Source organism: Rhamphochromis sp. 'chilingali' (genome assembly GCF_963969265.1).
Source record: "Rhamphochromis sp. 'chilingali' genome assembly, chromosome: 12".
Lineage (NCBI taxonomy): Eukaryota > Metazoa > Chordata > Actinopteri > Cichliformes > Cichlidae > Rhamphochromis > Rhamphochromis sp. 'chilingali'.
This window is the reverse complement of record NC_137939.1, coordinates 5,000,094-5,143,689: the sequence shown is the minus strand read 5'-3', so window position 1 is coordinate 5,143,689 and position 143,596 is coordinate 5,000,094. Positions and strand designations below refer to the sequence as shown.

The window sequence follows — 143,596 nt, the reverse complement described above, 5'->3', positions numbered from 1 at the left end:
GGCATTATCTCTACAATGCCATCTATCCATCCGTCCAGCCGCATGAAAGTGAAACTCTCGGTTTACCAGTCAATCGACGTCCCTGTCCTCTACTATGGTCGCGAGCTCTGGGTAGTGACTGAAAGAATGAGATCGCGTATACAAGCGGCGAAAATGAGCTCAGCCACCTGAGAATGGCTCAGAGTAGAGTCACTACTCCTCCACATCAAAAGAAGTCAGTTGAGGTGGTTCAAGCATCTGGCAAGGATGCCTACTGGCCAACTCCAGAATGAGGCCCAGGGGCAGACCCAGGACCTGCTGGAGACACAGAGGCCTAGAAATGCCTCTGTGTTCCTCGGGATAAGCTGGAGGTGGCGGCTGGAGAGAGGGAGGTCTGGGCATCCTTGCTTAGGCTACTGTGCCCACGACCGTGCCATGGATAAGGAGAAGAAAATGGATGGATGGAAGTTTTTCCCAGCTGTGTTGCAGAAGTTCCCATAAATGCATGGCACTTTTAGGATGGAGAGTGTGCTGGCCATTCCATTCTTGTTTCTTTTTCCTACTGTAGTTCCGGCACAGCTTGGACTTATGTTTTGGGTTTTTATCTTGGTGTAGGATGAACCCCTGACCAACTAGGTGCATACCAGAGGGTACTGCATGGCAATGCAGAACCATTTTGGTTCAAGGTGCCTCTAAATCTGTACATGTCACCAACATCCCGAGACCATCACGCTTCCTCCTCATATTTAAAAGTTGATGTCACACTCAACATGTTTTTTTCTTGTTCAAAAGTAGGTTGGTAGGACCAACCGTCAAAGCTCGATCAACCTCCTTTGCTGCGGAACAGGTTTAAGTTCTTAATCCATTTCCTGTTCTCTAAAAAAGGCTGTTGTATATTTCTGAAATATGTATTTTTTTAGTTTTAGGTAACATTACACTATTTTAAGCTATTCGTTGGACTTGAGCTGCTTGAATTTCAATTTAAAGAATGGAAGAATTGGGGTCTTCTTAAAGTTTGGACCATTAGTGTATTCACTATCTGTCATGGGGCAGAACAGTGCATATGTGACTGCCTGAAATTGACACACATGAAATCAAATTCTATTTATTTCAGCTTCTACATCAGTTGAGTTTGAAGGTGTGGAATAACAAAGAAGTGCGCTTACTGGAACTTGCCTACATTAGCTGCGAATAAGAACACACCCAAATGTCCTAATGAATTGTCAGTGGTCACGTTGCACTGCAGATCATTGCAGGGTTGAAATTTTGATGAGGAAAGAGGGTGATTCATAGAATAAAGAAGAAGATATTCAGTTCTGCTGCACTGGTTTTAAACTGAACTGCTGACATCTTAACCCTGTAATGCCAAGTGTAACGTATTTGATACATGAGATTTTGTGACCTCTGCATCTTCTGTTTTCCATTTTTTTTCCTGAATAAATTGGACAGTAAGTATTTAAGTAATACATTGCACAAAAATGCCAACTGTAGCTCACATATAACTCATATATGCAAACTGATAAAATTGATATTTAATACATTTTTTGTCAGAATATTCTGGCAATTACACTTCATGGTTCAAGCTTTACAGGGTTAAGCGATGCTAGTAGAACTTAAATGCAAAGCATAGTATGCACTTCAACCTGCCAGCTTTTACAATGCACCTTCAGCAAAAATTCAAGTGCTTCCATAATGCATATTTTTCCCTTCCATCCCCCAGAGGCTCAGCTCGTGCTGTTAACACCACACCTGTGTATCCACACCCTAAACCCATTCTCTTGTCAGTTAAGCTGCAAACAGGAAAATCCTGACAACTACGTTTGTTGCATGGCTCGTTTGATGGACAAGAAAAGTTACAGACAATGACAGGGAGGTAAATGTATGGCATGACATACCTCTGTCTTTGTGATGATTCTCTTCTATGCGCCTCTTTTTTGCATACTTGATCGTGTCCACATCATCGATGTTCTGCTCTGATGCAAGAAGCTCCTCATAGTGATGCCTGTAAATTTACAAATTGGAATCAAAGATTTTTATCAAGCAAAAACCACGCTGAGTGTATACTATATTTACAGTTTGCTATAAAGTGGAAAAAGGCTACTATTGGTAGTTGTCAATCAGCAAAATAATGCTCCAAAATCCAATTCTCGTTATGCTAAATGCATTTGATCTCATTATTAAACTGTTTTTGTGCCTTTTATGGGTTTTTTTCTTCAAGTCTGTGAGGCTGCAGTTTTATTTCAGATTCTTTTCACCATCAGCATTTAATAATTTCAGCCTTCAACTTAAACAATTAAGGAATTTTGATTGACTTTGTCTGATTCTATCTTGTTTGAACTGCACCTGCAAAGTTCTGGGAAGTATTCGGCAAATCATAACATGTATCAAGTATCATACCAGTGAAGGCTCTCACATTTCCTGCCTTGCATTTCTTCCTTTTCCTGCTGCCACAGGAAAACAGATGACAAAGATTCTAAATAATGATTTCATTTATGTGAGGCATAATGATGTTAATTATCTAATATCTAATTAAGCCTGCACAAGTTTAATTTTAATCCCTAAGGTTTAAATCAAACCTCTATAATGGATTTTGTTACTTTAAGAATTAATTTATCTAGAACACACACACACACACACACACACACACACACACACACACACACACACACACACACACACACACACACACACACACACACACACATCAAATCTAAAGCAAAGCAAAAGCACTCAGACGCAAGAAATGTCAACTCACCGAACTACTTTAGCCGTTTCCACCCACTCTGGCTGCAAACTCTCCCAGGAATCCACCATAACCCAGTCTGAGCTTTCGGTAGCCAATCGAGTCATCTCCAGACGGTGGCAGGCTTCAATCAAGCCCTTTTTCTTATATGCATCACCCACTGGAGAGATGATTCCTCTCACCACCTTATACTGACCTTACGCACAAAAGAAGACACGTGTTTAAGTACTGGTCAGGTAAAATATTATATTTGAATTATTAGACTTTATTGGACAGAACAGTAGAGTAGAGAAGAAAGGTGGAAGAGAGCACAAGGGAAATGACACACGGGAAACTAAGCAGAATAGAATCCAGGCAGCCACAGCCGAAACAAAGACAGAATCAAAGAAATCAGCATTTACTGAATAAATAATTGGTTCTAGCTCGATAGTGTAGTGGTTTACACATTAGCCTAACAAACAAAAGATCCCTGGTTTGATCCCAGGTCTGCCAAATCAAAATATGTGGTGAAATGCAAAGTCATTCCAGCTGGAGGGGTCAGGAAGGGGATCTGGCATAAAACTCCCAAATCAAGTATGAGGCACAACCTAATAGTGTCTATTAATAATATAATAATGCAATATTAAAACACTGCCAGCTTTTCTGTACTGTCATATTAATCAATTTACAAAAGCATAATTCCTTCTTGAACTATTTTGTATCTGGGCTTTTGGTATAACAATTTTATCCAAAACACTTGTCTCTCCAATGTACTAATTCACAATCCCTTTTTACGACAAAGCTACCCCTTTCACTTAATTTTTGCACATCTATCCATCTTCTTCCAATTTATCCATTTCAGGATTGCAGGGTACATCCTGGGTAGATTGCAAATATGTTGCAGGGGTAACATATAGAAACAGAGAACCCTTCATGCACACATTTGCACCTACAGTAAGTTTAGAATCATCCCATGCATGTCTCTGCGTTGGGTGACTGTGGGAGAAAGCTGGAGTACCCAGAATTAAAGCTGGAGTATCATTCATTCATTTAAAAAAAAAAAGAGAAAAGAATGGATGATAAAGGTGGAGATGCATCACACTAAAAGATCCAATTTTCATGTAACTCAACCTGTGTCTTCCAGGTGATCTCGTGCCAGTTCAAACATCCTCATGTGCATGTTGGTGATGGGGTTGAAGGACCCGCAGGCCAGCAGGACCACTTTGGTTATACTGTGACCCTCCATGGCTCATACTGGAGCTGGGTTTGCACAAACAAGGAGAAGAAACGAAGACTGATTAAGACTTGGCTGATCACATGTCGAGAATCGCTTTGTGGGGGGCGGAAACAGTATATTTGTATCAAGAGAGTAGTTTAACCTCGTAAATACAGTCTGTGAGCTTCATAAAGTGGAACTACAAACGTAAAGAAAACTAAAGCTCGACGCTTTATCTATGTTAAACGTTAGCATTCGACTATAACAAGTAGCTAACTTTAGCTTATCTATTGAGCACACAGCGCGAGCCCCCTTTTACGTCCAAGATTCACGTACGGGACCCTTAAACAGACAAAACATGAACTCGGTGCTTAACTTAAAAGCAAATTATGCGTTTTTAATATAATGTCAAATAATGTAGTCATTGTAGTACCAAGACAAACAGCTACAGATACCATTTGTGTTTCACCCGCTTCCTCCTTTGACGTCACGGACTACGCTGTAAAATCCACTAATCCGATTGGACACAATCGACAAGGAAGCGGTGAGCCGCACCCGCTCTGGTGGTGCTGCGTTCACAATCACAAATTCCCCAAATCCCAAACGTCTCGACTAATAGTAAACGTGTTATAGCCGTATTTTAAGTAATTATTTTTAATTTTCCTCTAGAACGGCTACCTTCTTTAATTTACGACAAACTCTTGAGCAAATGCTAACATTCTACTAAGGCTGATTTGCAGCTGTTTACAAAGAAATTCCCGGTAAGATGTTTTCCTTTAGCATGTACGCTAGCTGTTTAGCTAACAAAACAACTTGGACTGTTTGCATGAACTTCCAACACACAGATACATTTATCTTATCAGTGTAGTCGCCAAAGAGACTGTTAGATCCGATAAAGTGTTGTGTCTTTTTTCACTAACAGCTCTGCTCTCATCGAGTGGAAATAGCACGTTAGGTCATCTTTGAGTTATCTGTGAAGTACATCAGCAACAAAACCTAACGTGACCTGTTGTTTGGTGCCAGTTCTCTCAGTTCCCGTAGGAAAAATAGGATTTTAACTGAAGATGGCCTCTCGAGGGAAATCAGAAACTGGAAAATTGAGGCAAAATATGGAGGAACAACTTGACAGACTAATGCAGCAGCTTCAGGACCTGGAGGAATGCAGGTGTAGTACAGAAAAAGAAAAACAATAAACTCCTCTTGTGTGCTTTTGTATATGAAAATCTGGCATGCAGTACCTGAAGAATAACAAAGAGAATAAAAAAACAGTGAGTAAATAAATGCTTCTCTATTCTTTTGTTGTGTCTCAGTTTTGATTCCTTCATTTGTTTATTCCAGAGAAGATCTGGATGAGGAAGAGTACGAAGAGACAAAGAAGGAAACTTTGGAGCAGCTGGGTGAATTCAATGACTCCTTGAAGAAAATAATGTCAGGAGATATGACACTTGTGGATGAACTCAGTGGGATGCAACTGGTATGGACAATTAATGTGCTACTACTGTGTATTAGGAGTGCATTAAATAGGTTATAGCACATTGATTAAGAAAACTGTTGATTAGTAAAATGTCAGAACGTTCAGATGTTTCTGTCTTCATCAGGCGATCCAAGCTGCCATCAGCCAAGCCTTCAAAACCCCGGAGGTGATACGACTTTTTGCTAAGAAGCAGCCAGGACAGCTGAGAAGCAGACTGGCAGAGGTTTGCAATGTCAAATATATATTGTATAATATACACACACACACACACACACACACACACACACACACACACACACACACAGAGTTGTGATAAGAAGTTTACACACCCTCATCATGTGCATGAATATCATGTTAATTTGGGGCATTTAATGATTTCTTTGATGTTTCATTTTTACTTTCTGTATTAATGACTTGGAAAAACATGAATTGTGTGCACAAGATTGAATTTAATTTGGATTTTCTCTAAACCATACAGTCTCAAACATAAACATACATTCCCACTAATATTTGATTAAATTGTCATCTCCACTTTTGCTTAACATCAACAATCTTCTGGCATACTTCTTGCTGCATATCTGACCGATCTTCTCGGCAGTGTTGGCAGAATCCATTTAAATTGGTCGGTTTCCTGGCACAGACACGACTTTTAAATGCAGTCCATACATTTTCAACAAGAATGGGGTCGGGGCTTTGGGAAGGTCATTCCAAAAGCTTAATGTTAGCCTGTTTTATCCAAACTGAAACCAGTTCTGATGTGTGTTTGGGATTATTGCTCTGATCACGTGTTGTGTTCATTTGAGGTGAAGTTGAAGAATTTAGAGGTATTCCTCATCCTTCATTATTCCATCCACTTTGTCCACTTATTGAAAGATTTAAGTGAGTGCATGTCTATATTTAAACCTATTATTTCACCCTGTGTGGATTGGAGGAAATCCCCCAAAAAATTCAAACTTGTTTTAAAATTCTTCTTGCTTAATATCATGAAAGATGTTTGCTGGAAGAACAGTTCAAAGAAATTATCAAAAGCCCCAAATTGCCATGATTGCACACGCATTTCTGACCACAACAGCAGAGTTCAGTCACACCTCAGTGTTTATGTGTGGATTCATTTGCCGACCGGTGTGTGGCATACTGTGCAGATGGACCGCGATGTGATGGTGGGAAAACTGTCACGGGACGTGTACACGCAGCAGAAAATGGAAATCCTCACTGCCTTGAGAAAACTGGGGGAGAAGGTGAGGAGCACTCAGAGCACACATGATTATCCACAGAATTGAGGATGATTCAGCGGCTTGTGCTACGTAAAGTCTGAAATGATTCATTTCAGTCATGCAGCCCTCACTAGCTGCCTCAAATCTTTCCTTTCATTCATGTTGTAATTATGTGACAGCTCACCCCAGAAGACGAGACGTTCCTCACTGAAAACGCCACAGCGACCCTGAGCCAGTTTGAAAAAGTGACTGCAAACCAAGGTGAGCATAAAGATGATTTTACTACAAAACTGATACTTTCTCAGATATTTCTGTTGACCTCATTTTGCTTTCTTTTTTCCAGGGTCCGAAGACAAAATAATGGCTTTAGCTAGCTCTGGTGTGAAAACAAAGTCATAGCAGTTCTGCAAAAAAAAAAAAAAAAGTGTGTTTTTAATGAAGACAAAAATGTGCCATCCGATTATGGATTTTCTAAACAATCAGTGCGCTTTTAAGTGCTACTGCAGACGCTGACACTTTTAACAGTATTGTTTTATATGTACACGTCAATCTTTGTAAATGTCTTTTAATCGTCCAGATAAAGTGTAAAAATGTATTTTAGGTACGAGCGTGTGATTTGCTAAAAGGTGCGTGAATGTAGAGGACGGCGCAGACAGTTTGTTATTATGATCTTGTGGTTTGTGCAGTGATTCTTTATTCCAAAATTTCAATATTCAACAGTGCTGTTTTTAGGATGCAGTTTTCCTTCAGGGTGTATTTTTATTTCAGCTAAAACTGTGCCGTCACTTGTGTGCAGGTGAGATGTAGAGTCTGATATCTTCAGTAAAACTCGATGAGTCTTTCACCAGTTTAGTTGAAATGTGCTGAGTCTGCAGGGTGGATTAGAGCAGCCGTCGTCCAACAATATGAGAATCATAGTTTTATTAATAGTGTGGGTCTTCGGTCTGTTCATGGAGAAAATACAAAGATTTTACAGGATGAAGTAATGAATCGAGACGCTTTACCACTATTCAGTGTCACTTGGGTGTTTCCATTATTTTAATGAGTCCTCTATGCATTTATTATCATGCAACTCAAACTGATGACTGTAGTTTCATGTTGACAGTGATGAAGTTTGATAGCTTTTAAACTCGCATCAGAGTCTGTGTAGAAGTGAATGTCACAATGTTTACAGCATTAATCTTGATATTCTTGCTACTTTTAATGTGAGTAAAAAGAAAACTAACAACAGGCTTCATGTTTTATTTCCCACCATGTACACTCACCTGCCACTATGTACACCTGTTCAGCTGCTCATCAGCATTAATATTTTATCAGCCAATCACATTGCATGTAGGCATGTTAGCATGGTCAAACAGAGTACCGTGAACAGTATAAAAGCATGGATCTGATTGGGCTGCTGCTGGTGGTGTAATGGTGTGGGGGATATTTTCTTCACACATTTTGGGCATCAAATAAACACCACAGCTTACCTGAGTGTTACTGCAGGCCATGTCCGTCACTTTATGACCACCGTGTATCCGTCTTGAATCTTTGCCGAAAGAATTAAGGTAATTCTGAAGGCAAGGAGGGTCCAACTTGATACTAGCAAGTCAAATCTAATAAAGTATCTCATGAGTGTATACACTGTTACATTCGTGGATGCTCATTTTAAACATGGGCAAAGTCTGAAATAATGAGATTGGCAAACATACGTGTCGTCCCGGAGTGCCTAAAGCTTCAAACTGCTCTCAAGGTTCACTTCAGACAGTTTTCAAATCTTGTCTCTGTATGATGTCACTGAGAGTGGGTATCATAAATATGCTCTGAGCACAGGAGGCCCACCCACCTGCTGTTCAAACCCGTTTTTGAGGGGCAGCCAATTCTAAGAAAGGGAACTGAAAAATATACCCAAGCATTAAGGCCTTACTGGTATTACTGGTGGTTCTACTATACACAGTTTGAAATGTGAATCATGCAAAGCAGCCCTGGTAGAGCGCACGAATAAAAGCATGGAGTTGAAAAGGAGCATAATAAATCCACCAGCTCTATATTTTATCGTGGAGCTGTAGCAGATCTCAGTTTCACCACCAGAGGGCAACAGTGCTCAATATTTACAAAAAAAAAAAAAAAAAAAAAGACTCACAGCACCACCCAGGGTGTGTTCCCATGCTGTGCACTGGCACCATGTTTACACTAGAGAATACAATGAAGGAAAACAAGAGCAGACAGAAGTTATACCCCATCTCATCTTCCTTTATTTTGTTTACGAGCAAGCATCAACCTCACTACATTTGCCTTTCAACTGGTAGAAAAGAGAGCAGCTCCAACAAGCACAAAGGAAACATCCAACCACGCTGAAAACACCGTCACCGTCCATTTTGAGCAGATTTTAAAACAAAGAAGAAGAAAAAAAAAATTCTTGAGTGTCATGGATGTGTGAAACAGACAATCTGAGAATCAGTAGTGTATCACGTCTCCTTTCTCACTCCGGTCTCATAGGCCCACGTGGAGCGTACACACACACTTGTGGTACATGCAAAGTCAATATACCCCCACCCACCTGTCCATCCACCCACCCTTCCTTACTTCATCTTGATGTTGTTACAGTATGGTTGCATTTCAGATTGTTAGGCAGTGACATTCATTGGGGGCGCACCAGAAAGCAAACGAGATGCTAGTGAACCTTTCAACTGTAGCTGAAATGTGGACATGAAGTGTTTGACACAATGAAACCGTGAGAATTGCGTCACCGACAGGCATATATACTCTTGTGAAATTTCATGCTGCCCTAAAAAAAAAAAAAATTTAAAAAAAAAATTGTTTCTCAACAGCTCAAGCAACAGCACACTGTTAAAAAGAAGAAAAAAGAAACTCACCTTCCACTATACACAAATAGGTCAGTATACACGCTGTATGCTGCCAAAGCAATTTCATAATGTACATCTTTTAAAGGTGGATTCCGTCAATATGATTTTTAAGTACAATATCTATAGAAGATACAATGTGGATCTACTCCTCTACACATCAACAAGGACACGTGACATCTACGTAAAATATTTTCACCTGTAATAAAACTAGCGTCGGCCTATTATCGCGACAAACTGAGAGAAAACGTCTCCCCAGCTACGAAAGAAATCTAGCATTAAAAATAAAAATAAAAGAGCACGGATAAGTGTGTTTGTTAGACCAGCTAATTACGCTATGATCGGCAAAAGGCACTCCCATCTCAGCCGGCTCAGACCTGGCGCCCCCACCCCCCCCTTTTTATTTTATTTTATTTTTTTTAGTTTTTTCATTTTTTAAAACAAGCCAAAGTCATCATGGAAGGGAGACTGTTCACTAAGTTTCAAATGCACACCTATTAAAGAAAATCAAATAAATCAAATGGATTCACTGAGCTGAAAACAAAAGTAGCCTGGAAACTTTTTACATCAACAATAATAATAAGCGTTGAAGGTGTTTTTAATTAATTTTGGCCTCTGAAAACGGATTTGCACGCATAGACTTTTCCAATCCCGATAATGCCATTTTCTGCACAATCCAAAGCCCCAAACATGGTCGTAATAAATGCAGGTTTGGGAAACGCTTATATTTTACTCTGTACCCTCCCATAAAAGACGAACACTAAAATCGTTCAGTGTGACGGCACGTTTTTATCTGGTCTGGTGAAAGATTATATACAAGTTATGGACAACAGTGTCTGAGAGGAGACAAGAGGTCGGACACACTTTCCCAATCGTAAGCTTCATACTAATACCCGAAGGAAAATAAGTTTACCAAATGTAAACAAATATCTTTGAACAACTCTACAGTACAGTTTCATGTACAATAAAATCTAGTGGTCTACTGCAAAAAAATATCTCACTTTAAGATTCAAAGATTCATTTTTAAAGTGTTTTCCTGCTGAAGCAGCAAACAGTTTAAAATGTACCTCATACAGGCTATGTAGTATTATTTTAGGTAAAATAGCCGTGCCATGAAAAGAAAAAAAAATAAAACATTGCCAGCAATTCAACGATTCAGCCAGTCTCCACTAAAGCTCAAACATTTTCTTTCAGTAGCTTGAAAGGGTTTCTCCTTGAACCACAACAGGGACTGGGACAGGGACAACGGTTTTAAAGCTGCTGAGGACATTTTAGTACCCTTATTTTCACCACGAACGGCACTACTGCTGAGCCGATCTTTGTGATTCCACACGACATTTTCTGAAACTGAAAGAAGATTCCCTCTGTAGTGTACATCAGTGAGATCTGCTGGGAATGAAACAACACTAAAGCCAGGAGTAGAGCGTTGCCACGCGTGCAAGCGAAGCAAAAGCATCATGTGAAGCTGAAACCGTCAACTAAGCCCTCGGCCTACGAGAAAGCAAAAGAAACTACTTTACTCCTCGCAAAAGATTAAAGAAAAGGGACGAAATGGACACCTTTTTGTCATGGAAACCGCTGAACAGTCCTCGGTTTCGCATCATGGAGCGAGACATTTTGTACAAGCGTGATGGAACAGCTTTTGCAGAAATTCAGCGGCATGCTGCGACAGCCTGTGTGACACAAATAGTCTACATTACATAATCGTAGATATTGGACCCCATTGATTAGGTCTTCACTAACACATTGACTAATTACATGGTTTCATTATATTTACAAAAATCTTTAAAAAGCAATTTATTTCTCTACACATGACTTCCCCAAAATTTCTCCATGCACTAAAAAGAAAAACAAAAAAAACAAAAAAAAAAGAAATGGAAGAGGAAAATGCAGTCTACTTGTTAAAAGCATCATTTTCGATTCACTGTGGACTACAAGTCAAGAAAACCCAAGTCGGAGCTAGTTGTGAGTTTAGCGAATTAATCTACAAGCATTAGCAAAGAATATACATCAGGAGAAGCGATTACTCTGCTCTTCAAAGCCGTACATCTGAGAGAAAACAAACAAAGTGCAGGGTTGGCTTCCTCACACAGTTCCAATGTAAGCCAGGTTTTCCTGGGAATTAAAATATAATAAATAAAAAAAAGTCAGCAATCTGGTGATGACTACACTACACTGAGTACCACCACTAAGATAACAACAGGAAAACCTTGACCATATATACGCTGAAGGGACTTTATGTTTCTCCTTTTCTTGATTTTTTTTATTTTTGTTAAGTTTTTACATCATGGCTCCTAGACATGAAACTGCAGGGAGTGCTGTGTTTGTGAGTGTGTGTGTGTGTGAGGGAGGGAGTATGAGTGAATTTCTGATGTGTGTGTCAGGAGCTCTTGTTTGGGTGTCTTGTGTGTGTTTAGTAGGTGAGGGTGGAGTCGTCCCACTCCAGCTGCTGCTGTCTGCTGGCCCCCTGCTGGTCCTCCGGCTCGCCGCCCTCCTCGTCTTCGCTGCTCTCTGACTCAGCGCTCGTGATGTCATCTTCTTCCTCGCCGTCCTCGCTCTCCTCCTCCTCTTCCTCCTCCTCCTCGCTGCTGTGCTGGTCCTCGTACGTCTGCATTAGTGACAGCGAGAGAAAAGATGGAGACTGTGACTGTGGGCACTCATTTTGTGATCTTAAATACTCAATTACTTAAATTGGGCGACCAGGGGGGTTCAGGGGGTTGGGAAGCTCATCTTGTAACCGGAAGGTTGCCGGTTCAATCCCCAGCTCTGTCTGTCTTGGTTGTTGTGTCCTTGGGCAAGACACTTCACCTACCGCCTACTGGTGATGGCCAGAGGGGCCGACGGCACGATATGTCAGTCTGCCCCAGGGCAGCTGTGGCTACAACTGTAGCTTCCCTCCACCAGTGTGTGAATGTGAGAGTGAATGAATAGTGGTATTGTAAATAAATATAAATGCAATCTATTATTATTATTAAATCCGTGTTAGAAAAACTTTATACAGATCATGGCTTTGCTGAGCACCGTGCAGGTTACCTTCCTGTTTCACATCATTTTCATGTATGTAACTGTGTTTGGACAACAACACAGCAGCCTCTGCTAATCTGACAAGTGCAGGCTCCTTTAGATGTTTTCTAGCAAAGACTAATCTGGCCTTCTTATTGCTCCTTGTTGTAAATCCTCTGCATTCCCATTTATGAAGACGTCTCTTGATTATAGACTCTTCACAATAATACGCCTACCTCCTTAAGATTTTGTTAAACACTTGGAATAAGCTCCACGTTTTTCATCTGCAAAACTTGAGCTAAGTCTGCCCTTCAATCACATCTTGTTTGCTTAAAATCCTCTGTGGTGGTGACAAAGGTTTATCACGTCCACTGTTCTGAATTTCACACATTAGAAAACACTGGGGCCATTAGACACAATAAAAAAAAAAAACCCAACAGTCATAGCAGTGAGCCTTTCAAGGTAAACTCGATGTCATTGAACTGTGCACATGAGACACATTAACCAAACCTAAATAGATTCGGACGTTTCAAGTACACTTTGATGTAAATATGACGGAAGTTCAACACATCAGGTGAAAAGCTAACATGGGATGTAGATTAGCATTAAAAGGCAGCGACATACAATAAAACCACGGGAGAGGATTTAATGCACGTCTCTTATTGCCGAAACGCTGCATTATCTCAATAACTTTCTCCTACGAACCAAATCCACGCAATAAAAATAACAAACCACTTTGAAAGAGTCATTTCCAAGATACTCAGGAAATTGAGCGTCTCGTTTCAGCTCTGTTTAACAAAACAGAGCTACCAAAAAAGGCCATCATCTTTTAACAAATCTGTATGTCTCACTGGCGAGTTTGTATATGATCAGATTATTTTGGTCAAATGTGTAAAGTCTCACTCGGCAGATGTGCTGTGATTTAGTCACAGCAGGATGGGAGTTAAAGCAAATCAAAACGTGGTAAATAATCGGTCCTTTTAACAAACAGTAAAGCAACAACGAGTAATCGAATGACTCAGAAAGACATGAATCTTCTTGTACAAATATATTCAGCCCACGAGCTGACTCATTCGCTTCATTTTGGGCTTTTGGGAAAAGAAGCTGCTTCCTTTCGTTTCATTCTTGTGCGTCAGTCAGGTAATGTGACTTACATATTTGCAACAGAGTCTCTCTCTCGTCCCCACAAGGCTGCTAATTACAAGGGGCTCAGACAAAACTAGGGCACAGTTTTAACATCACCCAGTTCGCATTAGCAGGCGAAAAGCTGTCTGGGCTACAGCCTAACACCAGCAGCGAAATTCTGTTAAACAGCTTTTCACCAGTTAATCACCATCATAATCATGTTTTTTGTTGCTTATTTTGCTTCCCTGCTTCCTCCTCTCTTGTCGTTTTACCTCCATGGGGTTTACGGTGATGGTGAGGGCTGAATCGTCCCAGTCCATCTCGTTCTCCTTGCCGTTTTCCTGGTCCCTCATGGTGCGCTGGTGTGCAGCTCGGATGCGGAACACGCCCAGGATGATCATGAACACCAGGAAGCTGACGCACACCACGATGACGATGGTGGCAGCGCTCGGAACCACTACGAGGAGGTAAACCACATCAGGAAAAACACAGTGATTAGTTAGACGCAAAACAACACTTCACGATCAAATATGTGGAGCCGCAGCTTCCACCGCCGCTTTGGCTTTATGGCGTGCTCCCAGCGATCTGTACACACACGTGCTTTTGGCTGTTCAAGGTGTTGAGGCTGTTTTTCTTTAAATAGCTTAGCCCATCTCGCGCCAACCTGCTCCACTTTCCATATTAGCAGGAAGAGCCCTCTCTGGTGCAGTGGCGAGCTTAGCGAGGCAGTCAGCTTAGAAGAATACAGAAGCCGGAAAATAAAAGGTCGTGCTCAGTGTGCACTGCCTGTACAGATGTCACAAACAGCGCTCAAAAGTAATCCCTAACTTGGTCCATTAAAAAACAGACACACTACTAGTGTTTCATACATGCCCCACTTCTGCTTAGTAGGCTGTAATCCTCCTGCTTCATATCACAAATCTTTTTCTACAGCAACAATTAAGCTGATTACTGCTTTGATTATGATATTTAGTGTTGCATTCAACAGATAAACACGATATTGCAGCCAATACTGAGGAAAAAAATAAACACTACTGCTTAATTTATTTTCCAGGCATCCTTAAATTAATTTTTGCAGGAAAGATTTTTATACTTTGATTTTGTGTCTTTTTCCACGTCGCTGAAACAGATGCATGTTTGATTTTTTCTTCTTTTTTTTTTTTTTTTTGAAACTTTGGTGAATCGATGGCTGCAGATGACTACTGATTTTCTATGCAACCTGCTGAAAAAGGATGAAGCATTCTCCATGTTTCAGTACCTGAGGCCTGATGAGCGTTGACCAAATTATGCCCAGACAGATCCACAGAGGCGTGATGGACAGGGTTGATGAAGTTGGGCTGCACCATGGCATTGTTGGCATGCTCCATGGGACTGGCTGTGTGGATTACATTAACCTAGAGAGAAATAAAGACCACACTTGAAGTGAGGGCGCACAAGTATGTGGATAACACCAGGACAGGCTGGTCACGGTTCAGTGTGCACGTGACAAACGCTCAGACGTACCTCGACCTTAAAGTCGTTGCTGATGTAGCGACCATTGAGTTCAGAGCAGACCAGTTTAAATTTCCTGTCAAAGAGAGCCTCGGTGTGCCAGTTCTTGTAACGGATAAGGTGCAGGACCTGCTCGTAGTTGGCCATGGTGTTCACACCTGGACCACAGAGAGGGGGGGGAAGTGTTAATGACACTAAGTCATTTTTCCTTCTTTAATCTCACAGAACTATTAGAGGTTTTACAGAAACCAGGGCTATATGCTAGTTAAGGCTTCCTAGCCGAGCACGGTGGTCTGTACCGGTGATGACGAGTCCCACGTTGGATGAGCTCATCTCTAAGCTGCGCTGCTGCAGCTGGGACATGTCCACTTCAAGGCTCTCGTGCTCTCCGTCCAGCTCGTCTCCCACCACAGTCACTTCACACGTGTCCAGGTTGTGCATGATTTCCTCCGACACCACCGTCTCTTGGACTGAAAGAACAAAAGCACAAAAACGATTGAGGAGGAAGATTTGGAGCACTCTTGAAAATCTGAAACAGCACTCCTTCTCTATTTCTTCAAGAACCGGCTGCCCTTTCCAAACAAATAGATACAGATTAAGAACAAGGGAACAAATATTTGTGATTTTATTTCTGTTCAATCAACAAAACAAAGTAATCTAAAGAACTGGAGTAAGAGAGAAAGATCCAGAACTGATGAGACATGCTAAAACGAGTCAACTACTGACATTATAGAATATGCAACGTGCTCTTTAGAAATGCTGGTAAACAGAGAATCCTGGCTCCAACAGTTAGTCCAATAAAACAACTACAGCAGATTTAGCAATGTTATTATACTTGTATATCAGAGAAAGTGATTTTATTATTTAAATCATAATGTTGTAATAGTTGGCATCCTCAGCTTGCTTATGAAACAAATTAATATTTCATGCATCTACTGCCTGTACCATTTGACTCTTCAAAGCTCCATTTTAATGACTCTTAATTATCTACCGTGTCATCTCTTGTTTGCGAGGTGTGTAAGGTGGGGCAGGGTAATGCAGGTGATAGTAGCAGAGCTCTGTAAGCCCTTTTGTCCCTTATGGCCTGCTGCTCACCGCAGGACGTCGTATCTCGTGGTATCTGTGTCAACCTCAGAGCTTGTCTATTGTGTCTCCTCCACTTAACTTATGTGCAAGCTGAACAGATGGCACCCTCCCTCTCGCTGTTTTTCCCAATCCCTTCATCCCCCAAGCGTAATCCTCAACATAGACTGCTACTGTAGTTCTGCACAGACGTCTGTACTGTACACACCCTGTAACTGCAGAATCATTCACTGTCATAGGTGCAGACAGGTGAGGGTTTAAAGGGAAATCAAACCAGTGAGTGTGTGCGCTCTATTTTTGTTGAGGGGACGACATAGTATGTGCACGGGCCTATGTGTGCAAACGGAAGACCAGCTGCTTTCTTAACAAGCACCTAAAGCTCAGGAGGTACAATGAGAAGGTTGGTGGTTCGATTCCCAGCTCCTCCAGTCCGGATGTGCCTTAAATCACTCCAACACATCATCACTCCGTAATGCCATCAAGGCAATAATTACTATTACATATGCAGCCATGTTTAAATGGACAGGTTCAGGTTAGCTCCTGTGTATATGCTAAATCCTATTAGCATGATAGGAAGTTGCTTCAGAGTCCAGTGTGCACATCTCTTACCTGTAGGGTCATCGTCAGCTCCCTCTGCAGCTTCAGACTCCGTGTCGGCCTCCACTTCACGGGTGATGGTGCTCACAATGCGTAGCTCGGGGAACAGCGTCACTCCTTCCTGGCTCTCAAATTCAGCTGCACTGCGGGCAAAGTGGTCAATGCCGCTCAGGCTGATCTTGGGTTCTTCTGGTTGCAGCACCATCACGTAACCTTCAGCATCTGGCACCGTTACGCAGGACTCCTCGTTAAAGCATCTGTGAAATAGACGATTTTAAATGCTCAGAAATGTGATTTTCCTTCTGTCTTTTTTTTTTTTTTTTTTTTAAATCACGTTGCTGCTTCTCCCTATAGAAGAAAAGTGGCATGCTGAATAGTTGGGAAGGTATGTGAACAAATTTGAGCCAACAACAGTGTGCGGCATAAAAGACAAAGGCCTTTATTTGTGCTTGTGTAGAAGCCTAAAGCTCACCTATCTGTACAAATGGCAAAATAAAATTGTTTCATCAGTTCTTGTGGGTATTTGTGTATTTTTATGCATCAAGCTGTTTGATGTGTAACAAATAAAGAACACATTCTTTCTTTTCACTGACATTAAATGTCACTTTGACTGCAACAACATATAAAAAGCTAATTTCAAAAGTTCCTCATCAATTATAAAAATTTAACTGCCATCACAAGAAAAAATAAAAACAATTTAGTCTGATTACTCAGTCCACATCATAAAGCTGGGAGCTGATGCACATTTGTGCATGTGCAAATAAGAACAAATACTAAACGACTTCACCAACTGGAACAAATCTCACACTAGGCTCAGAACAACCACGAGAGCTTTGATATATTCATTTCATACTCGTGTATAAATCAGTAAAACTACTGCTGTTCTTACTGACTTTCCAGTGCTGCAGACATCAAAGAGAATAGAAAAGAAAGGAGAGGGAAAAAATGGATACTGCTCTTCAGTCTGTCATTCTCAAGCAGCAAAACACATTGTGTTTATTCTCTTTGTTATGGGCATCAGGTAAAACTCTTGACCTCCATTTTACCTCAATAAACCATCCTCACATTTTAAGCAGCAGCAGAGAAGCTTTCTGAATGTCTATGAGGCAGAAAGGACCTGCTTTATAAACAACACAGGGCTGCTGCTGCCGGCCAACAGATGAAGTGACAAGACACAGGCCAGGCTGCGAAAACAATAAGTGCTTCTGGCTTCTTCTTCTTCTTCTACTTACTTTACTGTGGTTGAGATACGCAGGTGCCTGATTCCAGGGGTTGGGAACTGGCGGGAGTTTAAGTAGGAGATGTGCTGCATGACCTTGTCAAAGGCATCGATGTCGTCACCTTCCACAGTCAGAGAGGACTGGTTGGGGTTGAATTCCACCTGAGAGAAGAAAACAAGGTGAGGGATTTGTGAATAACATGACCTGTGACTGATGCTGAGCTAACAAACATAAACAATCCTTTCCAGCATCAGTCCTGGAGAACCACTTAAAGTAATTCATTCAGCAAAAATGCAACTTTTGAGGTAAATATTCTCCAAAAGTTGCAGGTTTAAAATTAAAAATTGTTTTGTTTTTTTTTTTATTTGGTTGGATGTTACGAACCACAGTTCATTACTTGAGCGAGCTGTCAAATGATATAAAAATGATTCACTTCACAAACTCAAAGCTTTCTTTGCCTCCTCACCTTGATAGCTGAAGCTACCTCCTCAGGCAGCTGCACGTCCAGTCCTTCTTTGCACGTGTACAAACAGTCGATCACCTTCTTGTTCTCCAGCTTGCCGGTGCGGATAATCAGCCCCGCTAGGTTACCGCGGAAAAACTGCGCCATTCGAGCATTTCCACCTGGTTTCCAAGACAACACATAGAAGTTATTTAGGGGGTAGATTTCACAGGCTTCACCTTTTCTGAGCTGGAGCTTCAAGCATGCTGTCGCACTGTACAAAGCTGGCGTGAATGGAGTTCATGCAAGTTAGTATGTGTGCCCTTCAAAAGGCCCGAAGCCCAAAGAGCAAGACAGGCAAATGATTGATGAGCTTATGCACGCCAGCGGCAGCATGCAACGCTTGCATTAAAAGGGTGAACGGCTTACTGTGGGAAAAGAAATGACACCAACAGGGAAAAAAAAAAAGAAACTCAAAGGGATTGCGTAAGATAATGATGAATTAATCCTCTTTAGTCACCTCATTTTCACAAAATAACAGAGCCATCTTGAGGGCCGCAAAATGCTCATGATCTGAAATTTGGAGTTGACATTTCGAGAGAGGTACGCCACTCCTGTCTTCCAGCTACATCATAATGAGCATTAGTCTGCACCACTGCGGAGTCAGCGACAAACTACATCTCAAGGTCGCGTATTCATCCACTGATGTGTGTGTGCGCGCTTCTGCTGCAGGTTTGTTATGTGATACAGAGGAGTTACTGCTTCCAGCCTCAAGGTCAAGCTCTGAAAGAAAAGCCAGCATGGCTAAAAGGCTGCAGCTGGATCGGACTCTTGACTCGTTATAGATTTATTTGCGATCTGCTGGTGTATCAAATGCTGGGGGAAAAAATAAACAAATAAGGGGAAAATGAGAAAAAAACCCAACTGCATAGCTTTTGCAGTTAGAAGAGAAAATAAAATACATGGGAGTCAGGCGCCACTGAACATCAATACTGCAACAAAACAAATTATTTTTGCATCTAGAATGGGTAGGAATCATTCTAGTCTTAATGGAATGAGGATGCAATTAGCATGGTGGGACATTGTGGACACATGGACATATCTGAGTAGTAAGGGAAAGACGTGAGCAACCTGAACTGGGCTCAGAGACTGTCTCAGTGTCATTGTCATGTCCTGAGTTTTCTGTAAAGGACAGAAACAAGAGAGCAGGAAGAGACAGGGAGGAAGGTTGAGGATCTGGAGGAGAGATTCAGATGCTACATACGAGGTCACGTCATTAATATTACAAAGAGTTAATACGCCATTGGCTGAATATAAAGTAACAGTTTATACAAGGTAGTTTATGTCATCTAGCATGAACACAGTTTTAACTCTTTCTAATAGAGTATCAAACACACAAAAGAAGAACTTGTGTTTCAATACAATGCATATAAATGATATAAATGTCAAAAAAGAGAGCTCTCCAAAAATCAGTTACACTGTTTACCTTGCCAGCAGGCACCAATCGTGAGCTGAGTTTCTATCTTGGAGGCGTGCAGTGGGTAGTCCTCTGTAACCAGGAAGGGCTCAAAGGTAGTCCCATCCACAAATACAGAAACAGTGGGGAACTCCACATTAAGCACATAGTGATGCCACTCTTTGTCACACACCTGGAAAGATGACAGCAGGACGAGTGAAAACCTGAAATCTAGACTCTGCAGTACACTGAAACCTGGTTTTTATTATTATTTTTAACTTTATGTGCCGCCTCATGCTGTGCACTGGCACAAAGTTGAGTTTTGGAAGCAGCAGACCTGGTCGAGCTTCCAGTGAAACTCTGCGGGTTTATAGTTCTCTGCCTCAGATGGCTCCTGGCGTAGGAGAAAGATCAGCCTGCAGTTGTGGACGTAGAGCGAGTAATGGTGTCTGTTCATCTCTGCAGAGAAGAAAACGACAGAAGAGATCAGGATGAGAAACTGTAACTCTAAAATATTCAACAATTTCCCTTGTGGGATAAATTAAATATCTGACTATCCATGGAAATGTGTAGCAATGTATTTGTGGAAAATATCACAATCTTCTTAAGAAACCATAACAAATGTGTTTTCGTGATGATTCTCCAGGTAAAACTGAACTCTTGTGCTCCAGCTCAGTGTCGAAATCTGTAATCTGTCAGAACACTAAGTGTTGAGAAGGTGTGGACTGAATACAGGCCCTTTTAGCAGCCTCTCTCTATTAAAAAAAATCGCTATGTGGCTGTAATATGCACAGTGTGGTTTAGCAACGCCTTACTGGAATTAGCAAAACCTCAGGAGAAAACAGAAAACAATGCCTGGATGGGATTTTACAGACTGACGCAATACCTGTGAACATTTAGCATTAATGGTGCCCTCATATGTATGTATGTAGCCATACATCTAAAACATAAGTACAATGAGTGTGCTGATAGAAATGGATGGTCCTTAAATACCCTGATTCATGGATACATAGATTATGCTTTTTTTTTTTGCGTCTTCACAATCACTCTTAAAACGCTGAACTATTTGCCCACATAGTCTCTCACAGAGTGGGCATCCTCTCCTTGTATCTGATTCTGAAAGATTTAACCTTTATGGGAAGGTTGTTGTTTTTTGGTAACCAATTAACACTTATTAATACACCATCAAACTGACACAAAGGTGGTTGTAGCTAAGGAGGCAGACCAGGTCATCTACTAATCAGAAGTTAGGTGGTTCAGTCCCTCACTGCTCTGCATGCCAAAGTATCCTTGGGCAAGATACTGAACCGTAGGTTGTTCCTAATATATTGATTGTAGTGTGCGCGTTAGATGCAAGTGCTTGCATGAATGCAGTTGTGAATGGTCTACGTTAGAAAAAGTGCCCATGCAGAGTAGAGCAGGGTGATATGGCCAAAAATATTTATCACGATATATATTTGAAAATTTGCGATAACGATATAACCGACGATATAATTGATGCGAGACAAAATACAACTCCACAACATTACTAGCGCAAAAAGACAACCTTCCATTTATTTTCACTTAAACAAGAAGCTGGTTTTTATGTACATTAAAGCTTTATAAAAATGTAACAGTGCAAATGCAAATTCCTTGCTGAAAGTTTAACCAAAAGGCATTTCCAGTAGAAATGGGCTGGCATATCCTGAGCATAACCACGTATAATATGGTTATATGGTTAAAAAGAGGTGCTTTGCAACATTAAACTGCAGTGTGCAGTACGCATTTTTCGGACCATAAGGTGCACGGGATTATAAGGCACATTAAGCGAAACAAAGCAGTCAGATAAATCAAACTTTATTAAACTCATTCTTCTTGCTTCCTCCACTTCTGTACCATTGATTCATTAATGTTGAATTCTCTGCAGCTGCTCTATTCCCATGTTGTTGCAGTATATTAATGACTAACCTCGTATTGTGGATGGATTATCTCAGTTGTTCTCCTGACTGAAGTTTGGTCCGTTTACAGCATCCTGCCATGCGATTGCATTTGTCTCTAACCATGAAGAACCTTCACGTTAACTTTTATAAGTGGAAAAGTGTTAGTGTTCGTCCTCCAGCTTCACTGTTTATGTTATGCTAACATAGCTGTGTCGCTAGCGATCACGTAGCACATCATTATATACCAGCTAGCCCAACTTCAGTAACCCTACAAACGTCACTGCTGTTTAGTTTCCTGTCTTCATTTATGTTGGAAGTGATAGCAGAGCTGTACGTTTGATTTTTTTCAGAAATCTCTCAGTCAGAACATACAATATCATGCTTAGGTAACTAGCGAGCTAACTTCCGCTAGCTTCCTGCTAACTTCTAACTCCGTTATTAAATGTAATAACTTTTGTTTTCATGGATGCCTGGAAGTTAAACTTTATAGTTACACCTGGTAAAGCAGCAATGCTGATCGTTTTATTAAAGATGAAAGAATTTAGACAGTTTTTAACTCTTAAGTGATGCTGCAGTGTTGTTTGACCTGAAGCATATGGAGTTTAGGACCCAGATTACTCCCAGATTTAAGAGCATCTTAGTCCGACAAATATGACAATAACAACGGCCGCTTGCATGTTCTGCAAAAAAATGTGCTTTGTTGTGTATCTGACGGACAAACACCAAACCAGTTCCACATCACGGAAGTTGCACCATTTTTACAAACCAATTCTGCTTCATCTGTTTCACTCAACAATCGGCCATGTGCGTATGAAAACAAAGGCACTGCGCATGCGCGTTTTACTCCCATTCTATCGCGATATTTCATTTTCCTATCGTTGCCTAACATTATACCGGTATTACCGTGAACGGTATAATATGGCCCAGCCCTAATGCAGAGTAGAAAAACACCATATAAGAAACAGTCAATTTATCATTAACATGAAGCAAATAAAAATTTTAAAATATGGTTTAAATGATGAAAATACATTTCAGTTTTACGTGGTTCTGTAAAGCTAAAGCAAAATGAGATTCGTCTTTCTGTTCCAGACTCTGCTGAACAAAGGTCACAAATGACCCATGATCTCATGGGTATGGGAGCTTCCTGTCCAGGCCACAGCCCTGATGTAATCCTCCTTATATAAGCAGCTGGGCCGAAGCTGATGAACTGGCTCCCCGTCACTGGCCACGGCAGAGACTTTACAGTCCGTAAGATCAAGGAGCTTGTGACCATGGAGAAAATTTACAACTACTGTCAAAATGGAAAGGTCAGCAAGCGCTCAGCAGGATGTGAGAAAGAAATTAAAAAGGAATCACGTTTCCATGTGTTAGACCACCAGCTGAGCACAAACACTGATTATAGCCTGAAGTTTCAATGGTAGGGTTTTTTTGTTGTTGTTTTTTTTTTTAATCAGAGGATCTCTTCAGACACCATATGTGCACCAATAATCAGTATCCGCCAGATATTTTAACAGCACAGTTTTGAGATTAATGAGTCCATGTGCCATGCTTATTATATGTATGAAACAAGACGCTCTGTCCTACAGAACTCTTCAAACCTTCTGTTCCAAGATTTTTATTAATATTTCATGCCAGCATTACAGTATTATTTGATCTTATCATGCCACTGGCGAATGGATGCACTTTATTACATTAGGAAAGGTGAAAATTGGGTAGTGCATGTCATTTATATGCTAAAAACAAGGCATTTTTGCCTTTTGATAGGTGGTTTATATATAATGGTCTAGCATATATAATTAAACTTTTGTGGCTATTAGCATGATTTTACTGGAATTACAGCAATAGGGACATCAAGGTGGCACTGTAGCCTTACAGCAAGAAGGCTCAATTCCACTGTGTGGAGTTTGCATGGGTTTTCTCGGGGTACACTGGCTTTCTCCCACAGTCATGCAGTTAGTGGGGTTAGGTTAATTGTTGAATCTAAATTGCCCATAGGTGTGAATGTGAATGAGAATGATTGAGTGTCTCTATGTGTCCAGAGTACATCCTGGACAGACTGGCAACCTTTCCAGGGTGTATCTTATTATAAAGCTAAATCTTCAATTAAAGTGGACTGACAGGAAGATTTAATCTATACAGTGAGTCAGTTATCTTTTCCCCCCCTTTTTAACAGTTGAATAATAGTTGGAGCCTTTAAATACGCATGTTTATTTTATTCACAATAAGCTGTGACTCCTACCCGTTTTGTCAGAGTTGCAGAGGATTGTCTCCTTCTCGTGGGCCCCAGGGCCGTGTCTCATCCACACAGAAATGGTGAAGGGGTCCTTCAGGCTGGTGCTCACCATACCATTAGGAACCTTGATAGCCTGGGTGCCATTAAATTCAAACACCTGATCGCTGTCGTGGCCGTTATCGGTTGGCAGCCCTACGGTCCAGTTAGCAGAGCTGCTGGGAGCAGGAAGGAGCTCCACAGTGCCGGAGCTGGCTCCTAATAAAGAAAGATGGTATACTTACTTGTATGTGGCTCACAGAGTTATAAAACAACTACTGACAAGGACCATTTCCAGTTCCTTACCACACAACTTATGCAGAGACTTCTCAGAGTAGGTGTCACGATCACAGCCCTTTCCAATATGGTTGGTTTCCAGTTCAATACTGGCCCGGATGGACGTGATTGGCTCATCACAGGTCTCCAAGTGCATGCTGGGGAAGAGGGCCAAACTACCAGTGCCAGGCTCGTATTCAATCCTCTTATTGAAGCCTGAAAAAGAAGCAGAGAGAGTAAAAAGCATTAAAAGATGTTATTTAATTAAAAGCCTTTTTAATACTAATCACTCATTAAGAAGTATTCCTCTTCTTTTGAGCTTGAATGAGGCCTTATAGTTTAAAGGAGTTCAATTATCCTTCTCAGCCTGTTTGGACTGCGTCAGTGATCATTTACATTCAACACAAAAGACACAACTTAACAGTGATGGCTGGCGAGCTACAACAAAGGAGGAGAGCTTTCATACCTTGCCAGCTGGGCTTGCAGGTGGGCTTGACGCTGATCTTCACCAGCACGTCCTCAGAGGCTCGGTTCTTTCCGCAGTCGTAGGCGGTCACGGTCAGTTTATACATGCGCTCTTTGCCATAGCTCAGTTTTTCTGTGTTCTTGATAAAGCCTGAACAGAGCAGGTGGGGGGGAAAATGTAATTTTAATAGAAGGACCATTCTTTAACTTCAAAGCTGTGGCTGTGCTAAAATTGGCAGAGGTATCGGTAGGTGTAGAAATCCTCAAAGCACTAAAACATTAAGCGTTTCAAACAGAATTATAGAGTAAAGACTATTTAAAAAACAAAACAAAAGGGATTTATCGACAAGCCAAACAAACTGATGGACCACTCTTAGGATTCATAACATTTTGAATTGAGACGCTGTACTGAGAGTTATTTTCAAAGCTTTTGTGTATGCAGAGTCTCACAATTAAAGTGAAATTAAAGTGTCACATGACCGGTTCTCACTGATCTCCTCATATTATCACCCATCCTTATTTATTTTTTTAGTTAGGCATTATAATCGTCAGAGTTTGAAAACTGGGTCTTGACTTTTTCTATTTATTTTTTGTTAAAGATAAAAAGAAATCCTCTTAAAATCCGGCACTAATCACTGACCAGCTCGGTGACGTTCAAAGAACGCCGTCATTGTCTTGCAAACCGACAAGTTTGTGCTGAATTTTGAATGACGGCCCTGCAGCATCATCATTTAAACTAATCAACAGGCACTGTGAAGCGTGTCATTGCACTCATGAGTCTTGGGCGTGGGCTGCGGCTTTTTTCCAGTGGGCACAAAGACAAAGGCGCTATGTGAACATCCGTACCATCCTTGTCGATGGTGAAGGGCACATCAGGGGTCACAATCTCGTAGTTGCAGATTTGGCTAAACTGGAACGAGCAGTCGGCATCCACCGCCTCCACCTTCAGGATGCTGTCGTACTTCTTTCCCTCGATGACGGTGGCTTTGTAGGACTTCTCCTTGAACACTGGTGAATACTCGTTGATGTCGTTCACCTGGATGTGGACAGTGGCCCTGATAGAGAGATATTCAAGTTAGGACACTTTATCAGTTGGATAGTCGATGGTTTATTTATTTATGTTATTTTATTATGAAAATGAGACCTTACATGATCATCCTCATTCATGGATAACTAAGACTGATCTCAAATCCTGGAGTGGTTAAAATAAAATAAATTCTTGACTTTAAGCCCTGGCCTGGCTTTTGCTTGATTACTGCAGATGGAAAGAATAATCTTCTTGTGTTGAGTCGACTCTATTTGTAATCATTACTTCATCACTACTGATCTTTTTTGTTTTTTTGAAAAGGTGCAGCTTAATTTTCTGTTGACAGACAAATCAAATAACCATCTAATCATGACCCTTATTCCATTCATTCAAGATTGGAAATCCTCACAATCCAGATGTGCATTCATGTCACCAAATGTTCATGGATAATTACACGGCTCATTCGGGAAAGGATTCCCTCGACAGTTCCCACAATCAGCATAAAGACTTAACAAAACGCAGCTTTTGATTTTACGCCAAAACCACATATTTATATTTGCACACTTGTGTGCTTGCTCTGCTTTGCTTTCATAACCCAGTCGTCAGGGCAAATGCATCAGATTTGATGATGCATTTGAACCACAATCAGGATTTTTTTTACTTAGGAGACCTAAAATGATTTTTCTTTTTGTATTCCTTTATAGTAGCGTATGAACAAGTGATCACTGTGAGCCAAAATCTGAGGCTTCCCACTGCTCTGTCATATTTTTTTTAGATAGTTAAAAACATTTTATCTCAAAGAAAATGTGCTCAAAGATAATTGTGCAACACTTTTAGTGCAGGGGTTAACTCACTTATGAGACTTCTTCATGTTGGCACCATCAGGACCCTCTCCACAGTCGTAGGCTTGGATGGTGAAGGTGTGCTCCTTCTGCAGCTCACAGTCCAGCTTGTCCTTTGCCCTGATAACCCCCTCTCCAGTGGACTTGTCCAGGACCACTGCCTCAAAAGGGACATTCTGCCCGTGGATCCTGAAGCCGCAAATCTCACCTGAACATGTTAAGAGCCAAAACAGAGCTTGCTCAGAATAACTGGTGACCGCTGTGAAATTTAAACGTCTAATGAAGCGATTAAGCAATTATATTAACCACAAAACAAATTAATTAAACGCCTCAAAAATAAACAAAATCAAATCAAAGTCAGCCACAGGTTTTGGGAGCCAGGGACTTGTAGATTGAGGTGCGTGGGGTCTGTGGAGGAAGCCCGTGTGGGTGAGTAGTTTGGGGGTGGGTGACATTACGTATCAGTACAGAGAGTGTATTTTCCAAGCCACTTGAAAACATTGCATCCAGTCATGCAGGCAGAAACTGAAAAAATGTGGACAGGCATTTCACAGGAGTACTTAAGATATTAAAAAAAGTAAGTCATGAAACAAAGTTTAAAAGTAAGCATATAGAGCACAGTATATTTGTTGAGAATAAAAAAAACAAAAACGTTACATCCTATCTCATGAGACAAACAATATATAACACAAATTATAGGAACAAAAATTGAAATCCTTAACAATAGAGACCATTGAGATTCAGCCATCCTGGCTTAAATGTCTGCAAAAGAAAAGAAAAGGGGGAAAAAAAGCCCAGACAACGCTTAATATTTTGGCACAATTTGAGAAAAGTCTTCCTGTGTAATTTTGCCTCTGACCCAAAACTACTGCAAAATGAACTGAAAAGAAAACCATGAAATCATAGAGAACTAAACCAGTACAAAAACAGTTTTCAAACAAAAACAAAAGTACTGGATGAGAACTGGGGTTAGAAATATCAACTTGCTTGACATCCACATCAAATGACAACTGCAGCCATGCTAATGGTAGAGGTTAGTGGTGGAGAATTAGAAATCAAGAGATCCACTGAGGCAAAGATGCGATAACAGAAACTTTGCAGCAGAGAGAGTTTGCATTAGTTAACAATCTCAGCAATCTCACGTGAAGACTTAAAATGTCAGAAAGGTTCACAGGAGTCACTGGAATTGTGCAGCTATCACGAGGTCATTAACGGCCACAACCGAGCATGCTCGGTGCCTTTAAGATGGTTACACTTTAAGGTTCAGCTTCTTAAAATACCAATTAGAGTTTCAATTTCTGCTCCAATTGCCGCATGTTAAAGAGGTTATAAAATAATCCTACACAGACTTTTAAATTGGAGTTGTGTAGAAAATTGCTTTAGCCTTCTGCTTCCCCCCCTTTCTTTTTTTTTTTTTTCGGGGAATTAAAAGGACCGAATTGGACAAAACGGCAAAGAGACTCAGAACTCCTGTTTTTTGTTGTTGTGTTATTTTAAAGCGGCTTCTGTTTCCTGCTGACAGCTGAAAAACTGTTAGGGTCTGCAAACTGCAATGGATGTCTCATGCACAGATATTTCTAAGAACAGTCAGCCCCCACATCACACTTTTCATCCAGCTGTTGGAACGGCAAAAACTTCAGGGTGAGAAAATAAAACGCAAGGTCAAGAAAACCAAATGGGGAGTTTACAGAGCATGAGCACGAGGAGTTTCTGTGTAAAAGTGTGGATGCTGGTTTTAGCGTTAGTGGGTTAATAGTAACAAGTAAGCACAAGGCAGAAGAAAGAGCCCAAGATCACCTTCTTCAGTGAGGGTCACCTCAAAACTCTCTACAAGGAAGGGAGACAAGATAAACCCAGATCAGTTCAGAGAAGAGTTAGAAGCTGAGAGATAACACACACAGAGGACAGGAAGATAATACACGCTAGCTAAAGGCTTACAATACCTCCCTCAGAGAAACAAAAAACATACTGCGAGTGGGGAATAAGGGCTACACCAGAGTAAACAAGTACTAAACAAGTTAAAAAAGAAAAAGAATATATAATTAGAGGATAGTTTAGACAGTCCGTTTTAGACAAGTGTGGAAAGTCAGTCCCGTCACATTGAAATCATATTTCTCAAAGCGTCACATTTACCATTTTCATTCATTTTTTAATATATTTTATATATTAAACTTTAAGACATGAAGATAAAGTAGCTTAGGAAAAACAAAACGACAACTTCTTTTGTTGCTTAGCTGACGTTTTCAATCTCTTTAACAGGTGAGCTGGGCCTTTGTTTGTACCTACTGAACAATTAGAAATGGATTTCACATTAGCCAGTGCAAGCTGGTATAGTGGATGGATGGAGGTGCTGCTAAAGTCTGACATGCAGTCGGCACTGTGGCTGCTGAGTTTAACACGCTTCTAACGACCAGCTCACATCAGGAGTTTAGGATTTCCTTAGCTTTTCATTTATCTCACAGGCCTCTCAGTTCGGATCAGGTCAGCAATCACAAGGATAGTTAAACATTTATCCTCAGCCTGCCTAGTACTAATTAAATACAGTGAGTAATGTTCTCAATACATTCACACACTCACAAAAGGTTAATATCTTAACCCATTTTCCAGGAGCTGTGTGGCAGAAACAAGATTCTTCCTCCTTTCGCCTTGTCTATTACTTCTCAGGGAATGAAATAACCAGATCTGGTGGGTGGGCCATTCTTGCTTTGTGTTTCACACTTGTGTTACAGCACAGTCATCCATGAGCACTGAGCTTGTGTTCAAAGGCTTTAGTCTCAGCCATTTCAGTTCCAATTACCCTGCCCGTCCCACAGCGAATCAGCCTTACAGACAACTTATATAGCAACTCCTCGTTCGTGGTGAAGCTTCTGTTCCTCAGACTGACTTAAGAACCTGGGATTGGGCTTCTGAATGATCTGCAGGCTGGCTTAAAGTGAACCCTGCTTGCTGGCACAGAAGAACCGACTAAAAAGGAGGCTGCATGACAGAGTAGGTCACCCCTGCTGCCACGTGAAGCCGGACTGCTTGCTCTGTCTCAAAAGAGCAAGTTCACAAGGACACACAGTCCAATCGCAAAAGGCCTGCTCATCAAAAGAGCTGAAACAAACAGGACTCCCCTCCCCAAAGCTCTGCATTCAAAACAATTTTTATGTGAAGGGAGACAAACATCATGCAGAGAGTTGGGCATATTACTCTAATCATGGCTCTCTTGGTGCAGTTGTCCACCTTAAAAAGCTGCCAAGCCAATCAGCTCAGGAGAAATTTCACATAACTTTGTCAAGAAGATTACATTTGGCATGTCCTGTGGCGTGCACGTGGATGCTAAAGCCTCACATTCTAAATCAGGGGGAGTAATCTGTGATTAAAACAGTCATATAAAGCCTGGTGAGAGCACCGAGTGTGAAGAGAGCCGCAGACAAGAGATCACACAACTCATGTGATGTGAGATGGTGGGAAACCATTTCCAGTGCTGTGGTGCTTTGAATCATGGCCAAAGTCAAGCCTGATGTGATTAAAAACCCCAGAGCTAATGCTGCCTTGGTACATAAAGCACACTAATTGTGCCTCTACAGTGGGAGAGAGGGAGGGGGGGAAAAAAACTTGAAAAAAGTTTTTGATCTGAATATCAAAAGGTTCAGCCTGGAGGATATGGTAAGAAACTGTACATCAGTATGGCAGGCAAGTCATAAAAAACTAATGTGCAGAAATGTGTTAGCAGAACTTATTCAAGAGTGAGCTGACAATTAAGACCTGACAGTTACTGTCTTCTTTCTTCACTGCAGACTCACTGCTTTGATTTGTATCCGTGTGCATAGCTAATCTAAGATTACAACCTGTATCACAGAAAGAATTACGAGCAATGTATAATGAGACACCCTGCAGGGAAAGAGACCTCCACACATTAACCATGACATAGATGTAATTTTTTAAAGAATCAAGTGTTAAACAAGCTTTATTCTATTTCATTTATCAAGAAGAATAAGATTTTAGCAAGTGGATGGACTCTTTTTCTTCTTCAAGTCTATAAACTATTCCTGCAGTTTTTCCTGCATCCATAATACTTGATAATGTCACAAAGCTCAAAAGGTACAAACTAATTAGTGGATGTTTTCTGTAATTTGGTGCGAAAAGAAGAATTCTTGTTAAGGAACAGATGCAGCAGCATTAAACGCTCTCTCTCACCTGCGTAGCGTAGAGGAGCATCTTTGTCCAGTGCAATCAGAGGAGGGTCCAGAAGAACTTTGTCGTCATTTTCTGTTACGATCCCATGGTACGTTGTCTCAATCCATGGTTTGTGCTTATTAACTGTCAGAGGGAGAGCGAGACAGAAAATGTATGAGTATGTAAAAAGTAAAAACACTAAATATCTGTCCACAATCGAGCTGGCAACTTGTTTTTCCTCTCACCAATGCTGAATAACAAACTGACACTGTGTGTGTGTGATCTCATTGCTGGCCTGACTTTTCTTTCCCCTCACCAGTGAAGCTTAAATACATTTTTAATGAGGTTTTGGATGCTTTTAATGGTATTTTTAGAAACGACATTAGAAGCAACACAAAACAAGAAAAGATCACATACAACAGCAACTGGCAACCATGAGCCCTGAAGGAATGAGAACATGCATTGTTTACAGAAGGAAGGAGCAGGTCCAACACTGATGTGCCGCCAAGCATGTGTATCAATACTGGCACATTTTTCAGACAGCATCAGCGAGGAAAAATTAATCTCACGAGCTTCAATTAAAAATAAAAGAATTTTTGGTTCAGGATTTAAAGGGTTAAAACTGATGACAAATGCATAGGAATATCAATAATATCAATATTCATCACTAATAAAAACCCTGTATTGAACATCCTTCTATAGCTTCAGTTTTAAGATGTACAAGTTACAAAGCATGATCCACAGTTTGCATGAGTTAATTTGTCCTGACAGTAGATTCAGGGGTGATAAAGACTTTCAGGCCAGTTTTTGGAGCGGCAGTCGAGCCGTTTACATCACTGCGTGCTCATCGGCCTGAGACAAAGCCCAGCTGCAGACGGGACTCGGCTGTAGCTGGCGGCTGCAGTAAAAAGCTGCAGTGAGTGACATATTTGGAATGGTGCAGAACATGGCGCTGATGCGGGGAGATACAGCTCTCTTACAGCCAATATGCGAGCACTTCAGAATGCGAGGGAGGGCGGTATTCCTGTGCTACTGATCTGCAAAGGTGACGCTGACGCTGGCTGACAGCACGCCGTGGGGGACAGATACGGTCGAAAAGGTAACCAGACGAGGCACAACAACACATAAATACGTCCAAATCGCTCTGACGCTGAGTCACTGCATTTTGGAATTGTAGCTTTAGTTCAGGCATAATATCACCTTAAGAAAATATTATATAACAGCTCTACTTTTTATACTGTGATGACACAAACAAACAGAGCTTGCCGAAATCCGTTCAGACACGCTGCCTCTACCCCGACCAACCGCAGTTCTTATTCAGATGGTAAATTTGAATAGAAACAATCTAATCCCTGCTAACAATGAAGTGCTGCAATAGCCTAAACAATCAATGGCAGGAAATCATTGATCACAGCATAATTAGGAGGCTCACAAATAGGAAACATTTCCAGTTATATAACAGGTAGGATTGAGAGTGATCTCTTTTAATAATCAATAAGATGAGAAAAACTCCCAGTGTTAATACAGGCACTTTTGGGGGGTTTATTGATAAGAATGCTACAGCTGTTAAAGCACACGTGAAGTGACCTCAGGCTGCTGTTGGATGTAAATAAGCCTTTTCTGTAACATTCAATTTTCTAAGATGAGACAAAAAGCAATAGGGCAGATACAGACTTTCCACAAACAAGTTAAACATCAATTACCTGCTTCATGAGCTTTTTCCACTTTTAATCACAACACTGCAGGGAAACATTGCAGTGCTGAACTGCTTAAATAATAGCCTCTAAAAGCCTGGTTTGCTATTAAAAGGACCATTTTGAGAGTGTCAGACACAAACTGGATTTAAAGAAAAGACAGTGGGAGGGTCCATTATCAATGCTTTGTATCTGTCCACACACACTTTGGCATTTTTCACACAATATAAAAACTTTGGCATAACATCAAACTGTAATTATAATCAAACACTCTTTGCACAGTACTAAACATAACTGGCAGTTACTCAAATACGCTTATAGCTCAGCATGATAATTATTTCATGAGCCATATTCTCCTTTAATCACCTTGTTTAAAAGCTCAAAATTGCATTTTTACATTTCTGGTTGCTTTACATCAATAACAAAGAAAAAAAAATGATAAAAGGTTACATGAACAGAAATCTTAAAATCGACCAATTAATTGCACATGATAATGCTGATCCTATGCACAAAATTCATTAACAAGACAACAAACAGCTTTACGATTAATTACCGGATCTGTGCTTCAAAATGTTCACGGATATTCTCACGAATGTACACATGAATGTGTGTATTGTTAAACTTTTACACTCAATAACTGATAACTAATTGTTCCAGAAACGCTTTTAGTAAGCAAACTGACCCAAAGGATATCCAGACCTTCATAAATGTGTGTCGTTCCACTAAGACTTACACAAAACGCACACATTTTCAGATGTTTTTCCTATCTGACTTTTTACAGTTACATAGCAATTGCAATATGGCATGCAGTGAAATTACTTTACTAATAGGAAGGTGCCTGATGTTCTCCAAGAGAGTCTGGGCTACAATTACATTATGAGCTTTAAATAGTAGCCACAGATGTAAACAGAAAACCCACACAAGCATAAACGCACAATGTAAATGTTTTCAGATGACATTTGGTGACAGCCTGCCAAATCCAATTTCAGTGAAGCAAATGAATTGCATTTGTGTCATTGCATAATTAAGTGTAATTCTCAGTTATTGCACAATCAATGGAAATTAATTACAAGCTACTTGCACGGGATTTGTACGACACACGCATCACCAAGCATTAGCAGTATTACCCAGAAATTAGTTAGATAGCCTTACAGCGAAGGAATTTGGCACAATCTACCAAGCAAGGATTTTCAATCATGACTTACAACAATTATACACTTTATACAGGCTGTGACATTAAATAATCATTATGAAACAGTTGATAACCCGTTAAAAGTGTGTCTGAACCGTACAATATGTAATAACCTCAAGTCTAGTCTTAGCAAGGACAAAAATACTGCACAGCTATGACAACAAACTGAGTTTAAACGTCACTATGTTAACTCAAATTGAGTCTTTAACAATATAAAAAACATTTTATTTGACACAACTTTACACCAGTGCCTTGATTGAAGGCGCTGCTTTGCCTGCCAGTAATTTTTGATTTGATCGAGCCTAACGAATAGTCTTTGCATCTCGTGACCCTGAAGTGAAGTGGATATCTTCAGACAGATTGCCAGAACAGACCAGTACTACAATAATCAGCTCTAGCTTCTTCAGACTCACACTTACTGTGAGCTAGGTCACATGATCACATTTGTTCACGAGTCCTTTATGGCCTTCAGGACTAATACTAAATGGCAAGAGGTCATGCAGTATCCTCCAAGACTCTGAAATGTTTTGTATAAACCTGCAATCTTGCCTGTATTTGTATGGCACTTTACATATCCAGTCATCCACCCATTCACACACTGGTGATGACAAGCTACATTGTAGCCACAGTTGCCCTGGGGCGCACTGACAGAGGCAAGGCTGCCGGACACTGGCGCCACCGGGCCACACTGGCGCCACCGGGCCCTCTGACCACCACCAGTAGGCAACGGGTGAAGTGTCTTGCCCAAGGACACAACGACTGAGACTGTCCAAGCCGGGGCTAGAACCGGCAACCTTCCGATTACAAGGCGAACTCTCAACTCTTGAGCCACGATTGCCCATGAGATGAACCAAACAGGACATCTCTCAGATAGAATAGCAATGAATTGCACTAGTTAAGAGTTATTTGCCCCAATATATTAAACACAATGCCCATTTACTTATCAATGCTAGGTGACAGATACCATTTTTCTACTGGCAACTATTGATCCAGTTGGAGATATATTCACAGAGGTGTATGTGTTTTGTGCATCAGAAGTTCGTGAGGGTGATCTCTGCCTATAATGCTTACTAGGACTAGAAAACCTTGGAAAAACCTGGTAGCTAGTCTAATGGTGGTCAACCCACATCTTTACTGATATATAATGAGGTTTTAAAATTCAACACTGAGGATACAGAGGACGTCCCCGAATTCCTTCTTTTACAGAGCAAAGACGGCAGTCAGTGAAAAAAGGATGTGCAGAATGGAGCCCAACCCCAAATGATAGCTTCAATGAGCCATTTAAATTATGTATAGCTGTACAGGCTTTTATTCTCAAGGAGACAACCCACTGAGACAGCAAAAATGCCAAGTGGAATGCCTCCATTCCCCTCAAGAAAAAGAAAAGGGAAATAAAAAAAGGTAGATGAAGAAAAAACTCAGACAGGTGTATAGCACGGAACATCTTGCCATGTGACAACGCTACTTCTTTTGGGCAACCTTGAGTCCTGAGATTCCTAAAGATGTTACGTTGATCCGTTTCGCCTGCCCTAATCAAAAAGGTTTTGCTGCCAACAATCTAGGGTGCCAGACACCACAGGACACCTCAAGACGTCCTGTGTGAATACTCTAACTGGCTGGAGTTACTCACAGATATTGTAGCTTATAAATGTGTTTGTCTAATTGTGCAAACCTATTGTGCTATAAGTTTGAGTTTGAAGCATGCTTTTTGTATAACACAAAACTAAAAATAATTAATAGTGATGTATACGCCTGCGAAAAAATGTTAACATGTCTGAGAAAACAGATGGCACACCTTTGACAGATTACCGCTACCGTACTGCTGTCAAAAAACACAGCCCAAATCAAACAGACACTTCCCAGGAAATCAAATCTAAAACATTATTTTATTTAAAGTGGGAAATCTCACATGGATTGCATGAAATTGCCAACAAAGCCTTTTTGACAAGATCGCTTCATCAAGCCTGCAGTGAGTAGTGAGAACATTTGTTGTGCTTTGACAACATTTGACACAGAGGAACATGAGCAAATCTGAATAATTTACTTACTGAATAATAATAATAATAATAATAATAATAATAATAATAATAATAATATGCTGATTATAAGGGGAGAAGATGTGTTTTAAGGGATGGACTGGCTGCTTTTAATAAAAAATTAAAAAAAAAAAGGGGGGAGACTTTGGGATGAGATTAGAAGTAAGGCCTTTGAAACAAGGCAGCCTGTTAAAGGCCTGCTGCTGCAGCACTGAGGATTTTCAACCTGGACGAGTGCCATTTCTTTAATTTAACTTAATCAGGAAATGAATCCATCTAATGCAGTGCATAGGCCCAATCAGCACAATTATAACCTGCAGACTCAAGTCTTCATACAAATCAAAGCATATAATTCAGCGGAAAGCTGAGTGATTAACATTAAACTGAAACTGGCCTTACTGTGTCTTGTGTTAGCAAAAAACAAATAAAATAAATCAGATTTACACTAGTTATATTAACCACCAACTAATCTTAATTGTATTTTTTAATGCCAAAAATGACCATGTTAAAAATGATAAGCAGCTAATCCTAAAATTTGTTAAACTGAATTTTTATTTGATCATCAAAATCACTGAAAATTAATCAGAATAGTTTTTCACATGTGAAAGAGCAGAAAAGAAAACTGGAGGCCGAAATTGGAGACAGAGAAAGAAAAAGCACTTAAATAACCGTAATCATAAATATATTCTATGATACCAAAAGTAGTAGATATGCTGCACCTCTCTCCCAAAGAGTCCCTCAGTAATTTTATATTACATTTACAATTGTTTTGCTGCACTGCCGCAAGTGCAAAGAGGAGGTCCACCACAGTTCTAACTGTGTAGCGATACATCTACTCAATACTGTCATATAAATGTAACCAAGTATACGTGAATTATGATGTGATTTTTCTTGAAGTGCTCCAGTGGAACACACCAGAAATCTCGATTGTGCCGCCACTCTGATTTTAGCCGTACATAAACCTGTAATGTCAAACTATCAAACTGAAAAAAAAACCAAAAACCTCCCCATAATTTTAAGCAAAGTCAACAAACTTCAAGCATTTACTGGCTGGTGATTCTATACATGAAGTTTTTAAGTCCTGGTCATAAAATAACTGCCCGCAGGAGCTGCCAAGATGCTCTCTGAGTTAAAAGGCTCAAAAGAGGTCACAGCAACAAGGAACAAAGTAGTTTCACGTTAAATGCATTTTTAACGGGATGCAAAATAAAGCTCTTTTTTTTTTTTTTTTTTTTAAAAAGTATCTGGCCCCATTATCACTGCGACAGACTGAAAAGAAACACGCTCATTTTTAAGATGCCTAGAGAAATAAACAGTAGGGATGGTGCATCATTAACCACATTTAATGTGTCATTTAAATTCTGTGGTGCAGACTTATCAGGTAAAAGGTGAACAGAAAAGGAAAGCCATTTTTAACCACTGCACACACATGCATATATTTAAAGATTAGGAGAAAAATGGACTAGTTATTCACCATCCTATTTTTAACACAAGCAAGTCTTTGTACTCAGTATAAATGTTATATGCAGAGCTGGGCCATAAATACACAGACATTTGAAACCAATCTTGGCCTTTTGCGGTGTAATAAAGTCTTTTCAGGCAGCATTATCCCCCCGCCAATAACCATGAATACAAATAAGTTCACAAAACACAGAAAGATAGACACGGGAAAAATGAAAATGTACAAGAAGCCTCTGAGGGATGAATGTGTCAGAAGCTGGAGACAAACACACATATCGAGATATTATTACTAAATGTGCACAGATGGTGGGCCACTGGATGCACTTCCAGGCCGGCAACCACACAGCGCCATGCAATCCTGTTACACAGCAAATAAGGCCAATGTCATTTAATCCTATAATGGGATGCGTCTATTTCATTCAACGACAAGGTCGTGCAACGAGCGAGATATAAAGACATCAAAGAAACCTGGAGAAAACAAATTCCTGCCAAATTCTGATCGTGTACATGTAGAGGTCGGCATGGAGCTACTTTCATCGGGCTCCCTTATTCACAAGGGTGAGGGGGGGCACGACAACAGGTAGAGTCACATGTTTGATTTGGCAGATTTTTAAGCCAGATGCCCTTCTTGATGCAATTCCAAAGGGACTTGTGTCTCTTCCCAGGATTGAAACCAGCATCTTTCAATTCTTAGATGATTTGTAAACCAATATACTATTTGTACAGAGGTGACCATGATACCAGTTGTGGATATGGACAAGTACACATGGAGACCCGACAGCCGGGTAGCCATTCCTACACTTCTTTGAAGTCTGCTGCTTGGGCACAAGCATAAGTGGTTTATTGTAATGTAAATTATCTGTTCACTGGTCCCTCCAGATCCACACCGTTTGATGCTGAAATGTACATCATAGGAACCAAAGCAGATCCTAGTGGACGCTGAAAGCATAGAATGGCACCAGTATGCCCTCCACGTTGGCCACTTTGCGTAACGCCACATCTTTATCACACAGTCAGTTCTATTTATGTCCGCCATTAAAGCGCAGGTAGCTGCCACAGTATTCTCCTGAACGATAAGTGTCGCCACTCAGACAATACTGCCACACCAGTGCTGATATAACGGATGGACATGGTTTTCAGCGTGCGCTACCATGAGACAGGGTTAAGCTGTGAGCATAAAAGATGCTCAAATGACAGGAAGAACTACAGAGATCGAGAACATTTTGGAGAGCAAAGTTGAAACACAGCTGACTGATGACACAGATGGACCAGGATCAAGTACTCGATTTGTCTGTGTGCGCCAAGCTGTGCTGTGGCATGCCTTCGACTAATCAGCTCTGCGTCTCTGCCACCTGCACTGAGCTCTCATGAAGCAGAGGGGCATTTGAGGACTTGAAATGAAGATTTGTGTTTTCCTTTTCAGCATTTTAGGTTTCAATTTTCATATATACTAAATCACGATTGGCAAGTGCTGCAGCTAGATAGAGATCAAATCTGCTCAAAAGAAATAAAGTAAACAACAGAAAACCTCAAATCTGTGGTGGAGTTGCACTGGGTTACATGCTGTCCATTCACTTGGACACAAAGACAAAGTCCCGACTATGGTTGCCTTGCTTTTTTATAGAAGCCTAACCTATACAGTTTGGCCTATTAACCGTGATGAAATACTTCCTGCGAGAACGTTAGAGTCACAATAGGTGCTGGTAATCCTGAGATTCAATAGGCAGCCTTTACACTCGTTCTCCATCTATGCCAGGACTGTGAATCCTCCTCCCCAACACCAACACTCTGGCAGCAACTCTGAGCCCACAACATATTTCCCCTAAGGGAAACACAAGGATAAAAATCTTAATCTCAAACCACTTGCCAAAAGTTTTCACTTCATTGTATAATCCTCCCTAACAGTACAGATTAAACCAAACACAATAAGAACACGGCTCACTCGTCCTTACTCTAGAAGAACCAGAGAAAAATGCCACAGCTGTCCAGATTGTAGCTGCATGATAGCAGCAGATGATCAGTCTGTAATTATCAGATCAAGCCTCGTAATGCCGGTGAACCTCCGAGGACCTGTTGTGTAATGATGATGCTGCAGTCACACGTGAGGCCTGTGACATTCAGTGGAGGTCTGCTTCGTCGATTTTATATTTGACAGGCCGGCAGCCTGCAAGTCTTGAAATCTTGTTTGATTACATGCAAATGCAGAGCTATGGCTGGTCACACCAGAGCAACACTTACCCTTTGTGCAGCAACAATTAGAGCATTCATTCATGCCTATCACATACATCCAAGTATATGGAAATTTTATTTATGATATACCCCACACACACACACACACACACACACACACACACACACTGAATAATCAGCCTCATTCCACTGATTGATTAACCAGACTGAGAAATATAATAAACTTAGTAGGAAAATTGGCCAATCAAGGGAATACAAGTGGCTGAATGGTCTACAACAGGGGTCACCAACACGGTGCCCGCGGGCACCAGGTCGCCCGCAAGGACCACATGAGTCGCCCGCGGGCCTGTTCTAAAAATAGCTCACCATAACAACTTACCAGTAAGCTGCATCTATTTTTATTTTTTCTTGCTATTTTTTTTTTATCACAATTGCATTGGCGTTAATTTGTTAGAGATAATATATTAAAAAAATGTTTATTATTAAATATTAGATCATGATCTAATATTTAGTGCTAGCTGGTCTCCACGGAAACAGTTGCCGTGAAGACCAGCAAAGGCAAAGGTGAGGAGATGAGGAAAACATGGCGGAAAAAAGGAAGAAAACATATAATTTTCACAGTGAATGGGAGGAAGAGGTTTTTTTTACCACTGTGAAAGATTCATGCGTGTGTCTCATTTGCGGGGCAACTGTGGCAACGGCAAAGCGGCACAACGTGGAGAGACATTTCCGAACGTGTCACACAAGCTACCATGCCAACTACCCAAAGGGCAGCACACTGCGAGCGGAAAAGGCCCGCGAATTAAAGGCAGGTTTGAGCAAACAGCAGTCTTTTTTCACGAGACCGGTGAAAAACTCTCAAAAAGCAACCGAAGCCTCATTTAGAGCTACACATTTCATGATTAAGAAAAAGAAGGCATTTTTAGACGGGGAGTATTTCAAAGAAGCAATGATGATAATTGCAAAAACTGTGCTTAAAGACGAGAAATATGGAAACGATGTAATCTCCACTCTCTCTGATGTCCAGCTGGGGGCAACTACAATTGTTAGAAGAGTGTCGGCTATGTCCGGGAACTTGGCCGATCAGTTGGATCAGGATCTGGCAAAGTGCAGTTGGTTTAGCATCCAGTGTGACGAGTCCGTCGACAGCAGCAGTACAGCACAGCTGATGGTCTTTATCCGGATGGTATTTGATGGTTTCTCCACAAAAGAAGAACTTCTGACACTACTGCCGCTAAAGACAACAACGAAGGGAGTTGACATCTATAACGCGGTGAAGGAGTTTTTCGCGAAGAAAAAGGTACCGTTGGAAAAGCTGGTATCAGTGACTACCGACGGGGCTCCTGCTATGATCGGCCGACATACGGGATTCATCGCTCACTGTAAAGGTGACACAGAGTTCCCAAACTTCATGCATTACCACTGCATCATTCACCAGCAGGCGTTATGCCCAAACGTGATCGGCTTCGAGCACGTCATGACTCCCGTCGTGAAGATCATAAACAGCATCCGCTCCAGAGCTAAACAGCACAGAACATTCAAGGTGCTATTGGAGGAGCTGTCAGCTGAATATGGTGACCTGCTACTACATACGGAAATCCGATGGCTCAGCAGGGGACGGATTTTGCTTCGTTTTTTGTCACTTTTGGGTGAAATCAAGGAGTTCATGCAATCCAAAGGGGAAGACACATCTCTGCTGGAGGACACTGAGTGGACACTTGACCTTGCGTTTTTAACAGACATTACTGGGAAACTGAACCATTTGAACTGTGAGCTGCAAGGCAAAGGTAAGACTGTTGCTGACATGATAAGTGCTTTAAATGGATTTAAAGCCCAGATGAACATTTTCTCTGTGCATTTACAGAGAAAAAAGGTGCTGCACTTTCCCTCTGTGCAGATGGTGCTGAAAGACAATGCTTCTGCATCTGAGACTTTTGACAAAGTTGCAGAAAAGTACACTCAAGTCATAAACCGACTTGGTCAAGAGTTTGAGAACAGTTCTCAGTGGCAACATTACAGTGTCATGTCAAAGTTTAATTTAATTATTGAAAAACAAATGTGTTTGTTAAGTGTAACATGTGACAATTTGCTTTAAAATGCTGCCAATTTGGTGAAAAGTTCTGTAAAATTTGAAAGTTGATTTTTTGTATGTTACATACATACAAAAATAATGTATGTAACAGTGCATGATTTGTTAAAATTTGTTAGTGGTAAGTGAAAATGTTGTAGAAGTGATCACTTCAAAATGTAAATACTTGCAGAGATATATAGAAATAAAGCGTTGCATATTGATATTTATGTTTCCTACCTTGTTTCCTAATTGCATTCTTTATAATTATGGTGAAAAATAATTAACATAATTAGTGTCCGTACATAGATGAATATCATTAATTATTAATGATAACACATAATTAAGTTAAACTGAGGAAATTTGTTATTTGAGAAGTGTGTGTCAAACTGGTAGCCCTTCACATTAATCGGTACCCAAGAAGTAGCTCTCACTTTCAAAAAGGTTGGTGACCCCTGGTCTACAAGCAGCGCGTGCAGAGTGTGTTGTCTGAGACTAAATAAAGCCTGTTGTTGCCAGGTTGATCACATTTGTCCCATTAGCTGCAGGAGTAGCTGCACTGAGAAAAGAAGGAGGGAGTGTGTGCACTGAGGCAATAGTCAGACCTTATGGGTTTTTCATGGAGTCTAGAAACTTAAATAAACATTATTCTAACAGAAGAATATGCTGAATGCCCCAGCTATATCCCCTGCCTCAGCATATGCATTTTAACTATGTAAAATTATTCAATAATTTTGTGCTAGCCAGAAGAAAAGTTTGCCTCATAGACAGGTGTGCCTTCGTTGCAAATTAGATGACAACTTCAGGGATTTAAGGCAGCACAGTGAAACAGAAGCTGTGGCCAAACAGCTTAAGGTATGTGATGCTTGCAAATGTGAGCCAAGGAATGACTTGAACTATTTAGTCCATTTTTGTGGACCAGAAATAATCAAAGAATAATCTGCTCACGGTGTGAAAAAGCAGGCACACTTCTCTGTTTGCCTTGCCTTAAAAGCTCTGGAGCTTGTTGACGTAAGCTACTTCCATCACAGACTGTGGACTGTTCACAGAACCCCGAAGACCCTTAACGCAGCCCAGACTTCAGGCCCCCTTCACTCCTTAAACACTCGGCTCACACAGGAGAGCCTCTCAGTTTCCCTGCCAGGCAACAACATTTGTTTGTCCTCCGTGCAGTCACAACCGCCCAACAGAGTGAACACACCCCGGACGACACGGCGGTCCTCTGAAGCGGGGGTGGGGAGCTGCGGGGCCTTGAACGCAACTCAATCACCTCTCTGTGCGAGCTGCACAAAAGGGGCCAGTGAGAGTGAAAAACACAAGAGAAAAACAGACGAAACTAACCAGATGCTCGGGTGTAGCCGACCTGCGGCAGGTGATGTGCTCTCTGGTTACCTGCTTCTCAGGGAAACCAAATCTTAATGAGAACACGCCTAAATGTGAATAGCTGAGCGGGTTAATATCTTCGCCCGGCAGCAATGGTAGGAGATAAGCTGCTGAACTCAGTTAAACCCTGTTCGCTCTGGTTTTTATTACACTTTTATAGAAATAACACAATAGGATAATCATCACTGGCTATTACTTTACGGCATTCTATGCATTCGGTTTCACTTTTGACATTTTTATGAGGAAAGGGGATATTTTTATTACATTCTCTGCAGACCTGGGTAGTTTATTGCAGTGTTAGTTTCAAATGCAGAAAGAGATATGAAAAAAAAAAAAAGATTTAAGGCAGATTTAAGCGGGGAAATTAATGAAAAAGCACTTTCTCACGTTGTTATTTTTATATCTCACGCAAAAGTTAACAACCACAGGCTGACTTGACTCCAGACTCCTTTCTTGGTGGTCGACACAACTTCCCAGTATTCTGGCCGGCTTAATATTCACAACTGAATGACCCATTCTTGACAGTTCACTGACTCCTTTCAGCTCCTGAAGGCACCAATGAGAGGAAAGTCATCACAGACACAAATTGAGTCCAGTATTGTCGCGGCCTAAGTGGCAAACTACCAAATGGAAATGCTTAGCACTCTCGGGGGATTAACTCATACACACATTCTTCAGGGGCTTGAGGCGCAACTCCATGAACAGTGACCGCACTGTGACGTGATCAGTCGAGATCCCGACCCCCCCCAAACATCTAGCCAATAAAAGCCCTTTGTTCCTCTGAGAAATCTCTGAATAAATACTGAAAAATGTTAAGAGGTAACGAGTGTGACTGGAGCTTCCCTTCAGGGCAAGCAAACTGTTATTCAGGCCAAAAGAGGGCAACTTTTTTGTAATGCTTCTTGTGAGTCTCCACAGAAGAAACATTCAATATTAAATCCAGCTTGGACATGATGTTCGTTGATCTCAGTGAATACATTTTTAATGAAATCTGGTGTAGGCCATGACCCAGACGACTCGATTTAATTATATCACCCTGTAGCCATTCACAATAAAATGTGTGACCCTTAAATTCTGTGCCAAGAAGAACAAAGTACCGTTTTCTTTCTTTCTTTTTTTCCAGGATCGTCACATTGTACCCATTTATATCCAAGATATATCCTCTGGTTTCCTCCCCACAGTCCAAAGACATGTTTGTTACTTTAAATGCTGATTCTAAATTGGCTGTAGGAATGCCACAAACTGCTAACCGACCTGACCAGGGTGCACCCAACCTCTTGCCCACTAGCCGTGTTAAATGTGCAAAATTTCTTCAATCTGATTAAAATTCATATTAGAGCTTCACTCTTAAAATGGATCCTACATGAGGCTAGCCGATGAAGAGCATACACATGAACCATTTGAGCAAAAAACAAAACAAAAAGGAATTTTCACATGCACACAATTGTCTAACTTTCCAGAAATAGTCGAAGTAGTAATGGCTCTGATTTCCAATAAAAGGTTTGTCAGATACAGACCAGTTTTGTTTCGCTCCATCTCTACCACTAGCTTCAACAAAGGCAGGATCTTCTAATTGGTGGGTTTGCATGAAGCATTTTAATCATTGAGGCTTTTAATCCTTGCAAACATGGCTACCTTTACCTAAATACCTGAACTCGATAAGCAGAAAACTTCCAATGTGTGGTGGGCATGATGTATTTAAAACTAACTACCTTTACACAATCTAAATATGTAATCAGTTTTTCACGGCATGCACCCAAAACATTTTCGCAGCAAGTGGTGCACCAGTATAACAAAGAAACATTAAGCCCGCAAAGTTTCTGAAAACAAGGCAGTAATTGCACTGAAAGCATCCACCTTCCTGTAGCCCTGTGGAGCTGTTCACACCTAGTTCAAACATGCTTTTCTGATGAAAGGATTAATGGGTGAATGGGAAATTAAGAATAAATGACAGAGCGAGTCACAATCAGGTTTGTATTTTTGTTATTCAAACAGTTTAAAGAAAAAAAGGGGTATGCGTTTCATATTTTTAATCATGTTTCAGGAAAGCTACGTGTGTTCCCCCCTCCCACAAGTTCTTTCTAGATGCTTCCTTCTTCAACAACTTAAAATAATGTTGAAGCAATCCATCTTTTATGCAACACACGTATCAGCTAATTAAGTGAGCTCAGTTTTAATTTCAGCGCTACATCACACTTTTGGATCTTAAGCTGCTGCCATGCCATCTAACTAATATCACTGTATGCTAAGACCATGATAACGCCTCAATGAGCGACTCTGAGACAAAACTGCCTACAATACATCACAATATTTGCATAATTAAAGACAAAAAACAAAGCAAAAAGCAAGAGTGATGCATTAACTCACTGCAGTGTGGTCTGTGCATATTTATTATAATTTGCATTCAGTTTCAAGAATGTGTGAAATTAAATGTGCGATTTGTCTTTTTTCCCCCTTAAATTTCTTTTTCACTGCAGCCTCGGTTCAGTTTACCATCAATCATTTGATAAGCACCACGAGGAGGAGTCATAAAGCGGTGACTCTACTAAGACAAACTATCAGGGGAAACTGTTTAGAGCCGCTGCTGCACGTTTTATTAAAAGATCGACATTTTCACCCGATAATTGCATCTCGAGAGCAAACAGCGAGATATGACTTTATCAATATTTTGTCCCAACCCCATACTTACTGGCATACTTTCTAAGGAAAAACACAAGTCTCTGGACTGACTCTGAATAGCAGGACGCCACAGTGGTTCTCGAGCTGCATGGAAGAGGCAAACAATGCAGTCATTGTCAGCTGTGTGCATCCACATAGTTTCTGCTTGCCATAACACGGCAAGATAACATACGTCAGCCGGATCGCTGCTAGTTTGAAGGCTTGAAATGGGCTCCATTGAGACAGTCGGCAGCATGTAGAAAATGTAAGAGTATATATTTCCTTCAAGGTCAGCAAAGTCACAAATGGCAATCATCCATCACTTGGTGTCTGGGATGCTCTGATCCCTGGAATGAGGGGCTTTTTATAAGCCTGGCAAGCAGTTTCAATCAGTGCAGCATTTTTGCAATGAAGCTTTTGTTTAACCATGAAAAAGCACGAGATAAGTGATTAGATTACAAATGAAATTATTAGTAATTTGAGCAAAAATCTTGACGCAATAACTAATTAATTGAGCTAATTACACCATTGAAGAATGTTTTAATGAGGTTGCCATAAGACACCTCAGAGCTGAGCTGTTAAATAAATAGTTTATTTACATTGTTTTAACTGTAACTATTGATTGGTGATGGGCTTCTGCAGCTAATGCAGGGCTAGGAAGCTTTTTTTGGGCAGCGTGCAGGGGGGGGTGTCTCTGACTTGAAAAAGCCCCAGCAATGCGAGAAGAACGCACATGTTAACTCTGCACCCCACAAAGCAGGGCATCCGATTTGTTCAACTACAATTGCTTAATTCAATGATGAATGAAGGAACTTCCCAACAAGCCGGCCTCTCTTTTGTCTGACCCTGTGTGCACAGAACAAACTCAGGCATCCCAGCAGACCTAATGTTTTGACTCTGGAGCATGGGAGACACACAGCCGCTGCTCACAGTATACAGAAAACTAAATAAGTTACACGGGTGAGACCTCGGAAAAACAAGTGATGTGTCTGTTTGGCTCTTGACTTTATTGGTACACACACCAATCGGATGGATCATATGATCATAGGTGGAGCCAAAAAGATAGCGTTTCAACACATCCTTAACGTCTTACGGCCGTGTTATCGGTCTGAGTTGTGGGTCAGAGTTTGCCAAATCACCTGTTTGTGCCAAGCTTTTCAGCTCAATCAGTTTCCATAGTGCTAATATTTGCTAACACCGAGAGAAGGGAACAAGAACCACTACCCAAGGACTGTCTGGTTTCTTCATGTGCTGCGAGATGGCTGGTAATGAGAAGGGAAAAAAGCAATGAAAACAAAGCTGTAGGGAAGAGTGCAAACAAACAAGCAAGTAATCTTTGGTTAATAAAAGATAAGCCAACATCAAGATGCCCAGTTCACAGGTATTGTCCGCTGATAAGCACAGGAAAGGCAGCAGGTGCACTTTGCACGCATGCATTCACGCACGCTCTTTAGTAGATCATTAAAAGGCAGCCACACTATCCAGGCCTAGGTGCTACAGGCCTTTTCTTTCTTTTGATGGATGGAAAAAGAAATGAAGTTACTGCTGTACAAGCGGTGCATTCCCAGCTGCTTAACCTGGAAACAACTGAATTACGACTAGAATAATCCCCCCACCCCACCCTTTATTTGTGCAGACATTTTTTAAAATCTGTGTCTATTTCACCGCCTGTATTCTCATCACAATAACTGTCAAAGACAAAAGCACACCCTGGCTTCTGTAGCCCTGACTGGGCATGCCGATATGGCCGGTGATTAAGTCGCACCTGCCTCTACACACCCTGAAACAGGAAGCTCACGCTAGGGAGTGTGCCGATTGGGAGTTTAACGATGAAACACGATGTGTAAATCACGCATCGACGGTGGTCAGATTGGAGCCACTGTAGAGCAGGAGAGGTGGACCGCCCTGCAGCAAATGCCCACCGGTGACGTTGCACAAGAAGAGGGCAGATGCACTTTCGGGTCTTGCATAGTTTCTGCACAAAAGTAGGCCCAGACCTACTGAGCGTGTGTGTGTTTTCCCCCCACTTTAAGCCCGTGATCACACCACATAAAATTTTTAAATCTACCAACGAAACAGGGACAGGGTGAAGAGGATCTGCAATGCGCAGCCAACCAAGCCACTCGATCCTGGTGCGAACACAACGTTGCCAAACCCCAAGTATTAAACCCACTAATGGAAAAATAAACCTGCGTGGTTTTAACAGCATGGCCATAAAACAGACACACACACACAAAAAAAAACTGGGTGGGTTGGGGGTAAAGAAACATATCACCACTAGCCCTAATCCAGATGTACTCAAACGTATTTAAAAACAAGATTAGTACAGGGAGTGCCAGCTACGGGCAATATTACAAAGCATGCAGCGGCTGAAGCGGATTTTTAATCCTAATAATACAAAACACAAAGATAAAAAAAAAGGAGTTTAAAGAAGTGACTAGATGCCAAAAATAGAATCGATGCGGATGACAGAAGGGGGTCATTCACAGCCTCGATATTATCTCATAAAGCGGCACACTTCTTGCACTAAGGAGGCAATGTTAAGCAGGACAGGGAATAAGTGCAGTTGGACCATAATGGCTAATTTCCCTCTGCTTCAGGCTGCACTGGACAAAGCATCGCGGGATGCACTTGTCCACCGGCGGGATACTTCGCCACATCCATCCGCTGCGGCTCCGGGGCTGGCAATCCCGGAGCAGGTTACTGGACACGCATCCCCCCTCAGGACCGCACAGCCCCTGTCTGCTAACCGCTCTTTGTAACCTTCAGCGTCCTGGAGCGACTAAGTGGCTTCAGACAGCCGCAAACAAACAATAAAATGAAATAAAAGACTGTCTGCCTCTGACACTCACGAGACACAACGGGATCTAAATCCCAGCTTAGTTACCTTTAGCTGCCTCCACCGCACATAATAGTCCGAGGACCAGTCCGACTGCGGATGCAAATTGCTTGTTCCCTCGGAACCGCATCCCGACTTCGAGTTCAACCGCGGCGAAGTTAAAAACAGCCGTCTTCTTCTTCCTCTTCCCTTCGTCAGTCAGGCGGAGTGTTTGTCTCACATGAAAAATTAAATCCAGGAGATGAGTGTGTCGGTTACCACGGTAGCTCTAAGATGGCCGTCGTCGTCGCCACCGCCGCTCTGCTATCCTCTTCAATCACCGCTTCTCTCGCAGTTTTGCAGCTCGAGGCGTTCAGGGACTGTCGGAAAGAATTCCCAGACCTGTCCGGATGTACCAAAATACACACAGACCTAAATCTTACTCATGGGTGTGCGCCCGATGACACCGTTTGTGTATTAAGCAACCACCTAGTCACAGTGTAAATACAAAAAGGAGGCGTGTATTGAGATTGTTTCACCTAATGTAATGTTAAATGTATCAAAACAGACTCGTACGTATCAAATGTATCAATGAAGCTGGGATTCCCGATATTAAACGAAGAAGGACAGCCTAAATAAAACTGTATTTAATTAACTTTATCGTATGAGAGCAAAATTCAATATTATCTATTAGGAAAACCGCATCTGTCACAGCATCTGTCTAATTTTTACATTTGGGGGAGAAGTACCAAACCTGAAGTAAAATAAATGCTGCGCTGTTACAGGGAAGATTACTTATAGTTATGTGTTAAAGTTTAGTTTAAATATTGAATCGAGTGTTCTGGGTGCCAATCAAATGTAAGGCTGTGTGTAGGGAAAGGAAATATTAGTTTATCAGTCCCCATAGCAGGTAAACACATTCATGTATGAGAAGCGCCGGAATGCATGGCACATCGTACATTTTAAATGCATCCATATTTAAGTATCAGAAAACATCCATATTAGGCCAGTTGCTTAAATAACCATAACTCACATGCACTAGGATCAAATTAATACTGTTAGATGTTTAATGAAGCCTACTGGGTTGCATTTTATCTGTTTTATTTATCTATTTATTTATTTTGTCTCTTCTTTCCATCTCTATCCATTCTATGTCAGCTCTCCAAATATCCAAAATCTGAGTTTAAAATGAGCACCTGAAGGCAGCACGTGTCCAATGATGGTCAGTGACGTCAATACTGTTATTGTGGGAGCGTGCAGCTAGTTTAGCACGGGCGGCTAAACTAAGACTGAGGTCCAGGGTCAGATGCTTTCCGGTGCTATGTGGGGATCTGTGGGGATAGCAGGCTCTAAGTGGTCGCCATGATTTAAAGTGCATGGCTGATTTGAACAGAGTACTTAACACATGAAACATAGGGGCCAACAAAGGGCAGCTTGACAAATTTCCAGTTTACTTGCAAATTTGTGTTTGACCCATGGTCACGCAGGCTGTCATCACTAGCTGCAGATCTCAGTTCCCTCAGTTATCTCAAAGGATTCCACTGGACAGGACAGAGAACATTGCTGGCAGAGAGTAGATTAAACACATAAGTGCCCGATGCGTTAAGGCCCTGGATGGATAATCCAGACGTGGTAAAAATTGATATTTCAACAAGACGTCTGTACCAGAATGTGACAAAATGTATGAAACTGTTTATGTGCGAAGCTTAAAAAGCTGTTTTTAATCCTTTAGTCCTGACAGGCAAGATGGGAATTGTAAATCAAAAGTACATCCATGCATTTCACCCCGTCTCTATTCCACAGAGGGACATTCAGAAAGCTCACTCTCTGTGAAAGAGGCTTGTATGGCATATTGATCATTTATGAGTTAACTACAGTCTTCACCCTGCGGAACAACCACACGGCGGTGCGCATAGCAATGTGAGAATAGCAATTCCTTGAATTGCAAATGTGGGTGGAGACTGCTATCTAATCAACACCCTCAGATATAGATAGCACCCCTAAGGAGAGGAGGATGCGAAGCAATCAAAGAATTACTTCAGATGCGTCTGCATCGCTAAATTTGCATCACACTGAGAACTTTGCTACGGCTGCTGCTCATGCAAATTCAGACACATGTAGCTTCAATTATTTTACTTGGGAAATCAGAAAGAAAAGGTCAGCAGCCCATGATGCAAACTCTCGCTGTGAAGCAAGGAATCTTGTTACATATCTGTTGATTTTTACTTCAAAAACTGTCCCAAACAAATCATATATAGATGTTGGAAGGATAGAGGCCCTCCATTAGACCTCAGCAAAGCCGCACTGGCTACAGTATTCACAGGGAAACAGCAGATAATGGGCATAGTTGTGTGAGGCCACAATTAAGTGATGGGTCCATAAACAGGAACTTCAGGGCCACCGCCGCAGAACTGGAGCACAATGCCTGTTTGTTTCCAGTTTGGCAACACATGAAGTGAACGAGAGAAAGTGGACACCCAGCACCACACACACATGCACACACATGCACGCACACAAGGCTTCTCTCACAGATCCCCGCCACTCTGGAAGAAAGACAGAGTGGCCATTATCATTTCTTTAGGATACAATGACAGTCAATAGGAGGGCTTAGTGAATAGGTGTGAGACAACAACAAAAGCTCAGGTAGGTGCAACTTCCTCAGGAGCATTTTACCCACTGTGAGAGAAACACTGTGCTCTTCAGGGGTTTTCACAACTGCTGATAGTTTAATGTCTGCTACGAATGCATTCTTACTAAGAGTAACTTAGTAGTCTGTCTCATTTGGAGCAGTGGTTTGGCTCCATAAGCAGAGCTGTACCTGTCAGCCTCACTAATATCCACACATGAGTGTTGGTAGGTAACGGATTTTTTGCTTAGTCCAAGCAGTGTTTTGGGGAAAAAAGGTTTCAGGATATCTGTCCTTTGTTATTTCTAAACAATGAAGGTGAGTCAAGCTATGGCAATGAAGACGAGCATTAAAAAAAACAGTGACTCAACAGTGACTTCGGATTATTTGCAAGAAATCAGTGTAAGTCAACAGAGAAGTCACGAGAGATGATTGTGATGGAGTATATTATGGGGCAGCAGGGGTGTGTTGGGCAAATTTGCCTGCATGCAGACTGACCCAACCCCCACCCATCACCACCACAGTCTAAAGATATGCATGTCAGGTTAATTGGTGATTTTAAAGTAGCCGTAGGTGTGAATGGTTGTCTGTCTCTTTGTGTACCCTGACTTTTACCCTATGAGAGCTGGAATATGCTCCAGCCCACCCGCCACTTTGATTTGGATAAGAGGGAGAAAATGAATGACTGGAATATGATAGATCAACAAAGGGAAGCTGCAATAACATATGACATTTTGGATTTTGTACAGTGTTGTGCAAAAGTCTTGAGCCACCCTTGATTGCTTTAAATGTTGCTTCCAAGCACCAAACCTGAGCAACAACTTCCAGGTGAAGATCTTTCATATTGTTCTTTGAATGTTGGCAACCGTTTTCCTCATTTTCAGTCCAGACCTTGTTTGTTTGCTAACACACTCAACCCTGAAGTGCAAATCATTAAAAAAAAACATAACTCGGGAGATGAAACAGTGTTGTGTTTACACACAACAGACAATTGAGCAAAGTACTGATTTTAAACTGTATGCTTAGGGGCAAGAACAAATAATTTTTTCCCCCAATTTCTTTCGTTGAATGTGGAAAAAATACCAAAGATAACACAGTTTGACAGGCATGAAATTGTATTTTTGAACCAGTAAGGTGAGTCCCACAGAACTATTAGCTAAAAACTCAGCATATCTCAATACAGTGTTTACTGTGTCCTTAAAAAAATTAAGGAAACTGGATAATTGGAGGACAAAAGAAGTGGCAGCCATACAAACTAATCTATATCCGATGAACAGCATTTAAAAGTCAGGTTCCTTAACAAAAAGGGAAAAATCGTGCAAACACCTGACACACTACCTGACAGAAATCTGAGCCTGTGGTTTGGAGGCCTATCTCCACCCACCACCACTTCCCCTGCCGGTGGCGGACTCCCTCAGGTGTCGGTGTGTTGGTGGTTCTTTGTGTCTGGGGGTGGGCGTCCGGGTACACACCGGCGCACTCCTTAGCGGCCGCTTGTCGGGGCCTGGGGCCTGGGGCTCGCTCGGGCCCCTTTGGAGGTGGGGTGCCCCCGGCCTCTCGGCCTGGGGCTCGGTCACTCAGGCACAGCTGGGGGCCGGCGGAGCTCACGGGCGCGTCACTGCAACTCCCCCTGACTTCTGCTCCGCGGCTGCTGGGCGAGCCCTCATCTGGGACTCTCCTCAGCTCTTACTGGAACAGTGGCGCGGCTGCCCCTCTGTTGGTCTTCCATGGTCTCTTGTGTTCTGGGGGCCTCTGGATGTCTGGAGTTTTGATCTCCTCCATACCCGCTTCACACCCTGGAGGACGGGGCTGTGGCCCCCCCACACTCCCTAGCAGATCATTACATGGAGAAACCTTTGGAATGCAAGCATGCTGATCCACACAGGTATGCACACATGGGTATTCACAGACGCGGACTAAAGCTTTCTTGGCTGCTGCCTCAAAGCACACTGTGCGCTGTCTATCTTGCGTGCTGCACAATATCGTTTATTATTTAGTAAATATTGATATCTATGACTAGCTAGTTTATTGTGATGGTGCTTTGTTTTCTCTATTATTATGTTACTCTTTGTTGTTTGCTGTCTCCTCTGTTTGTTTGTTTTTTTTTTGTTTGTTTTTTTTTTTCTCCATACAGGTGACCCAGGAGTTCTTTTTTTTTCTTCTCTCTCTTCCCCCCCCTTCTCACCGTCTCTTCTCCCCTTTGGTTTTCTTTCTTTCTCTCCCCCTCTTTCTCTCATTCATTCCCCCTGTCCTATTTATTAAAAAAAAAAAAAAAAAAAAAAAAAAAAATGACAAAGGATGAACTGAAGCTCTGCCATCACGTAATGTCGCATACTGCTGTTTCTGATGTCATTTAAAAAAAAAAAAAAAAAAAAAAATCTGAGCCTGTTTACTGAAGCCTCATCAGAAATGGTTTCAGTAGAAGCCTGGAGAAGTATTATCTATTAAATGACAAGAAAGCTTGGCTAAAAGAATTCAGGCTGTGTGGAAGAATCAAGGCTAAGAAGAGTTTCTAGCTTCTAAAATGTAAGAATTTGCCGCTTCCCTCTCGTTTCTTGGTCAGAAACGAAAAGAAGAAGAAAAAAGAAGACATCAACAGTTTTTTCCCCTCCACTGCCGAGCTCCTCAGCATGAAATAGAATATGAAATAGCTATCCATCACAGAGAGTGACCACACTTCTTCATCTTCCAGGCAAGGATTTGGAGTTTAGATACATTACAAGGCTATCATGGTTGAAGGTCATGAATGCCTCATGGATGCTCACATTCTTTAAAAACCTTTCCACCTCAGTTGCCATCCTTCTGCCCGCGCTGCACACACAGCATGGACAGCAGGGGTTGAACGTGTTTAGTCACTGACCGTAGGAATCGCACCATCAGAGACGTTACTGTGGGCTGCAATCATGGTGGGCGGCTGGCAGCAAACAGAGCATGAAAAAGACTCGACTGCTACCATGGGAATCAAAGTGGCCGTGACCATTAAAGACTACGGCTTCTCAATATTCTGTTTCCTGTTTCATGTCTAGACTGCGGCTTGTGTCATTAAAGATCACAAAGTTTTGGCTTTTCCTCCCAGGAGAATTTGGACTTCTGTTATCTGTCCTACTTTTTTGATAACAGGCACCGGCTTTACCGAGAATAATTATTCAGAAGGTGATTGTTTGGCACAACAGAAACATTAAGTAATGACTTCCTAGATGGGAATTTATATTAATGATGTGTACAGACCAAATTATTTGTTTTTGTTAGTATTTCTTTCACAAAGGAGCAGCATATTCGTCCCAGGATTTAATTGGCCCCAGGAAAACAAAGCTCAGCAAAGTTATTTTAGTGGATTAAAGTTTTTCATGCCAATTTCCCTCCATTTTTAAAAAAATTTAAAGTCACATTCTCTTTCTATATCTGAAGATCAAAATGTATCCCACGCATGCTGAATTTGTGTCGCCTCATCCATTTGTAATCCTCAATTTTCTGAGAACATTTTCATTGAAAGATTCATTTTCTATAAACCGAGGCTTTTTTTTTCTGCTTCGGTACGGGTGTCTCCTTGACTTTGCTCATGACTGCAGTTTTTAAAAAACCCTCAGCTGGGGAGAAATTAAATCTCACTTTAGAAATTCGGGACAATATCAAGTTCTTCCAAAGGAAATTTTAAAGCCGATGGCTATACGTGCAGGAGCCCGGCAACAAATCACACAAAGAACCTAAGCTGTGCACCTTTAAGCTGCCTTTGCCATCTAATTCAAACATTTCCCACAGGGAACGTTTAAAACATACCCGTGGTGACTGATTCCTCTCCACTTAAGAAGCTCTCATTTATCTTGCTGCCTTGGGCTGTCACTTGTGGTCATTTATTAAACATATGCTCTTCCTTAATGTGTACAAACTCTGTCTACAAATGGCCTGAAAATGCACTGTCAGTGGTCCTTTTATTTTTATTTTTTAAACAGTCCCACCGTCATTAATCAGGAGCCAATACAAATCCTGTCAGTGCACGGAGCCGACGTGATGAGACACAGAAATCTGTGCATTTCTCTTTTTGTTTTCATTTTCCACAGTGACGCAATGCAGAATTCCAGCTGCCCAGTTTATTTTAGGGGTGATATATGTGGAGTAATATGCACACTGATCAAAACCTGATCAAGCACTTTGTCCCTCTGTGCTATTGCAGTTTTAGCGGTGCCTCAGGTCTCATTGTTACTGATTAAAGACACGGAGTGAGTGGGAATGTAGCAGATGGAGGCGTGATAACCTAACAGAGCACTGTGGTCCACTCAACAGGGTTCAAGGATCTTGCAGATTAAACTTTCACTCAGCACGTTCAGGAATATTCATGAGAGCTGCATTTTAGGTTAACGCTGGTACCAGACATCACATGTGTTTGATTTCATTTTGAAGGCAGAGCTTAAACATAATTCTTAGCCATCTTTGTGTTAATATGTGGTGGATTCCAGATGGGCATCAGGTTGCTCAGAAGGGGGCGGGTGCAATGATTGTTATATTATTGTTTTAGGACCTTCACCCCTGAACCCTACAGAAGGTCACCTCTGACACGCCATGGAGACTGTTCATAGGGGGTCAAGCTGGTGTGAAACTCTCACCTCCTTGGCTTTATTGCCTTGGAGAGTTTAGGGAGGGGGCACTAACATGGCTGTCACCCCAACTCCAATCAGTCATTTGTGATATGCAAGGTCTTTCATTTTAAGCGCTGAATATTAGGAGCCTGGGGATGGCAGCTGATGAATACAGACATGCCGGACAAAGTTGGAGTGTTCAGATGTAAATGAAGTACCAGCGATTTCCAACCACAGACACTAAAAATGCCAAGGTGGTACTCAGAACTTGACTTATAAGAGCAGAGCACCTGCTCAGCAAATATAAAGCAGGACTTGATCCAACAGTGTGCCCTGTGGCAGTGCATGAAAAGTGGAAATCGAGGGGAGAAGTTTAAACGCTGATGATAAGTGATGGAAAAAATGGTTCACACTGATAATTTCATAAATTAGAGTAGAAATGATTAAAGCATTAAAACAGCTGCTGGAATAATAGCTGACAATTGAAATAAACCATAAAGTAGATAAGTAAAAGAAACAATTTGCTAGATTTACTGAGTAAATGAGATAAAAACACTGCAGCTTCTGGCCACTTGAGGCAAGTCGGTCACCTTAGGCCTCAGTCACACAGGCCTAGAGGCCTTCTGGCAGTTGCTAGGGTAAAATGTGTATGCCCCAGTTCATTGGCAAGTGGTTCCTGGAAATTGCTGAGTGTCTGAGTTTGCAAACAAATCACCACCTTCCATAGAAATTACCAGTCACTGTGGCAATCTGCAAGCGACCAAAACATTTGCAAGGTAGTTTTCGATGCACCACCACACATCACTTTGTGACCAGTTTCTTGCCCATTGATACGCTTATTGATTCCGCTTACACTTGTGCTACAATCAGCTGATTTCAGTTCCTGTGCAAGAGGAGAAAATTAGAGGCTCAGAAAGGATGAGAAGGTGATGGTAAAGTGGAAACTGTATCCAGGACAAGTGCAAAACAGCATTATGCTGCTAACACCACTTTGGCTGTTTACAAGCACCTGCACAGACAGTATGCTAATGCTAAGCTAGACAAGGACCCAAAGTGTCTGCTGACTGCAGCCCAGCAGCCAGACCCTTAACTTCAACAGGCTTCTGGCTACAAAGAAAAAAACATTTTACAGGCCAAAAAGTTAACAATGAGGTTTTAAAATATTGAGTCCAGAAACAAAAGTTAGCTCTGCCCATCTTTAATGCACAACCTTTAATAAATAATTGAAAAAGGTTAGTTCAGAACAGTCAAATAGTGCAAACAGACTCCTATACACTAGATTTTAGTATATAACAGTCTTCAGCTTAAAACTAACAAACGAACAAACAAAAAGTCTATTAACAGCCACTCCCTATTTAAGATGGTGCCTCTTTGTCACAAAAAGACTAATGAAGATTGTGTCTGTATCAAACGGATAGGAAGCAGAGCTGGAAGTGGAAGTGTTGAGTGGGAGTGACCAGCAGGATGGACGTGATATTCGTATGTGAGTGGGACATCTCAGGTTGGGTGGGTTAGAGACAAAGTTGGAGAGGCAAGGCTGAGGTGGTTTTGACATGTGCAGAGGAAGCTTAGGAAATAGATGGAGCAGAGGATGTTGAAGATGGAGGAACCAGGCAGGAGGATAAGAGGAAGACAAAAGAGAAGGTTCAAGGAGGACATGCACAGGGTTGGTATGACTGAAGAGGATAATAGGGATAGGGCGACACACAGATGATCCACTGGGATCAGCTGAATGAAGAAGAAGAAACTCTAGGACCAAAACTTTGGATATACCTCAAGCTCTAAAAGTTGTGTTCAAAAGTCTGATTCCAACAGCGCCACTAATAAAGTTAACATGAATGATCCTCAGCCTGTTCATTTTTTTAAATATCATCCACTTAAAACATAAATGTTTGGAAAAAGACACGTGAGGGTGATAAAGTTTTGACAGGCTTCTCCTATTTTAGCTAACAAACATAACACTTGACACACACTCACACAAAACACACACAAATGTGTCCACCCACACACCGGATAAAGCTAATAACACAGACCTATGTTAACCCATTTTAACAACCCCCAAGTTGAGACATGTCTGTGATTAAAATCTCTGTCCCTGTTTTTGTATATAGGAAAATCTGCTGTCCAGACAGGGGGAAGTGAGCAGTCTTCTCCATCATTACCCTTGAAGGAGGCCCATATGGTGAGTGGGTTATATTAAAGTGGAGGTTAGAAATGGATCAGAGCCAGTGTGTGGTGTGCTCCATGATTTCTGGCTGAGCAGTGTAGTCGGGAGCATGCTGACCCAGAAGCTGTAAAAAACCAAAAAAGAAAGAAATCTGCTAAATCCAATGAATTCAAGTAAGTTTAGAGATTTGAAAAGAATACAAAAGGAAGGTTCAGTACTCAAAGTTAAGCTTCATTTCAGGTGTTTACATAAGATCATAAAGATAAAGATCAATTTAATTTAATTAAAGAGCAGAAATATTCCCCCCTTTGAAATTGTAAGTCTTGTGGGCTGTAATGACAGTAATTTGTTCTCTTAATCTCTTCCCCAAACAATATTTGGGGAAGGGACTCATCCAGGCTGGAGAAACTGATCAGGAAGGCTAGCTCTGTGGTCGGCATGAAGCTGGACACTCTGGTGACAGTGGCAGAGAAAAGGACATTAAAGAAACTGATGGACATTATGAACAATGCTGGGCATCCTCTGCACACGGCCATAAACAATCAGAAGAGTCTGTTCAGTGACAGGTTGCTTCTCCCCAAGACAAGAACTAACAGACTTAAAAACTCCTTTGTCCCACACGCCATCAAACTGTTTAACTCCTCTCTGGAGGGGAGAGGGAGGGGAAACAGGAGGACAAAGGAGGGGGAACAACTAAGCTGTAGTGCCTCTGCACCTCACTGTACAATACCTTGTGCAATACTTTTTGTAAATAGTCAACAGTGCAATAGACTCAATACTTGAAATGTGCAATTCACTTGTATTTTTTATTTTTTATTCCTATTTATTCCCTTTGTATATTTTATTTATATTTGTCTCTGTATTTATATATGTGTGTATATATATATATATATATATATATAACAATTCTGTAACTGTAACTTCGGTCATTGCTGTGCTTTTTGGAAGTCGAATTTCCCAGAGGAACCCACCCGAGGGATTAATAAAGTTCTATCTTATCTTATTTGATCCCCTCCTGTGGTATTTAGTTACTTAGTTCACCCTCATGTCCCTCAACACATGTAAAGCTGGTGTTAAGACATTAGAGCAAAGAAAGTGTGTACATTATTGTACTTTATTGAGCCCCGTGGGGAAATTGCTCTCTGCATTTAACCCATTCACTCAGTGAAGCAGTGGGCAGCCATTGGGCGCCCGGGGAGCAGTGTGCAGGGACGGTACCTTGCTCAGGGGTACCTCAGGGTAGCTGTTAAGGGGAATCGAACCCCCGACCTTCCGATCATGGGGCAACCACTCTACCTACTGAGCTATCCCTGCCCTCAGGGACAGGGACATATCAGGGTCTGTGCAGTCAGCTTGACTGAGGTCCCATTATGTTATAGTGTTTGTGTCCTGCTCCCAGACTGCACATAATTATGTAGTTAGTCTGCCATTAACTCAGATCAGCGATTATTAACTGACCGGGTCAGCGCTGCAGAAGGGGAGCAATTGAAGTATTCCCAGGTCACACTCAAAGTCAGTTCATGCCCCCACCAGCTAAAAAACCCCCAAACAGTTAGAGCTACTGGAAATGACTCTGAGCTTTAACACAGTGTGACACATGATCCCCAGGCTCATGTTTTAAGATGTCCTTTAGACTCTGCAACAAAGTCCACGGCTAAGATTGTCAGAATGGACGCATCAGCACTGCGTGATGCTCAGGAAGGTGGAAAGCTGCTTCTAATGCATCCATTTTGTTAATTGGGTTCGTTCATTATAGATTTTGTTGAGCTTGGCCTTTTCTCTACAAAAGTCTGTCTCTTGTCCAAGTTGAACGGCCGGTGATGCACTTACTGATTGCTCTGGGTGCCTCAATGCGACACATTGCACAAGGTGATTGAATTTATTTGATTATTCAAAATCTCAGTGCGGCAAGCAAATAGAAAGACCAGACAAGGACTTAAGCATTCAAAAGGAGAGTGGCCGGGCTTAGGTGAGAAAGCTCTGTCTACGTTATCAAACCGAGGTCACTTTGATTCAGGCTGACGGGATCACCTGGATTTATAGGGCAGATATTAAATATTCTGTTCATATAATAAGTCCTGAAAGATCAAGCGCAGTCATATCTTAATGACCTCATGGTGACATTGCAGTAAAGCCCTTTGGACAACGAGAGGCGGAGCCATCAGCTATCAGGCTCCTCTACTTTCCCGTGAAACCAGCTCAGTTTGGGTGTATTGGATACGATTAGTCTCCTAGCCATGCTGCTATAGGCCCAGGAATGCTCCCACTGAGCTCTCTTTCACCCATCATCACTACTGCATGTCATTAACTTTGTGTCCTCTCTCTCCCCAAGGTTTGACCCCTTTTCCCCCTCAATACTTTCTCTCCTTCTACATTTCTGCAGCTGTTTCTGGATCTAAAGTGCCACATTTCCCGATCGGCATGTTCCACTAGTTCATGCTCTTCCTTTGCCTTACTACCCCCACACTTCCCAGCCCAACCGGTTAAGCCTAGTTCTGAGATTTTTTCTTGTTAAAAGGGAACATTTTTTTTCTGCACCGTCACCAAGTGCTTTTTCAAATGCTCCTTTGGCATGCACTAAGTGAATACCAGCGTGTGTTTAACATAATGCATGAGTCAAGTGTTAGAGGCAAACAACAGTATATTATTCAGCAATAACCACACATCACCGGCCAATTCAGGACTCATTCTTTGTGTATGTACACTACACATATGCGTGTGTGTGTGTTGGTAGAGCAGGATATATATTTTGCATGAATAAAGCCCTGGGTACATTGGTGTCAGCACTCCCAGAGACCTGATGGGATGAGGAAGCAGCAGATTTTGGCAGCTGTGTGTTGAGAGGATTATTTAGTGAAAGGACCTTCACTTTCTCATTTCGTGTGACCTTTTAATTATTGATTTTCAGCTCACTAGGACTCATCTCGCCTCTCATCTCCTTTCCTTCTTCTCGTCTGTGCCACCGCCTCTCCCTTTATCTTCGCGGCTCTTCTTCTTCCAAAACACAAAATCACTCATAGCAACCCAAACGCACATGCACCAAATTCGTCTTGTCCTTTCTCTCCCACTCGCTTCTCCCTCATGTGCGTCTCCCTGTCTTGTCTCCATATTAAAATGCGTCGCTGCTGGCCGCTAGCTGCAGTGTCAGCAGGGGGGAATGAGGAAGGTAATTCATACCGGGCTGTCACTGAAACTGGAGGTGAGTAAGCACACCTCTACCCTGAAAAGACAGCCAGAAATGAGCCCAGCAAAGGACCTTAGAGGCATCAATAATCCAGCATCTCTCCTTGCACTAACAACAGCCTCACACGATCTCATTAAACACTACACGCTCCTGGTGCTGGCGTATATTTGTACTGTCGGAGCTCAGATTGAGATAAATGGGAGCTCACGCTACCTGCAACGCCCCTGAGAGCACACACCCCCTGAGTTATAGCTATCAGTGAATTATATTATTTGGTCAGATCCACTTAGTTCTCTGTGGAGATGGTGACACAAGCCTCTCGATGAGAAGCGATTCCTGTGAAAAGATGTCGGTTCGTAGAAAGCCTTGGATGTGTTTACACCCACATGAGGTATATTTTAGAGCACCAGCCCAGTTCTCTGAGACACCAGTGTAAACAGACTGTCACGGTTCTCACTGGAGCTCTATTACCAAACCCACAAGGACACACACACACACACACACAGAAAAGCAAACAGCCACATTCCCAGTGACAAGCAGACACTCATTGAGACAAAAATACAGTATATAGAGCATATGTCTGTGTATCTTTGTGAGGGGTTGGACTCTGTTCCAATATGTCACTGTCCCTTGTGAGAGACAGTTGAGTGGGGGTGGGTATACTTGTATCTGCTTCGGTTCTCTGACTGCACATTGGGGGTTTTCTCCAGTGAACAATCGGATTGTTTCCCTGTACCTTAGGGTCTGGGAATCGGTCCTCAGGAGCCTTTGAACTCATGTGTCAACTGAAAGTTCAGAGTACCCAGCTTTGTTGGAGTACCTGGGTGTTGTGCTTGCAGGTGACCCTGCTGGGGATTCCACTGTTCTGGTGCGGGACAACAGCGAGATCTGGAGGTGTGTGAATGAGAGGAAGAGCCTGTCCAATGTGTTATTGGACTTCTGTCACTGATTGTCTATAATGATGTTTGAGCATAAAGGTGTTCGTAAGGAAACCACAGGTTGCAGATCAATCAGTGATTTTGTAGTTGTATTGCTTGTCTATGTCTTGGACATTCAGGTGAAAAGAGGAGCGAGTTGTCAACTGATCATCACCAGCCATGTGGTGAAAGTGTGCTAGAAATCGACGGAGGTCCTCAATTCCCACCTTCAGCAACGCGTCGATTGCATTCCAGAAAGGCTGCCGGCGTTTAATCTGAGTGGACCATGTTCTTCATCTCCATTGCCGAGGGGGCTGCATGAAGATGTGGCTGCAAGGTAGTTGGTGCTTTTTGTGACAGTAAACCCTAAATCAGGTGGTGAACACTGGAGGTGAAGTTGCTGAAAAAGGAGTTCTGTCAGGTTTGGTTTGCTTGTGAGACTCTGGAGGCAGTTGGCAGGTACCAACAAGCCATTGGAGCGTGACTCTTCGAAGTAGCTGAAGCATAAACGGGCGTGTGAGGAATTTGGTGGGGCGAATGAGCAAGATACTCTTTCAGCCTTAAAATGATTCTGGCAAACTCTTTGGCAACTCAGTAGGGGTAGTAGTTCCATTTCGTGGAATGACAAGTCTGAGGCCTTTCATACAGGAAGCAGAGTCTGAGGACGAGCCCATTATTGGGGCAGGGGTCAGTGAGGTAGTTAAACAACTCCTTGTTGGCAGGGTCCCCGGGGGGGAATGAGATGCAGCACGAGTTTCTCAATTCTCTGGATGTTGTTGGAGTGTCTTGGCTGACACATAAAAGTCTGGCGCAGTGCCTGGTGTGGTAGTCTGCCTTTTAAGAAGTGAGACCAGTGACTGGCTTCCAACTTTAAGGTGATCACAGTCCTCAAATGGGGTACGCCAGGGTACTGAAGAGCAGAGTCCGTCTGTTAGTCAAACTTCGGATTCAAGAGGAATGATGTGGTTTTTGTCCTGGTCATGGAACGCTGGACCAGGTCTTTGTCCTCTCAAGGATTTAAAGGTGCATGGAAGTTTTCCCAACCAGTCTATGTCTGTTATGTGGCCTTTGAAAAGGCATTCAATCACATCCTTTGGAGGATCCACTTTAGTTGCTGAGGAACTTGTTTCTGCTTCTTTTTGATGAAGTGCTTCTGTTGGCTTCAATGTGTTGGGTGACCTCCAGCTCACACTGGGCATTTTGCAGCCAACTGTGAAGTGGCAGGAATAACAATCATCCTGTATCTCTACCCTCACCTATAGTCACGAGCTTGCCTCAGTGAGCCCCCAGATGAGGTGAAGGAGGTAGCCAGGGAAAGGGCGGTTTGGATCTGGACCTGATAAGGGGTAGAAAACTGAATGGATGGATGAACATCCTGACACACAAAATGAAATACACAACTAAGCACGTCATATAATCCTAAAATAGATGGTTTAAGGCACTGGATTAAGTGTGATGCCCTAGCTTTGGCAGTTTGTTATAGAAACACAAACATTCATTCCTGCCAGGCTGCTGCCTGAGTACCAACACAGTTCAAAATAGTCATTTATGTGCACTCACCTCTAAAAGAGGCTCTCTGCCCCGCATCTCCTCTTTGCATCACCCCCAGGATAATTCTGTCCCAGGTATTTTAGGAATCTGTCTCGGGATAAGACAATCTGGGGACAGCTGCTCTCTAATTTTAAGTGGAGGGCCTGAGGATATGGGTGTCACAGAGAGAGCTGAGAGCCAGTGGATATTAAAACCAGTAAGAAAGCTGCGTGTTGCATGTGCGTGGCAGAATATCATTGCACCAGCACCTCTGACTACCATTCCCAAGGGACCCCTCCCGAGGAGGTCAGGACCTGATCTAAGGGCAAAGAGTGAACCTCACTCCCCATCTCCACCAGTCAATTCATGATCCACTATGACAGTTTCAGTTGTTGTTGCCGTGGCAACACCATCTGCCGATCCAAGGAAAGCATTCACAGTGACACCTCCCCCTGTGTCATGGGAGTATAATTAAAGGGTTTGTTTGCTGGTGCAAGTGAGGCAATTGTTAAATGAGAAAATATATAATTTATGTCAAGAAAGAAAAAACAAACTTGTTTTGTGTGATCTGGTTGGTCCATATGCCAGACCTGAAAATAATTAGCTTGAAATGTTGTCATCAGTCACTAATATCTGCATCATCATCTGATGCTAACAGGTGCTAACAGGAGCTGCTGCTGCTGTTACATAAGATCCAGTTGGTTCATTACAGTGCATTAGCATCAGACCACTGATGCTCTGAATCAAAGCTGGTTCTATTACAATCGTGCCAGCAACGCTTTCCGGAACTGGTATTGGCGCATGCATTTCCAAATTCTTACGTGGGAGTCATGCACGAGGTCAATAAGGCGTTCCAGAGTGTGTCCTTCAGCCAGAGGCTTGCTGAGGTGGTTCACAGAGAAGCTACTGCAGGGTGCCGTCTTCCAGATGATCCCGACCTCTGCTGCCTGTGATGGAGGAGGCGAGAGGAGTTAAAAAAGGAGTGAAAAATAAAAACTATGTTTTGTGCAGGGCAAAGGTAGATGTAGCAGCGCCGGGGCTGCAGGAGATCAAAACAAATTTGAACCTCCGTGATGTTATTGATTCTTTGACACAGAGGTAAAATATGGGGATTTCTTACAGCTGTGGCTTGTGGTGTTATCATTATTAGATTGTAATCATTTGTAGAAGGTGTTGAAGCTTTTTCTTGTCCATTTTCTTTGTGGGAAGCAAGAAAGTTACAAAAGGTAGTGATTGCTCTGAGTGTGATGGGCTTTTTGGATGATGTGTTTCTCAGTCTAGGCTCTGTCAGTGGAAAGGCCTGTTTCTCTCAGGCTGATTGCTCATTGTTAGTGTAAAGGGATGAAGCTGGGAAGAAGAAGTGATCTTGTGCTAATTTCTGGAAACAAACAAAAACTTGGCGTGGTGTTGAAAGAGAAAGATCTAGCTAGGCAGGATAGTTTCCAAGCATTGGAGCTTTTGTTAATTACTTAAGGGGGCTTAAGGGAAACTTTAATGAAGATGCCCCACGACTCATGTTTGCACCAGAGGTCCTGCAGCTTGTTATAAAGCAGGCATAATCCCACCGAGACAGTCAGTCTTCATTCAGACCTAATCACAGTTTATAGTTTGGCTGTTCCTCGAAATGACTTCTGCTCAGATTAGTTTGACCTCTGCTCAGAAAAAGACTAATATTTCTTCTGCAGTCAGCAGTGTCTGCTCCACCTGCACAGAGTTATAATGTCAGAGGAGTCACTATAGGCTACGGCCACACCGTCACAGTGGCGTGATGGATGTCAGCTCTGCCAGCTCCTGCTGAGAACGCTGAGTCATTTATCGCATTCCCAGCGTTCAGCAGTACGCTGCACCGGCTTCAATGCTCCGAATGTTTACCTGAGGTCAAAATCCACAAATAGCTCCGTGCATCACTCTTTATCCTGCTTTGAATGAGTCTGATTTGATAGTTTATCAAATTTAGCACTTGCATCAACAGTTTGTTCCAGTTTATAACCTGAGTTTCAGGCGAGGGAAAACAGAAATCTCAGTCTACAGACTCCATCGTGTAGCGAAAAGAAAGCAGAGTAATAAATACAGCTTTGAACTTGAGAGCTCCGAGTCTGTTTCATTAATCAATGCCAGAGCTGCTGCTGGCTGTTCATCTTTCTTCTCCTCCCCTGCCTCCTCAGGGAGGAATTTTATCACTTTAAGGTTTGAGCATTTTTACATTCCTCCCTCACTCATTCGGTGAATTGAAATGAGAGAGGGAGTCTGGAGAATTTTATGGAGTGTCTACTTTTCATTTTCTTTCATTGCAAACCAAACAAAAATAAACAAAGTTGCGACAAACGCTCCAACCAATCCAGGGTTGTGAGGAGAGGCTGCAGTTGAGCCCTGCTGTCACTGGAAGACGGGCGGTCAGTATCTAAAAATACCAAATTTGCTCCCAGTTTTTTGAGTTGTGAAATCCAGCTGTCCTGTTTGAGGCACAACTGTAGTTGGCTGCAGCACTCGTGTTGTTGTTGTAGCTGGATCTTCTCTAAACACAGTCTAAGAATATGCCGGTCATCCAGCAACAGCACCCTCACTCACTCAAGCTTATTTCAGTCAACATACTTCAGGCCTGATGGCGCACCCATAAACTGACACCAAGTTACAGACCTGTGTTGATATTTTAAGGCTTGAGGGGAAACTTGTGCGTATGATTCTTGAATAGTAATTATATTTATACCCTTTGAACTGTTTGTATTTGCACATATACAGGATGTTGGGTCTGGATTTACCACCTGTTAAATTATGTCACTACACTCTGATAGCATAGAAACTATTAATTAACCATTAATAGATACAAAAATTAGACTAGCTTTCCAAATCTCATTGTAAGTTCTGGGTTTACTCTAGAATGGTTTAACACATGCAGTCTCTGATTATCCAACACACCCTTGTGAATTCTCTCCACAATATTCTCCTTTTCAGTGTGTCAAATGCAAAGAGCGGAGATGACATCTCCATATATTTTGCCTACGCGCTGTAATGTGTGCACGAAATAAATCTCATTCAGAGGAAGCACTGGAGTGGGAATCCTGGAGGTGGACAGGTATTTTGATCCCGAGAGTATATTGTGGAAATAAGCTTCTGTCAAAATGATATCACAGCTAGAAAGAAGTCGAGCAGATGGCGGGAGTTGGTACGCCTTCAGGGGAGCTCAAAGACTAAGTGGAAGCTGTGGATCTTTGTTGCCACTGTTTTGGCTGTTATGGTCAGTGGTTGACCCCACAGCAGCTCAATGGCCATATGGCCTGGTTTCACAGCTACCAGGCACAGCAGGGATTTAGCACAGCATGGAAGAATGTGGAACTGACTCTGGTGGGAAAAGCAATGTTTCATTACTGCACTAAAGAAATGCTGTTATGAATTAAACAGCATTTAAAGGCACACAATACAAATGCAACTGTGGCATTGAAACTGATAGCAGGTACGGTCAGCATAATAATAAAACACCAGGGGAAGTAGCGGCTAAGTGCTGATAATCAAATACCCTTGGTAAACTGATCATCAGTATGTGTGATCACCTCTATAAAAACAGAGGTTTTGGCATTTTGCTGGTCCGTCACATTCAGGTGTTTATTAACAGAATTTTACAATCTTCCCAGGAGTGAACGTACCTGCAAATTCAACCATTCAGTGCTCACAAAAATGCAAGAAACTCAGCAATAGCTGCACTAGACTCTACAGGCCTCAGTTAGCATGTTGAATGCTAAGATTCATGACAGCACACACCAGGAGAAAGCCTCTTCTCTCTAAAAAGAACATGGCAGCATGCCTCAGGTTTGCAAAGTTGCATCTGGGCAAATCACAAGACTCAATGACAAACAAGATCTAAGTGGAGATGTTTGGTCATATTGCACAGCATGCCATCTGGTGAAAACCAAACACAGCACATCAGCACAAATGCCTCATAGTAACTGTGAAAGTTATGATGGAGGGGTGATGATTTGGGCTTGTTTTACAGCCACAGGACCCCGACCTCTGGCAGTCACTGAGTCAACCATGAACTCCTCTGTATACAAAAGTATTTTCGAGTCAAATGTGAGGCCGTCTGTCCGACAGCTAAAGCTTGGCCGAAAGTGGGTCATGCAACAGGAGAATGATCCAGAGCAGACCCGGTCCGGACCTCAACCAGACTGAGATGCTGTGGTGGGACCTTACAAGAATTCTTTCACAATTATGTGAGAGACTGATAAAGTCATACAGGAAAAAAACAGCTTCAAGTTATTACTTGACTCATGAGGTGTTCACAGGACTGCAGAGAGTCCTGTGAAAGAAATATCTCTGTCACAGGACTGCACGTGAGCATGAGGAAGAAATCGATTTGCAGTGAGAAGTAATTCCTCTACTTTCATGGCAGAAATGGAGAGCAGTAATGGCGGGTATGTAATTTCAGATGCCTTTTCCTTAAAGCATCGGCACATCAGAGGGACACATTTTATGCAGGATGTACCAAACGTAGGTGAGTTTTGGTGATATTCCCCTCAGGATATACATAAATTAAATAAAAGTTGTTTTTAAAAAATAGTTAAATTATTTCTTTGTTGTGGTGTTCAAAATATGGATGAGTTAAAGCAATATGTGAAGAATCTTTGGAAATTAGACCCTAAATTAGCAACATTATTGAGTTTTGTGGAAAATTCTATTTTAGCAGATGAAGCAGTGCCTTCAGTCTGATGGGATGAGTGGGAGCATGAAGAGAAAGCCTGACAGAGAATATGATATGATAAGATAGTCCAGCCAACTCAATTTTTTTTATTATTAAGCTTCAAGTACATAATATATAAAACATGACAGATTCATGTGAGATATAGTCTCACACCATGGAAGGAGATTATTCTACACCCTACAGGGGTATAGAGTTACATGAGTTTTCAGCAGGTACTATCTACTAAGAGGGTTAATATGTTTAGGATAACAGTAAGACAGGAGTTCACAGCCATACCGGCAAAGCTGTGAGGCTGTATGCACATCTGCATGTCCAAGACAGCTGTAGGTGAACTAAAAGTGGCAGCCCAGCTCTATCCTTAATTCATGTGCGGTCACGAGCTGTGGGGAGCTCGCGCTTTATCGAGCACTGGAGAAAGTCATGACGAGTAAAACAGATAAAACTGAGACAATTGTGCACCAAAGAAGTTTTGCAGACTCCAAAATGAGCCAGAAGGTTTGTGGAAAGTATGGACTCAAGCCTAAACCTTTTATCCACATGAAGCTGCTTCAGTATTAACTTTAAGAGTAGCTGAGAAATAAAGGTGGTCTGCTTCAAAAAGACTTAAGGAAACCATTGTAAGCGCTGCTTGTTGTTGCTGCAGAAAAGGGAGTCACATCAGTCCAACTTTTTTAAAAAGCATCTTTCTGATTGGCTCGTCCCAGGCTCAGGTCATGTGACATGGCTGCTTAACTAAACAAGGAGAAGCAGCATTATTGTTGGATGTGGATGGACCTGTAGTCAGTTTTATGCATCACCAACATAGAACCAAAATAATAAATGTATCATCAGGTATGTAGACTTTTCTGCTTGTCACTGCATTTTGTTCAATTAAACTCGGGCCTATTTTTTGCATATCTTGCACTGCACTGCAACTACTAGCTAAATTTCATTATTTTATGGAGCTGATTGTATTTTCGCTTTCATTTTATTTTACTCTTAAAATAACCCAGCCCTGCCAGTTAGGATGTCTTTTATGTTGGCTCGCATCTCTTTCATCTCGCTGAAAAAGCCTTTGATGTCTCGGGGAAAGCTCGCTTTGAAGAACACAAATAAACCTGCCTTGTATTTTCTTCATAAAAATATGCGTTTCTGTATGTAACAGTCATGCTGCGGACGAGCACAAGAATGATCAAAGTTGTCTTATCAGCAGAGCATCTGATGCAGAAAACCGGTTTCATTTCTCTCCGTGAAGCGAGCATGAGGTGCTGCAAGTAGATGAAACTTGGAGCAAATCTCATCTATTAGTCATGAGGTTTAGGGAGTGTGTATCTGCAGAGCTCTGTGCATGCCCATGAGTGACTGTGCAGTGCTGCATTACTCCACATGTGCCCCTCTTTGCCTGCCTCCCTTTTCTCTGGATACTCTTGGCTTTGCCCAATGTGTTGAGTCACAAGGTAGGAAGGAGCGTCACCTCCCTCGCTCCTGGAGCTGCCACGCTTTCAACTCGCTTTTCGCTTTGAAGATGAAAGTCGGAGCTGATCACATTCATTTGTCCCATAAAATTATATCCTTCCCCCTCAAACGTATGGGGGTGGAGTAATTTTTAGTGCCGGTCAGAGAGTCATGTGGCTTTAAAGTTTCTTACTTTCAATAATGCTGACTTTAAACTCTGGTAAAATTTTCAGAATGCTGTCAGGAGTCCAAGAACCCACTTGGGAAAAGAAAAAGAAGCAGTACTTTTCAATTGCACACCGATCAACCACAAAATTAAAACAACTGACAAGTGAAGCGAATGACATTAATCTTCTCATTGCAATGCAAAGGTCTGCCACTGCTGGGAAAGCTTGCGTCCTTGCCCAAACCTTGCTCCATAATGGCAATGACACTCCCCCACAGCTGCAGTCCAAACTGCTCAAGACATCGATGGAGACCTACCGAGAAGTTCATATCTTCTATAATCAAATCTTATAATTAATTTTTTAGATAGGTTAATAAAAATACTGAAGTCCTGAATGTCATAGGCATTTTTTTTTTCTTTTCTTACAGTCGTGTTTACAAATTGATTACAGGCTAGGCAGACAAACTACCCCTACCCTACATTCATCCTCCTAAACTTCTCCCTCCCTCTTCCTTCATTTTACCCCATCCCTAGCATCCTCCTCAGTCACACCAACTCTCTGCATGTCCTCCTTAACTACATCCACAAACCTCCTCTGTGACCTTCCTCTTTTCCTCTTGCCTGGCAGCTCCATAATAAGCATCCTTGGTCCAGTATCCACTGTCCCTCCTCACCTTGCCTCTCTAGCTTTGCCTCCAAATTGCTCAACCTGAGCTTTCCCTCTGATGCGCTCATTTTAATCTCGTCCATTCGGATCTCTCCCAAAGAAAATCTGAGCGTCTTTAGCTCGGCCACGTCCAGCAACACCTCGTCTCTTTCTGTCAGTGTCACCGTCTTCAAACCAAACAGCACAACAGCTCTCACTACCATCTTTAATATGTTCCCTTACTGCTCTCCTTCTTTCACAAATCATCCCTGACACTCATCTCCACCCACTACAACCCGCCCGCACTCTCTTCTTCACCTGTCTGTTACTTTGGGTAGCTGACCCCAGGTATTTAAACTCAACCTGTCCATCAAAGAAGAAGGGACTCAGAGTCAATCCTTGTTGTATTCTTGCTCCCAACTTGAACCCATCTGTCACTCCTGCCGTGCAACTCATCATTGTCTCTCTGTCCTCACATTTGTCCTGCACCACCCTCACACACTTCTCCGCCACTCCTGACCTCCCCATGCAATACCATAGTTCCTCTCTCGGGATGTTATCATCTGTTTCCTCTAGATCCACAAAGACACGGCAGAACTCTTCGATACTTCTGCATCAACACTCTCAAATCAAACATCACATCAGTAGTTCTTTTTCTCTGCATGAAGCCATACTGCTGCTCACTGATCGTCACCTCTCTGCTAGCCTAACCTAACTTCAGCAGCTCTTTCCCTCATCTTCATTTTCTTCTTTCTTGAAACACTGAAATCAGAAGAATCAAACTTAAGTAAAGTTGTGTGTAAGTGGGACTGCAAGCGGGCTTTTGTCCACCAAGACCTTCAAGGTCATCTTCATGATTTATTAGTCAAAAAGTGACACATGCACACCAAACTTCTTAAAGTACGTTTAAAAAGAACAAAGAAAAGGAATATATACAAAACACAGCACTATTCAATTAAAAGTGAATATTCCAGAGAGCGCTTCCTTATAATGCAACAACAGGCGCTGCTTTAAGAAAAACCATCCTTTCAAACTTATTTCATATTTTAAAGAACTTAAATTCACAAGCACTGATGTGACTGCGCATCACACAGTTGAAACGTTTCTTAAACAGCTGTCCGCAGTATATGAACATCATGATGATGAGCGCTGCACACACACACACACACACACGCAGAGTTGCGTAATGCAATGCGATTGTGCCGGTGGCAGTTATCAGCTGGTTGGCGCACAGATCAGCTGCTGCGCGCCGAGCTCTGGGTCTGATCTGCCTGACATCAGATAAACACAACGTCAGCGCTCACGTGTACAGTGAGAGTGGGAGCTTATGCTGCCGGGGAGAGAGAAGTCCTCTCACATGCTGGCAGATGAGAGTCGGGCACTGATGTTCCCCTGTTTGTCTGAGAGGCTGCGTTAAAAATAACTGATGGACAAAAAATGTTTCCCCATGTGGATATGCATAATTATTTTTAAAAAAACAAACAAAAAAACCCATGCAAGTTTATTATATGCACACTTTCATCTACACCTTGGTCCAGTTACAGTTAAAAGACATCTACAGCAGCTGGCTTGTTATCCCCAGAGCTGATAAAGGTATGGGAACAGTAAACAGATGTTCATCATTAGCAGAGGGAAAAAAAAAGAGGGAATCCCTTCTTCAACTTGGCGACCAAGTAGCGCCGCCGGTAATTTAAACATCTGCCTCAATGAAAAGCCGACAGGGAATTGCACAGTGCTGTGGTTGGTTATTGCTAGATAATGAGGTAAATGAGAGAGCTTCAAATTTTTCTTTTTTCATTTGGAAAGATGCCAGTGCAAAAGTGTGTCATTTCAAAGGACGGTTGTTAAAAGTTTTTATGGGTAGGGTCATAAATCTAATAATTAAATGAAGGTAAAACTATCTGAAACCTTCTTTTGTGGTTCCATGTTGGTCCCAGAGTGGTTGGGCACAATCGCTGCCACATCAGTCATTTGTGAAACCTCATTGAAGCCTCGTTGGTACCATTTCGGCTGCTGCTGTGTTAATTTCTTAAGCGACCATCATCAGACTAATAACAAACTGGACCAAAACTGGATCACAGATTTCACAGGTGGTTTGTAAGTAGCACTAAGACAATCCCACAAAAACACCACAAACATCATGTGGAGGTTCACTTTAGTTACTTGATTGAAGGAGGTGAGTCCTGGTGATCACTTCTCAGCTACAGCCGGCATTCACTAGCCAGTCAGTCACATCTCTTCTTTAAGCCTTAAGTTTAAATTGGTGGTTTATACTTTTTCCTACCCTGGCCTTATTGATATGAAGGGGTAAATTAGCTTTAGAGAACAGGTTTTTGTCCCAGGCTAAAAACATGTATTTTAAGCTGCAAAATTTGGCATTTTAACATGTTTGTCTATGCAGGTTTACTTGATGTTGGATCAAGGATTAAGTGGCAATTCAAGGAAATCCATTCTGGCTTCATGTCTTGTTTGCCTGTAGATGGGTTCTGAATCCGGCACTATCACTGTGATGTATGTGGGAAACAGTTACCTGCTTGTTTTGGAGACAATTTAGAAAAAGTAAGCCAACAAAGAAGTGCCAAACACTACAGCCACTACAGGCTGCCTCCAAAAGTGAGTCACTCCCCTTACACCCCAATGTTAAAATGCCAAACTTTAAGGAGTCGTACACTCGAAGCAGTAAGCAGTGACCATGAAAACTCAGTGACATTCAGCAACGACAAGGGAAATAACTGGCAAAGCAAACTGGGCGGGTCAAACTTTTCTGAAATTTGAGGTGAGCAATTGAAACGACTGCCAATGAGGGTGAAGAATATAAACAGCTGCAAATAAATTGCCATCCTGTAGCACCTATGTCACTATTTGTGGAGGAATTTCTGTTTAATGTGAATTTCTGAGTATAGAGCCTGTGATTTATCACAGTTAATTGCTATAAAATCACAAACAGACTGCATGTAATTGTCAGCCTGTACCGATTCAATTGCAAACTGCTAGCAGGCATGTTTCAGTCTCAATGACATTTCAAAGGAACCATTTTGAATGCAGCAGATTGTGAGTTCATTGTACATGGATGCAATAATTATTGGTTGTGTTGTGGTCTCCAACCACTCTTGTCCCTAGTGTATCTGTAGCATAAACAAAGATAAAAATAAAACCTTGACACTTCAAAATTGTAGAGTACAAAACCAGTGGGAGATGTCACAGTAGATATGTCCATTGCTGCAGCTCAAGCTCACAAGCTAAAGCTCCCGCAGTTTTGAGATCAGTGTCTTAAAATTCAGATTTGATCAAATGTGGCCCCTTGGTTTGGTCTACAAACTACATTTTTCACTTATCAACAGGAACAAAAGGTTAATTCTCTTTCTAAGGCAGATAAGCTGAACACAAACAGCTGTGATTTTGCCCTTATTATGACTCCAGAATGCTTTTGTTCCCTGGATCTGGCCTCACCTCAAAGTTTATTTGAGTTTGATCGACTTTAACAGGAAGAAACGAGAGGAAGACGTTTTCACCGTTTAAAAGTTCTTTAATTGTTCAGTTGGTATAGGATTTGGAAGCATTGAGTCAAGACATGGTCAGCAGCCATACAAAACGAAACCAACTAATTAACATCGACTTGAGAGGGGGAAAACAAAACAAAACAAAGGCAACACACATACATTAAAAAAGAAGACAATTTAGCCATCGTCAGGTGATCACAGTAAAAAGACGCACAGTCCTAGTCTCAACTCAACAGCATGCTGAAAGTTCAATGATTCGCACAAACTGACATTCACTCACAACTCGAATAAAAGGCTGCAGAACAACCCTGATAGGCAAAAAAGTACAGTAAGACACCTCAGAGAGAACAAAACAAAGAAAACAAATCAATGCATAGACAACAAAAAAAAAAAGTTTCAAAATAAAAGTCAACCTAAAGACAAATTTCTTGTGTTGGCCTTTTACATTGCGATGATTGAGGACATTCAAATAGAAGTTATTGCCAACAGGATATAACACTTGGATAACACTTACCCATAAAAAAGAGATCATCTTTTTAGTTGTTGTTGGTTTTTCTTTCTCCAGAAACATTTTTAAAAGAGCTAGTAGCTTCCACAAACATCAAGAATGTACAAACAATGGTCATTGTGGCAAGGCTTTGAAGATCCTCGGCTAAATGAACATTAAAAGCCACGAGGCAGACATGCTCGGCGTCGAAACATTACAGTTATTTTAAGTTATACAAGTTAACAAACTGTACTTAAACACATTTAATACTGAGCAGTTCACTAGAAAATAAAAGCATGTCCGGTGTTATCCGCTTAGCTATTCCAGTCGTGTCAATTAACAAGATTTATTTTTTTTTTTTTTTTAAACACTGACAGGATAAAAACGTGTTTACAAAGTTTTTTTTGTTCTCAAATCCACTGAACCAAACAGACTCTCTGTGCTAAATATCAAAATGTATTTTTTTTGCAAATATCCCACTGATAATAGTGCAATAGATACAGTACAGTCAGAAACATACTCCCGAGGATTTAGAAACGCACCGCTTTGCGTTACCTTTCTGAAAGTCGGCTGAAGCAAAAGGAAGCGGAAAGGTTTTTAAATTCTCAGAGTATCGCACGCACTCCTCGTGTTTGGCGCCATGTCTTTAGTTACAGGTAGTTAAAAATTAGAGTTTGTGACTTTAGTGTGAGCAAAGAGCCACTGATGGTTGATGACGTTACAGAGCGACTCGTGGTTCCTCCCACCTTTAATGGTGTGTTTGAAGAGCCGGTTGTCGACTCGGTAAGCAATAAATTACAACTACAGCCTGTTTCCTTCCTAACTCTCAATTTCATCTTACAACTTAAAAAATAAAGAAATAAAAAAGTCAAACAATTGGCACACTTAATTCATGTTTCCTATTTCCCAACTATCTGTACAATTAAAAAAAATTTTTTTTACATGTCACGTCTGGGGTGAACGTGCACACTTGTGTTTCATGATTGATGTGATTACGTCTGGTAGTGTTTTTAACTCTTCCCTCTCTCTTTTACAGCCTGCGGGTCGAAAACTAAGCGTCAGAAAGAACAAGCGGGGCCTCATTTATAAACCGATCCATGGATTTCACAAAGAAATAAAAGAAAAAGAGAAATGTGTCGATTTTCATTTACATAGACCCCGCTGGTCATGCCGTGAGCCTGCTAACCCATGTAGTCAAAGATGAATGATTAATGACGGGCCTGCTGAGAGTGTTACTACACACATCAATCAGCTGATCGTACTAGTATTCATGCAAGCCACACGGAAAATTCCAGAGATCAAGTCATACTTGTTTTTGAAAACATTCTGGGTTAATCTGATGAAGGAGAGCAGAGGTGGGTTAGATATCACTGTGGCTTACTTCTTTTAGCTGATGACATTTCCGTGTGGAGTATTAAGGGGCGAATTTAAAAATCCGCACCTCCAAATCTGGCGTGGTTGTCTGGCAGAAAAGGATGGGGTGCCAACTCTGGGATGGAAATGAGTTGATGTGTCTAGTGGAAGAGTTTCCAAAGGAAGGGAAGAAGGTAGCGGGAGATTAACACACGGGCTGGCGTGGTCTACACTGAATCTATGTTCCCAACTTCATGCACAGTTTTGGGTCATGAATGAGCCCACAGATACAAGCGGTTAAAACGAGCTTCCGGGAGGAGTTCACAGTAACCCTGCTATCACCTCCATCTAAAACTAGCTAGCTGAGGTGGTCCAGAGCACTTGGTTTCCTATAGGTGAGATGTTACGGGCATGTCCAGCTAGAAGAGATAACATCATCTCCGCTGGCTCGGCAAAGCCTCAGTGTCCCTGTAGGAGAGTTGGAGGCAGCTGCTATGGGGGAGGGAGGTTTGAGCATCTAAGCACAGAGTGCCTTCCCTTTGAGCTGGACGTGGATAAGTGGCAGAATGGATGGATGTTTACCAAATTACACGGAAACTCCACTAATGGGAATGTTTACGTCTCCGCAGAACTACAAAATAATATATGTCTTTTTTTGTCCTATTGATGGGGTTCAACGCATTTTACTTTATTTCCAGAATGCAGGGTCGAGTTAACATCTGTATCTGTAGGGGAGAGCATTTTGCATTTTTCATGTTTATAAATGAGGCCCCTGGTGGAAAGCAAACAAAAGCCTTTATAACACAACAGCTAAACCAAAAACAACTTCAGCCCAGCGGGGTAAGCAGAAATAATCAAAATCTCTCCTCTAACACTCATCAATCATCGCTCTCGCTGCTTGACCAAAACTATAATTCTCTTTGCTTCGGTCAGCCCGCTGGTCAATTCTACCAGCAACAGCAGATACAACATGTAACACTGCTAAAAAAAAGAAGAAGTCCCAATACAAACAGAACGATACACATCCAAACCCTCCTAAAAAAACAAAAAACCCAATGATAATCATCCACACGATCTGAGTGTTTTCACTGACTGCCTTGGTGCCAAAGCTTCAGCCCGCAGTGACCCACACTTGAGTGCATCTCAGGTAATGGTGCGCCGACTTGTACGAGGAGGAGTCGAGGGGTGGAAAAGGCCGGGTGGAGGGTGAGGCAGCCCCCGCCCCGTCTCTTCCCATCCTCTTCTGTCCCTCTCAGGCATCCTCCCTTCACCTCCTCTCCTGAGCTCAGCAGGGGTCGTGTTTGTGGAGATTAAAGGTGGTGTGGATCACGTGCAGGGAGGGATTGGGGGTGAGGTGGGTGGGACGAGGGGCGCGGGAGCCAGGGTCACTGTCGTCGATCCTCCGTCTCTGACCGTGAGAACGCCATCACCACATCCTCTGCACCTGAGAATCAACGTGAGACACAAATACAGACTTTTAATGTGACATGCTTTTTATCTAACACCAGCATCGATCGATAAAGTACGATAGAAAGGATAAAAAAGAAATAAAAAAACACTACTTGGGCTACTTGTGCGCTTACATTTGACTTATGCCGTGTCTCTACTGTTGCACTGTAACACTGCTGCTGCTGGGCCCTTGTGGCAATAGATACACACTTTGAATGAAGTAGTATGTCATCAGTGACAACAGCACATTGGAAAAGGATGGAAAATGCCCTTCATTTTGTTCGCACTAATAAATGCTGCCGCCTGCACAAGCTGCAAGCATCGATAAAAAGCTATTTAGAGTTTCTTTTTCAGACTGTCAGAAATATCATAATCGTAAATTTCCTTTATTCCGGGACATCGTTTTGAGGCTATATTTCCCACCTCTAGTAGCCACCCGGACAGGACATGATGGAAAACCAAAAAAGGTAAGGATTTTATTATCAACTGGGAAGGAAACTTTACTTCCAGCTTCAGAAGATAAGCTGTTAAAAGAAACTATTTACTTTTCTGACTAACAGGAAACGTGTTGTTGCCTTTTCTTAGAGTCGGTCTAAATATTGGACTAGGCACAGAAGCAGTAAGTGCAAACACAACCATACAGAAATACTAAGGAACTTTTGCGCCAGTCATGAAAGATTTGAGAAGAGGCCTCGGGCAGAGACTTATGAAAGTTACCTGATGCATTTACAACAAAGTCAAGTCTGCGAAACATTTGTTGGGCTGCATGCACAAAAAACAAGGCCGCTCTCTGCCATGAGGGATCAAATTGCATTCTTCTAGCTACATGTAGGGCTGCTCGATTATGGCAAAAATGATAATCACGATTATTTTCACTGAAATTGAGATCACGATTATTTGACGATATTTATTTAACCCTTTAAGACCTACCATAGAACCAAGTCCACCAGAGCTTATATTATTATTTTTTTTTTTACATGCTGTAGTGCCATTTGTGGGAGCATTTCAAGTTGCTATACATCAATACAACTGTTATAGCCCATATTTTAATAATATGTATGCATTAAGTCCATAGTAATTACATAAATTGCAAAAAAGTGCAATAAACTACAAAAAAAATTGAAAATCGTTTTTGTTTTGTTTACATATATTTCTACTTGGAGAAATTTAAGAGGTTTATCCCTTAAAACTTTAAATAAAATAAAGTTGCAAAAAAATAGTTTCCCACCACAGGAAATTTATTTTGAGTGTCTTCATAGTTTTATTTTGGAGATACAGCAATTTTTATATACTGCAGGAAAAACAAAAAACAATCCTATGATGCAAATGTGCATCATTTCACTGTGGGAAGTGTTACGAACAGCTGATAGGAACGGCAAAGCGTGTTTCTGGAATATTATGTTTTTGTTCCTGCAAGCGCTTTTTATGCAATTTTTGCAAAGCTATATGTGGAACGAAACCGTGACCGAGGACAAGCTGATGGCATCAGATGTAAGTACAACTCCTCCGGTTTCATATGCAAAACAAATTATTGCGCTAGCTTACACGGTTCAGATTCTACAGGGATTTAAAAATAGTTACGCAAAACGGAGCGTGCTGCTCTGACCGGCTTTAAAGGGTTAACAATGACTTTAAAAAAATAATATAAAATAGTGTGCAACACCACTGAAGTTTTTTTTTTAAACTCTCTTTTCAACCAACGGCAGTCACTCTCCAAATAACTTCTGCTTAGCTTTCCGAGCTTCCCTCGGGTCCTCTTAATCAGCGGTCTCCACCCTTTTTTGCGCCACGGACCGGTTTATGCCCGACAATATTTTCACAGACGGCCTTTAAGGCAGGGCTCTAGACTAACTTTTTGACATGGGCGCACCGGTACGCCTAAATTTTTAAAGTTAGGCGTACCGGCACAAAAGTTAGGCGCACTCAAATTTTTCAACCGCATCGCTTAACACCGCAGTTTTACATGTGCACTTTCTTTGGGGGGGAAGTCCATACAGACAATATTAATTTCTAAATTATTAACTAACAAACTTGTGCTTAAAGTGCTTTGTCAATATTGTAGAAAATGTTAAAAACTTAATCATCATCTTGGCCTCCTCTGACGACCTGTTTGCTGCTGTAAGGCCGTGTTTTCTGGATACACTGTGCTTTTTCAGCATTCAAATATTGATGGCACCGTGTCAGAGCACTGGCTATGAATTTCAGACAGATCAGGCCTTAACTTAACAAAAAAGTTATCAATAGTTCTTTTCATCTTTTCTTATTACCCACAGCTACAGTACATCCACTTCTCTCAGGCCTAGGCTGCTCACTAGGGCTGAGTATCATCACTGATTTCTATAATCCATTCAATTCCGGTTCTCAAAGTCCTGATTTGATTCAATTTAGCCTCAGACAGTCAGAAATATTATAATTCTGATCATTTATCAGTACTGATACACATGAGACTTCATCAGAATTGTGAAAATCACAGCAGATGCCTTTGTGTGAAAGTAACTGAGAATAAAACACAGGAAAACATGAAGGAGATTTTCCTGGTCTGGCTTTTTATAGCAGATAACCTTAAAAATATTCTGCAATTTTGCATAATTTTAAGAAATTTAAATTTCTTCAGTATTGAACAGCAGAAATTAGGCTTTCTTGTCCGAGGTCATTTAAGTGAAAAAAGAAAAAGCGCTGTAAACAACGCTAGACTGGTGGGTAATAAGCGAATGAATAATGCAGAAAACAGATTTGAGACGGGAAACTGTTCCTGAAGTACAGAGAGAGAGAGAGCTGTGCAGGAAGTGTGATTTTTATCGTGGTGGAAGCAAAACAGCAAAAGTCAGAGGGAATTCATGACGACATTGATCAAATGTGAAGCGCAGTTTGCTGCTTCTTTTGCTGCTGGCTCGGTGAATTTTGGTTGGAGAGAGACAAAACCTGCAGCTCAGAATCAGCGCAAAAAGACGTAAACACAGCGCGGACCCGAAGAATCGCTAAGCTCCGACAGCGTGTCCGTGTTCAGGCCGTCGGGTGAGAAAGCCGAGAAAGACGAAGCTGATTCTGATGTGTTGGGTCCGCTCCGTGTTTAGGTCTTTGTGTGGAATCCGTTAATGAATTGATATCGCTTTATTCAAGCTACTCACCTCTCTCTTCCACCTGCACTTTCAACTGGACCACGGCCAATCAGAGAGGTCCCGCCCCTGACTATCTCTGATTGGTTTAGTCCACGATAGGGGCATAATGTGTGTCTGTTGTTGACCACACGGAGAGTTACAGAGATTTTTTTTTTTTGTTACCGGAACAGTTGGTCGCACCTGTGCGACCAAATATTTATTTTTAGTCGCACCACTGAAAAATTTGGTCGCATTTGCGACCAAATTGGTCGCACTCTAGAGCCCTGCTTTAAGGTGTCGCGGATAAATGAGGGAGGGGCTAATAATCGGCTCAGTCATTTTTAATGATCGTTGAAAGCCCAGATCGTAATCGTGATTAAAATTCGATTAATTGAGCAGCCCTAGCTACATGCATCTATCCCGGTCAGTCTTCCACATGTTTTGTGCTATCGGAAAACCCAAAACACGTTTGAGTTCAAAGTGTGAAGCCAGACAAGTTTTCCACAGGTCCTAGGATCCCGTCGGTATCCTGTAAATCCTGTCAGCTGTGACTATAAAGCCGAAGGGGAATACCCTGCTGTGAAAATCCTTTTGGTGCATGCAGGTAATTTCGTGTATCGCCATATATGTATCACCTACTGTGGGAACCCACCCTCCTCAATCTGAAATCACAGCACTCTGACTGGAGATACTGCAACACCCTGAGTGGCTCACTGACCTCCTACATCCTGCTCTGCAATGATAACACTTAAATCTGAGGCTTCAGCACCAGTCAGTGTCCTCTGCTGTAGTACAAGTGTGTCTGCCAGTAAACTGTGTGAGAATCCAGCAGATTTCCAATTCGTGGAAAAAACTATCAGTGTTTACCATTTCCTTTATTCTTTCTGTGCTCGTTTCATTTTGCCACCTTAATGAGGACCAACCGATAATTACAGCCTCATTTGTGTTGAGTCAACTAATGAATCCTGCCAGCTACACAAAAAGGACTTTCTCAGCTGGCTTCTGCTTAACAAGAAATCATTCATTAGTCTGCTGCCAACTGTGATTTGTCAAGTGATTTGGACACACACCCACCGAGTGTGTTTTTTTACTCTCATAAGTGGATATACATTTTCCACTTCTGTTCACATAACATTAAATAAAATATACAAAGGTAATTCAGTGCCTCATATATTCAGCTGTTCTCTCATATTAAGCACTCCGGCATTCAGAGTTTAAACAAAGAAGAAAATATCTAGTTGTCAAAAAGGAAGTACTCTCCCTCTTTTAATTTTAAGGTTTTACATACAGGACAACACAACTTCTTCACATCATTGCTTCAGTTCATTGATGTGTGTTTGCATTCATTCATGCACAGCTCTCTTAAGGTCCCCCCCCACAGCATTTCAATCAGGCTGAGGTCAGGACTTTGACTGCAAGATGTTAATTCTTTTCTTTTTCAGTTATTCTTACAGATGTTTTGCTTTGCTCGATTCATTGTCCTGCTGCATGAGGCAGTGTGGGCTTCAGCTGTCAGACAGCCTCACATTTGACTCTAAATACTTATACAGGCTGCAAAACAAGCGCAAATCATCATCCCCACCACTGCGGTGACAGTTGGTTTGACTTGTTTGTGCTGAAATGATGCGGGCAAATGGTTTTCTGCAAATGTGTTACTGTGTGTTATAACCAAACGTCTCCACTTTGGTCTTGCAACTCTGAAGGTTATTGTTCTCAATGTGCAACTTTGCAAACCCAAGAGAAGCGGTTTTCTCCTGACAAAGCTTCCAGACAAGCTATATTTACATTTAACATGCTAACTCAGGCCTGCAGAAGCTGAGATGAAACTTTATTTATTTTGTTGTTTTGTTTTTCTGACCTTGGGGTGAATTTGCTGGGATGCACACTGGCAATGATTGTTTGGCAATGGCCTCCTAACCCTCCCCAGATTGTTGGACCAGCAACTATTGCTTCTCTAAGATCACGACAGATGGCTTTCCTCCTTGGCATCATGCTAACACACACCTGAATGCTGCAGAAACAGCAAACTTCCAAACCCTCTGCTACTTCTCGAGGTGCAGATACCTGTTTATTCTTATTAGATTTTGTGTTTTTTAAGACGCTGTCTTTTCTTTGTCACATGACTATCAAGTACTTTTGCACCACTGCATAACTGTTGCTGGATAGGATGTCAATGGGCATTTCCTCCACCAGCTCTTCAAGTCAGAGTGATGCCGGAGAGGCTGATTTGCACCCATGTGATAATACAGTGGCTTAGCTAAATCACAACGAGTGACTGGGGGTCATGTGTCCTCCCTTATGCAAGCTCTAAGCAGGCAGCACCCTCATCTAAGCTAAATAGAGTATTTCAAGTCTACTGTTGCGTGTTACATGTGAAAAAGCCTAGCGGAAGATAATGTCCCAACCTGATTCATTTGAGAATGACGTGGGAGACCCCATTAATGTCTCCCAAAACCTTAAATTAAAAAAACTACCTCAATGATGAGAGGAGAAAAACGATAGCAAGGTGCAATAGTCTACATCCACAGTACGCATGAGCATGTGATGACATAAAAACCATCTAATAAGCAACATCTAAGAAATCTCATTAACACCGAGCTCCACACCTTTTCAAATGGTTAAGAAGAATCTCTATCAGCACCTCATGTGTGCCTGCTATAAAAAGCCTTTCTTCTCTTCAGCCCTGAAGTGCGTGTTAGATTTAATTATTATGGAGTAGAGCTGGGCGATATATCGAGTTTTTAAAAAATATCGATATATTTTTATACGAGATATAAGATGTGACAATATCCTTTATATCGATATAGTCTATGTTACGTTATAATTATACTTGTGGAGCCGCAGGTTTGCCTCTCTTTCGTCCACTTTCGTCTTTACGCAATGTTACTCGGCCTCGCCTCTCCTTCACTGAACACAACTCCTCGTCCCCCATCGCTTCACCTGCAGGAAGCGACAAGATGGACACGGCAAATCTCCGTTAACGAGTTACTGCGCATCGCCCCGTGCGTGGGGCTGGACGGCGTCAACGTGTTAGCTAGCTAACCACGCTAACGAGCTAACCACGCTAACGCCATGCAGCCCAGAGGGGCTGCACGGACTAAAACCCTTTCATTTTCTCAAAAGTTGACAGCGCGCCTTATGTATGAATTCTGGTTGTGCTTGATGGCCGCGAACCGATTTTATGTGGAACACGGCGCTCAGCAATCTGTCAAAAAATGTTTTAGTACGACTTTAGTAAGCTACGGAGCTGCACCGCTTGATGGATTGTCGGAGCATTACGGCTGAGCCTCGCGGAGTTATACGTACTGTGCTTCAACGTAATATTACCCTACTGTGTATAAGGACTATAAATGGCACCTGTTAAGAGACGCGGTTGCGAAGCGGATTTCAAACTCCAGGCTGTCAGTCACGCAGTACAAGTTGGGAACAGAGCAGCTGTGAAATCTGTCTTTGTTATTGTGCTCAGCGTCTTTTAGTTTACATTTTGACTGCACAATTGTGAGCTTTTTGTTATGCACAAAAACAACATTGTTTTCTTTTATTTATGGAGCATTATTATTTAATAAATGCTCATAATTTATTTTTGAGTAAATTTTATGTACATCTGCTCTATGTTAATAAAAGTGCCTGTGTGACATCTGGGACACAGCTTTGACTAAGAACTCTCTTTTTGTTCTTACTTTATGGCTTAAAAAAAATATCGAGATATATATCTTATATCGCCATCCAGCTAAAAAATATCGAGATATGAATTTTGGGTCATATCGCCCAGCCCTATTATGGAGATATGAAAGTAGGCCAGGGACTGTGAGCCTTCACATGTATTTGGCACAAAGGGCGGACCCTCCTCATCAGACGGCACAGACCCTCCAAAAAAGCAGAATTTTGTTTTTAATTTGCTATCGCTCTGGGAAAATAATTTGCATCTTTCTATAGCGCATTCAGGTCATCCTGGAGCTTGATGAGATCAAGATTTTTTTGAGGGGGGCGGAGGGTTAATGTGATCTTTCAAGCTCCCCCGCCCATGGGAGCTCCCTGGCTTACCCAAAAGAGACTACCGTACAAGAAAGAAAAAAACAGTATCAGAAACATGGTGCTTGACTTCAGCTCATAACACAAACCTCATCTGCTCTGAGACACCAGGTGGGGATAAATGGTGCTTGAAAAAGAGACAATTATGTAATACCACACAATAGGAGAGTCGACCTGAATTACACCTCTGCTGAATAGCACGGATCATGTTTTGGTGCAGCAGCGTGTAATAACAGCCATTCATCAGAATAAACGCCTGCCTGAATTATTTTGTGTGATGGGAGTTCGTTATTGTGTAGCGGGCGGTTCACGCTCTGAGCAACTTGGGCAGAATAAAGCAGCCGATAGTTTCTCCAAATACTTCCACAGATGGATGGAAGGGCTTTATCTGAGCACTTTGCCCTGCCACACACACACACACACACACACACACACACACACACACACACACACACACACACACACACACACACACACACACACACACACACACACACACACACACACGCCAACAAAATGGAAACGTCAGGTCCCTCAACACTGTTGCCTAGCGACAGATAAAAATCACAACTGCATCACTCCCGTTGCGGCCTATGAGCAAAAAGCTTTCGGTCTGTTTCGTTGCAGCTCTGCGTCCAGCCCCCTTTCTCCTTCCTGCTCCCCCACCCACCTCACACTGGCTCCTTCCTCGCCACACGAGAGCGGCACAACACCGGATGGTGGATTATATGAATACAGTGACAGTAAATGTGCTCAGCCCACCAAAAGAAAAAAAATAAGAACATTAATGCGTTCACATGAACATATTCATAAGCAAGCAGCCTTTCTTCGCTTCTCTGAGACTACAAATCAAAATGTGGTTGCCTGGGATTAACTGCAAAACACACAGGCCTGCAGAAAAACCTCAGAGGACAAGAAAACTGTGAATTAACCCAAAAAGAAGTTTGTTTGATGTCAAAGGCGCCAAGCTGCACTCCCGAGGGTGTCTCCAGCCTCTACATGATGACTCTAGTGTAGCAGCGAGGAAGCACCAGCAACACTTCAGGTCACAATCTGTGCAGGGTCAGGCCAGGGGATAAAGGCGTGGGACACCCATCATCCCCCCAAACTCAACAACAGCAGGGGCGAGTTAAGAAGCGTGACACACAGCGGGGAAGTGTGTGTGGTCCAGCTCAAAATATTTACCAAACACAGTGGGTCTGTCGGCTCAGAGCCCTGCACTTCTTCCTGCTTAGTAATTATTACAACAACATAATTTTAAACGGTCTTTTTAAACAAGATAATAAAGCTCAAAAACTTTGTGGTTTAAAAATAAAAAAAGACTATTTTAATGCTATCCTTTATAAACAAAACTGTACAGATAGATTTGATCTGTTTGTAACAACATTTGTTTTTAGAGAAAAGAACTAAAAATCAGTTTTGGTTAAGGAGATCATAAAGCAGTTCTTTCAGACATACTCTAACACACCTTCTGGCAGATTTGGAATAGAGATATAAGGAGAAACTGAGGCAGACGTGGTACTTAATAAATCTGAGTGCTGGGCAGCAGACTCATGCTGCAGTGAGGAATCGGATAAAGCCAGGATCAATACGGCTATGGCCAAGCCAAGAAGCCAAACAAAGCGGGGGGAGGGGGTTTGCTCAGTGCTCTGACCTGGTCTGAATATATTGATCAAACATGGCTGCGGTGAATGAATGGATGAGACAGACAGAAAGAGACCTGAACATCACAGCCAGGCTGTGCAATTAGCACCCCAGCCTGGCCCTTTCATGACACCTGCTCCACTCCTACCAGTGTAGCACGTCACAACACCACCGAGGCCCAGAAGGGAAGGTCAGCTTTCCTGGGACATCTGAGGTTGCCATGGCAACCCCACTCCTCCTCCACCTCTATTGTTGAGGCCATGCAGCATCCTTCTGGGAGGAATAAACTTCCCTCGTCAAATCAGAAAGGATAACAAGCCCCGAGACTGCTGCCTTTATGAGCGTTTTGACAAACCGTATTGTTTAAAGTGACATGACGCCAATTACAGAAAGCTGTGGATAAAAGAGCTAAAGAGGAGGAATAAAAAGCCCTATTACAAAGACAACCACTGTATTACTGCGCGTCAACTAGTGTGTCAACGAGGTCTCTGCATCATAACGTGTTAATTCGCTTTAAATAGACACAGTTATTGTTCAGTATTAGTCAAAAAGTGGCAATTAACACTCAAAGGGAGTGCCAAAAAACACAATTTCAGGATTTCTCACTTCAATGCCAAACATGGTAACAGCATTTAAGCACAGCTTATTATCCTTCTATGCAGATTAAAAAAAAACAACTTCATTAAGGCATTACATTAAAAAGCTGTGTGGAAAAAACCCCGTCTCAGCTACGGAGCCTTCGGCAGAGAATTCCTCTTTGGCCTGATTAAAATCGCAAAACAAAATTCTGTATTTGCATGTATGGTAATCAGCCAATTAAAACTATCTGAAATGCAAATCCAGTGACCCCTACTCTTACAAGAAATATGAGTGGCAGAAAGCTGATTTTCTATTGTTTTTTGTTTGGTTGTTTTTTTTCCCCCACAAGGAAGAACCAGTAAAAAAAAATCTGGCAGTTGAGCAGAGTCTGAGAAAATGAGTCTCATGTGAGCTACATTCCCACTCAGTCCACTCGACATGATGAAGACTGAACACTTCTCTGCTGCACATCATTTTTGCACCAGAACGTGCTAAGCAGACAGCAACCCTGATGGATCAGTCACATCAGTAGAGCTACACCTTAGGAGATGTCTTGCAGACAACCTAACCTTGATTTCGAATAACATCAGAGGACATTCACTACTCCACTGTGCATGCAGCGCCCTCTAAGCACCCCACCACCTGATCTATGACGCCATGTGTGACACTATCGCTCCATGCTGACACCCCTTGAGGGTGCTGGTATCAGAGCATCCTGCGTCAGCATGGTCAAACTACGCTGCGTTTCACATAATCACAAACCAGTATTGATGACCGTGTCACCCGTTCGCGACGCTGAGAACATGGGCAGACCAATTTTTCCCCAGACAGAAAAACTCAATAAGGAGATTGAAAAAAAAAAAGAGGCCTATAATTCAACATGATCATGATGCTGGTATTAATAAAACGTTATCAATATCAACCCCTTAAGTACTACGAAGCGAATAATAATTAAAGCTGTAGCTTCAGCATCTGCTGCAGAGATTAACCAGAAGTTTATGGAGATGCAACTGCCAGCTTGACCCACCCTCACTTATGGCAACATTTTAGTAACAGTGTTGACATCCTTGCCAATCTCATTTAGCAACCAAAGAAAACCCCAAACAACTGAAGATAACTCGCTGGTACAGACAGTTCTGCTGGTTCATCCGGCGGGATGGTACAGGTCTCCTGTCATTATAATGAAGTGTGAGCAGTGCAAACTAGATAGAGTACAGCATGAGTCAAACCTCTCGGTACAGGTGTTCAGAATTTGTCTAGCAGCAGAAATACACATTCAAATACATTCTAGTGCAAACGCCCTTTCCTCAAAGTGTATGAATAAAATTAGCATAATTACCTATGTTTATCAGCTTGCTGTGTGACTCACTACCAGGCAACAAATATACTTCCTTTCATCTTTTTTTACTCCCCAATTACCAAGTGTAAATGAGATCAAATACTGGACTTTCTCTTCACACCAACTGAAAAGATCCCATGTGTGCTGATCCCTACAAACCGCTGTCCTTCAGCACAGCGCTCAATATTTAAAACAGATTAACTCTCAGCAATCTGCACGATGCTTAATCACAATACCTCAGACATAGTGCAGACCACAAATTATCCACTGGCACACCGAGGAAGTGGCATGCTGCCAAATGACACTAAATGTGTCCGTTTCTGTGATGTATAATGCAGACTTGGAGCGCCATATTCCTCCATAATTGATGAGACTCTTCCTAGCTTTATTGACAAAGCAAAGACTTTGCATGGAGTGAGAGGCGGCGAGCACAGCAGCATAAACTGACAGCTAGACTGCAGTTAAAAAAAGAAAAATGTACATCATAAATTAATGACTTCAAACCAGTACTGATCTCCCATTCGGGTGCTGTAGTTTGAAATATATGACACGATCATACGTCCTGTCTGCTGCAGTTCTTTATATTCTGCTGCCTGATGAAGGAACGCAGTCTAATAATGAAATACACATCATCAGTGATGCAATGACCCATATTAAAAATTCAATGTCGCGTCCCACACTGCACAGTGAGGGCGCGATTAACAAAATGTCAATGTACTTCGGCGGCACGGCACGGCACAGCACGTCGTACCTTTTACCCGCACCTTACTCAACACCTTATATAATCACAGCCTAATCCCTTCGACGCAGAAAATGTGATGTTTCTAAATTCAAACATGATTGTTTCCCCACAGAGCAAGGACGCAGACAAGGACACCTAACACTTCCCTCTGGGTGAAGCATCAAAGCCAATTTTCCAAGCTGGAAGCTCCCCTGGGGAACCCAATATCATAAGGGGCAAAGCAAGACCGGAGCCCCAGCAGGTTCACCACAGGAGGACAGCGGGACTCCGAGCTCGCAGATGTGTTTTTGGACTGAGCTAAAGTCTACTCACAAATAAATAAATAAAATAACAATGCTGCTGCTTTTTTAGGTAACTGCAGTGCCTTTTCACATATAACATTTTGTTAAATATAGCGCCCTCAGGTGGATTAAGCTCAGGAGCACCACAGACAGGTTTAGAAAGCTCAACAGCATCCTCTGCTGTCTTGACAAGGCATGACCAGCATTTGTAAGGTTACATCGGTAATGAAGAGTGATTTACAGAGCAAACATCAAAATATTATCCATTAAGTAAAGCAGAGGAGAAACTAGTGATGTGCTTGAGCTGAGGATGAGTCAGTTGTTTCCAGCCAGTCATGCTGTTTGTGGCGTGAGTAATCTCGCAGCGCTGGTGGGCCGCTGAGTCGGCCTCCTGTGCACAGTCAGCGAACCAGTTCGGCCTGCTGGGGTGCATACTGTAAAGGATGATGTGTGTTGAGGGATTTTCCCCTTGTTTTTGGTCGGGCATTTTTTCCTCTAAGGGTGGTGTCTGTGGGCTAATGTTTTATAAATGTTTAGCAATAGCACGCTGCCATAAACACCTTTGATTTGTACATATTTACAAAAAACTATGAAAATTAGAACTATACTGATATGCAAAATAGGAGTACAACAGGGTTTTTGAGCCTTTGGGGGTTGAATATGAGGCCTCATCTCATCTCTATGAATTTCGCTGCCATTTGATAAACAAAGATAGTTAAAAATTTGTCTTTTTACAATAACAGTGATTTTCTTTTCACCCTGGATAAAACTTACTGGGGCGTGCCAAAACCATCTTTCTGCAGTCCTATGAAAAACTAAGCACACCACATGGTTCAGTAGCTTGTAGAACCACCTTTAGCATCATTAACTTAAGTCATTATTTTCTGTATGACTTCAACAGTCTCTCACATCATTGTGGAGGGATTTTGGCCCACTCTTCTTTACACAGTTCCTTCAGTTCATTGAAGTTTGCCAGAGATCATTCATGTACAGCTCTCCTAAGGCCCTGGCACTACTTTTCAATGTGGGTGAAGTCTGGACTTCGTCTGGGTCATTGCAACACATTGTCCCGTTGAATGACCCGGTGGGGGCCAAGCTTCAGCTGTCAGGGATATGGCCTCGCATTTGACTCTAGAGTACCAACATCTGCACTTTGGTCTCATCTGTCCAAAGGACATTGTTCCTGAAGTCCTGTGGTTTCTTCAGATGCAGTGTTGCAAGCCTACACCATGCTGCCCAGCTCTTTTTAGAGAGAAGAGGCCTTCTGCTGGCAACCCTTCTAGCCATAATTGTTTAGTGTTATTCTAATTGTATTGCCATGAACATCAACATTTAGCATGCTAACCGAGACCTGCGGAGTCTGATGTGTAGCTCTTGGATATTTTGCAATTTCTCTCTGTATTGAACAGTCTGACCTTGGGGTGAATTTAGTGAGACATTCTTCCAGGGAAGAGTGTGGCAGTGTGTTAAACACCTAATGCTCCAGACCTAAATTAATGCCAACTGACAAACAGATCTGATTTTATAATCAATTAATAAAGTGCTTTTGTTTATCAGCACCTAGTGGCTACTTGCCCTGTTAATTTCTATGGAAGCAGTAAGGGCGTAGTTCATTTTTCACAGAACAGCATGAAGTGCTGAGAAAACTTTTTCACATGAATGTATTTTGCAACTACATGAACAAATATTTCCTAATAAAAAAATGCTTCAGCTAAAATGACTGCACCGTTAAACTGTGTGTGTGTGTGTGTCACAGCCTTACCCTGGTCTATGTTGTGCTGCGGTAGCTGGCTCATCTGACTGTGGACCACACCTGCGTAATTTCGGAGAAAAGCCTCTTCACTCGGCGTAAGCTGAAGAGGAGTGAACAAAGTCACTTTAAAAATCACAAAAAAGTAAAAACAAATTGAAATACTGACCTCAAAGACTAAGTCAAATACTTCTGTTCAACATGCTGATTAATGAAACATAGCAATTCTCCCAGAAACAGCCATGAGGCAATTTAGATCCAAAATATTTTGATTTTTAACATTAATTATTTCAAAGAAATTGATCTGTTTTTCTTCTCTCTGCTCCTTTAGCACACATTGCTTGAACAAACAAAATGTGTGCCAAATAAACTGAGGACTATCTTCTGTTGTTGTTTCACTCTAACAACATCATTATTAGGTGATGACCTGTGCAAACTGCATAGATCAGTTGAAGGTTTGGCTAGGGAATGGATTTCAGGTTATTATAATGTGTGTCTTTGCCAACTAAAGCAATAACCACAGTGTGCATGAGTTGTGCATGCCTAAATCTGAAACTTCAAATGGCAAAGTTTTGCGGTAATCAATGTGTCTCCTTACATTTGATCCCATTTTCTTGAGCATGAGCAGGACCCGCACTTTCTGTTGGATGTACATGTCTTCAGGAGACTTTCCCGGGGCCTCCTCGCGGTTCATCCCCCCTGCTCCTGTGGCTCTGGACACACAAACACATCAGCATTACACAAGATCTGTGAAAATCAGTTACACAAACACAGTATTGATATGAGACAACTGGGTTGTTTCAGTGACACAGTGTGACAAGAGCCAAGCTCAAAGAGTGATTAGGCAATAAAGATTAGACCATTTCAACGAGTATCTTCAGCAGTTGTGTTATTCTGCATATTCAACCTGACCAAACTAAAGACACAAATTGACTGATCTACTGGAATTTCCCCACTTGATCCTCTCTCTTGAGTTTACAGAAAATGGTCAGTGAAAGAGAAAATATCCAGTTAGTGGCAGTTCTCTGGGCCTTTTTGATATCAGGGTTTTGAGGAGAATGGCCAGACTGCTTCAAACTAACAGGAAGACAACAGTAACTCAAACAACCACTTTTCAAAAGCTAAGGTCAAGGTATGTCAAAGGGCATCTTTGTTAGTGTAACACCTCCAATCTTGAAGCAGGTGAGAATAAACAGCAGCAGAAGACCACACCCCGTGTCACTCTTGTGAGCTAAAACAAGAAACTGAAGCTTCATTTCACCAAAATTGGACAACAGAAGGTTGGAAAAATGCTGCTTGATCTGATGAACCTCAATTTCTGCTGCAACATCTGGAAGGTAGAGTCATAAACTGTCACAAACAACACAAAAGCATGGATCCATCCTGCTTTCCAGGCGGGTGGTGCTGTAATGGTGCGGAGAATATTTTTGTGCCACACCTTGGCCTTCATTGTACTTATTGCATTGGTCGGTCTGGTTGGGTACGATTTATGTAAATTTCATCAGCATTGTCCATCAGGATCTTTCTACTGAGCATTTAGATTAAAATTTAGATAAAAAAATTGTACCAAATATATATCCACAACAGGCCGCAGATTTTAAAGTATAACAGGAATGACTACTGAATCAGAATCAGAATGGGTTTATTGCCAGATGTTGAGGTTTACAACATTAGGAAATTGCTGCGGTGCTTCAGTGCAGACAATAAGAATTAAAGTGCTATGTAGAAAGAAAGATATGTGCATGAGATATACATGAGATATATACATGAGAATAAGAATTATGAGTGCTACGTAGAAAGATATATACATGAGTGCAGTTGGTGATCAGTGCCAAACATGAAATGATGCAGTGACACAGCGTAGGGTCATGTGTTAGTGGCGGGGACAATCATGTGGTTATTGTTCATGTGTCCAACAGCAGAGGGGAAGAAACTGTTCTTGTGGCGAGAGGTTCTGGTGCGAATGGACCGGAGCCTCCTGCCTGAGGGGAGCAGGTCAAACAGACTGTGTCCAGGGTGAGAAGGGTCAGCTGAGATCCGGGCTGCACGCCGCAGTGTCCTGGAGGTGTACAGGTCCTGCAGAGATGGGAGTCTGCAGCCAATCACCTTCTCAGCAGAGCGCACAACACGCTGCAGTCTCTGTTTGTCCCTGATAGTGGCTCCAGCGTACCACACGGTGATGGAGGAGGTGAGGATGGACTCGATGATTGCAGTGTAGAACTGCATCATCGTCCGTGTTGGCAGGTTGAATTTCTTCAGCTGCCTCAGGAAGTACATCCTCTGCTGGGCTTTCTTGATGACGGAGGTGATGGTGGGCTCCCACTTCAGGTCCTGGGTGATGGTGGTACCCAGGAAGCGGAATGAGTCCACAGAGGTGATGGGGGTGTCAGTCAGGATGATGGGGGGGAGTGGGGCTGTGTGCTTCCTGAAGTCCACAATAATCTCCACTGTCTTCTGGGCATTCAGCACCAGGTTGTTGTGGCTGCACCAAGACACCAGACGTTCAACCTCCCTCCTGTAGGCAGACTCGTCCCCGTCCGAGATGAGCCCAATGACGGTGGTGTCATCTGCGAACTTGATTAGCTTGACAGACTGGTGGGTGGAGGTGCAGCAGTTGGTGTACAGGGAGAAGAGCAGAGGAGAAAGAACACAGCCCTGAGGGGAGCCGGTGCTGATGGTCCGGGAGTCCGAGACATTCTTTCCCAGCCTCACGTGCTGCTTCCTGTCCGTCAGGAAGTCAGTGATCCACCGGCAGATGGGATCAGGCACATTCATCTGGGAAAGCTTGCCTCGGAGATGGTCTGGAAGGATGGTGTTGAAGGCAGAGCTGAAGTCCACAAACAGGATCCTGGCGTAGGTTCCTGGGGCAAACTGGGCAAACATATGTTCAGATGTCCGTGTCGAAACAGAATATAATCAAGGCTCTTAGGCTCAACAGCCTACCTGAGTTTTGTTCATGACAATGTCAATGACAATGTCCAACTCTTAATGACCACAGTTCACAAAGCTTAAATAATTTCAAACTGGTTTCTTGAACGTGACAGTGAGTTCACTGTACTCAAATGGCCTCCACAGTCACCGTCACTGTGTCATCATATCAACATGAACCAAAAATCTTTGAGGAAACTTTCCAGCACCTTGTTTGCTTTGCCACAAAAAAATAAGGCAGTTCTGATATATAGATATATCGGACAGCCACACCCACAGTCTTCCAGTACTTCCAGACTACTTCATATAGTTAAAGTGCAGGTTTGGCTCTTTGCAGCATCATTAATATTGCATGGCAGTTTTTACACAGAGCTCGCCCCTGCCTGTTTCCATCTCTTATTCTCCATCTAACTAATGACCTATTTTCACTGTCAGTCTGCAGAGATGCGAAAAACAGGCAAAGGGGGGAAAAAAAAAAAACCGGGAGCAAAAAAGAAGGTGATAAAAGGAGCTGCCAAATCCAATGTGTGTGACAGGAAAAGGTTCTGCTGTGATATGACACACACACACACACACACACACACACACACACACACACACACACACACACACACACACACACACACACACACACACACACACACACACACACACACACACACACACACACGCCAAGGTCGGCTGCTGTCACATTAGATCTCTTTTATGCCGCACCAACCAGACAAGCATACAGCACGTCTTCATATCAACCCTGAATTTAACCGCAAAGGGTAAACACACAAGAGAAACAATTCACACAAAAGAGCAAAATAAATCATTAAAAAGGATAAATTATGTGAGGAAAAAAAGATTTAATAGAGAGAAAATATCAGCATGCATGGCAGGATTTGTTCTTCTGAGAATATTTCATAAGAGCCACAGTGACTATGATAGCACTTGCAATTTATTTTGGCCTCTTATCTATACAAAAGACCACTAATGCATGTTGACAGGCTGTTTGATGTAGGGTTATATTTAATTGAGGAGCTGGCTTGCTGTTCCCCCTTTCCAGAGCCCTGGGGAAAGAGGATGAATGGGGTACCGTAGGCCACTGGCTAGCGTTTGCCACTGTGAGCATGTGGATTCATCCAGATCAGAGCAGCTGGAGACCATGCTTCTGGCACTTTGTAATTATAGCAATCTTTGGTGACTGTTTACTGCAAGTAGCTAGTACTTGACGTCTCCTTGTCAGCTAAAGGAAGTAGCAGGACGCTGAACGAGGAGCAGATAAATACATTAGTTATTCCCTTCAACCTGAGCATCAGCTGTAGCTTAATTGGAGAGCTGCTCCAGAAGACTCAAAGCAAGAAAGACATGAAAAGACTGAGACGAGCTTGCCAGCATCAGTTCGGTTGCTCAGTAAACCTTCAGGGGATTGGCGGTGATCTTGTGTGAATTTATTTGGATGGGGGTAGTGATGGAGGGAGGATGTTGGTAGAGGGTGCCGGGGAGGTGTCAGTGTCTTTAGATCAGCAGCAGCGACACGTTTGATCACTTCTCCGAGCACCTAACCTCAGACAAACACAAGAGCTAAGACTCCCGGAAAGAGACCTACCAGCACGTAGACGAGCAGCATGAAGAATGAATGAAACTCAGGAGCTCCGATCTGCCTGCACACTGGGAATATGACAGTCATTGAATATGACTAGACAAAGAGTAGAGGATGAGGAGAGCGTCTGAAGTGAAACATTAGACTAATTGCCAAAAAGTGTTGTCTTGAGATCTATGAAGGCTGAAATGATGATGGAACAAAGACCCATCAGTTGTCTGTCATATTTTGAGATGTGACAATGTAACCATTTTCCCCCTCCTGCTGCTGGACCGACATATTCAAAATTCACCATCTGTATAAATAGGCCTACTGCTTTCATGACTGAGGCATTTCAGATCCTCTGATGTTTCCTTTTGAAGTTTAAAAACTGTCCATATTTAGCACCATGTCTACCCGGCCTCACTACTGTTTAGAGAGTTACAATTTGTATTTTTATCAGCCTGAAATGATTTTATTTTATCTCACATTCACAGCAATATCTGCTGTAAGAAGAACAAACATGCCGCATAGTCCCATAAGGACAATTTCGACAGAAATGAGAAACAATGTGGAAAATGTAAATCAGGACGATCAGAGATATTTTTTACATTATCATAATGTGTTTGAGAGTCACTTAAAAAAGAATCTTCTGTGGATTTCATCCTTGCTTCTCCTGGCTGGTAGAGAGCAGAAGGATTAATTCACAGATGACTATTTTGGGCAGCAGAGCAGCTACAGAGATAAAATAAAATAATTACAGCTCTGGTACAAACTGAACCGGATTACAAAATGTACAATGCTGTAATTAACGCTGTGAAGATGCTTATAGATCGAGTAGTTTCACACATGCAATCCTACTAAACAAACTGATTTTCCAGCCACGTTGATAATTACCCAACAATAATTCACATGTACTCTGTAGATGCTCTCAGTGAAGGCTAAACTAAGCTTAAATAACAAGTGACAGTGGGAGAGCAGAAAACAGAATATGTAGTTCTATATGTATATTGTCTAATTTTAAATTGATAAACACTAAGATATCAATGCCAAATTAATGTTTTTTCCCTTTTAATTTTACTGTGTACAATGTATTTTATTTTATTTACATGTTCAAAATAAAACAGACAACCAACCAAACAACCCACCAGCGTAGGGTAAAGTCCAGTTTGAGATGATTTTCAAACCATATAACAATGTGTGTCCAAACAATCATGTTTATTTCATGCAGGGTTTACTTTTACATATCTGACAAATAAAAAAGCCACATCAAACTTCAGTCAGTGACTTCATGCACAGTGCAAAACTTACATTATTGCTAAGTGAGATGTGACCACCTTATGCCTCTAACAGCATCAATCTTTGAAAGGTCCTTCGCACGAAGGTCATTACGCGTTTCCGAGAGTGCCTGCTGCAGCTTTTCTGTGGATTTAGTCTGTCTTGCCTCTTTATGTTATCTCAGAATGACTCCTTGATGCTGGGGGCTCCATGGGGGCCATGCCATCTGTTGTCGGCTCTTCTCGTTGCCAAATCTTCACGAATCTGACTACATGCTCAGGATTGCTATCACACTGCACAAATTAATTTGGGGGTCAATAAAACCCATCAATCGTGATAGATAAAAACCTGCAGGTTGTTCTACTCTGGTTTTTCAGAACATGCACAGAAAACCACTAACAATATCATCCAGGAGGCATCTGGATCAGACTTATGAACAGTAGAACTGCATTTGCCACTAATTCTGATCAATTCTTTGCCAAAAAAACCCCAGACCCAAACCTTCAAGAATCTATATTCTTCAGCGCTGCCTGTTGTAGTGCTCTTAGCTCTTCTTCTACCATAAATTTACAACCAAATATTTTAAACTTCTGACTCATCTGTCCAGAGTGTCTATCATTATTTTTTCCACATCCTGGTTTTTCTCGCATAGGCTTTGTTTCCAAGTTTCAGCAACGCCTCTTTGACCAGATTTTTCTATACTGTAAATACGTGCACCGGAGTCCAACCATCGCTAGCTGCTAGCTCACCTAAATCTTCTTATTTCGAAAGAAAGTCAACTGCTGTGATCTCAACATTAATTTTGTGATTCATGAGTAGACAACACATCTGGTGTCTACCACTAGATAACATGCCTTCAAAAGTTGATACTTTTAATCAGCACAATAAGGCATAAGATTTAAAACAGAAAACTTCATAATGATTGTATATGTATGTAAAAGATTCAGACATTAAAGATGCAATATAGGAGTAAAACTGTCTCCTGCTCTGCTGAAATGCTCCGAATATAAACATGGTTAGGCATAGTGATATGTGCTGCCTACTAGGATCATGCTAGCAATATTCTGGTGTGCTCTGCTGTGTAACGTCTCAAATCCTTTCAAGGACCACAATAAGGATCCTGTCAGACTCCTTTGTATGTTCCCGAGGTTAGGTTCTAGAGGTGGGCTGGCTCAAAGCTACGGTAATCCCTCGAGGGATACTCAGCCAGCCCCAGACACATACGGCTAATATTCCAGACATAATCAAAGGGTTTCTTTTGTGCTGATCTAGCTATAATCTCCCCCCTCTCTGCCTGTGTTGTGCTTTTGTCAGTGTTGTCTTGTTGGGCTGAGCTGAGACATCAGGCTCTCTGAGCCCCTCTAGGCAGTGGAGCTAAACTAAATCATCACTGAAACTAAACTAAAGAGTCTAAAAATGAGAATGCCTGGAATTTTATCGTGTTTTTGTCTCTATTTTATGGATTTTTAAGAGTTGTTTTGTCCATGACTGACCTATAAATGGACTAAAATTTCCAGTTGTACTGAGTGTGTATCCTTACAGTGCTCATTTTAACAATTTCAGTTCAACCCTCTATAATTTATGACTTTTAAACCTTCAAATAACAAGGGCAGTTATGCAGCATGGCGTGGGCATACACAACAGTTAGTCGCAGTCCAAGTTCTTTGATGTCTTTGATTAATGTGGCATTGCATCTGAAATCCCAAGCTATGTGCCATTGTTCAGCCTATCCTGTGAATTACTATTAGCATACATTTCTACGGATGCACTACTTAGTACATTCACATTACTACTTGAGAACTGGCTGGAGATATGTTACCATGGTAACCCAACCTCGTTTAAGATTAACCAAGTAAAGATTAGGAAAATTTTTAAAAGTATATTATGCCTAGCAAAGTGAAACCATATATTTAAACACTTCAAAGGAAGAGCTACTGACTTAGATCTCAGTTGCCTTAATCTCTGTCTAGCAATTTCTTTCATGTACTACTGCATTGCATTGTGGGATATTTATGCTGGTGTAATGATTGGCATACATCTGGCCCATTTATATGATGTACCTAAATGGTCATTAACAGTTAAAGTGCATTGTCCCTTTTCAATAAAATAAACAGATTTAATGGGTACTCCCCATTTACAGGTATCAGGGTGTAACATAAATGAGGTTTAGCTTAAACTGAAGATCGGCCTATACATGAACAAAAGTACTGAGATGCCCTGCCCTGATTGCATGTGGTAAGAGACTAAGTATCTCTGACTTCTGCAGTAAGTCATACTAGGGCTGTGCCACAACATACCATCCATGACAGTACAGGCAGAAAACTGACAAAACAGTGTCATGTTACATCAATCGATAATATATTAAACATGTAAAGTGTTTATGTTATCTAGTGCACGCAACAATCAGACAAGGCCAGATCCTGTTTTTGACAGCAGGAGCTGCACGCCAGCCTCCGATGACTATTTAGTACCCACAAAACTATTCGCGCTAAACGTGGAAACAACAAATTTGTTTTCTTTCTTTCTCTCCCCCTCTTTCTCTCATTCATTCCCCCTGTCCTATTTATTAAAAAAAAAAAAAAAAAAAAATGACAAAGGATGAACTGAAGCTCTGCCATCACGTAATGTCGCATACTGCTGTTTCTGATGTCATTTAAAAAAAAAAAAAAAAACAAACAACAAATTTGTTTCACCACTCACAGCAAAAGAAAAACACAGTCGTGTAAAACCAGGCTACGAAGGTGTGTGAAGAGATGCTAGCAGCTGCTGATGTGCAACCCAAAAGTAAACAAATGACTGAACCGAGCATCGCCGGAGTGCCGGCTAAGTGCACTCCATACAACAGGAAGAGCAAACATTGGAGGGAAATTACTGATGGGGTTGCATTGTGGAAAAGGAGGGCTTTAAGCAGCTGGTCAAACAGAGAAAAATATCAGGTAGGAAATATTTTTAATTTCAGCTTTAATATGTGACTATATTGTCCTTGCTGCCCTACTGGTGCACCATAATGCTACTGCTGGCACATTGTTTCAGCAGATTCGCACTTTGAATTACGTAGTCTGTCTCATTTCAAAAGAACGATTTTGTTTGCACTAATAAATGTTGTTGCCTGCAAGCTGTAAACATCAATAAAACTGTCCTCAGAAATATCATTATTGCAAATTTCCTTGAAAAATTATGATATAACTGTTGGGCTTTATCGCCCACCTCTGAGCTCATATTTGGTTGGATTAGTAAAAGGTCTCTATGAATACTTTTTCAGATTAAAATTTAAATCAAGTTATGATAAACGTGCAGGAAAATAAATCTCACGTTAAACTGTGTAGTTCAACGTGTTATGAAATATGTACTCAAATCATGCATTCCTTCAGTATTTTACACATTTTAAGCTTTTTATCTACCTCGCATCAACATTCAGCTCAGGATCACCAATTAACCTAATAGACATGTCTTTGGACTGTGGGAGGAAAACCTAACAGGCACAGAGTGAACATGCAAACTTGATTCGAGAACCAGAAACCTTCTTGCAGTGAGGCTGCAGTGCACCACTAACATTATATATACACTTTTTAAAAACATGGAGGCAATTATTGTTTCCACTAGTGTCTGCACGTAAAACAACCAGAATGACAGATCACATTGTACTGCTTTTTTCATCAGTGCGTTTTCTCCTGTTATCAGGGTGAAACATGGGACACGCGTGTCATGCTTGCCAAGATGGAAATAACAAGCAAAGGCCTTACTTTAAAATGACTACTGTCACCAATGTTTGCTAAAAGTGCACAGTTAAAGATTGCTCCCACTCCAGCAAATGGGATTATGCTTGATTCAAATGTCATTGCAGTGCCACATCTCTTAAAAGCCACTACACATTCAGTAATGCCACTTTAAAAATAGAGACAGGCCTATTGCTCGCATGCTGAATATTTTGTGTTGAATTGTGATTATGTGTGTGTTGGTACCCATTAGTGTCTCTGAGAAACATAAACTTCTCAAGACCATTTCAGGACTCTGGCCTGGCCTAACAGTGCAATGAGGGTCTGCTGCCAGGGATTACAGGATGCAATGTGATAGGTCTTCACATTTGCTGAGGGTCAAGCAGGGCGGAGGCTGCCACTGTTACTGGCTCTGCAATCAGCTGCTCACATGATGCATGACATCTGATTTACAAATCAAATTCCTCTGGCCAGCAGAACTCAACTGCATAGGGTTCTTGATAGGTCAACAGCTTAAACTGGGGGAGGAAAAGCCGAGACTGTAAAATAACTTGAATGGAGTCACGGGCTGCTGCAACATCCCGAGCAAATGTGTGAGAAACCTAAGTAAGCTTGGTGTGGCTGCCAGCTGAGCTGCCAACAACCTGGCCTGGTTCTGCACAGCAGCTGTGCTGCTGCAGGTACACACATTTACGAACACATGCTCTTTTCTACCAATGGGTCATTGCGTGTATTAAAACTAGCCGACTGGAATTAGGGCGGCACAATGTTGCCATTCAACACTGTAGTTTGGCAAATTTAGCCCAATCTTATCAGTTTTGTGAATTCTATACTAACACAACGGGGATGCAGCATGCACTGAGATGATTAAATATTAAATATCAACATAGTGTAATTTTCATTTTGTGGTTTATTGAGAGTTTTCGGGCCTTGTTAAGTGAAAATTTTAAATTGTCATAGCCAAACATCCCACATAAGGAAGTCTACTTGACACCCAGAGAATTGAATCCCTATTGAACGGGCAGATCGAGGTCCCGACACAACAAGCCGAAAGGCTCCGACTTGAACTTTGTGTCTGTCTGCATGCTGTCACCTCTTCATATGTACAATGTTCCCAACAATGGTGACAGTAAATGGGGGACAATGGCCGTGAACTAGTTTGTGGGAACATGATTGATAAGTAGGTCATGTCTTGTTGTCACCATGTGAGGCATGAACTCAACCCTGCCCAAGTGTTCAAGCTTTAGCAGGGCTTCTCCATGTATTCAACTATTCTTCAGCTAATTCTTTACGTCCATCCCGACTTCACTTTTTCCCCTCCTAGATGGTTCAGAATTTAATTGCAAATTTACATCTGTAATGTCACGGCTTTCCTTTGAATTTTTTTAAAAAAAAGTTTTTTGCAGAAACATTTTACATTAAAATTCACACGACTTGATTCTGCGGTTTTGTCTTCTTACGTCTAATTCGATAAAGCCACTTTTCCCACAGACTGTACCATATTACAAAATAAATAATTTTATTTATTTTTTTACGATCACAGAACTTGTCAAGCTTGTCAAGTTGAAACGGAAGCTGCTGCCTTAAGATGGCCCCTCGAGGGCACTGGCTGCAAGATTTTCAAAAGAACCAACGTTAAAGGCAGGGCACTAAATTCTGATTTATGAGATCTATGTGCTTGGAACAATAGAACAGACAGACATGAGCATCTCTCTTAACTTCCATAAAACAGTGTTTTTAAGTCCAATTCTTTAAAAAAAAATCTAATCTGGTGTTCACTGGGAATGAGATTGGGCGTGTAAGCCACGAGTAGACGCAAGCAGTTCTAGTGTTGCGGTGTCAATCCACAAAAGTCTACTACGTGGCCTGGTTAATGCTGACAGGATGACAAGTGCTGTGCCAAACACAGAGCAAGCAGTCATGAGATAAAACAGCATTGCCTCCCAAACTCTGCTGGCAGGCAGCTGATGAGGTCCCCTCGGGGCTCGAGGAGGCTGAAGAGCAGCGAGCACGAGGAGGCCAGTGGTCCTAATCTCTCTGAGAAATCCAGACAGCTAGGAGAATGTGCAAACTAAGGCAGGCTTTACATTACTGCGGTCCGTGACTGGTATTCGTCAGGAGATTTCAAGTGTGCTTGCCAATGTGGCAGAGCCCCAACACCCACACTCATCAATGCCCTGCTCCCAATAGGGTGCCAGCTTTGCCACTCTAGGAATTGTCAGCTTTCTGACATGTAGGAGGAGGAGGTGGTGGTGGTGTAAGCAGACATGGGTAACTGACGGTGTGGCACAATGCATCCATGGGTGAGACCATCCAAAAATAGAAAAGCAGGCTTGTGGGTTATGTGAAAAGCAAACTTGAACACAAGAAAGTGGCCAAAAACGCTTTGGTGGAGCTTCATGTTTAAATTTTAAACTCCAAGCCCAAGCATTGCCTTTGGGTGGGTGTTTGGGGACTGGGACAAATGTACTGTGCACCGCATGGAATTTCCAGCAGGAAACAGAAGGAGCCGTTATCTGAGACACGTTATGAACAATATTGTGAACAGCGTGAGTGCAAGTGATTCAAACAGCTACGATATCGCAGGGTCATTTACAAGTCTTCTTAAATCTTCCCCAAATGTGAATAAAGCAACAGAAATGCCCGGAAACCCAGAGTGAAATAAAAACAGCTGTTTCTCTAAGAGGTGGGCACGCACGACCGTGGACTGGTTCCGTTGTCATGCTGCGGGACGCAGACTGTTCAAACTGTAGCAGCGCTCTCGCTAGCAAGCGGCGAGCCTCAGTCCGTTTTCGATGCGGGTCTTAAGCTATATCCTTCACGGGAAGGAAAAATGTACGGACCACACTCGTTTCTTTAACTTCCGAGTGGCTTTTGTTTTAACGTAAACACCCGCTTCATTTAGTCTCCACCAAAAGGGAAAACAACAACCAGGCGCTACACACTGGCAAAGCGGGCGATGCTAACCAAGCTAGCTCGCTAGCATGCCCCAGACAAAAGCCTGAATGAAGTTCCTATGGGTGCAAACACCATCCAGGTATCGCTGCTCCGCCAGAGGTGCAAACGCTGGGATTCGAGCACACGCATCGTTCCTAAACCCCCTGACAACGTTTCCCTCGTAAGAAAACTGGAGATTTGTGCTTACCCCTCCTGGTCCAGGTTTACTTTCTTCTGTGCTCTGTTTGAATGGTGTGTTGTTGTAGGAGGGCGTCCTGTTCCGGGGTCACATCCCTCCAGTCGGCAGAGCTACGGCGAACTGACTCAACGCAGCGACTCTCCTGCTGGCTCCCCGGTACCCCTGCCGGCCACCAGGGGCGCCACCGGCTCAGCCATCATTGCACACTCATCAGTGGAGTCTGAGCCGTGAAACGTGGTCTGGGTCCGACAGCCGGGTCACCAAAGGGTAAATTCGGATCTCTGTATGGCTGGTCTTTTTAAAGACATAAATAAGGTGATGCCGGAATTAATACAAAGTAGTGAGAATGTACAGAAGGTATTTCTAGCTCTTCATAAGTTAAAGGAATCATAAATAGTAAAATAATATATTCGTTTAGGTCTATAAACTCAAGTTAAATTACATTCATGTGAGTTTGTGAGCATAAAATTATTTATTTATTGATTATTTCTTTTTAAAATTAGTTTGTTTAATTTTATTTATTTATTTATTTTTATTTTGGAGGTTAACTGTGGTGTAGACTCTTTATGCCTTTTTTTTTTCAATACTACACTAACAAAACAACAGGACAAATTAGGACAAGACAGACAAACTGTGCATTTAAATACAAATAACATACATTCAAATAAAAAAAACAACAACACAGGTTAATGTTGAAGGTGTATTTGATGTGCAGTGCGTAAAAGCTGAACACAGGCATTACTTTTGTTAGTTTTTGGCTCAAGAGAGAGAAGAAAAAATAAATTAAACGTAGTTAATAACAATAATTATAACCATTATAAAATAAAATAATAATACTAATAGCCATCATTATCATCATCATCATCCTATTTCCTATTTCCATTGTCATCGTCATCTTCTTTTTTGTTAGTATTATCATTCAACATATTATCATCATACATATGGCTATTAAAGTATAAATGAGTCTCTAACTACAAGTTAGAACCTTATAGCTTCATATAGCTATACTTATATCTACACAAGTATAGCTTTTATAGATTGTGATTATAATTAGTTAAAAAGTTAAAAAGAAAAATAATACTAATAAAAATAAAAGTAAAAAAAGGAGTCACTTGGGTCAAACAGGTAGGGATTATGTTGTAATATGTTTTTAAATGAGCCTCACCATCGCACATCTCTGAGCCACTTCCGTGTGTAATAGTTTTTCAATAAGATACCTCAGGCTGTTCATCACCTGTTTTGTGTCTGGATTGTTCATTACATGCAAAGGTTTTCGGCCATATATGCCCTATAAGCAAAACTGAATGTGACACTCCTGATTTAAGAGAAAGCTCACAAAATTCTTTTGCAAAGAACCACTCAGTTAGTTTTGCAGCACTTTTAATTAATGTCCAATGAAAAATATAATTTTCAAAGTTTTTTGTTGAAAAAAAAAAACCAAAAAAAACAACCAACAATTCAGATTCTTACTTTTCAAAAAGACATTCCTGCAAGAAACTTATTAGCCAATTGAATAGAAAAGTTGATACTGCTTTACCACTCTCAAATATTTCGATGAAATATGATCAAGTAAGAGAGAAAAACACAAAAAAGCAGTCATGGTTTTACATAGCTTCCACAACATACTCATACTTAATACAGATAATCAGGCCAGACTGCAATATCTGTGACCAACATCTATACCAAAACAATAAACAGATGCGGACACATTTGTTGGACTTTATCACATCTGCAAAAACCACTGTACATTATCACAAATCACTTTATTGCCACTTCCTCAAATATGGAAGCTAAACTGCGAATGTTTCTAATAAACAAGGGGGCTACTGTGTATAAGGAGGTACTGAAACTAGTAATTTATTTTTGTAGTGGTGTTGCACACCAGACTGATATGACCTAAAGAATAGTTGGAGATAAGCAAGTCCCTCAGACTTGAAATGCTGATGAATATTTAGGGAGAAATGGAACATGGGGGTGACTTTGGTTGATTTGGCCTTTTTCCAATCAATCTGCCTATTTGAAGTTGCAAAAACGAGCGTAACATTCAGTTAACAAATGGCTTGGATTCTAGAAAGTTCTCCCTTTACACTCTGTTTACTGACATCATGTTTACCTCCTCATAACATCTGAAGCACAAGTAAAAACAGGATGCAGAGAAAAGTCTATACTGCATCTCATAATTTTTAGCTGCACGCATGTTAATCAGGGCAGAGCCCGAAACTGATTCAGCAATATACTTTACAATTTGCAAAATAAAAAAAACACACACACAACAAAGAGTAGCCCATTAATTTGTTTTTCCTGACTTAAACATGCAGTGCTTAGTGGAGCCCACATTGAAGGACACTGGCGAGCTGTATTTTAGGTCTGTTCCACAGTGAATCGCTCAGTAGTTTAAGGTACCTTAAATCCTCATGCTGTGTAATCTACACCTACACTTGCTCTAACTGTACAGAGACTTGTACAAAAAGTAGAGACCTTTTAAACCGTTTTGCAAAAATAAAAGAGGCTATAAATAGCACATTATTTTCTTTCATTCAAGTGGACCCTGCACGACTTACGGAATGACATACAGCATGTAAAGTAATGCGAATGCACCACAAAATGAAATGACACAGCATACGAGCTCACTTTAAATAAACGCCATATTTTACAGCATCAGATATGTCAAAGTGTGGTTGTGCTTGACACTGCAAGCATGAAATCGCCCTCATGGGACCTTGTACACCCATTAAAAAAATGCAATGGAGATCACAGTTTAAGTGCATATTTAAATATTAGAGAACACACACACACACACACACTCACAGATGCGTACTGCTCTTTCTAAGATCATAGACCTAGTCCAGGTTTACACTTTCAAAGAAGGCATGACATCAATACTGCATTTTGAGAAAAACATCCACAAGTCTATGGCTTACATGAGTCTACGGATTGTCTTATTCTGGGACCTGCTGAAGCTTTTTTTTCTGTTCTTTTCACCAAACATATATGAGATCTTTGCCTTGCGCATAAAAAAAAAATCGTATATTTCTCCAGAAAAAGGGAATAGAAAAATAAAATAGAATTGTAACTTCAAAATCTAAAATAAAACTGATTACACTTTCATGGTGTCTTTTAAATATGACGCTGGAGTCAGCAGACAGTCTGCTTAGCTTAGCATAGTTAAAGCAAAACAGCTAGTCTTTCTAAAGGAAACAGTCACTTTTAAAGATCACCAATTAACATGGACTGTGCGCAGTGCTGCAGTGGTGAGCACTGTCACCTCAAAGAAATAAGGCTGGTCTGCAGTGGGGGCTGTGGTGGAGTTGGCATGGTCTCCTGTGCGTATCCCTGTGAGGTTTTTCCTCCCGCGGTCCAAAGATATGCTTGTTTGATTAACCAATCATCCAAAATGGTCCATAGATGTCCATGGATGCGAGGAGGGACATTACCCCGCCCCTTTCTCAATACCACATAATATAAGCTCCACCTTCCCTAGTACCCTAAAATGGATAGGATAAACCTAGTATACTTAAATCTCACTTAAGCTAAAAGGCAAGTAAGTGTATTTCTTAAAATAAGAGTAGTATCAGGGTACCTTTAGCTATAGGTACACACAGCCTGGTACACAGGCATGTTTTCAAAATAAAAGTCCTACATTTTCTTAGACTATACTATAAAATGCTTCATGTGTATTGGCACATATTCTTCTTCAAGGCAACATTAGACAACAATGTTAGAACGACAAAAAGCATCACCTCTTTTTGAAATATTCTTTGCGACCTAACAAGTACATCAGCACTCATTAAGTAGTTACCACAGTTAAATAAAAATACAATAATGATAATATATATATTTTTTAAAAAGACACGTTTTGCAAAGATACAGTTGAAATGAGAGGAAATAACCTCATAACAGCTATCGTGGGTTGTAAACCGTACGAAAGTCTTGAGGTGAAACTGCTGTTCCCTGCCGAACAGAGCCTCAAGTCATCATAAAGTTAGTTTGCAGCTTGCTCCCTGTTGAGTAATGCAGTCGATGAGATGAACTTTCTGTTTCGGTGATTCATGACACTTTGCATGAGCAGGTGGTTTTCAAGTAGCAATTTCAGCAAATCAAAAACAGGTTTATTCTCTGGGTTGAAATGCTCCTCGTGGCAAAGACATTCCACTGATATATGGGAGGAGGATGAGTGCGATGGATTTTCTTCACTGTGAAAATACTTGTGTGTGTGGAAGTGATGCTCCAGGATTATCTCATTATCTTTGGATGCCTCTGCTTAGTTGTTATTTACCACATACAGGCCACTGAGATGTAAACGTTTGCTAAAGAGCTTTTCAGAGTCTTTGAATTCCTTCTGTCAAGTAAAATATTAGACTGTGTTTATGTGTATAAGTTAAAAATCCATGTATTTGGCTGGGCCTCATGTTTAATTGGTTCAGTGTTCTTCATGGTCTATTATCTTTGGCCAGTGAGTGCATCATCCAGTTGACCTTGGTCTTCCAGCTTTCCCGCAAGGCTTCGTTGAACTTTACTTTGAAGTTCTTCAGCGCCTCGTCCTCTGTTTTGCCCAGCGCTAAAGAGTCCTTTTAAAAACAAGAAACCACTAATTATTAACATTGTTGTCATTCTCCTCATAATCATTAACTGCTACATCATAACTGTGGCATACCTTTAGATACTGTATGTCTTTGAAGGATGTGAGTTCAGGTAGCCCCGCTGCCTTCATCATGGCGAAGAGGTTGACAAACAGCGTCCCGTTCCGACACAGGATCTTATAGGCCCGCTCACAGTACTCCCTGAACCTGATGCAAAAGATGCAAAAACAAACACGTTTCATAAGTTAGCAGAACCCCAGAACAATCCATCCATCCTTTACTGCTTATTCAATTCAGGGTCACAAGGTGCCTGGTTCCTATGCCAGGGTACACGGTCTATTACAGGGCCAAGACAGACAACACAGACTCCACACAGAAAGGCTCCAACTGACAGGTGGATTTAAACCCAACTCCTTCTTGCTGTAAGAGGACAGCGCTTGCCACTGCACCACTGTGCCAAAGTCTATAACTATAACTACGTACGTGTGTTAGAGTTACATGTTTTTATTGTACCTCTCAAATTTCTCACTGTTGTTTGTTCGTCCTTGCTGGATCACGTGGACAAAGTCATACGTCAGGATAAAAGGCACGCGCTCCCTGTTGATCCCGAGTTTCCGCTTGAAGTTGCCCAGGAAGTGCCCAAAATCAATGTGGAACAGCTAAAAAGCAAAGTCTCACTTTAGTCACTACGTCTGAGTCTCCCAAACACTGACTGACCTAAACAATTTGACTCCAGCATGTTTCACCAAAAAATTATTAGAATATTACAAAGCACATTTTTTTTACCAACTCCAACCAAAAACATTACACATCAATCAACAACATAATTTTGCTGAGATTCAAACGTGCAGTAAATCTTACCTGTCCAGTTTCCCTGATCATGATGTTGTCATTGTGACGATCTCCGATGCCCAAGACGTAAGTAGCTACACAGTAGCCAGCGCAGGACAGTGTGAACTCCTCTATCGCTTGATCAAGTTTGTCCCTGGTGACATAAAAGGTCACAGAAACGAGGAAGCAGAACGTGAGCGAGTTGTGTTCTTACAGTGCTTTCACACTTCTCTTATATTTCCTATATCAGCCTGCATTACACAAACGCAGCCATGAAGCAGAGTGTCATCGGTGACAGAGCATATGAAATGTTCAAAGAGGAGTTCCTGTGGCTGATTAACGCCTGATCGTCACATCCTTTCGCAGCCTAGACGTGCGGAGGGTTCATTGTGTTTTTTATACTAATTTTCTCACGCTGCAGTGTCCGGGCTAATTATCTTTGTATTCTGTGGGGCCATCAGCCTGGACACACCAACGCGTGAAGTACAGAGGCTTATTCATTACTTCTTCAAGGAGCTTTTAGAATAGACAAGACCTTCAGACTGTCTGGCATCAAATAAAAATCTACTCTCATTTAATGCTGCTAAAGATGCTGCTCTACTTTGTGCTGCTCTATCCGGTTTTAAAATGCTACAAGGAAAAAAACACTTTTAAGAAAACAATTTAAGTAAAAAAAAGAAAAAGAAACTACAAGATGAAGCAGTACTGTTTACTGCTCACAAGAAGTGAAATATTTATATCAAACTATGCAAGTTTTCCTGAATGGGACTGGGAATAGGATGAAGGCTTGTGTGCCTTAAACACCCTTTTTTTCATATTCTTAAATCTTATTTTCTGTCCTTCCCCTCCCCCTTCTTTTCCACATGAACAAAAATGGATAATTGATCGCAAACATATTATTGTTTTACTTAAAAAATATCAATACCCATCTGTGGCTCAATATACGCGGCTGCTTTGTGCTAAAATCAAGAGGAGTCGATGAAATGATGAGATGCCGCTTTGGAAAATTCACATGATGTTATCGCGAATTTCAAATTGAAAAACTTCTTTCTTGACACTTGACAAGTCAGCGCTGTCCTAGGAGGACTTGGGGAAGTCCCCACAACAACCTGAGGGAGGTTTATGGGGGGAAAAGGGTGCATATGCGGATTAGCTCACCCCACTCCTGCTCTGTGTCTTCTGTGTGGTTTTATGTCATGCTTGGCTGTGTGTATAATGCACCTAATTTGCTTTGCTTTTTGAGGTTAAATAGGGTCATCACCTCTACAGAGTGTCTACACCAAATAAGATGACAATCGGAGAGCTTCTGAGAGTTGCCATTGTGCCAGAGTTCATCGTACTCACTCGGGATTCTTCGATTTGAGCCAGTTAAGCAAGGCGTCCTTGTTGAAGGCAGCGGTAGCGGCGCTGTTGCTGCTGTTACGCTGGATGTTGGCAATTGTGTCAGAGTTCTTCACAACCTCGATGAGCCCCATTTTGTTCCCGGTCGACAGGCAGCCGTACGGGATCATCCTGTGTTTGCCAAGTCGAAAAATGAACAGCGTTAAGGCTGGTGGACAAGATTTCCCCGTGCACAAGAGGCAATTAGTGTAAGAACCAGCTCCTACCTGAGATCCAGACCTTCTTTCTTCCACAGATTCTCCATGAGCTGGATCATCTGCAGGGTCAGCATGTCTTGTCGAAGGTCTAAAGGTGACAAGGAGAAATTGATATATCTAATCCTAACTTTTCTCTCGCATGACTCGTTCCAAACCCACAGTTTTTATCTTCCCAGCAGATTTGAATGTGCAAACCAGCCCTTAAACTAAAACAGGCACCTTGAGAAAGGCATGTTCGACCTTCTTGTCTCTTACCATCTCCATTTTTGAAGATAATGCCCACCATGTCTCCTTCAACTGCGGGATTCTTGAACATCAGCCAGAGTGGCTTCATCTTGGAGTCCATAAATCTGCATCTATCAGTACTGTAACAGCAAAAATGCTCATGTTCATTTTCATCCTTGTACATATATTTTTGCTCAGTAACTGATATCCCTTGTGATCTGTTGTATAAAAATGATTTTTTTTTGTCCATGACGACACTGACAATGCGCTCATATGTTTGTAGGAGGGAGAAATGAGAGTAAGTTGCTGTGATCCTGAATCAACTGAAGAGTTAATTTCTCCGTGTACCACTTAAATGTATTTTTTTTTATTCAGTAAAGCCAGAAAAGGAGCCAAAGTGGCCTTTGCAAAATCCAATAAGGAGGACAATAATGCATAAAACAATTATGCTCTCTTGTGTGCGTTTGCATTTGTGTGTTTTTCTGGGCCACTAACCAGATCTCAGAGAGGATGATGCTCGGGTTGAGTGGTGACAGAAGGTCTGACAGGGCCTCCAGGTAGGACTCTTGTCTGATACACTGCTTCAGGTCCTCTGCCGTCACCTTCTGGGAGCCCAACTTGACAAAGTCACTCAGAGCCTTCATTTTGCCCAGAGCCTCATTCTGAGTGTGTGAGAGTTAACACAGAGACTGAGAATCAGTTGAAAACACACAAGATCAAAGCGAAGGTGAGTAAGAATCAGGAGGTGATTACCTGTTTGGTTAAGAGCTTGATGTGATGGATATTTCCCCTGCAGTAGGCCTCGAGAATCAGGCCAAAGCGCAAACCCACAGATGCCACATGAGTCTCTGACCTACAATAGACACAAATCTCCAGTCAAACAAAAAGCTGACTCGATCTTGTTTTTCTTTCTGCTCCCTTTTTTCTAACTAGCTTGTATTTTTTAAAGCTAGCCCCTTCTCACTCACCTGAGATGCCAAAACAGAAAATGTCCGATCCTCCTGTTGGACAGTGCCCGTTCTAACAAGAAAGTGGTAAGGTCACAGTCCAGGTAGGACTCGTACTTCAGGACCTGGACCAGCTGGATCAGATAATGAAGCAGCTCATCATCACTGTGTGCAGAGAAATGTGGCTTATGCGGTTAACAGTCACAACACAGCATGCCTGGCACTGTAAGCTTCTGAAACAGATGTGTGTGTACCTGAGCTTTCTGAGGCATCTGATAGTGAAAGAACGAACCGCTGGGTCGGGAAAACTGTAGTCTAAGAGCTCCAAGGCGTGGATGGCAGGGAGGTCTGGCCAGTTCCTCAGTAAATTCACCATCTGAGGAGAATCCAAGAATTATTTTCTAACATGATGAGAAAAATCAAGGAGATTTTGACAATTTGAAGATTAAAGCAGGCTGCTGATGTTAATTCACAACTCGATATTTCTTTCTGCGGCAGTGACATTACTATAATTTTGCATGATTCACTGTTAAAACATTCCTTAGTTTTGAAGCTCCAAAAACCTGTAAAGTCACACATTTTCTTGCTCTTGTTACAACAAAGGTTTACTGCAAGACCTCTGTGGTTGGTAAATATTACCAACATAATATTATAAATAAATATTATATTACATAGATCAGAGCTCATGGTTGCCTGTTTTCTATAGATAGAACTTTATTTTGAAAATGTAAAAGAATGAAGTACAGCTGGCATTCATGGACGTTTGCTAAAACAAAATAAAACACCCAATATAAACTATTAGTTGTCTGTATATAAGAAACTAAGAATACATACTGATATGGATATGTGTAACTGTAAAGAATTATAGACCCTTCACTCACACACACAGATACACACTTATCTACACTACATAGTATTCATCCCAGTTTTAATAATCCTATATAGACTATCATTTCAGATGAAAAATTTGACTTCTTTGAGCTTTTTTCTGATTCGTTCACTCCTTGTTTGAAATTTTGGCCACTTTAACCCTTAAAGCTAAGCTAATCATCTGAAACAAAAGGTTTTACATCTCCAGATCGACTTACAGACATCAGTGAAAAATACAAAGAATAAATAACGCTTTACTCATACCTGAACTACATCCTCACGCTTATTCCACTTGGTGATGAGGAGGAGCTTGGACAGACTTTCAGGATAATGATCGCGGACTTCGGTGCGGAGCTTCCACAGGAGCTCTTTCTCGTCCTCGAAAAACTCGGTGTAGTTTTTGTTGTCCATGAATTCTTTGAGCTTAAAGTACTACAGAGAGCACATGATCCACACACAAAGTTATTAAATTTTCTGCTTTAAAAACAAAACAAAAATTCTAACTATGTAAAATTTGTCACATGTGAGTCCTACCTCGTCTTTAGTGGCTAAACTTAGATCACCATTCCTCTCCATGTCACATATCTGAAAACACGTGAGGATTATTGCTTGGACTGACTGTCATCAAACAAAGATCCAAATATGTGCTTCAGCCTCAATAAACATGACACAATAATTCTGTGTAAAAATCATAAAATGACTTCATCATTAAGGAAAATGTTTTTTGGTATAAACTGAATGTATACAAATCCTATAAATTTCATTTAACTATATTCCATTAAATTTAATAAAATTTTACACTGTACTTCACGTTAGTTCACCTTTTTTTTTTTAATTGTAACTTTTTTTGTGTAGTCTTTTGGGAGATAGTACCTTTTCAAGTGGAGGGTAGTAGAGGGGGTGTGGCCGGATGTTGGGAAAATGAATGAGAAGTTCAGCGGCGCTGTCCACATTAGGGTTCTTCTCAACAGTTCCCATCGGGTTCAGCAGGTCACTTTTCTCATCTGTGATAAAAATATCATATATGAAATGATGAAATGTTCCATTTGGTGGAATCTTCTTCTCAGTTTTTAGTCTTTCGTCTAAGAAAACCACTCCCCCGCCTGGCAAACAGGTACTTCAGCATCTGCAAACAGGCTATCTTATTGCATCATAAAACACAAAATGTGTCACTATGTGTGATTTGGGCGGCAAGACGTGTCACTCTGGGCATTTCAGAAGCTCTCTGCGTGCTTCAAAGTGTTGTGGAGGAGGTGTTTTTTAAATTTTTTGAAGAGGATGAAAATGTAAGAAGAGGCAAGGCTGAAAAGTACCAGGAACACACGGCCATGTGGATAAGTGGAACTCCCCAGTCTTCAGCTGGTCCTTGTAGTCAAACACCATGGTGTTCACCCAGGCTATTGGACAATCCTGAAAAGACAAAGAGAGAAACTTTATTGTTTCACTTCACACACCATCTTCAAGCTTGAGGATCTTGGAAATGGTTTAAAACTGAGTCAGAGAATGTAAAAGATGTACAGAGGAAAACGAACCTGCATAGCTTGCAGCCTGAGCTGAATTATGTTTCCTCAGTTGTAATAAAATCATGTGCAATACTTGGGCAATACAAATCTTTTATATTTCAAGCTCTTTCCTCTCTGAAGATAAAAACGTTTCACTGAGAAATCTTTTTTTTTTTTTTGCATCATAAAAAATTAAAATCAAGATTCTCTAAAGGCAAAGCTTTTTTATTCTTTAATCTAAAATGCTTTGAATAATTAACCATCTCCTGCCCAACATGTGCTTTATTTTAAAGGTTCACTTGAATTCAAAACTTTAATATTCTAATTGCAATAAACACTCTGAACCTTGATTGCGGTATATTTAATTTAATTCACCGTTAGACTTAGAACCGCCTCCAAAAACATGACAATAAAACGTTAGGAGAATGATTCGTTTGTATTTCTAACTTCTAAAGTTCTCTATAAAAAGAATTTGGGTTCCAAGAAATCAGTAGAAAAATGACTTCCATTATTTCAGTGTGTTAAAAACAACAAAAACACAGTTAACACATTCAAGTTAAAAAAAAAAAGAAGAAAAAAAGGCAGTGCACATAAACAAGAGCGGCTAAAATAGCTCAACTTCCGCCAGCCTTTCTGCCGTCTGGCTGCAGGACTTCTCTTCCAGGCAAACAAAGAGAGAAGTGGCTCAGAAAGCAGAAGTGGTCTTAATGGCTATAAAACACACCTGGGCTACATGTTTTGGAGGTCTGCACAAACTCGAGCGCACAGCTGCTGCGTCGCTTCAAAACAGAAGATACTGCGACTACAGTAAAAGGGGAATTTGTTGTTCTTGTTCACTGTACCTTTCATTGTATACAGGGGAGGTTTGTGGGGGCTCTTTCAAATGTGGTATTTGAGTGTACTGCCACCACTGTAGCAGCTGTGCACCGTCCTGAACAGGACATATTTTATATTCATTTATATGACATAAAAGGAGCTGCTGCAAGAAGCTGCTGAAGCCAATCAGCATCCAACTGAATCCAACTTGCTTATAGTTAAAGTAACATATTAAATTTTGCATGTATTAATAAAATGAGAGGTCATTTGTTTGCTAGTAACATGCCGAGTGGAGCTTTTTTAACAAACATTTGTCATTTCGACCATAAACAGAAATGTGTATGGCATTGGTGTCAATTAATTAATTTTATCAAAAGTATGTTTTTTCCCCTCAGGTTAAAAGTTTAAAAATCTCTCTATGCTGGAAACTTCTTGTTATATAGAAAAGAAAAGCATAAATTCTCTTAAATTACTAATAATTAGTAGCTGCTCATGAATTTCTGTCAGTTGAATGACTGATTCAGCAGTTAATGTAATAAATGTTTTAAAGATAATTGGTGCATTAATGTCAGATCAGGTGTTATTGTCATTAGTATCTACATTTTGTGCTTTTTTAAACTATATTTTTGGGCCTTCCTTGTGTCAGGACACAGGGGAAGACACACTGTAATTGGATTCTGGGCGGATCTGAACTTTTTGCATTAGCCAAACAAAATACAGGTGTCCTGCTGAACCCAGTCAGCTAAACCAGCGTTCAGTTACTGACTGGATTTTGGCAAACAAATTACTCTTTCTTGGAGTGTTTGCCTCACAGACCTTCAGGTGTCCTGATCAGCCTTAATTTTTCAGTTTAACAATTACACTGAAGTATCGCCCTGGTATCACATACTTCTTAGTCAATACTAATTATTTTCAATGATGGAGCTGTAGCTAAACAATTATGTGCTTATCTTATTGTTAAACCACTAGTTTAAACCACAAATTATTATGATTTTTTTTGTTTAGAAATAAAACTTCATCATAAGCGGTAAAGCTTTGTGCAAACGATTACAATGCTTTTTATATTATCACCATTATTACTATGTGCTCCACTCTTCAAAATGTAATTTCACATCATTTTTGCATGCTTTGCCAGCCATGTATAAATGTATGCAAAGCTATATATAAAAGCTGTCTGTCATGCTTATTGTTGTAGGCGCACGTGTGCCTTTGTGTGCAGTGAGGTTTCTTTGTTTCATATATATACACACACACACACATATATATATATATATATATATATATATATATATATATATATATATATATATATATATATATATATATATATATCCTGTGTTGTGTTTGTTTGCCTAAAACATCAGTGAGAAGTAGGTCTTTAATCCTCAGTTTGATATATATCTTTTATAAAAATGTAGCCGTTTGCGTGGCCCATTAGTGCACTCCTTCACTCATTCAATTTTTGTCGTAATGCGATATACTAGCAAAGAGTCAATCAAAGAGAGAGTTTGTCTTCTGCTGCAGCCCTTACAGCAGAATAAACCTTTGAAAATGCAGCTGAACAATTGTTAAAACAGCTAGAAGAGTTGCAGGTGTAAATCCAACTACATGGATTTAATGTGTGCACTTTTCTTGTGCCTTTCTCTTTGTTGGCTTTTCTGAATTCATGCTTGTTAATCAAAAAAATGTTGCAAAGCCCTGCTGTAGATAAAATTGCTTTGTAATGTCTTAATCCCCCTCCCCCTCTAAGCTGTCAGCGAGCATGTAAATTTAGAAGGTTCAGTGTATATATGTGTGTGTGTGTGTGTGTGTGTGTGTGTGTGTGTGTGTGTGTGTGTGTGTGTGTGTGTGTGTGTGTGAGAGAGAGAGAGAGATGAGGGCTGTGAAGATGAATTTAGAATTCCTTGAAAATGTTAGCCAATTCCTTCCTTCCTTGGACCGATGTGCAGATAAAAGGGCTGAAGCGGATGAAGTGTTAACCGCAGCCTTGCCACTAAGCACACTTGCACAACCCGACGCAGCAGAAACAACAGACCCACACAGAAGCTACACGCACTACACACAAGAGAGGAAACAGATCTGTTTGTGCTTGCGAACAAATTCACACCACCAGCCCAAAACACTGGCCTACTCAATCGAACGAGTAGTACGCTGAGACCCCAAAAGCACCACGAGTTACTGACACACTCACCGCTTTCTTGTTCTTCTTTTTGGTGCCGCGGGGCTTCTTGGTCTTTTCAATGACGCCGTAGAGCGCGAAACACAGGCGGCTCATGCGGGGCAGGTCGGCCACGTTTATGTCAAACTCCAGCTTCTGATTCCACAGTGGCTCGGAGCTCACTGTCACCTCCGAGCTCGTCACCACCTTACAGAGCAGCTCGCTGCCATGGAACAGACCAGCCTGCACTACAAGCTGCAGGGGAACCACAGATACACAGTAGTGATTAGATGGAGGCAAGACATGTGGTTTGGAAGCCGAAGACTTTAGCACTTTAGTGTGAAGGTGATTGCTTGTGGAAGATTTACAGACCTCACGAGATGATTCAGAGTTTCCTGTGTAATTCGAGCTATGAGTCAAAGAGTTTACACATTCGTAAGCGCAAACAGGTCTCCGTGCAGAGTCAGACACAAATGAAAAAACAACCGCCAGAGACGTAATTTAATACTGCACGACCATTAAGCTCCTGCCTTTCGCCAAATCAAGATAGTCCGAATTAACATTTACAAAATATATGAGCTGATTTCCCCCCTTCCCTCCAGGGGTTGTGTTTTCAAACCTCTGCTTGACATCCACAGACATGACTGATAATTATGCAGCAGGAAAAATTAGTCATGAGTCATGATGCTCTAAGGCAGCAGCACCCAGGAGTGCACTTGCACTTAATAACCCATCCAAACAGTAATGTAGTTAGTTATGAAACAGAATTACAAAGACAGACACACATTAACAGAGTTCCCACTCTTTCTTTCACTCTTTCTTCTGACACGGAAGGGTGAGCATGGAGTATCAGCGGATGTTTCCACATCCTTTGGCTGTTCTCGTACGCTCACTGACAGTTGTCAAATTTTGAGATAGGTCAGGAGCCCGTCTGCAATAGTAACATGCAACGCCTTCAAAAAAAGAAGTGCATTTGAAAGCGAAAGAGGGAGAGCATGTAGTCTGTCTTTTTTCTTAGAATCTAGGCCTCAGAATGAGACGTAAAAACCAGATAGACACTCCCCACTTCCTGTTTTGAAGTTTTAACCAACCGCCTTGATGAATTATGGGAAATGTGTGGTCTGTACCATGTGACCCCCCTTGTCATTTACATGTCAGCCCCGCTGTTCCTACAACTGAAATTGAGATATTGGTAAACAAGTGAATGCCACATTTCATTGAGCAGCAAAGTGAGAGAAAACCCACGCAAAACCACACCGACCTTCATTCCCTCGTCTGCGTTGACTCGTTTGCCTTGCACCAGGTGAATGTGGAAAGGCTCATTGATGGACCACAGAGAGGAGGTGTTTTGCTGTAGGAAGAAGTCAGAGGAAAAAAGGGAATTTAATTTCTCACTGCCTTGCATTCACACGGTTGCTCCAATTTCCTGTTTGGCCACAACTCAAAAAAACGAAAAGAGGGTAGACGCAAAGTAACATCTACTTTCAAAAGAAAGTTGGGGGGGGGGGACTTTCTAACTGAAGACAACTGCCAAAAGATTTTTAGCTGCTTATCTGACGAGCTTCAGATAAAAGTTTCAAAACATTAACAATATTTTTTATTATGCTAAAGCAGTTCCAACGTATGCTGCATGCGCAACTACAGCAAATGAAAGACAAGCCGTCAGATGTAAATTATCTACACCGAGCTGCGTGGCTTATTTCAAGTGTGCCAAAGTCCGCAGGCTAGTCGAGTAACAACTGCAAGAAAAGAGAAAAGGGGGAAAAAAAGAGCATGTGCTCCTCTTTTAATGAACGACAGCTACCGCCTGACCTCTTACCTTCTTCAGTGGCAGAGGAGGAGGTCTGGATAAGGAGCGACTCTTGTACACCTGGTTGCACATTCTGCCCTGCTCCTCCTGACATTTGGTGACGGTGGAGTAGTGCACCATGGTGAGGTGGGGGTTCTGGCCATTTCTCAAGCACGAGAAGATGTACTGAGGAGAGAGACAACAGAAGATTTACTGGCACAGCCATCAGTCAGTTCACCCACAGATATTTCCCAGTGTTCTGATAGCGCTGGTTAGCTCCTGAAGGCTGTTCATTTGCTGTAGGTTAATGCAGCTCAAATCTCATTATGTGTGGATGGATGCAGTTCCTTTCTGCAGGGCTGCTATACAGATATGAGTCACCCCTGCAGGTAGTTGGAGTTTCAAAATCAACAGTGGAGTCTCCGGCCACCAAAATCTTGACTTAGCCTACTCCTAACCGACAGTCATTTCAGTTATTATGGACCCACCTGCACAGGCTGAACGCAGACAAACGACACTAAACAGAAACTCGCACACATTCACAGAGAAAACAACAGCTTGTCTAGAATATAGAGAATGCAATTCACAGTTTCAACAAAGATCAGCAGAGAAAGTCCAACTTTTCACAGTTCGTTTTTCAGTTTGTGAATAAATAGATAAACCTTCATCTTAAAGGCGCTGTGGGTTAATATGTCAAAGAGCATGTGTATTTTTTTTAAAGACGGATGCTGATATGAAATCAATTAGGTAGAATAGTTCATACTGAGTCTAGCACATGCCCACAGGAACGAGGAGGATAAAGGCCCCCTAGGTGCCCTCTGAAACACTTCTTTGTGGCAAAACAGAAAGAAAAATGACATCTGTGCTGATTATTTGTTAGCACATTTTTATGTCTCTCTGCAACTCGTCTAGAAGCGAAATACAAAAGCTATCATGGCAGAAAATGAGCCTGAAAGAAAATTGGACTCTTGGGAATTATCATCCAACAAAAACACAAACCCAAAATAAAATTTGACAAACCTACACAGGATTTGCCTCAAAGCCACAATACGAACATCTAAAATTTCTAGTCCAGAATTTGGTTAAAAAACAAAAATGGGACTGAGTCATTAAACCAACAAAACCAACTGTGAAAAAAGAGAAATAATTAAAGTGATAAAGTTAAAAAAAAAATTCTATGCTGCATTTTCACACAATTTTCTGCTCCAAGAGTTTATTTTATTCGATTAACTCACTTTGAACTGACACAGTGGGTGTTTCCCATAGATGAAATCCCACCTCCCGTTGACCTGTAAGGTGTAGTCTTCAGGTTCCTGTCGCATTAAGCGGAAAACGGTAGCCTTCTTCTTCAGAGCGCTCTTCATCAGAACCAAGGGGAGGTCATGAGGGTCCTGCTGTAGCATGAAGCTTTCCTGTAAGAGCAACAGACAACATCATTCAAATAAAGAGTACGGCTTTACAGAAAATCTTAAAATTGCTGCTTGTTCCTGAGTGTTGTTTTGAAGGTAGTGTTTATGGTGTGGGAGGGGGCTTTCCAAAGGTGATCACATTTACTTAAAATCACCTCCACAATGTGTCTGCACAAGGTGGAACCACAGTTTTTCCAATCAAAGCTACTTTGCTTTTTGCGGGTTCCCTGCTGCCCCATCATACCAGAACATTAAATTTGATTAGTTTGAACAAACTGGACTGTATGACTCATGACAACTTAAAAAAACAACAACTGATGAACTCACGTCAGAAGCCTCAAACTTGACATTAATGAAGATCTTCTTGATGTTTTTTGTCTTGAGGCTCTGCGGCAGGGAGCAGCATGGCTCCAGTTCACATGGGAAGCTGTACTCCATCCACTTCTGCCAGGGCAGACTCTGTCGATCTTGAGCCTTTTCTTCGCAAAACGCCCTCATCTTGGTCCGAAACTCATTTACCTCGTCATTCTTCTGAGCTTCAAACTCATGCAGACCTGGAAAGTTGGTTAAAAAGTAAAAGGAGAACTTAGCTTATCATTTAATTAACTGAAACACGAAAAACGTTCAGATGAATAAAGAAAACATAGAAAAGAAATTATGCCATCAGAATAGCAAATTTTCCCTGACTAAATCTATAAGAAACATAGGCTAAAATGTAACAATGCTATTAGCCACGTTTAGCTTTAAGTCTGTATATTTGAAAACTTTATCCCTGAATTTTTCAAAAGTTAATTACACGTAAAATATGAGTGGAATCATATTATAACTATCTAAAGAATAATTATCATTCCACTCATAATATATTCAGAATACATGAGAATATGGGGGGGTTGCTAAACAAATAAATTAGCTTTAGCTAGTTAGCCTAGCCGAGCCCTACTTTTTCAGGTTAGCTACATTAGCTTATAGTATCTTTGGTTAATTCACAGAATCATTATTTTTAATTACTGTGAACCTACTGTAAAAACCAGAAATTCCTACAGCAGTGAAAAAACAAGAAAGCTTCTGTCATTTAATGATTACTTTTGTGTAATATGAACGGCAATGGCTGTAAAACCTATATCTCAAATTTAAACCTTCACATTTTTCAAAGCTGTGAAGCGGGCCAGATTGAAATCTCTGCTGGTCAGATTTTGGCCCCTAGGCTTTATATTTGACATTATTGGCTTATAGCTAGCCAGCAACCTGCTTTACTTGTAAAAAAAAAAAAAAAGACGATTAGCATCGTGGATATACTGTAACTCAGAAAGAAAATGCTTTTTTGTTAATAGTTCCTTCTTTTGAGCAAAGTGTTATTCTGCTAACTTTATAGTCTCCGAAAAATAAGAATACTTTTGTTCCAATTAGCATTTTAACTCTGCCAAACCAAGGCTTCAAAACTACAACCACAGCAACTTTTCATCAGTTCTCATGCTGTAAGTGTGCTGTGGCACTTGTTGCAGGGGTCTGGATCAACAACTGAGCAAAAGAAGACATTTTTGTGGCACTAAGAACATAGCAGAGCCACAGTAATGGTGACAAGTGGATGAGATCAAAGCTGCTGTGCAAACATTAAGACGTTATCAGGATGAGTGTTGCAAGTCAGAAACTCTCATTTCATTTCTCTTTTTTAAATGCATACAGTCACTTGTTCTGTCTGACTCTGAGAAATCTAGTAGACTGGGCAGCAATTCAGGGGACTCGAGCCAGACTGGAATATCTCTATAGCTTAATGACAAGAACTCTTCTCTGTAATCATGACTGATTTAATCTCATAGAACAGTACCACAAACCCTTAAAAGCAAACAACAAAAAAACAAACAAAAAAACCCTCTATAGACACTGCAGAGGCCCACCTTTGCCAATTAACAGGCTGATTTGGGCGTTGGTGAGTTTCTCCACCCGGTCGCCCTCCCTCGCCACCAGCCTCAGAACACACATGAAGGGCCGCACATCACTTATGCGCCTCGATTCTTCCTCCAGCTCTTCCCTTTCCGCCGTCTCGTTGATGCAGGTGAAGACGTATCCATCAGGATCGCCGAGTCCACAGAACAGGGCCTCACTTCTCGCATTTTTCCAAACCATCTGAAATAAGAGACAAGAGGGATAAATGAACACAAGAGCCCCAGTTTTGATGAGCTGCCATGCCCAGTTTTCATGAGAAAAAAAAAACAAGACTGTCCAGTTACTGTTTTCAAAATTAAAACAAAAGCAAATGATCCTCTGATTAATCTAATGAGCTGAAATAAAGCAAGAAAATCATTGTTTCTAAAGCTTTCCTAAAATTCCTAGTGAATTAGCAATGACTGGAGGGCCATTTCATCTATTAATCATCCTAACAGCATCCATGAGTATCATTACCTAACGCAGCTAAATCAAACAGCCCGTAGTGGCAGAAGTGTTGGCCCGTTCAGCAGCACGTTCACATTTTAACAGCAGATCTGCTTCGGCAGAGTGCTGGCTGTGTTTCCCAGGGAGGAAAGCTGCAAGCTCCCTCTCTGTCGGAAGCATCAGAACCGGGGAGCATTGTCTGAGCGGGGGCTGCGTTTTAATTAGTTTAATGTCTGAAGAAAACATTAAGTCAACCAATTTGTTTAAAAGCGTATTATTGTGACTGACAACAAGATTTTGCAGTCTGAGCGTCTGAGCTGTTATGCTGCAGTCAATCAATTACAGTCTCCTGGAAATACAGTGCTCTCTATTAATAGACGCAACGTGTGATTACATTACACATCCACATATCAGTGAGGAGTTGAGGTTTCAGAGACCCTTTTAAAAGCAGATGCCGATGCATGTGAGCGTTGGGTTGGGGTGGGAGGGACACTGTACCTTTTTGATGCTTTTGATGGTGTCGTTTCGAGACACGGGGAATTTGAGGAAGATCCCAGTAGGCAGCAGGAAGTCCATGTTGATCGCCTGGTCCCCCTCCTTCTCCCACTCCTCCTGCATCCCATACTTCCCTGGGGGCATGGTGACGGCCTCTCATTTACTGCCAGCTCCTCTGCTGCTCACCAGAACACGAGCCGGCTGTCCACACACAGAGCAAGCACAGCCGGGGTTAATATGTCCACTATTAACAAGTGTCCCTGCATGAGCTGTCTGCTGTTTGTTCCCAAAACACTGGATAATGCATCTTTAAGAGGTTGTAGTTGAAAAAGGAAGAGGACGTGCAGGTTGTAAATAACGTGAATGAATGGTAGCTTATTGAAGGGCCTGGCCTGCACCTGATCCCCTTCCTCCTGATGGTGATATAAGAGCACACAGATATTTAAAAAAAAAAAGAAGATTAAGACGACCTGAGTGCTTCTATCACGTTTACTACGTGCAGTTCTGCCTTTAATGATCAAAAGGAAATATTCAAGGGTCAAATCAGGTGAAACGGCGCTTAAAGAAACTTCAGCTTTCTGGTACATCTGCTGAATAAAATGCAAATCAGAAAAATGGAAATGTGCTTCTGCTTCCCGCAAATGTAACGAAGTGTGTGTGCAACGAGAACAAGTAGGGTTTGCAACGTAAAGTAATTCTACACTATTGATTTTCTTTGGTAAGAGGAAACTTGCGCTGTGTGCGCTGCATGTGAATAACAGATGTAGGCTGACTTGTGCCCACAGCCTAAACAATGATAAATAAATAAATGTTAAGCTTTTAAAATGAAGCTCACAGGACCGGATGGATGTCAGATACGCTGTGATATATCTGTATATTTTGAAATGAAAGGCTAGAATGGAAATAAAAAGATACGGCGCATCCAATCCAACACGCAAACATGACGCTGCGCCGTTGTCAGTAAAACTTGTGTCATGGCGAAAGCCTTGCCAACCTGTTAGCGCACACACTTGCCTGTCAGCTCTACAACCCGGTCATCTCTTCATGGCTTTCCCCCCTTTTCCCCCCGTCTTCTTCTTTTTGTTGTTTTTTTATCGCAGTGAAGATGGAAGACGGAACATCACGGAGACGTGGGTCGCTCAGATCCGGCGGCTGCAGGATCTATCCGTAAGGAGGAGATGAGCAGGGTGAGGTGCTGTAAATCCGAGCGCTCGTACGGCTCCTGTGAAGCAGTGGAGTGCCTCCCTGCCTCGGTGCTGTGCGCTGTCAATCAGTGGGGCGCTGATGTTGCGCTGACCCTGACGGATGAGCGGCTGCGCGCTGCCTCACCAGCTCTCTCGCTCTCTCTCTCTCTCTCTCTGCGCGCGGGCCAAGGGACCGTCCGCCAAAAGTTTGCGCGAAGTGAAAGTACACCGCTCTCTCCACCTCCCGCCCTCCTCCTGTCTTAGGTGATGTATGTAGGAGACTTTAAAAAAATATTTCAAGCTAAAGAATGAAACAATTAACTAAAACCAATTTATAAGAATTTAAGTAGAAGCCGAATTAGTCGCAAGCAGGTATGAGGGCATGTTTGGTGTCTGAAAAGTGAGTCACTTTCTGGAACTTTCACGCTATTAACGCTGATTTAATTTCCGTATACAGGCAGCAGGGGAGCACCTGCGTGAGTAAAAGCCTGTGATGAAAGAGATGTTTAATAATTCTGTCGATGTTAAATAAGAGGAGGACTCAGTGCGTCACCGAGTCGATGGGAAACTATTATTTCTTTCATTTTGGAGAATATATATATATATATGTGTGTATACCCACCCCCACTCAACTGTCTCTCACAAGGGACAGTGACATATTGGAACAGAGTCCAACCCCTCACAAAGATACACAGACATATGCTCTATATACTGTATTTTTGTCTCAATGAGTGTCTGCTTGTCACTGGGAATGTGGCTGTTTGCTTTTCTGTGTGTGTGTGTGTGTGTGTGTGTGTGTGTGTGTGTGTGTGTGTGTGTGTGTGTGTGTGTGTTACAACGCGTTGTCACACGTGACTACAAAGGCAACGTGGGATTTGGAAGGTAGCGGTAGTGGTGGAAATCTTTCAAAGTAGCAATACCACAATGTGGATACACAAAATGATCCCCCCCTCCTGAGGGGAAATATTTGAAAATCTTGTGAGGGATGCAACATTTGGCTTGTTTCATTCATGAATGAGTGACATGAACGAGACATATTTTTGAGTAATAGGGACATAGTTTGTAAGCTGATGCTGGTATAGAAGTTAAAGAGCAGTCCAATGCAACCTTTTTGGCTTTAAGGAGAAAAAAACAGTCTCACTTATTCTATAGGCAAACTAATTAACCAGTTATTCATGTAATAAATCTTTAGATTAATGAATGAAATCATCATTTTGCCTCTTGATTTGGCAACATCATCAAATTAGGAAAGTTTTGCCAACCTTTCAGTGAGGGTAATAAAACATAAGTAATTTATTAAATGAACAAAGATAAATTTAAGTAGGTTATTTCCTCTTTTGATTTCCTTCCACTTTTGCGAGTTTCACGAGCCAAAATAGATCAGACGAGGCTTTTAGTTTTTGGAATTCACACAGAGTTTAATTCAGTACATTCCCAGTTATTTATGTCTGAATTTATAGCTGCAAATAAATGTAAAGAAGAAGATATTTTGTGGGGGAGGAAAGACAGTAGATTCCAGCTGGCAGCCAGTCAAACATCTTAAATAACAAAATTAATCGTGTTTCTTCAGACAATTTTTTTCTTCTTCTTGAAATGTTGCCGTCTTCTGTCAAAGTGAAAATCTTGCTGGGAAGCCTGCCTTCCTGTTTTCTTATATCTGTTTAAGACTATTTGTACTTAAGCTTTACCACAATCAGTGAACAAAGACACCGCGCTCATCATGGAAGTGGCTCCCGAACCACGGCGGTTGTACTACCATAGAAAGGGGAAATGCAGGGGCCAACAACAACAGCAGCGTGACTTTACAACTGTTCACTAACTAACATTAGCAAACAGACAAAACAGGTTTTTCTTTTCTCTGAATTCTGTGCCAGACTTTTTCTTAGCAAGTCACATAACATGCAAATAAATAGATGATCTCAGTTGTGTTTGTTCAGTTTGGTTTGCAGGTGTTGATATTTCTGAGTTGTGGTCTGGTGCTGCTAGATACGTTAGCTTCCTGTTTAATGAGAGGCTACTGTCTTGAGCACTCAAGAGCTACAAGATTCTGATCAGTATTTAGAGAACACACACAAATATGTGTTTGTGAGTTCACCTCAGACCAGCTGGTAAACCCCCCCCAAAAAACAACAAAAAAAAACAGGAAGTGATTGTGCAGAAGAGAAACTGTTTGGCCAGATCGGCAGACTGAAAGCATGAATGCTTCCCACCCTTTGCCCCGAACGGAACTATTTTTCAACTACGAGCCAGAAAAACCCCTCGACAGTAAACAAGCTGCAGAGCTGAATCTCGTAAATGCGCTATTCATCTCGAATCTGATGGCAACTCAAGATTAAACTCAAATTAAGAAAACATTAGAGTTACAGTTTCGATAAAACTGAAAGCATAGCCGTTAATCAGGCAGTCCAACACATGGCACAATAAAAAAAAAAAAAAACACCAACAAAGTTTAGACAGGAAACTTTTACAGTCATCATATAAACACATGTAGTTTGATCACGTGATGTTCAGACGTGTGTGCCTTGTTTACCGTCTTTAAGCTTACCCACAGTTCTGTGGTGCATCAGGAAAAGGGTCTTGACTTCCTTTCTGTGCGTTCTTAAGAGCTCGTGCTTCTTTTTTTATTCATATGCTTTTTCTCTTATTGTCCCTCGACTTTCTTTCTTAATGGGTTGTGTAATATACGACAGAGCAAAGTGGCTTGTCAGTACTATCAGGTCCCCATTTCTGTGGTTCAGAGAAAGCCGCTGTTTAACATCGGTTTGGCTCATTTATGCGACAGAAATCCCCACCAGTTTCACATTCAGGTAGAAAATGAAAGTTTTCTTCTTCTTTTTTTCAATCCACTAGAGAAGTCTATCACCTAGATGTGATTAAAATGTAATAAAATGTGCTGAAAAGGAGTCGTGTTTTCCAGCTGGCATAATTTAGCACATTTGGTTTTGAGTTCACCCACGTTAAAGCACGTTGTTCGCCGTCTAGTCACGATACTCAGAGCTTCTTTGCATCACTTTGACTCATAAGATTCCCCAAATGGTTTTACAGTCTGCAGCCAAAACTCTGCTGCTGCCCTTAAAGATCATCTCACGTGAGGTCAGACACAGATGAAAAGAGATTTAAATGCTACCTGTGAGTTTCGTGACTTCTCCAGACACCCAATGTAGTTTTTGTGGAACTAAAATTGAGTAAGAGATGAGAAGAGATTTGAAGATGAGCCCAGTTTGGTTGCAATAGTTGAGTAAAACATTTTAAAAAGAAGCGGAAAGAAGAGGAAACCTTACATTAAGGGTGTTGTATTTTGTATATACATTTTAATTCAATTGATTTATTTAAAGGGAACAGTGCATATTAATGAACAACATGTCACTTTTCACCTGCCAGGTCAGAGCAAAAAAAAATAAAAAAAAAAATAGGAAAGTTAACACAACATCAGACAGTGTACAGCAGTATGGTTCAGACAGCAATATGTAAAATTACAACATGAAAATTCACAGTACAAGAAGAAAACACATAACAACAAATAAATATAAAAACATACAGCATCAAAGATGACACATAAAATTAATGGTAACAGATCTGATTCCTCTTTAGCCAATTTACTTGTTACAGCAGCACAAGAAGAAAAGGTCAATTAGAGATATATTAAAAAATAGAAGTAGAAAAAAAGACAGAAAAAAAGCCAAAATACTATATTATGTGCACATGGTTACTATAGCTAGTACATTTTTTTTATTACAGCTGGAATTTTATTCCAAATATTATAATAATAAACATTATTTGGGGGTAGGGGATAGAATCAGAATCAGAATCAGAATACTTTATTGATCCCTGGGGGAAATTATTAGTTGAGATAGTTGAGAGATACTGATTAGTAAATAACTGGACATGAATACATGTACAAACAAAGGCAGCATAGCTCATGATAGCACTTTTTTTAGTTATCTAGAATAAAACAGGATCCAAATTGGATTGAATTAAATAAAGGTAAGCACAATAGCATCAGGAAACTCATCTTCTTGTTCTTTGGATGCAAACATATCTATTCGGTTTAGTTTAATTTAGTATTTTTCACTTGGTTAGCCCCACCTGCAGTTTCAAGGGGGCTTTTGATGCATGTATTTCACACCCTTTGCCGTGAAATTCATGCGGTGTGTCTGAATGATCTGAAAAAGAGGAAGCGTGCTGTGAAAGGATTGGACCTAAGATTAATCTTTGAGGGAGTGCACAGGGGATTCCAGCAAAGAGGATGAGAAACTGCTCTTGCTGACTGAAAATGTTCTGTCAGGCACTGTAGGGTAGACCCGCAGACCCCTACAGTCCAGTGCTTTGCAATTAATATAAGTCCAGAGAAGTGCTGTGTCACAGGAGAAAAACAGCAGCATTAGTAACTAAAATTAGATTTTAGTAATTTATAGAAGTTTCATTTCCTAAATCTACAAAATGTCTCAATATAATTGCAGTGACTCAAAGAAATGCATTTATTTCTAAAAGTGTCTGATCTAATGCAACCAGTCAGATTATACCACACTGCTCTAGATGGAAAAGCTAAACATCTTAGCTCCAAGTGGAAGAACTGGCAATGACACTGTTGTACAGACATTTGAGTCGTCTGTTTCCCAGATTATTAATCTTACTAACCGCAGGGATCACCCGATTCTTCATCTCAGCTGGTGAAAATATTTCACTCTTCCAAAAATATTCAAAAACTGCAAATGTAATGCGATTCTCATCACCTCCACCTTACTTAAACTGCAGTGCTGCTTCTCATTTTAAGCATCATATCTGCAGAACATCAGCACATAATTAGTGATGAAGTCAGCATAACAAACTTCCAGTGTTTCACAGTTTAAATATGTTGACTTGCTTCTGCATGTAGCTTTTGATTGGATTTAAAATGATGAAGTCAGCTCAATGAAAAACTATATTACTTTCATTCATGTTTTGCATGGGATTAAGAAAGCATAACTTACAAATGATGAATTGAAATAAGAAAATGTTGTGGGTAGTTTTGTGTTTGTTTAAAAAAAAAGTGAACATAGACAGTGGTGCAGGGAGGTTAAACTCCTTTCATATCACGGGTCATATATGACCCACTTTGAGATATGTTATTTAGAAAATGAAGTGCTATTACAACACAAAGATTTTAAGTAGTAAATGTTTAAAATTACAGAAATCTATAACTTATTTATTTTGGTGTACTATAACTGGTCACTGGCGTCCAGATTGGAGTCTGGTCCCTGCTTAAGAGGTTTCATGTCGATTGCTTTCCTCTCTCTCGTTCAGTAAGTAGAGTGAAAATGTACTTGTGAGTGATGCCAACTTCAATGCGAAATGGTTGAAGTTAATCAAAAAATATTGAATTTCTAAAATTCAAAAGGGAGAAAATATCACTTAAAAGATTTGAAACAAGTTTGCACAATTTAATTTGTTTGATTAATTCAGCATTCAGGTTTGTAGAGTCATGGTTGTTACAGAGGGTGCAATGAGCAATCTCGAACACGTTTGCCGTTTACATTTGCTGTATTTCACCATTTATTCTAAACAATGACTCAGTGTTAAGCTTAGGCTCCCTTCCTTAAGATGATAATGCGATTTATGAAGATTAAAGGTGAGATGATGTGCAGAGAGGAAAAAACAAAATAACTTATCTGACGTTAACGCAGAATGGGTCGTCCATTCTCTGGAAAAAGGAAGAACCAAAAATAACATCAAAACTTAACTTGCAATGAAAGTGGAGAAAACAAAAGTGGAGGAGTACAGCTCAGGGCTTAAAGGGAAGGAAATAAAGAATTACACAGATGATGAATAATGAGATATGAAGATGGCTATTTATGAACTTTGGACAAGAAAACAACACATTAAGATCAGAGCGCAAACATAATTCATGTTGTTATTATGTGCAAGTTATTTTAGAAAGAGTCATAAAGTTACCCATGATAGGTCAGAAAGATATAATGGCATGATTTATGGTATTATTTGGTCATAAATAATTATTTTTTATACCTAAAGCCTTTTTAGAACTAATAAAAAGAAAATGTTCTGATGAAAAGAAGTATATAGTGGCTCTATAATGTAAGGGTACACACACATTTACCTTAAAAACAAAAGATCCCAACCCATCATGGTTATAGTGGAGTGAATTTGTGGCTATAAAATCGAAGTTTCCCTCCTACAAGACTCTTTCCTTCACCCTTGACCGCTGCCTGCAGTCCACTTACAGTTAATCTCTCATCAGCTGTGTAAATTCAGCTTTTCATTGCCATAGCAACCCTTAAAGATAATCATATGTTTTAACACTTCAGTGCAAGCTTCAGTTTGCTGAGGCAGGCCAGAGATCAGAATATTTAAAGACTCAGACAATGCCTAACGGTGCCAGAAGGGGGCGAGCTTAAGGTAGGCTAAGGCACAACATTTGGAAGCACACTGAACACAAGTTTCAATCACTTTCATGGCCCCATGTGTATAAAATGGAGCAGCTAGGTATGCAGAATATTTTCTCAAACTGTGGAGAGGTTTGGAGATGCCCCTTCCTGTTCCAACATGACCGCCATCACTGCACAAAGCAAGGTCTATAAAGACACAGATGAGCAAGTCTGGCTTGACTGGCCTGACCCCAACCTGACACAACACCTTTGAGTTGAATTGACGTGAAGGCAGCGAGCCGGGTTTTCTCATCCAACGTCAAAAATCCCTATAACACACTCCTGAACTTTATGGAAAGCTTTTCCTATGGATTGAGAATGGCACTTCACTCAAGTTCATATGTGTGTGTGTGAAGGCAGATGAGCTAATATCTTTTGGCAATATTTTGTAACATCTGTTTTGATAGAGCAGGTGTAATTACACAGAGGTAATTAGGGAAAGAATTTTATTTATTTAAAAAAAAAAAAAAAAGCACAGGTCCACATGAAACCACTGTTGTTCCACAATTACAGATCAAACGTGTTGCTTAGTACAAGGGAATAACAACTAGACAACCTCTGATTTTAAAAACTGATGACGTAGGCTGCGAAACAAAACAGTTAAGTTCAAATACATGTTCAAACAAACTGACTTTCAAGTGAATAAAAATAATGATAGCTTGTCCATTCCAGAGAAAATTAACTGGGATTTAAGAAAGCATCAAGATTTTAGCACATTTCATACTTTTTCAATGACTGAGTCAATTTAGAGTCAGGAAAAAAAAAAAAAAAGTCAAGCACAAATATCTGCATACAACACTGAATGATTAAAATGAACACTACAAATCATTAGAAAGCCGTCCATTGATAGTTTTCTACAACTATTGCCAGACAAATGTAATAATTTATAACTTTGGTTCAAAGTAACTTTGCATAAACCAATAAGTAAACTTAATATTGCAACAAAGTCAAATTACTCACTTAATAATTCAATAATCACCTGAACAGAACAAAATCTTTCCAAATTTCATACGACTTTTGTTTTGCATCACATGCAAAAGAAACACAAACCTATTTAATTGCAGCTTGCGAGTCTAAAAATGCACAAGTTTTCTGAGAATCGGTTGATTAACATGCACACAAATAACAATCAAACATCCGTGCTCTCAATTTCAAACAATTTTTAAATCACGTAAAGTAGAACACGTCCGCCAATTCAGAAAAACAAGTGCAAAAATATTTCCAATCTGTAATAACGTACATGCTTGACTATGAGTAATAACAAAAGTAACGTATAAATTAGTTCACAGCTGAGTTGGCAGGAAAACTTCCCTCTCTGCGGCTTGCTTGTGCAGACAGAGAGACAGCAAACATAATTTCTTCCATATACTGGAAATGTTTTATTTTTATTTTTAAACCACACTTGACCTTAGGAGCTGTCACACTTACAAACTTGCTTATGAACAGCTTTACAGTAAGAAAGAACCGAAACTGAATCGCTTTGGTGAGAACCCTTTTTGTAGTGAACTGCTGAGAAATGTTTATGAGATGGAAATGTTAGGAATTATTTTGACCCTAAATAGGCCAACAATAACGGAGCACCACTTTTTACTTTCCTCAGCTGACATGTAATGGCACCAGTACAAATACCAATAAAACAAAACCTAAACCACAAGAAAACATGTCGCTTAACATTTACCAGTTTCTGGCTGCTGTAGAGATCCAGCGATGTTCAGTTGAGGGAGGTAATGCACTCGGTCAGTGTAAGTAGGTAAGACGCGACTTTGTGCCCAAGCAGTGTCGACTGAACAGTACATGTTTATTGCACAATTCACAGCGCAGGTTTTAAAAAGCCATCAGTGCAATTTCATCTTTTTTTTGTTTTTTGCCCCTTCTTATCATTTGCACCTGTCTTTGTGTAAGAGGAGCAGTGATCAAAAGGCAAAAACAAAACCCATTTCACGTTTGAGCACTAATGACTCACAAATATAAGATCTGATTTTACTGCACAGTTCTTCTGACATCTGCAATTTGCATCGGCAAACAGTAGGTAAAGCACCAGAGAGGTGATATTTTCTTGCACTGCTGTATGTCCTCTCGTTGCGCAGGAACAACAGGTTAGTCAAGGGGCCAGAGGCACACTTGCTCTGTACGGGGCAGCAGCAGCAGCTCTGTCGACACTCATCTCCAGTTGTTGTACATGTAGAGGCAGCCGAAGAACAGGTTGGCAGTCAGGCTTGCAAACAGAAGCCCCGGCCATATGAGACGCTTCGCAAAATCTGGAGAGAAAAGGCAAACGTGAGCCATGAGCCCTATCATCAAACCACCTCATCTGGTTTTACATTTTGTGTCTGCGTCACAAAATACTTTTCCCCCTCCTTTAAATCAGAACAAATAGAGAAGAAGTTACAGAAACTACAATCAAGTTCATTGAATTGATTTTAATGAAGCAAAGACCCACAGGTAGCTGTGTGGTAGCAGTGTTCTTAATATTCTGTCCCTCATACATGGGATGCTGCATTAGTTCCCGTCACTTAAACTGAAATTGCTTTAAGAGGAAATCTGTTTGCAGTCACTGTAGAGATCTACAGAGATCAAAAGCAGCTTCAAATGATACACACAGACATTCTCATGTATCAGCCCAAGCAGACTGAAATCTTTTAAAACCCAGTTAGCCAACAGGCATGATACAAATATTAAATTTTCTGACATAGATACATCCATCTCCCTGCAGGGTTGAAATCAAACTGCTTACCTTTTGGAGAACGCCTGCCCTCTGGACACTGAGTTGTAGTACCGACCAGGCAAGCAGAAGAACCTGAGGAGCTGCTTCGCTTCTCTTCCTCTTCAATCACACTATCGTCTCTTAACAAGGAGCTCAAATCTGCAAGGCCAATCAGGTAAAATCATTAAACCACAAACCAAACCATCTAAACATGTTCACAAGTCGATTTGTTTCATTGTGTGGTGGATTTGCCCCCCCCCCAAAAAGTTTATATTGCCACCTGGTGGTAGTTTCAGGAATAACAGACAAACAAAATAAGAAATATTGCCAGAAGTCTTCCTTTAACAGTCAGCCTTATGTATACTTGCCATTTTGACTTTGAAAGGGTGACACATCGGGTGAAAAGCAGCCGCTGTAAACCGAAGGGGTCGGCTCAGACAGGAGATGTGATGGAGACGCAGGTGGGAACATGAGCGTGGGTTCTGGCTCTGCTGAGAAAAGCCGGAGTCTCTGGCCACCAATGTTGAGACGAGCAGGGCTGATGAGGGGACGCCGTTGTCTGGCAGAACCTGAACTGGATGTAACAGAACCAGCTACCGAAGGAGCTGGGGAGGGACCCGGGGATGATGGGCGGCTCCCAGACTTGAGCGAAAAGTAGTCTGTGCCAAAAAAGAGAGCGGTGAAAAATGTTTTCACTAAGCAACGTCTTAGTGAAAAAAGCACCGAGCTGTTGCTTACAATGAAAAACTGAACAGAGGTCACAGAATCGCCAGGACTTTCAATACCTGAAGATTGTGAATCTTTGTACTGTGAGGCTGGTCTGCTTCCACTAAACAGGTAACCAGAATCTGAAAATTAAAAAATAAATAAATGAATAAAACTTTTCACCACAAACTGATGTTTTCACTTAAATCTGCATCAGTATTTCTCATAAACGTAAAACTACACAACTTCATTCTGAGACTCAGGTTTTAGTTTATCACATTCAAAGAAAAATTGATAGTCTTCACACTAAAAATCCACAATATTAGTAAATAATTAGTGACAAATCTGTCAGATTAAGCAGCTGCAAATGGGCCGCCTACTGTAGGACCACGACTGCTCCTAAAACATACGCTTTACACTGCAAACACACATTTTTTAATTTTTGCATTTGAAATAAAATAGAGAAATTTAAGCACAGATGTGCCAGAGATTTCTGAAAAATCCTGTCTCCATTGCATAGTGTCTAAAAAAATAATGTATATTTATGCAAACACTTCAGCATAAATGACCTCTTAGTAAGAAATGCAAATACTGTAGATACGTTTGTGTAAACAGAGGCAATATTTCAGCTGATATTCCATAAAAACTGAGCTACGTAATTAGAAACCTCATGAGCATGCAAAGTGCTACAGTGTAACTGACTGTAAAAACAAACAATTCCAAATACTAAACCCAACCTACACCTGAAGCTACTTGATTAAGCTACTGCACACGGCCATAAACAATCAGAAGAGTCTGTTCAGTGACAGGTTGCTTCTCCCCAAGACAAGAACTAACAGACTTAAAAACTCCTTTGTCCCACACGCCATCAAACTGTTTAACTCCTCTCTGGAGGGGAGAGGGAGGGGAAACAGGAGGACAAAGGAGGGGGGAACAACTAAGCTGTAGTGCCTCTTCACCTCACTGTACAATACCTTGTGCAATACTTTTTGTAAATAGTCAACAGTGCAATAGACTCAATACTTGAAATGTGCAATTCACTTGTATTTTTATTTTTTATTCCTATTTATTCTATTTATCCCCTTTGTATATTTTATTTATATTTGTCTCTGTATTTATATATATGTGTGTGTGTGTGTGTGTGTGTGTGTGTGTGTGTGTGTGTGTGTGTGTGTGTGTGTGTGTGTGTATATATATATATATATATATATATATATATATATATATATATATATATATATATATATATATATATATATATATATATATATATATATATATATATATATATATATATATATATATATATAAATAAATAACAATTCTGTAACTGTAACTTCGGTCGTTGCTGTGCTTTTTGGAAGTCGAATTTCCCAGAGGAACCCACCCGAGGGATTAATAAAGTTCTATCTTATCTTATCTTATCTTATATCTGTCAGCACGAGCACAAACTGAAAGGGAAAACATCCCGCGCTACCTGTCCTGGTGAGGGAGGGCATGGTGCCGAGGCACAGGGCTCTGTTGAGACGCCCGGGCAGAGAGGAGGGGGAAGCCTTCCGCTCGTGACGACCGTGGTGGCGGTTGATGAGCTGGGAGAGGTTAGGGGGTGGAGTGGGGATGAAAGTGTCCGCCACATCGGTGGAGCTCAAAGGAGGGACTGTGGAGCTTCCTGCAAGGTATCTGCAACACAAGAGCAACGGAATGGTCTACTACCTGAAATTAAAGTTGTAACACAGCAGCAAAAACATACAAATACTTACATACAGAAAGTCTAACATAATACTTCTGAGGAGAGGAAATTGGGTACTGATAGAGCAAATAGTGTAAACACAATTAAGAATTTTACCTGCTTACCACAATTAAACATATGCTGATTTAAAGACCAAGTGCGAGAAGAAAACTGGGGACACACTTAGAAATGAGCTCTGACAACCCCTTAATGTCAGCACTAATGGAGGCAGGCTACGACAAGGCTGTCGCTGAAACGCTGCAGCAGCTGTGTGACAGCACGCAGCAGCTGACGGGGAGAGACGAGAGAAACGCTTCACACACTCATGGGTCCACACAGAGCAGCGACATAAAGCTTCTTTGTATAATCAGGTCACTTCTGATTATTTCCACTGCCTCCAAAGTTGAGTAATAAAGTTTTACAGACTGGAAAGAGACATGCAGAAGGAGACAGGATGCTGGTGGAAAAACAAGCAGAAGACAATTCCTTTTATCAGTCGTTTATTATATTCCATGTACAGCAAGCATTACCACAAAGCCTCCGAAATGGAGCACATCATTAAAAGCAAGATACCCAAATGAACCATTTAAGCACCCAAAACGCAAAGTGTTTCATCGAGCATGTTGCAGGAAACCTTTGAGCAGGGATGGAGCTCCTTTCTGAGGCTGTTACAGGATATATAAACACATCGTCGGTGATCAAACTGTGATAAACTGTAAAAAAGTATCAAGATTTCGCATAACAACGGGTCCTTTTTTAAAAAAGTACCAAGTGTTTCTCCAACAGACGCTACTAAAATATTTAGATAAACATACTTGGGATAAATAGTAACAGTAGTATAATAATGAAGTACAATAATTTGTCACATATAGTAGCTTAATTCTACAGTTAACACTTTGAACATAGTGCTTCTAGAGCTAGACACTTGACACAAAGAGGTCTACAGTCATACAGCTCATCAGGTAGAAACAGGAGTTCTCTAAAAAAAACAACACGCAGAAATAGAAACACTCAAACCAGACATTATGCAAATATCATTTAAAAAACATGCAAACCAAACGGTAAAAATACTTTCTTTCTTACCCTTAGTACACACAATGGTCCAAATACAGGGTGTAGCAAGACGAATCATTCAGTTTCAAAAGGATTTATTTATTTATCGTTTTAAATATTGGACATAAAAGCTTGTGGTAAATTTTAAACTACATGGCTGAATATAAAATTTTTTACATACAATGTTGTCCTTAATTTGGCCCCCCTCTGGACGCATGGCACATGTCCAAACGATAGTCAAACTCCCATATTTGTATGAGCATGTCTGGGGCCACTGCAGCTGCTGGTGCTACCAGCGACCGCATTAAAACCGACAAGCCCCGTCTTTTTAACGGTATGCGTTTCGGCCGCAGGATTAAAGCGCTTTGAATTCGTGATGGTTCTTTTTGATACACCCTGTACGTCACACAACTAACCAATACAGCTTGTTTTGTTCTGTGATGAACGTTACTTTTGAGTTTAAGATGCAGTTTGTCACATGCGGCAGTTCAAAAAACAAAACAAAAAAAGCCTTCAAGTCGTTAGCAATTAACGTCACAGTATAAACAGCCAGTATGACTTTTTTTTTCTTCTTTTTAAAAACTGCGGCACTATACAGCATTGCATTGTGCTTTTTTGATGTATATCAGGTGTGAAAAGTCACACAAGTTCATAACTTGATCAATCATCTACCATCTTAGACTCAAAGCATGTGAAGTCTACTACACCACAGGCGCTGGTTTGACAACATAAATCTCTCAACAGAACAGCGCAACACAGTTTATACCCACAGTTACAACACTACAAAACTGATGAGCAATCACAATCTAAGCACCTTGTCTCCCATTATTTTGTAACACCTTCTCACATCAGAGTAAAATAAATACCCCCTACATCCAACACAAGTAAAACATAACTATGAAACTCAAACAAGTTAGATGAAATGTTAGCACGTGCACTTAAAACGGTCATTAGTGTTTATCACATATCAACTTGTTAAAATACTGGCAAAGGTAGCATTAGTTATAATGGAAGCTAATACGGTTGTGAGTGATGTAAGGTCGTCATTTTAGCTGTAAATCGCCTCATTTAGAGCTTGTGCAGGACAATTTAAGATTGATCCTGAGAAAAGACTCCAAGATGTTGCTGAGTGGAGCACCGATTAAAAATGAAAGAGGGGTGGGGCACCAGGAACTGATGCTTACACAAGATACCTCAAATGCTGAAACAAGCCAAGTACCTGTCAGGTAGTCACCTACAGGCTATTTTGAACTTGAGTTTTGAGCCCACAGCTAAAAGCATCAAAATATGACACAAAGAAGTACACATAAATACTCTCCAAAACCTTTGAACACTTTGCATATGCAGCTCTTTATCATGCTGCACCATCAGAGGCCTCTGATGGGCTCTGATCATTCCTCGATGTCACAATGAGCCCAAACATACAGCCGGATACACACACACACACACAAACCTGTTCAACGGTCTGGGTATTTCAGAAACTGCTAATATACTGGGATATTCCAATATAACCATTACAGAGAATGGTGTGAAAAAGAGAAAATGCCCAGTGAGTGCCAGGTCTCTGGGTGAAAAAGCTTTGTTGAACCCCAGAAATCAGAGATCAATGACCATAATTCTTCAAGCTGATAGGAAGGGAGCAGCGACCAAAACAACAATTTGTTAAAACCAAGGTATGTAGAAGAGCATCTCTAAATGCAAAACCCACTGAACCTTGAAGCAGATGGGCTACAGCATCGCTGATCTCCAACAGCTAAGAACCGTAAACTGAGGCTACGATTCGCATGGGCTCACTTTTTTGGTACCTACTTGACCAGTATTCCAAGCGACCAGGGTTCTGAGGCGATCTGAAAATGTGATTTCAACAGACTGCATACCACTGATCAGCTAGTCAGTGGTGTCACATGATGAGTCAGGAGAGAATCTCCTTCACGAAATTGAAAACCACCATTTTTGTAACCTGGAAACAAGGGAAACGACAGAGAAACAACACCACGGTCCCAGAGCCTGACAAAAATCCACAGGCCGAGCAGCAGGTATCACATCGCCTCGACGTCCACCTTTGTTATGTCGCAAATAAATGATGTCAATGGATGTTCCACCGCGTTGCTATAACGACCTCAACCATATTAGCTGGTACTCTTTAGTAATGAAGAACGAGTCGTGCCAAGTCGAGTAGGAAGTAATGGAAAAAGGCCTAATACTAAATGTATTCATGATCTGCATGTTTGATTTGGCCAAGATTTTATGCTGGATGTCAATCCCTTTATGACCAGTGTCGCCATCTTAACAGACCACGTCAAAAAGTTCAAATAATCTCAAACTTGTTTCTTGAACATGACGGCGAGTTCACTGCATTCAAATGACTTCCATAGTCACCAGAGCTCAATCCAATAGAGTACCTTTGGGATGAGGTGAAACGGGAGATTGTGTGAGGTTATCATATCAATATGGACCAAAATCTCTGAGGAAAGTTTCCAGCACCTCTTAAATCTGTTTTGAAGAATTAACATGGATCTGAAGGCAAAAGGGGGTCCAACTGGTACTAGCAATCAGTAAGTAACGAAGCGACCAGTAAGAGTATCTAAAACTCAAGACAACGCAAGGAGCCCTGCTGATGAATGAATAACCACCGGAGAGAACCGATTTTAATACTGGACTCAGTGTTAAGTGAGACAAGTAACAAAAGCAATCTACAGAAGAACTGATAAGTTCTCAAAGAAGCTTTAAGAAACAAACAACCGATCTGCCAAGTACACTGAGAAACTTCATGCTACTGTCTCAAGGTGAACTAATGCCACTGCAAGGCCAAATATTGGCCAATTCTGCATGATACAGTTCAAAGAAAATGTGTATTTGCAAAAATTGCTTAAAGTCAAGATCATGCAACTTTAGACGAATACTGAATGTTCTAAAAGTAAATCAAAAGGGTACAAGGTCACAACAATAATGGAGACAGGAGAAAAACTGCAGAATTTGGGAATAACAAACTCGGGCAGCTAAATACTTAAACCATTGTAAAATAAATAAATGAATAAATAAACAAACTACAATAGTAAATGTCGATTAAAATTCGCAGATTTTGCAGGCATGCAAATTTTCTGTCAGCTAACATCACTACACATCATGCTCCACGTCACCTCCTGGTGCTGCCAAAGACATGAGGTAAAAACACCAGAACAGGCTGCATTAGAAAATATCCAACGCCAATAAAAATTGTAGGTGATGTGAAGCGATAGAGAAAGAGTGTGATTACGCAAATACCACATCTTATGTGTGGTATAAAGTGTTTACACAAATTAGTATTTCATGCAGTGAGTTGTAGTTAGAAGCCCCACAGCTTTAACAGTGTTAAACGAGTACATTCAAAACAATCTAGTAAAGTGTAAAGCAGTTAATAGTAGCTAAAACCAAAAATGTTAATAACCCAATATACTGGTTGCAAAAATGAGCTTATTTAAACATCATTTTTTTCCACATATATGGTGCAGTAATAATGATGCTAAATACATAATCAGTCATTTGAATAGAGAACACCAATAGGTTGAAATGTCAGAAGGTCCTGTAAAGTTTACTTGTTAACCTTCTTAGGACTTTATAACTGATAATAATTAGAGTAAGCTTATAAATAATACCTTTATGATATTATGATTACTGAAATGTTTCCTCATTGCTTCTCTCAGTGAATAGATAAAAAACAATGACAATAACAATTATTCAAAGCAGAAGGACAAAGCACTACCATGAGGTAACAATATTATCTGATGCAAAATTGTTTTAACTGCCAAAAATTGATGCATCAAGCACCTGCTCAGCACGTGGCTGTGTGGCTGAAGGTGGGATTTGGTAAGGAGAAGGGACTAGCTTCAGGTCGTGTGCCATATCTGGAGATTATCATTCACATGTCAGAACATCACAGTCATTCTCACACAGAGCTGGAAGATTGAAGGTTTAAAAACAGACAGTGACAGAAATGAAAAGAAATGACAACATTAAAAATACACCAATAACACTTGTTAGATTGATGCTTTTTGATCCGATGCTTATGAATGCGAAGCATTCATGGAAAGACGGCATGTTTTTGTATAATCCACGGTTTCAAATACAATGTGAACATTACTGCTCAGGTTCTGACCTTCGGTATCTGGCTCTCCGTGCGCCCAGCGGTTTACGAGTTGCCACGGCAGCAGCAAAGCTGACGAGGCAACAGAGGGAGACGCCAACAAGCTTCGTTGTGTACATCCAGCTCAAGGCATCAGTCATGTAGCTCTCGGCCATGTAGAGGCACAGGATGAAGAACCACAGGACAGAGGCTACAGCATCAATTCTCCTCAACCTGAAATGCAGCAAGATTAGTTTTTTTGTTTTAATTAAACTGGGAACTATGAACAGTCCATCCAAAGGCAAATAAAATGGTGGCTGCTTACCTTGCAGGTCCAGCTAAGAAGATACCAGTGAGACAAGTTAACAGGCCAACAGAGACTACAGCCAGCTGGTTGTCCTTCCCATGCTGCCACGCAAGCTCGGCATTTTCTATGGCCTTGTCTGGGATCAGCTCCAGGAGACTCTGCCACACAGGCGACACTCTGCTGCTGTTATCAGTGTGGGTAGACTCATTGTGGACTTGAGGCTTTGGAGGAACAACCCCACCACTTAATGTCTGCGAGCCATCAGGTGACGAAGGCTGGTCTGGCAATTCACAGAAAATTGTGGCAGCAAGGAAAGCACATATTAGGAAGGCAAGGGCCCGCAAGAGTACGACTCCCATGGGAGAGGACAGGGACTGGGCACTCTGCAGGAGGACAAAAACAAACCAAACAAAGAAAACAAAAAAAAAAAAAACAGGCTCTTATTGTGACATTTTCACAGCATACTGAAATTAATAGCATACAATGTCAACATAGTGTTAATAAAGTCTACAACAGGGGTCTGAATGCCAATTAAACGAACTGAAAGCACTGTTAGTTATAGTTCAGTGCTTTACCAAGAAACGGGTAACAGAACTGCACCACATTAATGAATCACTAGTGTGAATAAGAAAGTCAAAGTTTAATGCACTCCATTAAAGCCACAGCAGTGGTTAAATATCGTTCACTCGTATCCTCACACAACCTGAAATTAGACATGACGCCTAACGTCACAGATCACACTGGAGCAGAAGCGGTAACAATTGATTAATCACTTTAAACGCTGAAAAGCAGGACTTGACTGTGTCAAAGCGCTAATCCTTATCAGCAGACCCATGAAAACAAGAAACCTGTTGATCGCTTCACTGTTTGAACACTTGCCTATTTTGTTTGAGTAGGTCAAAGAGGATCCGAATGCACACTAAATAGCTACTGATAAGGCATTATGTCATTAGGTGTAACAACAAAGAGCAAAAGGATGAAAGTTTCCCTCTTACATTTCAAGATGAACAAATTATGTTAAACATGAAAAAGCAACAAGATGGTATCACAGAAAAAAAGTTAAAATTAAGGCAGTTTCCTGCTCGTCTCAGCTAAAATAATCATGTTATTTAGTATCTGGCTAAAGGTCAAACACCCTGCATGCTACAGCATTTGGTCATTTAGTGTCTTTTATGTGTGATTTTTTTTTATTAAATAATTCACAATATTGCCTGATTGGGTGAGATTGGGTTGCACTGACCTTTACAAAGCCCATGTCTGACTCCCGGGTGCGCCGCAGCTGATTATTAAGAAGCACCGTACGAAGCTGGCGGTTCTGATATTTAATGTAGTACTCCACTGCTGTCTGACATGGCCTGCATAACTTATAAGTCTGCTCCAGGTGATGCTTGTAGGCTTCAATTTCCTCATCGTAGTTCTCCTACGGGAGAAAGAAACGGCATTTGGTGTTATTCTTCAGAACAGCATGTTGGGCAATACTATGATGTGACAGAAACAAAGTGCATACATCATCCCTCGGGATATATGAGGCCAACTGTTTGATCTTTGCAGACTGGTTGTTATTACACTTCCGGCAAAGCAGCATCTGACAGTTGACCCACTGCAGAGTCTTAGGTGTCTCCGATGAAGGAAGGCTTCCAGATATGCCATGATTTAGATGCTCCATGTACTGAGCAGGAATGGGCTTGTTGTAGTCCCCATTCTGAAAACACAGACAGTTTTAAAAAAAATGTATATGCGTTAGAGAAAAAGAATTACCACACTTAAGAAACAAGTTACATAGTGTATAACACTTACCTCCTGGAAGCCATTGTACTGGTCACAATTGGGGCAATCCCAGCAGTTCCTGTTCCCATAGGGCACAACTGTGTTCTGATTACAGAACCAGCAGTTAACACTTGCATGGGTGGGCTTCTTTCTGTAAGCAACAAGGTAAATCCAGCGTGTTATTCAGTGGCAACCGCTGCTGTTCAGTTATGCAAAAATACTTAACCTAGCCTGAGACATCTGAATATGCCCATTGTATTGATGTCACGTGACATAAATACTAACTGTAAACATCAAACGGGGTTAGCTAAAGTTGGACTCACAAAACTGCAAAGCATCAAGTTAGTTAGCGGCACAGCTGCTCTTAAAGTGAGCGCCCGGGCTAGCGTAAATACACAGATCTCTCCAGAGGAGCAATAGGAGCAGGACAGGAAGCACTATTTCTTTAATGTCACAATTAAAAAAATCAACTGGTGTGTTTCTTTTATTCCACACACATTAACTTGTGCTAGCGTGAATGTAGCGTTAGCTACAAACACACCGCCGCGGTGCCAGAAGTCGGAGAAGTTACCTGGTGGCAATTTTATATATGAGCGCTCCGCCGGCGACAAACGCCGTAGCTCCGACTCCGCTGTACATTAATTCGGGGTATTCCAGCAGAAGCTTGCTAAGCGTCTCCATCTTTTTTCGCAAAAACATTAAACGTAGTGTTTTAAGATTGCAAAACACGGCGCGAGCGCGCACGCGGCAAACGATTCCTTTTGTTCACGCCCCTGTAACGGAAACGGAAAGTACGTCAATACCTGGACGCATTCCAATAGGGTTCATTAAATCCTTGCTGTCCACTCTAACGCTTACGATGCTGCTTTTCATTTGCGCCCAATAACACA

General features: G+C 41.3%; 7 protein-coding genes across 12 annotated transcripts in view; 2 read left to right on the top strand and 5 right to left on the bottom strand.

Moving 5' to 3' along the window:
• Positions 1–4,427, bottom strand: part of LOC308408065 (nicotinamide/nicotinic acid mononucleotide adenylyltransferase 1-like) — a 5,591-nt gene extending 1,164 nt beyond the window's left edge. Inside the window, exons 1-4 of one of the 3 annotated variants that reach the window (XM_080900134.1) lie at positions 4,373–4,427; positions 3,833–3,961; positions 2,735–2,918; positions 1,875–1,981 (exon numbers count right to left, since the gene is read on the bottom strand). In XM_080900134.1, coding sequence (XP_080756260.1) covers positions 1,875–1,981; positions 2,735–2,918; positions 3,833–3,947 — 406 coding nt within the window. In that variant the 5' untranslated portion in view covers positions 3,948–3,961; positions 4,373–4,427. Of the gene's footprint in view, positions 1–1,874; positions 1,982–2,734; positions 2,919–3,832; positions 3,962–4,080; positions 4,313–4,350 lie in introns of those variants that run through there. The other 2 variants (XM_080900135.1, XM_080900136.1) reach the window with 2 other exon arrangements.
• Positions 4,428–4,500: 73 nt separating this feature from the next.
• lzic (leucine zipper and CTNNBIP1 domain containing) lies at positions 4,501–7,038 on the top strand. Its single transcript, XM_080900137.1, has 7 exons — positions 4,501–4,678; positions 4,941–5,082; positions 5,256–5,391; positions 5,516–5,614; positions 6,534–6,629; positions 6,785–6,866; positions 6,949–7,038. The coding sequence occupies exons 2-7, from the start codon at positions 4,982–4,984 to the stop codon at positions 7,002–7,004; spliced, it is 570 nt and encodes a 189-aa protein (XP_080756263.1). The 5' UTR covers positions 4,501–4,678; positions 4,941–4,981; the 3' UTR covers positions 7,005–7,038.
• Positions 7,039–8,804: 1,766 nt separating this feature from the next.
• On the bottom strand, positions 8,805–48,683 carry clstn1 (calsyntenin 1). Of its 4 annotated transcripts, XM_080899883.1 has the most exons (19): positions 48,397–48,683; positions 30,849–30,971; positions 28,464–28,493; positions 26,679–26,874; positions 25,644–25,852; positions 24,799–24,948; positions 24,363–24,548; positions 24,027–24,275; positions 20,206–20,327; positions 19,899–20,061; positions 19,544–19,594; positions 18,437–18,594; positions 17,983–18,131; positions 16,763–17,007; positions 15,370–15,540; positions 15,083–15,228; positions 14,838–14,973; positions 13,852–14,036; positions 8,805–12,059 (listed from the first exon to the last, which is right to left on the bottom strand). In XM_080899883.1, the coding sequence occupies exons 1-19, from the start codon at positions 48,476–48,478 to the stop codon at positions 11,865–11,867; spliced, it is 2,946 nt and encodes a 981-aa protein (XP_080756009.1). In that variant the 5' UTR covers positions 48,479–48,683; the 3' UTR covers positions 8,805–11,864. The 4 variants fall into 4 exon arrangements, with proteins under 4 accessions (XP_080756009.1, XP_080756011.1, XP_080756010.1 ...); XM_080899885.1 differs by lacking the exon at positions 19,544–19,594 and having other exon boundaries at positions 48,397–48,682; XM_080899884.1 differs by lacking the exon at positions 28,464–28,493 and having other exon boundaries at positions 48,397–48,682.
• LOC308406573 (general transcription factor II-I repeat domain-containing protein 2B-like) lies at positions 39,680–48,258 on the top strand (the record flags this gene model as incomplete). The annotated part of the gene is made up of 3 exons (XM_080897654.1): positions 39,680–39,781; positions 40,428–41,397; positions 48,110–48,258. The coding sequence occupies exons 2-3, from the start codon at positions 40,464–40,466 to the stop codon at positions 48,256–48,258; spliced, it is 1,083 nt and encodes a 360-aa protein (XP_080753780.1). The 5' UTR covers positions 39,680–39,781; positions 40,428–40,463.
• Positions 48,684–73,769: 25,086 nt separating the features above from the next.
• On the bottom strand, positions 73,770–103,292 carry ctnnbip1 (catenin, beta interacting protein 1). Its single transcript, XM_080897835.1, has 4 exons — positions 103,153–103,292; positions 91,117–91,231; positions 90,531–90,621; positions 73,770–77,048 (listed from the first exon to the last, which is right to left on the bottom strand). Exons 2-4 carry the CDS (start codon positions 91,210–91,212, stop codon positions 76,990–76,992), a joined length of 246 nt encoding a protein of 81 aa, XP_080753961.1. The 5' UTR covers positions 91,213–91,231; positions 103,153–103,292; the 3' UTR covers positions 73,770–76,989.
• A 1,234-nt stretch (positions 103,293–104,526) lies between these two features.
• On the bottom strand, positions 104,527–126,599 carry pik3cd (phosphatidylinositol-4,5-bisphosphate 3-kinase, catalytic subunit delta). The gene is made up of 24 exons (XM_080898343.1): positions 126,463–126,599; positions 123,748–123,894; positions 122,737–122,934; positions 121,764–121,992; positions 120,196–120,422; positions 119,695–119,871; positions 118,490–118,645; positions 117,932–118,021; positions 116,704–116,925; positions 113,508–113,604; positions 113,068–113,198; positions 112,729–112,779; positions 112,459–112,626; positions 111,579–111,700; positions 111,346–111,489; positions 111,131–111,230; positions 110,873–111,039; positions 110,408–110,517; positions 110,162–110,240; positions 109,899–110,066; positions 108,585–108,708; positions 108,237–108,382; positions 107,798–107,930; positions 104,527–107,711 (listed from the first exon to the last, which is right to left on the bottom strand). Exons 3-24 carry the CDS (start codon positions 122,875–122,877, stop codon positions 107,574–107,576), a joined length of 3,120 nt encoding a protein of 1,039 aa, XP_080754469.1. The 5' UTR covers positions 122,878–122,934; positions 123,748–123,894; positions 126,463–126,599; the 3' UTR covers positions 104,527–107,573.
• A 4,178-nt stretch (positions 126,600–130,777) lies between these two features.
• On the bottom strand, positions 130,778–143,478 carry tmem201 (transmembrane protein 201). Its single transcript, XM_080898285.1, has 11 exons — positions 143,278–143,478; positions 142,737–142,857; positions 142,447–142,641; positions 142,180–142,359; positions 140,958–141,322; positions 140,666–140,866; positions 135,226–135,428; positions 133,829–133,891; positions 133,412–133,702; positions 133,074–133,202; positions 130,778–132,597 (listed from the first exon to the last, which is right to left on the bottom strand). Exons 1-11 carry the CDS (start codon positions 143,403–143,405, stop codon positions 132,500–132,502), a joined length of 1,974 nt encoding a protein of 657 aa, XP_080754411.1. The 5' UTR covers positions 143,406–143,478; the 3' UTR covers positions 130,778–132,499.
• Positions 143,479–143,596: the final 118 nt, after the last annotated feature.

What these genes read in the sequence shown, in the direction of transcription:
- pik3cd (XM_080898343.1), bottom strand. Translation starts at nt 122,877, where the DNA reads ATGCCCCCAGGGAAGTATGGGATGCAGGAGGAGTGGGAGAAGGAGGGG. An exon ending in TATCTTCAAAAATGGAGATG is followed by an intron (nt 110,241 to 110,407) that starts GTAAGAGACAAG and finishes TGTCACCTTTAG; the next exon opens with ACCTTCGACAAGACATGCTG. An exon ending in CTCAAATCGAAGAATCCCGA is followed by an intron (nt 108,709 to 109,898) that starts GTGAGTACGATG and finishes TTATGTCACCAG; the next exon opens with GGACAAACTTGATCAAGCGA.
- tmem201 (XM_080898285.1), bottom strand. Translation starts at nt 143,405, where the DNA reads ATGTTTTTGCGAAAAAAGATGGAGACGCTTAGCAAGCTTCTGCTGGAA. An exon ending in CAGACATGGGCTTTGTAAAG is followed by an intron (nt 141,323 to 142,179) that starts GTCAGTGCAACC and finishes GTCCTCCTGCAG; the next exon opens with AGTGCCCAGTCCCTGTCCTC. An exon ending in ACCCTTTCAAAGTCAAAATG is followed by an intron (nt 133,203 to 133,411) that starts GCAAGTATACAT and finishes TTGGCCTTGCAG; the next exon opens with ATTTGAGCTCCTTGTTAAGA.
- ctnnbip1 (XM_080897835.1), bottom strand. Translation starts at nt 91,212, where the DNA reads ATGAACCGCGAGGAGGCCCCGGGAAAGTCTCCTGAAGACATGTACATC. An exon ending in TCAAGAAAATGGGATCAAAT is followed by an intron (nt 90,622 to 91,116) that starts GTAAGGAGACAC and finishes ACTCCTCTTCAG; the next exon opens with CTTACGCCGAGTGAAGAGGC. An exon ending in GCAGCACAACATAGACCAGG is followed by an intron (nt 77,049 to 90,530) that starts GTAAGGCTGTGA and finishes GTTGATTCTCAG; the next exon opens with GTGCAGAGGATGTGGTGATG.
- lzic (XM_080900137.1), top strand. Translation starts at nt 4,982, where the DNA reads ATGGCCTCTCGAGGGAAATCAGAAACTGGAAAATTGAGGCAAAATATG. An exon ending in CAGGACCTGGAGGAATGCAG is followed by an intron (nt 5,083 to 5,255) that starts GTGTAGTACAGA and finishes TGTTTATTCCAG; the next exon opens with AGAAGATCTGGATGAGGAAG. An exon ending in TGAGAAAACTGGGGGAGAAG is followed by an intron (nt 6,630 to 6,784) that starts GTGAGGAGCACT and finishes ATTATGTGACAG; the next exon opens with CTCACCCCAGAAGACGAGAC.
- clstn1 (XM_080899883.1), bottom strand. Translation starts at nt 48,478, where the DNA reads ATGCGGTTCCGAGGGAACAAGCAATTTGCATCCGCAGTCGGACTGGTC. An exon ending in GGTGACCCTCACTGAAGAAG is followed by an intron (nt 26,875 to 28,463) that starts GTGATCTTGGGC and finishes TAACATGTTCAG; the next exon opens with GTGAGATTTGCGGCTTCAGG. An exon ending in AGCTGACGATGACCCTACAG is followed by an intron (nt 15,541 to 16,762) that starts GTAAGAGATGTG and finishes TTGTTCTTTCAG; the next exon opens with TCCAAGAGACGGTGGTGTCG.